The sequence below is a fragment of the Gymnodraco acuticeps genome, unplaced genomic scaffold, assembly GCF_902827175.1.
Source record: "Gymnodraco acuticeps unplaced genomic scaffold, fGymAcu1.1, whole genome shotgun sequence".
Taxonomy (NCBI): Eukaryota; Metazoa; Chordata; class Actinopteri; order Perciformes; family Bathydraconidae; genus Gymnodraco; species Gymnodraco acuticeps.
Window position 1 is genome coordinate 1 of NW_022990522.1, and position 124,457 is coordinate 124,457.

At 41.9% G+C, this 124,457-nt stretch overlaps 4 protein-coding genes and 2 long non-coding RNA genes across 6 annotated transcripts; 2 read left to right on the top strand and 4 right to left on the bottom strand.

Annotated features, from left to right (window-relative positions):
- The first annotated feature begins 6,571 nt into the window (after positions 1-6,571).
- On the top strand, positions 6,572-16,568 carry dynlrb1 (dynein, light chain, roadblock-type 1). Its single transcript, XM_034227217.1, has 4 exons — positions 6,572-6,702; positions 6,978-7,053; positions 10,011-10,178; positions 16,034-16,568. The coding sequence occupies exons 1-4, from the start codon at positions 6,700-6,702 to the stop codon at positions 16,075-16,077; spliced, it is 291 nt and encodes a 96-aa protein (XP_034083108.1). The 5' UTR covers positions 6,572-6,699; the 3' UTR covers positions 16,078-16,568.
- Positions 16,569-16,919: 351 nt separating this feature from the next.
- On the top strand, positions 16,920-32,892 carry map1lc3a (microtubule-associated protein 1 light chain 3 alpha). Its single transcript, XM_034227216.1, has 4 exons — positions 16,920-17,197; positions 29,689-29,744; positions 29,829-29,935; positions 30,261-32,892. The coding sequence occupies exons 1-4, from the start codon at positions 17,158-17,160 to the stop codon at positions 30,421-30,423; spliced, it is 366 nt and encodes a 121-aa protein (XP_034083107.1). The 5' UTR covers positions 16,920-17,157; the 3' UTR covers positions 30,424-32,892.
- Positions 32,893-45,884: 12,992 nt separating this feature from the next.
- Positions 45,885-62,107, bottom strand: eif6 (eukaryotic translation initiation factor 6). The gene is made up of 7 exons (XM_034227219.1): positions 61,996-62,107; positions 60,689-60,828; positions 56,936-57,021; positions 51,517-51,692; positions 48,382-48,558; positions 47,818-48,002; positions 45,885-46,413 (listed from the first exon to the last, which is right to left on the bottom strand). Exons 2-7 carry the CDS (start codon positions 60,793-60,795, stop codon positions 46,404-46,406), a joined length of 741 nt encoding a protein of 246 aa, XP_034083110.1. The 5' UTR covers positions 60,796-60,828; positions 61,996-62,107; the 3' UTR covers positions 45,885-46,403.
- LOC117553337 lies at positions 57,840-58,936 on the bottom strand. Its single transcript, XR_004570119.1, has 2 exons — positions 58,481-58,936; positions 57,840-58,430 (listed from the first exon to the last, which is right to left on the bottom strand). It is a non-coding gene; the product is annotated as an uncharacterized LOC117553337 (long non-coding RNA).
- LOC117553336 lies at positions 59,684-60,678 on the bottom strand. Its single transcript, XR_004570118.1, has 2 exons — positions 60,177-60,678; positions 59,684-59,818 (listed from the first exon to the last, which is right to left on the bottom strand). It is a non-coding gene; the product is annotated as an uncharacterized LOC117553336 (long non-coding RNA).
- A 26,523-nt stretch (positions 62,108-88,630) lies between the features above and the next one.
- Positions 88,631-119,219, bottom strand: mmp24 (matrix metallopeptidase 24; the record flags this gene model as incomplete). Its single annotated transcript, XM_034227218.1, is given in 5 exon segments — positions 88,631-95,593; positions 100,951-101,217; positions 105,877-106,015; positions 110,577-110,782; positions 119,058-119,219. Coding segments are annotated over 5 exon segments (1,139 nt in total), but the record flags the coding sequence as incomplete, so codon positions are not given.
- Between the last annotated feature and the right edge of the window lie 5,238 nt (positions 119,220-124,457).

A 124,457-nucleotide genomic window follows, 5' to 3' on the forward strand; every position in this document is an offset into this window, starting at 1 on the left:
GTCTGAGAACATGGCGCACTCTCCCTCCTGCAGTTACACGTGCTTTACCTGTCTGCTACTGTTTCACTGAGTGAGTTATTGATAACGTGAGCAAACTTATTTGATCTCACTCCATCTGCTCTATCAGTTAGGGGTGGGGGAAATAGTCCATACAGCATAGTATCGCGATACAGTGCGTGGCGATATTGTGTCGATACACGGACGCCAAGTATCGATATTTTATTATATAAACTTTACGTTAAGACATGTATACAATTGCATTGAAAGTAACTAGGGCTGCACGATATATCGTGTCGTGACGATAATCGCGATATGCGCATTAGCGATATTCACATCGCGTGGACGTGCGGTTACATTTTTTTATTTATTTAAATTTAAAATGTATTAAAAATAAAAAAATAAAATGTTTAGGATAGTCAGTAGGTACATGAACTCAAACACGTCATGTTACAATTATTTTGCTGCTTGCTACAAAAGGAAAACGTGCGCGGCTCTCATGGGGGGGGGCTTGAGTGAGTGACAGCAAACACAATCAAATCTCCAGAGCAACCGGACCGGAGATCAGAGGTAGAGACACTGAATACAGTGGTTCCATGTGTTCACGCTGCTAACCGAGCTAGCTCAGCTGGTTGCTCTGATAACTTCAGATCCAGACGTCCGGGACTAAAATCCTTCATCCGGTTAAATATAGTTAAACAAATACCAATTAGCATTAAAGTTCAAGAAAGGATGGTTTGCGGGGAAAAAACGGTCTTTTCTTCAATTCCTGTATGTTTTCATATCGCAGGGGAAGAAAATCGCAATGTCAGTTTTTTCCAATATCGTGCAGCCGTAAAAAAAAAACACAAACAATGCCATCTCCTTTTCAGGTTCAAATAATAAAAGTTGTGTTATTTACATAAACTATTCCTATTGCAAACACATGTTTTAACCAGGAAGGGAAGACGGACATGGATATGAGCCATGTGATTTGCAATATCGCAATATATCGTATCGCAATACTTAGCATATCTTAGAATCGCGATAGTTTCGTATCGTGGCTTAAGTATCGCGATAGTATCGTGGGGCGCCATTCCCTCCCCTACTATCTGCTGTTGTCATCATGTAAATGTCCTCGTTACGGGAAAATAAAGGATTTCTGATTCTGAAGAAGAGCTGCACAGCAAATGGAAATCTTATCACATGGCAGTGTGGTCTCTAGAGCAATATCCACATCACAGTAAGAGAAATATTTAGTAACGGTTAATACAGTGAGAGTATCTGAATGAAGTATTTTGGAGCTGCAGAGGTTATTCCACTTAAACACAAACCATTGTTTGGTACAGATCCTCTTAATCCCTCCCTTCAATGTCGTGAATTATAACACGATTGAAATAAATAATCGCGATGAGTTCCTTGTTTAAAGAAGAAGCCAACAGCTTTCAGTCAGTTTAAAATAACTTTGGTTTATCACTACTTAAAAGTCATGGCTGTTGACTTATGTGATTTCTTTTCAATTTGAGTTCTATAAGTTGAACAAAACTAAAATAATAATCTAAAATAAAAATCCTAAAGGTCCACCGCTAGAATATACTGTCTGCATCAGAGTATGAGAGGAATAAAGAGCTTTGAAAAGTCTCTGTTGCAAGTATTCTATTAAGAATTGGGGAGGGATGAACCCCTCTGTAATGGCCTCACACGCAGAGCACACAGTGACATGTGTTCTCTGCTTTTAACCCATCCTAGTACCAGGAGTCTAGTACTGGGAGCAGTGGGCAGCTATTGTACAGTGCCAGGGGGGCGTCCGGTGCCTTGCTCAAGGGCACCACGGCAAGGCAGGAGGTGAACTGGGACCTCTCCAAGTAGCAGTCCATATTTAGGTCTGGTCGGGGACTTGAACCGGCGACCCTACAGCTCCCAGTCCAAATCCCTACTGACTGAGCCACTGCCGGATTAATGTACTTGCATTACTCGTTCTACAGTTATGTAGCTCTTGGTTGAATAGTCAGTAGTCTTTTTGCTTCAGTTGACTAAGATTCTATCATTCAATTACTCATCTTTTAGGCTTTTTCATGCTGAATGACTCGTTTCCAAGAAATGTCTGAAACACATCTCAGTTCCAACACTTTAATGCATCAATGAGTACTCAGATCTTGTGCTTGAGTAAAAGTAGAAGTACTCAGATCTTGTGCTTGAGTAAAAGTAGAAGTACTCAGATCTTGTGCTTGAGTAAAAGTAGAAGTACTCAGATCTTGTGCTTGAGTTAAAGTAGAAGTACTCAGATCTTGTGCTTGAGTAAAAGTAGAAGTACTCAGATCTTGTAGTTGAGTAAAGTAGAAGTACTCAGATCTTGTTCTTGAGTAAAAGTAGAAGTACTCAGATCTTGTGCTTGAGTTAAAGTAGAAGTACTCAGATCTTGTTCTTGAGTTAAAGTAGAAGTACTCAGATCTTGTGCTTGAGTTAAAGTAGAAGTACTCAGATCTTGTACTTGAGTGAAAGTAGAAGTACTCAGATCTTGTGCTTGAGTTAAAGTAGAAGTACTCAGGTCTTGTGCTTGAGTTAAAGTAGAAGTACTCAGATCTTGTGCTTGAGTAAAAGTAGAAGTACTCAGATCTTGTGCTTGAGTAAAAGTAGAAGTACTCAGATATTGTACTTAAGTTAAAGTAGAAGTACTCAGATCTTGTACTTGAGTAAAAGTGGAAGTACTCAGATCTTGTGCTTGAGTAAAAGTAGAAGTACTCAGATCTTGTACTTAAGTTAAAGTAGAAGTATTCAGATCTTGTACTAGAGTAAAAGTAGAAGTACTCAGATCTTGTTCTTGAGTAAAAGTAGAAGTACTCAGATGTTGTACTTGAGTAAAAGTAGAAGTACTCAGGTATTGTACTTGAGTAAAAGTAGAATTACTCAGATCTTGTTCTTGAGTAAAAGTAGAAGTACTCAGATATTGTACTAGAGTAAAAGTAGAAGTACTCAGATCTTGTACATGAGTAAAAGTAGAAGTACTCAGGTCTTGTACTTGAGTAAAAGTAGAAGTACTCAGATCTTGTACATGAGTAAAAGTACATGATCAGAGTACTTCTCCTCCTCTGCACAGTGACCTGAAGCAGTGTCTGTTGACAGGACTGAATCCATACTGAGTTTAAACTGAGTTTTAAAGTGGAAGAAAGTCCCTCTAAACTCCAGCCAACACTCTGTCTCTGATGCACATTAAATATGAGTGAAATTGGATAAAACCAGGATAAAAAAGGCGCTTTTTATATCCTGGTTTAAACCTCTCCCTGTTAATTAAATCCCTGCTTAACTCCCCTGGCTGCAGAACACTGCTTTTTGAACTCAGAAACATGTAAAGTTTGCTCAAGATGTATAAAAGTATTTATTAAAACATGCTCTCTGCTCACCGAGGTCTTCCTCCTGCCCGTTCATCTCTCTTCTGCTTTTTACGGTGAAAAACCTCTGTAATGTGAATGTGAGGAAAACAAGGAACTGTGTGTTAGAGAGGCAGGAACCACTTCCGGTTCTGGGTTTTCAAAAGAAAAGCATGATGTTTTTCAGTGTTTTGGGTGTACTGTTACTCAGGCAAATTATCTCAAAATGTCTTCCACTTGTTTTTAATGACTTGGTATCTCAAAATAATGACTACATTTCTCAAAGTAAAGACTTAGAATCTAAAAAAGTATGAATTAGTACGTACAAATAATGACTTTGTATCTTAAATTAATAACATAGAATCTCAATAATGACTTTACATGTCAAAGTAATTACTTTTTATCCTAAAATATTGATGTATTATCTCAAAAAAATTACTGAGTTTACATTAGTATGTAGAAATAATACCTTAGTATCCGAAAATATTGACTAAGTATTACAAACATGAGTTGCCATCTAAATATAATACATTAGTGTCTACAACTAAACACGTTGTATCTCAAAATTATGACCAAGCGTCGTAAAGTTATAACGATTTCTCCAAATAATGACTTGATATTTTCAACTTAATATCTCAAAATAATTATCTCAACGATAATAAAGTACTATGTCAAAAATAATAACTAAGTATTTTAAAATAATGACTTAGTATTTAAAAATAATGAATTACGGCCCGTCCACACGGCAGCGTGCGTTGCTTCACTTTAAATGGGGTGAAGTCACGCTTTACCGAACTGCATTGTGGTTCCGTTGCTTCACTTTGCCTCCGTTGCTCGCGCTGAAAGTTGAGAAAAGTTCAACTTTTTAAGCGTCGACGGAAGCGCCAGCCAATCAAACCATATGCCAGTACAAGCGCCAGCCAATCAAACCATATGCCAGTACAAGCGCCAGCCAATCAAACCATATGCCAGTACAAGCGCCAGCCAATCAAACCATATGCCAGTACAAGCGCCAGCCAATCAAACCATATGCCAGTACAAGCGCCAGCCAATCAAACCATATGCCAGTACAAGCGCCAGCCAATCAAACCATATGCCAGTACAAGCGCCAGCCAATCAAACCATATGCCAGTACAAGCGCCAGCCAATCAAACCATATGCCAGTACAAGCGCCAGCCAATCAAACCATATGCCAGTACAAGCGCCAGCCAATCAAACCGCGTGCTTGTGTCTCTGGGGCGGGAGATTAATGTGATTGGTTGTTGGTCCACACCAGACACGCCCACCACTAAGCTTCAACGCACGCTGCCGTGTGGACGTACCGTAAGTATCTTAAAATATTGACTTATCTCAAATTAATGACAAAATATCTCAAAATAACGACTTTGTATCTTAAAATAATGACTTCCCGACGTAATGACTGAGTATGTCAAAACAATAAAATAGTACGTAAAAAGAATAGCTAAGTATCTCAAAGTAATGACTAACATCACAATACATATAAAAATAAAAGACTGAACATTGGTTCTTGAGGTTTGTTTGTTGTTGCTATTTTTCTTGCTTCAGGGCGTTATCATCAAATAATAATAATACATTTGATTTATATAGCGCTTTTCCTGGTGCTCAAAGCGCGTAGAAGTACTCCGATTTTAGTAGCAATAATACATTATAAAAAGACTCTGTTACCAAATAAAAGTCCTGCATTCAACATCTTCCTTAACATAGAGATGTTTCCCTTTTATTTTATTTTGAAGGCAGGATGTGTGAACTTCCGGTCTCGCCTGTGTTATTATGTCTCAGGGGCCGCGCCCACACTCCTTACATTCACTCCTTAGGTAGACAGAGCACTTTTAAACCTTGCAGCTGTCTCAGAAAACATTTTTCCTGACATTTGACACTTTGATTTATTTTATTAGTAAAAGTATAAACACAACAGATTCATTAAACTACTGATCCTCCGATTCATAAACATCCACCTATCAGCTGAGCCACAGCACGTGATGACATCTCTCAAAACCAAAGGTGTAAGTAACATTTACTCAAGTACTGTACTTAAGTACTATTTTGAGGTACTTGTACTTTACTTGTGTATTTCCATGGTATGCAACTGTGTACTTTTACCCCACTCCATGTATTTAATCCCTTTAGTTACTTCACAGATCTGGATGAATGATGGTAAATCTAATCAAGTGTTGAATCAGACTTTAGTTCCACCTGGAGTAAATCCTCCAGCTACCCTGCAGTATACAAAGTACTTCAAACTAGCTGCACCTTCACCAGCTTTGAGAACACTTTAATGATCAATCATTATAAAACATATCATATATATTATTCTGAAATGGACCAATCTGCACAACGACTACTTTTACTGTCTTTTACTATATTTTGATGAGAATACTTTTCTACTTTCACTTGAGGAACATTTTGAATGCAGGACTTTTACTGTAACAGAGTATTCCTACACTCTGGTACTTCTACTTTCACTCAAGAACAAGATCTGACTACTTCTACTTTTACTCAAGAACAAGATCTGAGTACTTCTACTTTTACTCAAGCACAGATCTGAGTACTTCTACTTTTACTCAAGAACAAGATCTGAGTACTTCTACTTTTACTCAAGAACAAGATCTGAGTACTTCTACTTTAACTCAAGAACAAGATCTGAGTACTTCTACTTTTACTCAAGTACAAGATCTGAGTACTTCTACTTTTACTCAAGAACAAGATCTGAGTACTTCTACTTTTACTCAAGTACAAGATCTGAGTACTTCTACTTTTACTCAAGTACAAGATCTGAGTACTTCTACTTTTACTCAAGTACAAGATCTGAGTACTTCTACTTTTACTCAAGAACAAGATCTGAGTACTTCTACTTTTACTCAAGTACAAGATCTGAGTACTTCTATTTTTACTCAAGTGCACAATCTGAGTACTTCTACTTTTACTCGAGTACAAAATCTGAATACTTCTACTTTTACTCAAGTACAAGATCTGAGTACTTCTACTTTTACTCAAGTACACAATCGGAGTACTTCTATTTTTACAAAATTGAAAATTAAAACTCACTTTTTTTTAAATTAAAGTCAGAACTAAAATGTATTTTTTACTTTTGGTCACATCACCAAAAATGTGTTCTCGTGTGGCTCTAATCTTCTTCCGTAAAAAAAATAAAATCTATTTTTGTCTATATTTACTATTATTCCATATTTTCCCATTTTTATTCCCAGGCCCTCGAACGCAGCCTGGCGTCACGTGACCCGGCAGTGACGTCACGTGTCTTCTCATAGCAACAACACTGTTAGCTGTTGTTCATCTCGAAACTCATTTCTCACGCAGAAATACTCAAATACTGAAAATGGTAAGAAGCTAATACTGCTTTGAAGTGTATTTGATAATCCTGCATATATGTCTGCTGTCACTGTTGAGAAATGATAGTGTTATAAGAGGGATTTTAATAAAGTGCTAACTAACTAGCTTAATTATGCTAGCCGGGCGTTGTCGTTTAGCTCGATACAATCGGCTAGCTTTTAGTTTTTTTTGACAGCAGCTAGACATTGCGGATTGTTCTTGTTATTACCTGGGAGTTTAATAACCCATACACCTGTATTACAATATGCTACCTCATGTCCCCAGGCTGAAGTGGAGGAAACTCTGAAGAGGATCCAGTCCCAGAAAGGAGTGCAGGGGATTATCATTGTCAATTCAGAAGGTACAGACCATCAAGCCTTATATAGGTGATCAGTTATCACCAGTTATCACTTATCACCAGTTATCACCAGTTATCAGTTATCACCAGTTATCAGTTATCAGTTACCAGTTATCAGTTATCACCAGTTACCAGTTATCACCAGTTATCACCAGTTATCAGTTATCAGTTATCAGTTATCGCATCATATTATGGAAATTAACGGTTTGTATTAATACACCCCTATTACACCTGCATTAAACCCATACCAGACCCATATTCAGCCCTTTAACAGCAATATCACCCCCATATTACACTGTTATTACCCCCATTATACACTGTTATTACCCCCATTATACACTGTTATTACCCCCATTATACACTGTTATTACCCCCATTATACACTGTTATTACCCCCATTATACACTGTTATTACCCCCATTATACACTGTTTTTATACTGATATTACTAGTGATGGTGAGATGAAGCCTTATGAAGCTTTGAAGCTTTCCAGCCAATTGGTTCGCAAAAGCGTTCATCTCATCAGGCTTCATCATGGGCTTCATCTCATGAGGCTTCATCATGGGCTTCATCTCATCAGGCTTCATCATGGGCTTCATCTCATCAGGCTTCATCATGGGCTTCATCTCATCAGGCTTCATCTCATCAGGCTTCATCATGGGCTTCATCTCATGAGGCTTCATCATGGGCTTCATCATGGGCTTCATCTCATGAGGCTTCATCTCATCAGGCTTCATCATGGGCTTCATCTCATGAGGCTTCATCATGGGCTTCATCTCATCAGGCTTCATCATGGGCTTCATCTCATGAGGCTTCATCATGGGCTTCATCTCATGAGGCTTCATCATGGGCTTCATCTCATGGGCTTCATCTCATCAGGCTTCATCATGGGCTTCATCTCATGGGCTTCATCTCATGAGGCTTCATCATGGGCTTCATCTCATGAGGCTTCATCATGGGCTTCATCTCATGAGGCTTCATCATGGGCTTCATCTCATGGGCTTCATCTCATGGGCTTCATCGCATGAGGCTTCATCATGGGCTTCATCTCATGGGCTTCATCTCATGGGCTTCATCTCATGAGGCTTCATCATGGGCTTCATCTCATGGGCTTCATCATGGGCTTCATCTCATGAGGCTTCATCATGGGCTTCATCATGGGCTTCATCTCATGAGGCTTCATCTCATGAGGCTTCATCATGGGCTTCATCTCATGAGGCTTCATCATGGGCTTCATCTCATGAGGCTTCATCATGGGCTTCATCTCATGAGGCTTCATCATGGGCTTCATCTCATGAGGCTTCATCATGGGCTTCATCTCATGAGGCTTCATCTCATGAGGCTTCATCTCATGAGGCTTCATCATGGGCTTCATCTCATGAGGCTTCATCATGGGCTTCATCTCATGAGGCTTCATCATGGGCTTCATTTGAACACAAACCCCCTGCTGGTCAAAGTGTGTAAAACAGGCAGATTGGACATCTCAACAGTGTGCTCTCTCTCACACCGAGTTCCCATTGAGTAAAGCCTTAGAATAACTCTAAACAACCAACATTTCATTCATAATGTCAGCGGGAGGGAGGGGGGCCGCGCAGAGGAACAGCAGAGTGGGCTGACAGGTGTCTGTGTGGACACTCCCCTTGTTGTGGAATAAGGGGAGTGCAGAGACAGGCAGTGTCTGAGGTTCAAGTTAGACAACTAAGTAAGGGCTAATGTGCAGCGACGCGGTCTTTATGGGGAAAAGAACACCGACAGCTGATCAGGAGCCCGACGCGAGGCGGAGGGATCTAGATCGGCCTGAAGGTGTTCTTTCTTTCTCATGGCCACATTCTCAACAAAGTAATATTATGAATCCCAATATTAATTGAAATGCTTTTATGGATTTAGAAAATTATTTTATTGATTTAAAAAATAGTTGTATTGATTTAAATTGACATGCATCCGCTAAGAAAAGTAGTCCGTTGTTACCGTTTGAACTAACGTAGCAACGGCAGGAACTGCTTCGAGAGCGCTTTTGAGGAGCTTTTTGATTACAGATTTGAAAACATCGCTGCTTGCTTTAAAAGTAGCACAATTCATTTAGTCAAACCTTGGGAAGTATCTAGATATCCCTGTCCTAATGCCAAAGGAACTGCACACTGAATATGTGTCGCCGTTTGATGTCTATGTCTGGACCGCTGCGTAAAAAGGAGGGTTTCTGCCCCGTTACTTCTGCGCTGTTTTTCATGTCCCAGGCCCAACGGTATACAGTTAAATCGACCGGACTTCTTTCTGAAGATGTGAGCGTCCTTAACAACGGTCAATAAGTGCTTGACAGCGGTCTGTCTGTTCGGTATTAACAACGTGTCACGTGTTCTGAATTGACCAATCAGAATCGAGTATTCAACTAAGCCATGTAATAATGTCTGGTTTGTGTTCATGACTTCATGTGTATGTCATCTTAATGGTTCATCTCATTAACTTTCCAATAGTTTTAAATAGTTGTATTCCACTGTTTAATAACCTGTTCAATGCAAACATGCCACGTGTAAACATTGAATAACATTTCTGTGGACTGATGTTTGTTCAGTGAGCGTATTAGAGGATGTGCCCTGAAAGATTGTAAAATGTCAATGAAGATGTCAGACGTAGTACATTTGTTAATAATTACATACAACACATGGAGTGTATGTGTGTGTGTGTGTGTGTTGCAAGTGAATCTGCGCCCCCTGGTGGCCAGTACATGCATGATGTGGCCCCACCACCATCCAAGTTGCCCATCCTGCTGTAATTACTTTCATATAGACTATTCTGCACAACTTCTAGTGTATTGTATGTACTTGCACTGTAATCAGTGTAGTTGTGTTGCTCTGTTGGAGGAGGGGCCTGTGACCTCAGACGTTCATTATCATAACTGAACCGTAGCTCTGTACACATGACACTAAAAGCCTTGAATGTGTAAATGAACTCTCCTCCCTCAGGAATCCCCGTGAAGACGACTCTGGACAACGCGAGCACGGTGCAGTACGCAGGGCTGATCCACCAGCTGGTGATGAAGGCCAGGAGCACGGTGCGAGACATCGACCCGCAGAACGACCTCACCTTCCTGCGCATCCGCTCCAAGAAGAACGAGATCATGATCGCTCCAGGTGAGGCATCGGCACTCAGCAGATTATATTCAGATGCTGGTTCCCACAGTGAGAACAGAGCTGGGTAACAGCTTTTCACTCTGCTGCCCCTTGTGCCTGGAATAAAGTGCAGAAGGAGCAGAAACGGTCAGATGTGATCACTTTGGGGGAGTCCATCTTAAAGGACAGAGAACAGAATCCATTGGTCGATGTGACTGCTCTTATATTTGAAGTCGTTTTAAATTGTGCCAGTTTCTCATGTGTGTGTTCCAGCTGTTCCTCTGCCTGTGTTGCTTTGTGGTCATTAGTTGTAACTTTGTTCATGCTGCCCTCTTGGCCAGGGCGCTCTGGAAGAAGGGATTTTAATCTCAATGAGACTTTTAGCTGGTTGAATAAAAAAGTAATTCAATTTAAAAAAGAGCATCAGGTTTATTGCAGAAGGTGTGGTGGTGCATCTGCATACAAGTCAAACTAACATTTAAAAACGCAGATAGAGAACTCGTATAGTGAAATATAAAAGTATTTACTGAGAAATGGAATGGAATAAAATATGAATTGAAATGGGCAGTCAGATAAGATCCCTGTGGGGAACTGCAGGCGTTAATAGCAGCAACAGGTCAGAGTTAAAAACAGGATTCACACGAGGTCCAATAATAATACAGCAGTAACTATTCAAACAAAATGTCAGATGTTCTTTTCCCCAGAATGACCGCCTCGCTGCACATCGCTGTGGCTCTGATATTGTTTATAAGATATATCAATTCTCTGGAGAAACCTGACGTAAACAACAACAACGTGACGTCGGAGCTCCGTAAAAACAAAGCCGTCCGACGCTCAGTTTGATTCTCACAGTTCTGGAGGAATTACACGTTTCTGACGAACAGAAATATTGTTTTCTGGCATCACTTTTTTTTTGTCAATTTATTGAACATGTCGGAAACAAAACATACAACTATAAAACGATAACATTTTTTACTTATAATAATTATAACAAAGTATAAAAAAAGGGGGAAGAAGAAGTCCTCCCCCCTCTAGCGTACATTTCCCTTGTAAATCAAATATTAGGTCATCAGCGTCATGTTTGTCTGGATTTGTTGTTGTTTTTACAAAACAATCAAAAAGAAATAACTTTTACAATTACAAGAAATAACAAATATGATTTGTACAGGTCCTGCTCATAACCTTTCATTACATTACATCACATTGCATTTAGCTGACGCTTTTATCCAAAGCGACTTACAATAAGTGCGTTCGACCAGGAAGACACAACCTTGAAGAAAACAGAATCATAAAGTACATCAGGTTTCATAGAGCCAAACATTTCAAGTGCTACTCAACTGGCTTTAGGTAATCCAGTCCTTTATTAGTATAAAAGTGCTTCGTTAATAATTCTAACGCTCGAAGTGGAGTCGAAAGAGATGAGTTTTCAGTCTGGAAGGTGTGTAAGCTATCTGCTGTCCTGATGTCAATGGGGAGCTCATTCCACCATCTTGGAGCCAGGATAGCAAACCCACGTGTTTCTGCTGATGGGAACTTGGGTCCCCCTCGCAGCGAGGGCGCAACGAGTCGTTTGGTTGATGCAGAGCGGAGTGCACGCGTTGGGGTGTACGGTTTAACCATGTCCTGGATGTAGGAAGGGCCAGATCCATTTGCAGCATGGTAAGCAAGTATCAGTGTCTTGAAGTGGATTCTAGCAGTTACCGGAAGCCAGTGAAGGGAGCGGAGGAGCGGAGTGGTGTGGGAGAATTTAGGAAGGTTGAAGACCAGACGAGCCGCTGCATTCTGGATGAGCTGCAGAGGTCGGATGGCACATGCAGGTAGACCAGCCAGGAGGGAGTTGCAGTAGTCTAGGCGTGAGATGACGAGAGCCTGGACCAGAACCTGAGTCGCTTTCTGAGTCAGCTGGGGACGTATCCTCCTGATGTTGTAAAGCGTGTATCTGCAGCAGCGGGTTGTAGCAGCGATGTTTGCAGTGAAGGACAGGTTGTTATCTAGGGTCACACCCAGATTCCTTGCAGTCTGAGTCGGGGAAACAACTGAGGTGCCGATGTTGATTGTCAGGTCAAGAGTGGGACAATCTTTTCCCGGAAGGAAGAGCAGCTCAGTCTTGTCAAGGTTGAGCTTGAGGTGATGAGCAGACATCCACTGAGAGATGTCAGCTAGACAAGCAGAGATGCGTGCGACGACCTGGGTCTCTGAGCGGGGAAAGGACAGAATTAATTGGGTGTCGTCAGCGTAGCAGTGGTAAGAAAAACCATGCGGGCTAATGACTGATCCGAGCGAGTTTGTGTACAAGGAGAAGAGGAGGGGACCAAGAACAGAGCCCTGAGGGACCCCCTGTAGTTAATTGACAAGGGTCGGACTCAGACCCTCTCCAAGTCACCCTGTAGGTGCGGTCTTTCAGGTATGAGGTGAGGAGGGAAAGTGCAGAGCCAGAAACTCCAAGTTTTTGGAGAGTGCGAAGGAGGATCTGATGATTCACCGTGTCGAATGCAGCAGACAGGTCCAACAGGATGATGACAGAGGAGAGGAAGGCTGCTTTAGCAGTGTGCAGTTCCTCCGTGACAGCAAGGAGAGCAGTTTCTGTGGAGTGACCTGCCTTGAAACCAGACTGGTGCGGATCCAGAAGGTTATTCTGATGGAGATAACAGGAGAGTTGTTTAAAGACAGCGCGTTCAAGTGATTTAGACAGGAACGGGAGGAGAGAGACAGGCCTGTAGTTTATAACATCAGACGGGTTGAGAGTGGGTTTCTTTAGGAGAGGGTTTACTCTTGCCTCCTTGAGACTGTTTGGAAAGTGACCAGAAGTTAGAGAAGTGTTGATGAAATGGGAGAGAAACGGTAGAATATCAGGAGCGATAGTCTGAAGGAGGTTTGAAGGGATGGGGTCCAGAGGACAGGTGGTAGGGCGGGCAGAGGTAATGAGGGTAAGAACCTCACTTGGAGAGAGAGGGGAAAAGGAGGTTAGTGTGTTGGTGAAAGGAGGGTCTGGTGACCCAGCGGTGAGTAAAGGTGAGTCAGAAAAAGAAGAGCGAATATCATCAACCTTTTTTTCAAAGTGGGTAACAAAGTCGCTTGACAGAAGTGAGGAGGGGGGAGGGGCTTTTGGAGGGTCCAAGAGGGTGGAGAAGATGGAAAATAGTTTTTTGGGATTGGAATAGGAAGATTGGATCTTATCTTGACAGAAAGTGCTTTTTGCCTGAGAGATCGAAGCAGAGAAAGAGGAGAGGAGAGCCTGATAGGTTAGGAGGTCGTCACGGTGTTTGGATTTCCACCGTTTTCCGCTCTGCTGCCCTAAGGACGGTTCTATTAGCACGCAGTGCATCATTTAGCCAGGGAGCAGGAGGGGACTGACGAGCCTGCCGAGATGTGAAAGGACAGAGAGAGTCCAGAGAGGATGAGAGAGTAGAGAGGAGAGTTTCTGCAGCAGAGTTTGGAGGCAGGAGATGGAACGAGTCAGAGGAAGGGAGGGCTGAGAGCACCGACGAGGCAAAGGTAGAGGGGGAGAGGGAGCGAAGGTTACGGCGGACAAGTGCAGGATGAGAAGAGATTAGTTTGTTATGTTTGGAAAGGGATAGAGAGAATGAAATGAAGAAGTGATCGGATGTGTGGAGCGGGTTTACAGAGAGGTTAGAAGTAGCGCAGTTCCTTGAGAATATGAGATCAAGGACATTGCCAGCTTTATGAGTTGGTGGGGAAGGAGACAGTGAGAAAGCAAAGGCGGTTAACAGAGATGTTAGTTCGTCTATCTTCCCTGTCTGGAGGTTGAAGTCTCCGAGAAGTACAGCGGGAGGGCCAGTTTCAGGGATGTGTGAGAGGAGATGATCTAATTCCTCCAAGAAGTCCCCCAAGGCGCCTGGTGGACGGTAGAGAACAACAATGGTTAACTGTATAGGATGGGTTACTGTGACGGCATGGAACTCAAAGGTGGAAGGAGTGAAGTTAGGTAGCTTGAAGAGGGAAAAGCTCCATTTGGGAGAGAGCAGGAGACCAGTGCCACCTCCTCTGCCAGTTGGTCTGGGTGTATGGGAGAAGGAATATGCAGTGGAGAGAGCTGCTGGGGTGGATGTGTTGGATGGAGTAATCCAGGTCTCAGTGAGAGCAAGGAAATCCAGAGACTGCAGGGAGGCGTAGCCAGAGATGAAGTCAGCCTTAGGAACAGCTGACTGGCAATTCCACAGGCCACCAGAAACTAGATGTTGGATCTCAGTGGAGCATGTGGGATAGACGAGAGCAGGCCGGTTATAGCGATTAGGAGATACACGGGGCCAGTGATAATTGCGAGAAGACACATGAACAGGAATGGAGAAAATACACATGATTATAGCATGAGGGGCTAGAAAACTAAAGAAAAGATAAATAAGACACCAGCTCGATCAGAGTAGGATTTGCCTCCTCTTTGCCTCCCTCGTGACTCCCGCAGGACTCCAATGTCTTTGTCAGTCTTACTCCCGCAGGACTCCAATGTCTTTGTCAGTCTTCGGCTGTCTGACGCTGAAGCTGACGCTCCAGGAAAGAGCTACCCAAAAATGGACGCCTGATTGCTCAGTTTACACAGCTGTAGGGCCACGGCCCTCTAATTAGTTAACTATCTACAGCTGATGGGCGACAATAGACTGGCCGTGCCTATATTAATAATGCAGGCTTGAGTGCTGAGACCTGTAAAGCAGGTTTCGCCTGAGCAGATCTGAGATTTAAAATCTCTCAAACGCGATTTAGCCGTTTACGCTACAATAACAATTTATACAGAGTCGAATAAATGAAACGGAGAAGTCTAATTAAACAAGAATATAACTTACAGTGGTTGCTGCGTCAATAGGTAATGTCGTCACCGGGTCCAGATGCACATGATTTGGCTTCTAAATAATTACATTACATTTAGCTGACGCTTTTATCCAAAGCGACTTACAATAAGTGCGTTCGACCAGGAAGACACAACCTTGAAGAAAACAGAATCATAAAGAACATCAGGTTTCATAGAGCCAAACATTTCAAGTGCTACTCAACTGGCTTTAGATAAGCCAGTCTTTTATTAGTATAAAAGTGCTTCGTTAATAGTTCTATCGCTCGAAGTGGAGTCGAAAGAGATGAGTTTTCAGTCTGGAAGGTGTGTAAGCTATCTGCTGTCCTGATGTCAATGGGAGCTCATTCCACCATCCTGGAGCCAGGACAGCAAACCCACGTGTTTCTGCTGATGGGAACTTGGGTCCCCCTCGCAGTTTAGATAGACTTGTTCAGTTCATCATTAGTTATTCCACAGACCTTTTGATGTGATGCAATGAAGTCCCTTAAAGGTGGGGTAGGTAAGTTTGAGAAACCGGCTCGAGATACACTTGTTGTTATATTCCATGGAATGCTCTTAACATCCCGATAGCAATGAATATCTGAAGTGCTTTGACAACAAATCCATAACAAATATCACCTCTGGAAGCCGTGGCGCTGTAAAAAGCTCGACCAATCATCTGAGCCGGCTAAAGTAACTGGATGGCCTACCTGCCTGTCAGCCTTCCATCTGGGCACACATTTATCTCGTGCCCTCATTGGTCATGTGCGCGTTCGTGTGTGTTGGAGGAGGGGCTCTGGAAGGAAGTGGCAGATTGGTTTCTTCAAACCGACCCCACCTTTAACACTTTACGGGGAAATCTGCATTTTGGTTTGAGGGCGCAGCGCTCCTGTTTCTGATAAATAATATCCTTCTTTAAATGGTTACCTGTCATTTGGCCCTCGTTGTGTTTATTTGTCAGACAGTGTACAGATTTGTATCTTTCGCGGTCAACCTTATATTTGTTACTATTTAGTTCTGTTTCATTTTCTATTTTGAGACGTTTTGCACTTTTGAACAATATATTGAAACAGTTTATCCTTTGTCTTCTCAGATAAGGACTATTTCCTGATCGTGATCCAGAACCCCTCGGACTGAGAAAGACGGAGCTGCTTCCCGACTCATTTCCCTCTCTCTCATATTTAAATGTAAAACAGCCAAACATTTCCTTCGTCCCGCTATGAATGAAAAGAACCAGGACGTTTTGAAGCACTTGCTGCACCAGGATCCGCAGGCTCATTTATTTCCCATGTTTTATCCATTCCAGTTCTGCTCTCTATGCATACTGTGTGTTTTGCAACTGTGTTTATTTTGATGGTATTTCAGCTCACGGTGAGAAGTGCACACTTGCTGAAATACCTGTGGAAGAAGAAGGAGATGCAGATAGGGAGCAGTGCATTGAAGCCCGCTCAGTGGAGAGGAGAGATGGCAGCACGTCTTCAGGAGACCGGGATTGTTATTTATTGTTTTGTTGGATAAAAAGATGTTGAAGTGCAGCATTTCAGTGGTGAGCGGGATCAGCACTCCTCTGCTCTGCCATGGCACCTGTCTGATGGGGATTTTTATCAAATTAAAAAAAGTCAAAAATGGTTGCGTGTTTTTGTCTTTTTTTATTACATTTATTGAATTTTAAAATTTGATACCGCTGCCTCCGCTCATCAGAAGCCAACCTCCTATCCATCCCCACCTGCATCAATCACTGGACATGGGGGGACGTCGCTGCCCCCTCCCTCTGGAACTCACTCCCCCAACCAATCAGAGACTGCACTGACCTCACCACCTTCAAAACACTCACCTCTTCAATCTGGCTTCTAATGTGTGATTGTTTTTGTATTGCTTGATTTTAATTTGACTTAAACTATATTTATTTGTTGTTCTTTTCTTTTCACTATCTTTGTAAAGCGACTTTGAGCACCTGTAAAAGCGCTAACAAAATAAATCTATTATTATGATTATGAATCCAAAGAAAGAAATAATGAATTAGTGTACGTCCCCTTTAAACCCAGCGGATGACGTCACCGCCTCCGGTTACTCGCTTTGTTTCTCTGGATCTGTTTTCAGAGACTGAGCGACGAGCAGAGAGAGCATCACAGCGAGAGAAACACGTCCTCTTGCTGCTTTATTCTGCTCTCATCTTATATACATATATCTAATAACTGTGTGAACACAACGAGAGAGATGCCGTCCGACAGACCCTTCAAGCAGAGGAGGACATTCGGTAAGAAAAACACACCAATACGTCTGTTAGCATGTTAGCTGGCCTGCTAGCTAACTGCCGAGCTAATCTGTTGACAAAGTAAAAAATATCTGTTGACAAATGAGGCTGATGTTCTTGTAATTAATAACTAGATACATAGATAGATACTTTATTCAACCCAAGTTGGGAAATGAACATATCAACATAGCTCTTTAAAACACATTTTAAATGTGTCAACTATTATTTTTGAAATCTTTTTAATGCTTAAAATGTCATTTTATCTAACTAACTTTATCTCAAATAAAGACTAAGTACTAGATAGCAGAGTATAAGCCTTTAAATAGGTACATATATTATTAAGGTTAGAGATACTATAACAAATATGTATTATGTCACATAAAGATGAATATGTCTGTAACATATTAGCTTGAATGTTGTGTTATGTTAGCTGGTTCAAAACACATTTTAATATATTTTAAAATCCTGTGAGTTTCACGTTATGAGAACTATTATATTTGAAAGCTTTTTTAGTTGTAATTAAGAGTGAAAAATAACATTTTGTGTAACTTAATGAAGATAAACAGGAGAATGTTTCCCTGGTTAGCCGGCCTGCTAGCCACCGAGCTAATCTGTTGACAGTCCTTCATGTTGTTGTAGCTGTTCAGCAGCTGCTTCTAATTCAGCTTTATTACATCAATATGAGAAGTTAACCCTACACATACACATATCTATCAATTATGATTTGATTCTTTCTTCATTACACCCATATTGCACATGAATTACACCATATTACATGTTTATACACACCCATACTACACACAAATACATCAATATTATACATTAATTACATGTTTATACACCCATAATACCCACAAATACACCCATATTAAATGTTTATACACACATACTACACATTAATATACCCGTATTACACATTAATTAGACGTTTATACACCAATATTACATGTTAATAGACCCATACTACACATTAATACACCCATATACTATTTATTTCACCCTTATCCCCCAGGATACAGAGACCATTAAAGGGTTAGGATAATCCAGAGTGACACATAAGATTAAATCTAATTTAATGACAACGAACAGCCGGAATCTTTTCTGTGATCTCTTTTGGCTTCTGATGTTAAAAGGCCATCTGGGTCACATTAGCCTGTTAGCATTGACTGGTACAGCTAGCTAGTCTCAGCTAACGGTACACAGTGTTTGCTCAAAAGGAAAACAACTTGTGCTGACAGTTATCCCAGTGCACGTGCTCTGATTTATGATGTCACCTGACACCAAAACACGCCCTGTGTTCAGAGGGGAGGAGCCAGGGCTGTTGCGTCACCTGCTGAATACAGGACTACGTGGAGAAGTACTCAGAGCATGTACTTTAGTAAAGGTAGAAGTACTAGGAGCATGTACTTTAGTAGAAGTACAAGTACTCAGAGCATGTACTTTAGTAAAGGTAGAAGTACTAGGAGCATGTACTTTAGTAAAGGTAGAAGTACTAGGAGCATGTACTTTAGTATAAGTACAAGTACTCAGAGCATGTACTTTAGTAAAGGTAGAAGTACTAGGAGCATGTACTTTAGTATAAGTACAAGTACTCAGAGCATGTACTTTAGTAAAGGTAGAAGTACTCAGAACATGTACTTTAGTAGAAGTACAAGTACTCAGAGCATGTACTTTAGTAAAGGTAGAAGTACTCGGAGCATGTACTTTAGTAAAGGTAGAAGTACTAGGAGCATGTACTTTAGTAAAGGTAGAAGTACTAGGAGCATGTACTTTAGTAGAAGTACAAGTACTCAGAGCATGTACTTTAGTAAAGGTAGAAGTACTCAGAACATGTACTTTAGTAGAAGTACAAGTACTCAGAGCATGTACTTTAGTAAAGGTAGAAGTACTCGGAGCATGTACTTTAGTAGAAGTACAAGTACTCAGAGCATGTACTTTAGTAGAAGTACAAGTACTCAGAGCATGTACTTTAGTAAAGGTAGAAGTACTCAGAGCATGTACTTTAGTAAAGGAAGAAGTACTCGGAGCATGTACTTTAGTAGAAGTAGAAGCATGTACTTTAGTAGAAGTACAAGTACTCAGAGCATGTACTTTAGTAAAGGTAGAAGTACTCGGAGCATGTACTTTAGTAGAAGTACAAGTACTCAGAGCATGTACTTTAGTAAAGGTAGAAGTACTCAGAGCATGTACTTTAGTAAAGGTAGAAGTACTCGGAGCATGTACTTTAGTAAAGGTAGAAGTACTCAGAGCATGTACTTTAGTAGAAGTAGAAGTACTCAGAGCATGTACTTTAGTAGAAGTACAAGTACTCAGAGCATGTACTTTAGTAGAAGTACAAGTACTCAGAGCATGTACTTTAGTAAAGGTAGAAGTACTCAGAGCATGTACTTTAGTAGAAGTACTCAGAGCATGTACTTTAGTAAAGGTAGAAGTACTCAGAGCATGTACTTTAGTAGATGTACAAGTACTCAGAGCATGTACTTTAGTAAAGGTAGAAGTACTCAGATTATGTACTTGAGTAAAAGTAGAAGTATTCAGATCTTGTACTTGAGTTAAAGTAGAAGTATTCAGATCTTGTACTTGAGTAGAAGTACACAGGTCTTGTACCTGAGTAAAAGTAGAAGTACTCAGATCTTGTACTTGAGTAAAAGTAGAAGTACTCAGATCTTGTTCTTGAGTAAAAGTAGAAGTACTCAGATCTTGTTCTTGAGTAAAAGTAGAAGTACTCAGATCTTGTTCTTGAGTAAAAGTAGAAGTACTCAGATCTTGTACTTGAGTAAAAGTAGAAGTACTCAGATCTTGTTCTTGAGTAAAAGTAGAAGTACTCAGATCTTGTTCTTGAGTAAAAGTAGAAGTACTCAGATCTTGTACTTGAGTAAAAGTAGAAGTACTCAGATCTTGTACTTGAGTAAAAGTAGAAGTACTCAGATCTTGTACTTGAGTAAAAGTAGAAGTACTCAGATCTTGTACTTGAGTTAAAGTAGAAGTACTTTATGAGCCTATGAAAGTAGTTTCTCAGACTAGTCGTAATATATGATCTAATACAGGAAACTTACGGTGCGTTTTGAGTCTTAGTTCAAAGTTGAAACCCCTCTTTCTTGATAGCAGGAACAACAGAGCCCGTCCTGATGATAGCAATGTGACAATATTGACTTTAGTGATTGAAAGTCAGGAAGGGAACTGGATATCCAATACAAGACAGTCCTGTTGGAGTGTCTCCTTTGTGAGCTTTTAGATCCTGCCTGACCCGCAGTATCTTCTGAAAGAAAGACCTCTATTCTGGATAAAAGCACCGTCTCTTCTCCTCGGAAAACATCCGCAGACATAAAGACAAAGAAACCATTCACCGTCTCTGAGCGTTAAACGCAGCCTGTGTTAATGCCCCTTTTCCTCAAATAGAGATACTCTAACATTACAGAGAGCGGTGGGATGTTCAATAAGAGAGGAGGGAGAAATATTGCAGAGGGAAAGGCTCAGGAATCACAGAAATCAGATGTTAGGTGAGGACTTGTGTTCATTGAGAACACACAGAAATAAACCACGAGAGATGTGTGCATCGTTACTACCGAGAAAAGCCCATGAACAGTTAGAAAAAGACACACTATCCCTGGTTATTAGGGAGGATTTGTACTGCAATTTCAATATTTGAAGCATTTCTTTGTGCGTTTTAAGATAAGAAGTACTTCATCAATTTGGGAGCATACAAAGACAAGGCATTAGAGAAGTTAAAAGACTAGACATAAACAATCCAAAATGTAAACATCTCAAATAGAAATAAAATAGCATTTTTTTAAAAAGTAGAAAATATACAAGTTTAAAGATATGTTTACTATCAAGAAGAGGACACAAGACCTGGTTTTTATAATGGAGGATTTGCACTGCAATTTCAATATTAAAAGCATTTGTGTGTTTGTGGCTCAATTTAGAATCGTACTTTATAGAAAACCTTATTAAAGCTGGGTTATACATCGATATTATAGCCTTATCGGTGTATAAGACGAGATGTCATTTAAGTTGTGTTTGTCATATGGCAAAGGTTTGTTTTCCTGGTTTTAAAAGCTGCAGTGAAGTCACTTTTTAAAATTCAGCAGTCCTATTTAGTCATTAAAGGAATGCTCCAGTCATTAGATAATTAATCAAAACTTTAGTATTTAGTGAAACATTATGTTTAAACCATACCCTGAAGAAATCAGTGATATTCCCCGGTAAATAATGATTTTATAGCTCTTTTTTATCAAAACCTTTATATTCCGTCAGGCCGCTGCCATTTTGGCCATTTTCAGTAGTCACGTGATGGTCGTGACGTCATCCATGCGTTCACCTTGTAAACACACGAAAACATGGCATAGTATTTGAGTTCGGACTCGTCAGCCGAGGAAGAAGTTTTGAGCAATATGAAGAGATTGGAAGGGGGAATTCAGCCATACAGGTTCGAGCCTACTTAGTACTACTTAGTAGATACAATGATTTTGATTACTAGATATGTATGCATGTAGTACCACCCTTGCTAGCGATTCCCTCTCTAGTTTAGCATACTCAGCCTCGTTGTCCCTGGCCCTAGAACCACGATTTTATGGGGCCGGAAAAACTGGGGGGAAATACCCACTAGCCGGTACTACGCTATATGGAAAGGCCACCAAAAACTGGCCTGGCCTGGACGATAAAGGACGTTTAAACGGGGCTACCCGCTGCAATGGAAATGCGCCTATAACATACCTTATTCTTACTCCGAGCACTACTTCTGGTCCTCCGTCGCTTCACACTTGCAAGAGGGCGATTTCTCAACTGGCCGAACTGGTGTCCTGGTCGGTGATGACACCAGAAAGACCGATGGTACTGCATCTCCATTAAGTAATGGTTGTTCAATAAATCCCATGTTATGTTTTATCATACTCTCAGAGTAGTCGTCCGGAAACTTGAAATGTTCGCTGCATACATGCGCCTGTGGATCTTTCGGTTCGGGCCGGCCACATTTCGCTAGCCACTGCCTCCGAACGTACTTCCTACGCTTACCTTTTGGCAACAGATGGAACCGAGCATTCCGTGGATTGTTCCTATCAGAATTGTGGCAATGTTTCGCGATACAATGAGGCATATTTGAAGAGAGTAACTACAGTAAATAACATGAACATCAACGTGTCCTCGAAACCAAACGCATGGTTTACGTCACGTCCGGTAAAATGGCGCCGCCCACAGTGTTGATGTTATTTCGGTAATTAATCAGTTTAAAATCACTGATAATGTCATCGGATTAAAAAAAAAAAAAAAAGACTGGCAGAGACTGGTCTGTTTTATCGGATGATAATTATTTAAAAATAAGTGTCATGAGCATACCATTCCTTTAAGTCAACATTACTGTTATTTACAAAAATTAACTTAATTGTGTCGCTTTGGTAAAAGTTACATATTGTCACAATATCGATATTGAGGTATTTGGTTAAAATATTTGGTAATAAGCCTCCATTGGACTACTTTTTTAACGTCCGTAAAAAAAGTGACATCGCGATGTAACTTTTCTATTGGCTAGCGCTCCAACACAAGGGGCGGGACATCTCTAAGCGGTTGACCAATCACAACAGAGCTGGCAGAGAACAGGCAGTATGAGAAAAATAAAGAGCTTTTTGAACATTAAAACATGGAGACATGTAGAGACACTACATACTGATATACACCTGAACATCAGCAGGAGAGGACTCTTTAAAGTAGAGACACTACATACTGATATACACCTGAACATCAACAGGAGTGGACTCTTTAAAGTAGAGACACTACATACTGAGATACACCTGAACATCAGCAGGAGAGGACTCTTTAAAGTAGAGACACTACATACTGATATACACCTGAAGATCAGCAGGAGAGGACTCTTTAAAGTAGAGACACTACATACTGATATACACCTGAACATCAGCAGGAGAGGACTCTTTAAAGTAGAGACACTACATACTGATATACACCTGAACATCAGCAGGAGAGGACTCTTTAAAGTAGAGACACTACATACTGATATACACCTGAACATCAACAGGAGTGGACTCTTTAAAGTAGAGACACTACATACTGATATACACCTGAACATCAGCAGGAGAGGACTCTTTAAAGTAGAGACACTACATACTGATATACACCTGAAGATCAGCAGGAGAGGACTCTTTAAAGTAGAGACACTACATACTGATATACACCTGAACATCAGCAGGAGAGCACTCTTTAAAGTAGAGACACTACATACTGATATACACCTGAACATCAGCAGGAGAGGACTCTTTAAAGTAGAGACACTACATACTGATATACACCTGAACATCAGCAGGAGAGGACTCTTTAAAGTAGAGACACTACATACTGATATACACCTGAACATCAGCAGGAGAGGACTCTTTAAAGTAGAGACACTACATACTGATATACACCTGAACATCAGCAGGAGAGGACTCTTTAAAGTAGAGACACTACATACTGATATACACCTGAACATCAGCAGGAGAGCACTCTTTAAAGTAGAGACACTACATACTGATATACACCTGAACATCAGCAGGAGAGGACTCTTTAAAGTAGAGACACTAGATACTGATATACACCTGAACATCAGCAGGAGAGGACTCTTTAAAGTAGAGACACTACACACTGATATACACCTGAACATCAGCAGGAGAGGACTCTTTAAAGTAGAGACACTACATACTGATATACCCCTGAACATCAGCAGGAGAGAACTCTTTAAAGTAGAGACACTACAAACTGATATACACCTGAACATCAGCAGGAGAGGACTCTTTAAAGTAGAGACACTACATACTGATATACACCTGAACATCAGCAGGAGAGGACTCTTTAAAGTAGAGACACTACATACTGATATACACTGAACATCAGCAGGAGAGGACTCTTTAAAGTAGAGACACTACATACTGATATACACCCTGAACATCAGCAGGAGAGGACTCTTTAAAGTAGAGACACTACATACTGATATACACCTGAACATCAGCAGGAGAGGACTCTTTAAAGTAGAGACACTACATACTGATATACACCTGAACATCAGCAGGAGAGGACTCTTTAAAGTAGAGACACTACATACTGATATACACCTGAACATCAGCAAGAGAGGACTCTTTAAAGTAGAGACACTACATACTGATATACACCTGAACATCAGCAGGAGAGGACTCTTTAAAGTAGAGACACTACATACTGATATACACCTGAACATCAGCAGGAGAGGACTCTTTAAAGTAGAGACACTACATACTGATATACAACTGAACATCAGCAGGAGAGGACTCTTTAAAGTAGAGACACTACATACTGATATACACCTGAACATCAGCAGGAGAGGACTCTTTAAAGTAGAGACACTACATACTGATATACACCTGAACATCAGCAGGAGAGGACTCTTTAAAGTAGAGACACTACATACTGATATACACCTGAACATCAGCAGGAGAGGACTCTTTAAAGTAGAGACACTACATACTGATATACACCTGAACATCAGCAGGAGAGGACTCTTTAAAGTAGAGACACTAATGGCGCGTTTCCACTGCAGGCCTCGCTCGGTTTGGTTATGCCTTATTAGGCCCGGCTCACTTTAATGCTGCGCTTCCATTACAGTTTAGGAACTGGGGTAGTTACTATAGTAACGCAGTGTAGGCGGAGCCGTGACGTCCTTTTCAATGAGAGCCCCAGAAAAACAACACAGCCGTTAGCTCTTAGCACTCAGAGCTCACAGCTCCTCATATCTGTTCAGAAACTAGACAAAAGTTAAACAAGTACAAACCACAGACTGCCTGTGTCATGGAGAATACAGTCGTTGGTTTATTTATGTCTGTATAGGCCGTTGTTGTGAGTGTGGACGGTCGGAGCATATATAACGTTAGCTTAGCCAAGCTACATTTAGAAAACACGCATTTTAAAAGGGTTGTTCGCCTGCCGTCTGTCTGCAAACTTGTCAAAGCATTAATTCATGGTTTTTACTAACCGGTATCAGTATGTTGTTACTTCGGCATCATTTTGAAACGTGTATTACAATTACATCACGGTCAAATATGTTCATCTTGTTGTAGTTGTAGCCCCCTTGCCAGCGATTCTCTCTCTAGTTTAGCATACTCAGCCCGACTCAGCCTGGTTGTTCCTGGCCCTAGAACCACGATTTTATGGGGCCAGAAAAAGTGTGAATTAGGACCCGCTAGCCGGTACTAGGCCAAGTGGAAACGCAACCAAAAACGGGCCCCGCACGGCTCTGCACGCTTAAAGCGAGCTACCCGCTGCAGTGGAAACGCGCCATAAAACGACTAAATGCTATCACCACCTCTATCTATAACTATGGACAGTTAATCATAACGTTATCAGAATCGCAGTATGGACTTGAATTGCTTTTATTTGCTGCATTCACACCGGAGTACTTTCACCCGTACTTTTCCCCTTTAGTTCCGTTAGTGCCCGTTGCGTTCACACCAAAAAGTTCACTTGGCTCAGGGCACTTTTAGCCCCATGTTTAGTGCCTGCTATAGAGGTGGTACTCTCCTGGGGGAAAAAAGTGCCCCAGTTCTGATTGGCTGGGCGAATTGCAAACCACGCACCGTAAAAGTTATTTGAAGCCGCCATTGTATTTGCTGGCATTAGCATTATTACATTACATTGCATTTAGCTGACGCCTTTATCCAAAGCGACTTACAATAAGTGCGTTCGACCAGGAAGACACAACCTTGAAGAAAACAGAATCATAAAGTACATCAGGTTTCATAGAGCCAAACATTTCAAGTGCTACTCAACTGGCTTTAGGTAAGCCAGTCCTTTATTAGTATAAAAGTGCTTCGTTAATAGTTCTAACGCTCGAAGTGGAGTCGAAAGAGATGAGTTTTCAGTTTGCGCCGGAAGATGTGCAAGCTATCTGCCGTCCTGATGTCAATGGGGAGCTCATTCCACCATCTTGGAGACAGGACAGCAAACCCACGTGTTTTCGCCGATGGGAACTTGGGTCCCCCTCGCAGCGAGGGCGCAGCGAGTCGTTTGGCTGATGCAGAGCGTAGTGCACGCGCTGGGGTGTACGGTTTAACCATGTCCTGGATGTAGGAAGGGCCAGATCCATTCGCAGCATGGTAAGCAAGTACCAGTGTCTTGAAGTGGATTCTAGCAGTTACCGGAAGCCAGTGAAGGGAGCGGAGGAGCGGAGTGGTGTGGGAGAATTTAGGAAGGTTGAAAACCAGACGAGCCGCTGCATTCTGGATGAGCTGCAGAGGTCGGATGGCACATGCAGGTAGACCAGCCAGGAGCGAGTTGCAGTAGTCTAGGCGTGAGATGACGAGAGCCTGGACCAGAACCTGAGTCGCTTTCTGAGTCAGCTGGGGACGTATCTTCCTGATGTTGTAAAGCGTGTATCTGCAGCAACGGGTTGTAGCAGCGATGTTTGCAGTGAAGGACAGGTTGTTATCTAGGGTCACACCCAGATTCCTTGCAGTCTGAGTCGGGGAAACAACTGAGGTGCCGATGTTGATTGTTAGGTCAAGAGTGGGACAATCTTTTCCCGGGAGGAAGAGCAGCTCAGTCTTGTCAAGGTTGAGCTTGAGGTGGTGAGCAGACATCCACTGAGAGATGTCAGCTAGACAAGCAGAGATGCGTGCAACGACCTGGGTCTCTGAGCGGGGAAAGGACAGAATTAATTGGGTGTCGTCAGCGTAGCAGTGGTAAGAAAAACCATGCAGGCTAATGACTGATCCGAGCGAGTTTGTGTACAGGGAGAAGAGGAGGGGACCAAGAACAGAGCCCTGAGGGACCCCCGTAGTTAATTGACAAGGGTCGGACTCAGACCCTCTCCAAGTCACCCTGTAGGTACGGTCTTTCAGGTATGAGGTGAGGAGGGAAAGTGCAGAGCCTGAAACTCCAAGTTTTTGGAGAGTGCGAAGGAGGATCTGATGATTCACCGTGTCGAATGCAGCAGTTTGAAGGGATAGGGTCCAGAGGACAGGTGGTAGGGCGGGCAGAGGTAATGAGGGTAAGAACCTCACTTGGAGAGAGAGGGGAAAAGGAGGTTAGTGTGTGGGTGAAAGGAGGGTCTGGTGACCCAGCGGTGAGTAAAGGTGAGTCAGAAAAAGAAGAGCGAATATCATCAACCTTTTTTTCAAAGTGGGTAACAAAGTCGCTTGACAGAAGTGAGGAGGGGGGAGGAGCTTTTGGAGGGTCCAAGAGGGTGGAGAAGATGGAAAATAGTTTTTTAGGATTGGAATAGGAAGATTGGATCTTATCTTGAAAGAAAGTGCTTTTTGCCTGAGAGATCGAAGCAGAGAAAGAGGAGAGGAGAGCTTGATAGGTTAGGAGGTCGTCACGGTGTTTGGATTTCCACCATTTCCGCTCTGCTGCCCTAAGGACGGTTCTATTAGCACGCAGTGCATCATTTAGCCAGGGAGCAGGAGGGGACTGACGAGCCTGCCGAGATGTGAGAGGACAGAGCGAGTCCAGAGTGGATGAGAGAGTAGAGAGGAGAGTTTCTGCAGCAGAGTTTGGAGGCAGGAGTTGGAACGAGTCAGAGGAAGGGAGGGCTGAGAGCACCGACGAGGCAAAGGTAGAGGGGGAGAGGGAGCGAAGGTTACGGCGGACAAGTGCAGGATGGGAAGAGATTAAGAGTTTGTTATGTTTGGAAAGGGATAGAGAGAATGAAATGAAGAAGTGATCGGATGTGTGGAGCGGGTTTACAGAGAGGTTAGAAGTAGCGCAGTTCCTTGAGAATATGAGATTAAGGACATTGCCAGCTTTATGAGTCGGTGGGGACGGAGACAGTGAGAAAGCAAAGGCGGTTAACAGAGATGTTAGTTCGTCTATCTTCCCCGTCTGGAGGTTGAAGTCTCCGAGAAGTACAGCGGGAGGGCCAGTTTCAGGGATGAGTGAGAGGAGATGATCTAATTCCTCCAAGAAGTCCCCCAAGGCGCCTGGCGGACGGTAGAGAACAACAATGGTTAACTGTATAGGATGGGTTACTGTGACGGCATGGAACTCAAAGGTGGAAGGAGTGAAGTTAGGTAGCTTGAAGAGGGAAAAGCTCCATTTGGGAGAGAGCAGGAGACCAGTGCCACCTCCTCTGCCAGTGGGTCTGGGTGTATGGGAGAAGGAATATGCAGTGGAGAGAGCTGCTGGGGTGGATGTGTTGGATGGAGTAATCCAGGTCTCAGTGAGAGCAAGGAAATCCAGAGACTGCAGGGAGGCGTAGCCAGAGATGAAGTCAGCCTTAGGAACAGCTGACTGGCAATTCCACAGGCCACCAGAAACTAGATGTTGGATCTCAGTGGAGCACGTGGGATAGACGAGAGCATGCCGGTTATATCGATTAGGAGATACACGGGGCCAGTGATAATGGCGAGAAGACACATGAACAGGAATGGAGAAAATACACATGATTATAGCATGAGGGGCTAGAAAACTAAAGAAAAGATAAATAAGACACCAGCTCAATCAGAGTAGGATTTGCCTCCTCTTTGCCTCCCTCGTGACTCCCGCAGGACTCCAATGTCTTTGTCAGTCTTACTCCCGCAGGACTCCAATGTCTTTGTCAGTCTTACTCCTGCAGGACTCTAATGTCTTTGTCAGTCTTACTCCCGCAGGACTCTAATGTCTTTGTCAGTCTTCGGCTGTCTGACGCTGAAACTGACGCTGAAGCTGACGCTCCAGGAAAGAGCTACCCGAAATGGACGCCTGATTGCTCAGTTCACACAGCTGTAGGGCCACGGCCCTCTAATTAGTTTAACTATCTACAGCTGATGGGCGACAATAGACTGGCCGTGCCTATATTAATGCAGGCTTGAGTGCTGAGACCTGTAAAGCAGGTTTCGCCTGAGCAGATCTGAGATTTAAAATCTCTCAAACGCGATTTAGCCGTTTAAGCTACAATAACAATTTATACAGAGTCGAATAAATGAAACAGAGAAGTCTAATTAAACAAGAATATAACTTACAGTGGTTGCTGCGTCAATAGGTAATGTCGTCACCGGGTCCAGATGCACACTAGCATTAGCATTAGCCCTGCACACCAACGGAGAGAGAATAACTTATGGCAACACAAAAGAAAACATGGGAGGGGTGGAGATGATGAGGTGTCGGCGTTCTGCCGATTTACTCGGAAGACTTCAGTAGAAGCTGCTGGGAGTCCCAGCCCCAACTCCGGGGACTTCGGGTGGCAGTATACGCCGTGAAGTGGTTTGCGGCCTGCCAGTAAACCCAACGCAGAAGAAGAAGCAGTGACGTCAGCGGCTTCATTTGCGTAATCTTCCCTCAGGGAAGTACTTCGGTGTGAACGCAATCAGTACTCAGTCCCCCGTCCCCCATGGGGCACTGAGTACTGCAAAGTACGCGGTGTGAACCCGGCAAATGGCTATGAATACATTTCTATGTTATAGCCACAATGGGAATGGCATTTTCTTTTATCAGGTTAAGATGCATTCAAAGTGTTTTTTAAAGTGATTGTTGTTTACTGACTGTGTTTTTGTTCTCCACAGCTGACCGGTGCAAAGAGGTCCAGCAGATCCGGGATCAGCACCCCAACAAGATCCCTGTAAGCTGCTCCTTCATTTCAACATCATACACTTCTTCGCTAAATCATATTCGATTTCTGATTTACAGTACGTTGTGTCTGCAGGTGATCATCGAGAGGTATAAGGGGGAGAAGCAGCTTCCTGTTCTGGATAAAACCAAGTTCCTGGTTCCTGACCACGTCAACATGAGCGAGCTGGTGAAGATCATCAGGTACACACACACACAGGGATGACTGTAAACATGCACACAGATGCACACTTATTGTATAGACTTTCTTGTACCTTCTCTCAGATAGACTCACTTTATCTCCCTCACACACACACACACACACACACACACACACACACACTGTTAACACACAATATGCACGTTTCTGCAGCTAGGGGTCTCTCGATCAAAAACAAAGACAGAAATCCTAAAGTGATGTTTTTAATATGTGGAGATTAAATGTAGAAATCCCATTGGACCGGAGAGATGCTGCCTTCAGGGACTACATCATTGCATAATCTTTAACCCAAATGTCCCCGTCTCCCAGGCGGCGTCTGCAGCTGAACCCGACCCAGGCCTTCTTCCTGCTGGTGAACCAGCACAGCATGGTGTCCGTCTGCACGCCCATCTCTGAGATCTACGAGCAGGAGAGGGACGAGGACGGCTTCCTCTACATGGTGTACGCCTCACAGGAGACCTTCGGGTGCTAGGGGGGGAGGAGGAGGAGGAGGAGGAGAGGGAGAGAGGGGAAAGAGTGGAGAGAGAGAGAGGGGGGACATCTTCAGGTGCTGGGGGGGCCTGAGGAGGCATATCAATGGTGTCGGAACCAACGAGAAACCACCAAATCTGTTGATCCTCTCCTCAGAGGTGTCCACCAAGAGCAGCAAAATGAGGAGATTCTTCTGAAGGGAAATGTAGTTCAGGAGAGGCAGATATTGTCTAGTGACAAATTCTAGTAATAATTCATTTGGCAAAAAGATTAATGAGAATAAAATAAAATGCAAGCAACGAAAAGATAAGGGACATCAAATCTGTCTCCTCCCCTTTCCATTGGTCATGTGACATGTTCCCTCTCTCTTTAGTGGACCCCCCCTCTTCCTATTGGTCAGTACAACACTAGCTGAGGACATCCTGTGTTTGTTTTTATTCTCTCGGTCCCACACAGACTCCTATTTTGAAAAAGCGGGACAAAACCGGACACATTTGGGCATTTTTTAAATTGATGAGTGTTTTAGACACGCTAAGCCAGACAGGAAGTGGTTTAAAGATTCTTCTTTATCCCCATGTGTCGCCCTTTATTCCCGTCATTGAAACTAGCAGATCGATGGGGGAGCGATTGTAGTTTTACTTTTTTTTAACTCACTTTTTAGTGTTTTAATCGTTGCCTTTTGTTCGAGACATTAGCCGTAGTTTTGTTGTGTCGTTTGTTTCTTTTTAATCGTACATTTGACCGTCGGCCTGAAGCTGAAAATCAGGCTAACGACGACTGTAATCCTGGGACATTTAATTACTTTAATAATTAATCTTACATGTGCAATATTTATCCCGTCAAGCCCTCGCAGGGTAACACTACCACTTCCTGTAAACGTCACAGAAGGGAAGTTGGCATTAGCATTAGCATCACTAAAAGAGACGCTGCTACATCCTGTCTCTGAGTAACAGACTGAAGCACAACACACCTCGCCTGTTAGCATCACGACTCGCTTGTTAGCATCACGACTAGCTTGTTAGCATCACGACTCACCTGTTAGCATCACCTGACTCGCTTGTTAGCATCATGACTCACCTGTTAGCATCACCTGACTCGCTTGTTAGCATCATGACTCACCTGTTAGCATCACGACTCGCTTGTTAGCATCACACGACTAGCTTGTTAGCATCACGACTCACCTGTTAGCATCACCTGACTCGCTTGTTAGCATCATGACTCACCTGTTAGCATCACGACTCGCTTGTTAGCATCACGACTCCCCTGTTAGCATCACCTGACTCGCCTGTTAGCATCACACGACTAGCCTGTTAGCATCACGACTCGCCTGTTAGCATCACACGACTCGCCTGTTAGCATCACACGACTCGCCTGTTAGCATCACACGACTCGCCTGTTAGCATCACGACTCGCCTGTTAGCATCAGACGACTCGCCTGTTAGCATCACACGACTCGCCTGTTAGCATCACGACTCGCCTGTTATTAGCATCACACGACTCGCCTGTTATTAGCATCACACGACTCGCCTGTTAGCATCACACGACTCGCCTGTTAGCATCACACGACTCGACTGTTAGCATCACACGACTCGCCTGTTAGCATCACGACTAGCCTAACTAAACGTCATCACGCCCAACATTAGCCGCCGTTAGCTTAGCGTGAAGTCATGTGACCGTACTGTAGTTCCTGTATAGCTTTTCCTAAATGTTTTGTTTACCACAGACACAAAGCCAATGGAGAAATCCCATTGGCTTTTAGCAGAGGGAACCAGGGAGATGCTGCCTTCAGGGTCGGATTAAAAAAAATACGTCATCCCTGCACCAGTCTGTTAGCGTTAGCATCACAGGACAATAAAGGGTCAAAGAGCACTACTACAGCACAGGAAGTGAGTCAATAATGATCATTAAAGGCTTGGGCAGCGAAACTTAAATAATATAATTATCACATTTTGTATATTGAGCTCCTCACAGCTTGGTAGCATAGACTTGAGCATTAGACATAACAAAATGTATTTAACGTTGGACATGAACAAGCTTCTTTTGCACATAAATTAAAACCAATATAAGAGAGTTGGCATATATATATAACGATTATTATTATCATCATCAACCCTCCTCTCCTCTCTGTCCGTGTGTCCGCCTGCCTTTCTTTGAAAATACTTTACAAAAGGTTGTGATGCTCTACACACCCTGCATGTTTTAACCTTTGTTTTTATAAATGTATGTATATCTTAATTGCATTGTTTAATGTAGACATTTGTAGATGTTTCCCGAACCAAAAACTGACGTTTTGAAGGAAAACAAAAGAACTGTGTGCGTATAAAACGATCATATAATCGAGCTGTGTTACAAAGTGTGTTTTTCTTTAGGCTTTCTGACATGTCACTGTTCGGAGGGGTGTATATAGACGCATTGCTGCAACCTTATTCAAAGCATTTGCCAATAAAGAAATAAAAAGTTGCCTTTAAAATGTTTCCTTCTTGTCTTTTGTTTGTTCGTCACTGAAGAGGTAGACTAAATGTTCTGATTTTTAAAATACAGTACATTCCATTTTGAATTGGCCCGCAGCTAATTAAAAAAAGGATAATGGAATATTAACACCTGAAACTTGTGTTTATCTTTTATTGCACTAATTAAAAATATATTACACAGCAGTATTCATGTGTTCACAAGAGCCCACTTTTCAAATAGTTGAAGTTGAGACTTTTTTTTAACAAATCCCAGTTGTGTGATGCTACCTCACCTGGAGAGGGTGTGGCTGTGCTGTGTCCAGCCTTGATTGCAGTAACTCAGGGCACAAGGGTCCGGTGCCCTGCTGCTCCCTCTCTGCTCCTTCCTACAAGCATCCGGTTTTGTTTAGTATGCTGTTGCTACTTCAGTTGCTTTACTTTGTGCACCTCAACACCCTCACACATACACGTCCATATGTCCAGGTCTTTAATGACATCCACTTAATCACAGACAGTGGCAGAACTTCAGTGTTAGTATTATTAGATCTCAGTACTGCGTTTGACACTGTTGACCACAGCATATTACTAGACCGACTGGAAAACTGGGTGGGACTTTCGGAAACAGTTCTGAATTGGTTTGAATCCTACTTAAAGGACAGAAACAACTTAGTTTCTATAGGTAAATACACATCTGAGTTGACAAATATGACATGTGGGGTTCCTCAAGGCTCCATCTTGGGGCCTCTTCTCTTTAACGTCTACATGCTACCACTGGCTCAGATAATGAAGAACAACAAAATAAGTTACCATAGCTATGCGGATGACACACAAATCTACATAAAAATTTCACCAGGAGACTATGCTCCAATTCAAACACTGAGTAAGTGCATTGAACAAATCAATGACTGGATGTGTCAGAACTTTCTCCAATTAAATAAAGATAAAACTGAGGTAATGGTTTTTGGAGCCAAGGCAGAACGTATAAAAGTTAGCACTGAGCTTCAGTGTGCAATGTTCAAAACAACAGATAAAGCCAGAAATCTAGGTGTAGTCATGGACTCTGACCTGAGTTCCAACAGTCACATTAAAACTGTTACTAAATCAGCCTACTATCACCTAAAGAATATATCTAGGATTAAAAGACTAATGTCACAGCAGGATTTGGAAAAACTTGTCCATGCTTTTATCTTCAGTAGACTCGACTACTGCAATGGTGTCTTCACAGGTCTCACTAAAAAATCTATTAGAAAGCTGCAGCTGATTCAGAACGCTGCTGCTCGAGTCCTCACTAACACTAAGAAAGTGGATCACATCACTCCTGTTCTGAAGTCTTTACACTGGCTTCCTGTGTGTCAAAGAATAGATTTCTAAATACTGCTGCTGGTTTATAAAGCACTGAATGGTTTAGGCCCAAAATACATTTCTGACCTCCTGCTAAATGATGAACCATCCAGATCTCTCAGGTCTTCAGGGACTGGTCAGCTTTCTGTCCCCAGAGTCAGAACTAAACATGGTAAAGCAGAGTTCAGTTATTATGCTCCAAATATCTGGAACAAACTCCCAGAAACCTGCAGGTCCGCTGCAACTCTGACTACTTTTAAATCCAGCAAGAAGACTTTTCTCTTTGTCGCTGCTTTTAATTGAACTATTCATATCTTAGACTGCACTGTAACTTTTATCCATGTATTTTTTTCTTTTAATGTTTAATTGACTGCACTGTAACTTTTATCCATGTATTTTTTTCTTTTAATGTTTTAAATTTAAACGTAATTAATTTCTCCATGACATTTATGAGAGGGACTGCTTGAAAGTAGGATATTTGGGATATCCATCGTAGCCAGGGTTTACGATCAGTTTTTAGGTGAGTTGTACTGAGGAACAAGTATCACATCGCCGACGGGTGAAAAATAGAGTTTTGGTAACACGGGGTGTTCAGGTAACACTTAAAGACTTTGTTATGGAACGCAAAGCAGAGTAGGGGGCTAGTACACTCTCCTGAGGGTCCGATTGTGGATGTCATGCGAGCATAACATGGTGAAAACAATCAGTCTAAATTAACAATCGGGACGGAAATGTTCGGATTTCCAAAGGGAGGTTCTGTGAATAAATTAAAAATCAAGAACCGAAAGAATTGAACTATTCATATCTTAGACTGCACTGTAACTTTTATCTTTTAATGTTTATTTTATTAGCTTTTCTTTTTAATGACTGATTTTAAATGCCATTTTCTTAACGTCTTTCATTTTTTGTTTTTCTTTTAATGTTTCTTTTATTATCTTTTACTGTTTTTAAATGCCTTTGTCTGAATGTCTTTCATTTTTGTAAAGCACCTTGAATTGCCTGGTGCTGAAAGGTGCTATATAAATAAACTTGCCTTGCCTTACTTTACTGATACCACTGACGTCCACACCTCATGCTTTACTCACTTTGCACTTCTTTAATTTGGTTCATTTGAATTACTTACTTTAAATCTTTTATTAACCATATGTGTCTCCTCTTTGTTGTGGCCTTTTGAGCCAGGTCATAACAGTTGATAAAAGTCATAACTTATTTCCATACCAGGCTTGAAATATGGGGAAACACGTACATAACAAAACTACAACAAAATATTGTATAGGCTATCAACAACAGCCTGCCCTGGCCTCAGACCACAGCCTGACAACGGCACAGCACACTAAGAAGAGGATCAAACCTGTTTCCTTGATGTTTGTCTCTGGGGAATGGGCCGGTAGGCCTACATAGACAGGTTGCTATAATATAGCTTTTGATCTTGGCGTCGGGGGTCTCCATAGCGCCATAGAGTCCCCTATCGGTTGGGGCCCTTGGGGGAACTGTTAGACCACCGCCAGGCACCGCCAAATCCAGCCTCTCCTCCTGGCTGGCTGGAGAAGAAGGTCTCACAGCCACGGCCACTGATACAGCTTCACTTGTGGAGCTAGATGGCAATGATGGTGGTGAGCTATCGTTAGCCTCCGGCTGCTGCTGCTGCACGTCAACTTTGCTAACGTTAGTGCTCGATTTCGAGGATGATGTATGACAAAAAAACGGTCTAATTTAGTCAGTTTAGCTGTTACATCTCCATGTTCTCTCTTGTCCTTACTCTTTTGAGCGCTGCTCTTGTGCTTTGGTTTGTTGCACATTATAAATGCAAGCTATTACATTTTTTATAATGCTGCCGAACTTGCTGCTGCTAGCTACAGTACAGGTTGATTAAACGGTTCGCTCGTCACGCACAACACACTCTCACTCCCTAAGCGTCCAGGAGCGACGTTTGGTCAGTGTCCGTGGCGTCCAGTTGTGACGCTCCTAGGCTCCTTCAGCGTCATAAAGGGACGCAAATAGCTTTCAACTGATTGCAATGTATTCCCATCTGCGGCGGGATTTGACGCTCATGGAAGCACGGCATTCGTTTGTGTCGGCTGCCCTTAAAGGCAATGTGAGCGTCCATTCCCATTGGATAACGGAGAATTGTACACCCGGAAGTAAGTATTCCTCTTACTGTCGATTGATTTTACAGTGATATCTGCACTACTCATCGACTAAAAAACACCAGATTATCCTTGTTAATTACACAACATTGATTGGTTTAAATTGTGTGCAATGCTTTTGTATTTTTCCCCTTCGATTCGGAGAAACAAATATTTTTTCGGAGTAAAGGATGGCAGAAGACACTACACTACCCAGAATCCCCAGCTATCGTTTGGACTACACCATGTGCTCTGTTTGACAAACCCCGTGATAGTCCTCAAGCTCTGTGATTGGAGAGTGTGCTCCGAGGGTTACGCCGAGCCTCGAACAGCACTTGAAATGGGATGGAACCACGACAGACTGTCCAAAACTGGATTTGAACGGGTCCACCGCGTCCCCCCTCCCCCACCCCGTCCCCGTCCCCCACCCCGTCCCCGTCCCCGTCCCCGTCCCCGTCCCCGTCCCCGTCCCCGTCCCCAGAACTACACATGCTGGCTATTGTGTTTCGCAACATGTTCTCTATCTATGGCACGTCTCTACTGGGAGTTGTAGTTTTAAAAGACGTTTTCGTATTTCCCATAATAAGAATTGCCAGTATTAAACTGTGTACATCCCTGGAGGTTTAGGGGATAGGAAACACTCAAATTTAAAACATATAATTAATAAATGGGTGAAAATGGCTTGTGCCCATAATGGGTAGCATTAATATATATATACACACATGCCAGCTAAGGTCAGAAGAGCTTTATTTAACAGCTGGTCTTATGTTTGTGACCCCTATTGTTAATTGATAACATTACATTACATTAATTGATAAGCCTGAAACATGCACTTGTCAAGGTTCAGAGGCACATTTTGCAAATATGGCAGTATAGCCATCGATCAGCTTAAGATAAGATATACTTTATTGATCCCAAGTTGGAACATTTGCGTTACATCAGCATGTGTAACAGTTGTAAATATGCAGTGGTGTTTATTTGTAAATCATTTAGTATAATCACACAAATTCTGTGTTTTATATTTAACAATTCTGTGTTCTTTATTTATTGATTGTTCAATACCGGACAAGGCTGGAGATGAAATATCTACATACATCTTATAAGAGTATAATACATTATGTATAATATCAGTTAAAATAAGTGCTTCAACATAGTTAACATTGCTGGAGGTATGCACAAATATTGATAGATGTCTTGTAATGCACTATTGAGGAACCTGCGACCCAAGTTTTTCATTCAATGCAGAACTACACCATAGTTGTGTAGGCCTATATGATATGTCAATAAACCTTAGAAAATCTTGAAATGGATGTGCAAAATAGTCATTATATACAGTCTTTAATTAATTATTAGTAGAGAATAACGAGTAATGAATATACTCTATAGGGATCCTATTAATATCTAATAATAAAAATAATGAAATGCAATAACATGGTTTAACCACTAGGTCCATCCATCCATCCATCTTCTCCCGCTTATCCGTGGTCGGGTCGCGGGGGTAGCAGTTCCAGCAGAGAGCCCCAAACTTTCTTTTCCCTGGCGACATCAACCAGCTCTGACTGGGGGATCCCAAGGCGCTCCCAGGCCAGCGAAGAGATATAATCCCTCCACCTGGTCCTAGGTCTACCCCTTGGTCTCCTCCCAGCTGGACGTGCCTGGAACACCTCCCTAGGGAGGCGCCCAGGTGGCATCCTAACTAGGTGCCCGGACCACCTCAACTGGCTCCTTTCGACGCGAAGGAGGAGCGGCTCAACTCCGAGTCCCTCCCTGATGACCGAACTTCTCACCTTATCCCTAAGGGAGACACCAGCCACCCTGCGGAGAAAACCCATCTCGGCCGCTTGTATCCGCGATCTCGTTCTTTCGGTCATGACCCATCCTTCATGACCATAGGTGAGGGTAGGAACGAAAATGGCCCGGTAGACAGAGAGCTTTGCCTTCTGGCTCAGCTCCCTTTTCGTCACAATGGTGCGGTAAAGCGACTGCAGTACCGCTCCCGCTGCTCCGATTCTCCGGCCCATCTCACCACTAGGTGTCCCTTTATATCAGGTGTGCACCTTTATGGTGTAAATACAGCCTATCTACCAATTGGATCAAATATAAAAGTCAGCCGAATTAGTGTTGATACTGCAACGAGACGTATTGTGTGAAAAGAAATGTAAGATGTTGTTTAATGGCTGATATATTTATGATCCACGTCACGTTTTCAGTTCCTCATGTTTGTCGAGAAGTCTTCTCATCAGGGCTCTATAAATACAGAACTACGGCAGATATGTAATATTTAATGCAGCTGAACCGTGTATTACAATGCCGTTATGTGATGACTTTCAAAGAGAAAAGCAAGCACACTCGGAATAAAGTATTATATTTTTATGTTTTCGGTCTGTTTCCGGTATTTGTTAATGACGATGTGCTGTGAGATGTGAGACTGGAATTGCACAGGGGAAAATAACGTAGGCTATCTTTAGATGCGGATTTTGTTAAACTAATATGTTTGCGCTGTGGACCAACACTATACATTGACGGGGAAGGGGCTAGCAATAAAGATAACACCATTAAACAGTTACACAACATAACAGAAATAATATCGATAGCAGCGTCCCTAGCAACCACCTTGGTAACAATGAAAACGTCGCGATTTCCTGAAGTAATCTTCGTAATAACTAGCAAACTAAAGATCATGTACATCCACTGCACACATAATCTGAAATAACAACTCATATTTCTCGCATCAAATGACATCAAAACGCATTTTAATGGCCAAACTAACTTTGAAATAGGCATTTTCCACCGAGAATAAAACGAAGTTCGGCCATGTTTTCTTTTTCTGCAGGGAGAAATTTGAAGATCACGTGACGTCAAACAGAGCACATGGTGTAGTCCAAACGATAGCTGGGGATTCTGGGTAGTGTAGTGTCTTCTGCCATCCTTTACTCCGAAAACATATTTGTTTCTCCGAATCGAAGGGGAAAAATACAAAAGCATTGCACACAATTTAAACCAATCAATGTTGTGTAATTATCAAGGATAATCTGGTGTTTTTTAGTCGATGAGTAGTGCAGATATCACTGTGAAATCAATCGACAGTAAGAGGAATACTTACTTCCGGGTGTACAATTCTCCGTTATCCAATGGGAATGGACGCTCACATTGCCTTTAAGGGCAACCGACACAAACGAATGCCGTGCTTCCATGAGCGTCAAATCCCGCCGCAGATGGGAATACATTGCAATCAGTTTGAACGCTATTTGCGTCCCTTTATGACGCTGGAGGAGCCTAGGAGCGTCACAACTGGACGCCACGGACACTGACCAAACGTCGCTCCTGGACGCTTAGGGAGTGAGAGTGGCTGCTTCTCAAGTCGACTATTTTCATTTCCTCGCTCCTCTGTCCTCGGTCTCACCGGAAGTTGATTTGCCTGCGCCATCTTGAGTAGCGTCCCATGGCTCTTATTTCTGCCGGAGGACCGAGGATCGAGGATCGAGGAGCGATCATGGAGGAGCGATAACCGAGGAACCACCAGACCATCCTCCGATGAAATCCTCAGATACTCACCCCGCCCCCTTACTGTGTATCGCTCACTGATTGGACGAGGCAGTGCATGCACTGATCTGATGCTTCTTGACATGAGAGCAGAGTGAAGAAAATACATGAACCTCACGGGAGTCACTCCTCAGTTTATACCGTGTTTTGTTTCAATTCATGTTTCATTTAGTTACAAATATGTGATATATCTGAACAACTAAGTGGTCAAAAATCATTTAATTCATTTTTTGGAAACATTTTCATGATCGCTTTTTTCGTTTTACATTTTCATTTATTGTCATTTCCATTCAGTCATTAAGTGCTATTACAATGTTAATGTGCTACATATCCACACAAACACACAAAGTGTGCAATCCAATGAATGTTATCTAACTGGGTTTTGATAGATAACATCTCTCTTTTTCTTCTCTCAATTATTTTATTTCTATTGTGCACTCTGATCAATATTAATCAAACTATTGTTCGTTTATACATTTTAAGAATGGCGTTTATCTTTTTTGAGAATTAGTTCTTATTTTATTTTATTTATTGGGGTCTACAACAGATGATACACATGTTAGTGTCAGTAAATGTGTACTAACAGAGGCGGGGGGGTGTGGAAATAACGGGGACAGAGCTGCTGTCAGACGATCAGCTGTGCAGCGTCATCACAAACGGACGTCGCTTCACGTGACGCTCCGGAGGAAAGGACGTCCCATTGCTCTTAAAACTAATTTCCCTGCTTCTCGTGGTTTCCTTGCGTCCCTCCATGCTTCCCTTGTGGGAGGGACTAAACGCAGGGAAACGACGCAAGTGAGGGAAGCAAGGATTTCATTTAATCGACCTGAGAAGCAGCCAGTGTGTTGTCACACAAGGTATCACATGTCATGAAAGGGAGCACGGTCATTGGACAGACAAATTACAAATGCATTTAGGTTGCTTGGTTACTTTAAGACTGCGTGAACCAGTCAATGCCATTGGGGCCCCAAAAAAAAATATTTAAAAAATATATATACTTCTTTTTTTTTTGCATGGGCCCCTTGCCGGCTCGGGGCCCCGGTGCGTTGCACCGTCGATAGTTACGCCACTGAGTACATATGCCGGGCCTGTAAAGGCTAAAGTGTATGTTTAAGTGTTAGCACCCCCCGAAGAGGCACAAGGTTGGTATTAACTATGATATAAACATGTAGGTTGTGTCCTAATTCGTTTATAAACTGTTTTGTAGCTCTGTTGGCTGTTTACAGTTCACTTTTGGTAGTATGCTAAAGTGATTATAATACGGATGGAGCCTAAATGTATTTGTTGTTTTTGTGTCTTTATAGCTCTTACGTTGATATTGGAGATTTCAATAAATTAATATCATCAGTCAAGTCTTCGACCATTATTCGGAGGGAAATCTTAATTGATAAAAAAAAACACATTTCCATGACCAGCTTTGAATAGACCCTTCATATTTCCCCTTATTAGAAGCTTCTGTTTTAAGTTATGAGCTGCCAACACTTTGTAGCGCAATACATGAAAACCTAAGGAGAGCTGTGATGTTTCCTAAAGCATATTCAGGCAGAGAGGGCAAAAGTACACACATCCGTTACTGAAGTAGAAGTACAGATACTCGTGTTTAAATAAGTACTGACTAAACTTCTTCACTCAAGTCAAAGTAAATAACTTTGAAATGTACTTCAGTAAAAAGTACCCATAACTAGCAGCTGTTTTAAAGAGTACCTGACCTCCCTTTATATTAATAGAACAATAATGTCATTGTTAGCTAATGAATGTTTCCATGCTGAACAACGGCAACATGACAACGTTTCCATTGGTCCCTCTTCTTTAGAGAAGACCAGGAAATGATGGATACACGGATCGTGTTCAAATCAATAGGCACGCAATGACTCTAAAGAATAATGATCACGCACCAAACACACATTCAGACTAAAGGAACCAGCTGTTTGGAAAATGAGAGAAGTAGAAAGTACAGGTATTTGAGTTCAACATGTAAGAAGTAGAAAGTACAGGTATTTGAGTTCAACATGTAAGAAGTAGAAAGTACAGGTATTTGTGTTCAACATGTGAGAAGTAGAAAGTACAGGTATTTGTGTTCAACATGTAAGAAGTAGAAAGTACAGGTATTTGTGTTCAACATGTAAGAAGTAGAAAGTACAGGTATTTGTGTTCAACATGTAAGAAGTAGAAAGTACAGGTATTTGTGTTCAACATGTAAGAAGTAGAAAGTACAGGTATTTGTATTCAACATGTAAGAAGTAGAAAGTACAGGTATTTGAGTTCAACATGTAAGAAGTAGAAAGTACAGGTATTTGAGTTCAACATGTAAGAAGTAGAAAGGACAGGTATTTGTGTTCAACATGTAAGAAGTAGAAAGTACAGGTATTTGTGTTCAACATGTAAGAAGTAGAAAGTACAGGTATTTGTGTTGAACATGTAAGAAGTAGAAAGTACAGGTATTTGAGTTCAACATGTAAGAAGTAGAAAGTACAGGTATTTGTGTTCAACATGTAAGAAGTAGAAAGTACAGGTATTTGAGTTCAACATGTAAGAAGTAGAAAGTACAGGTATTTGTGTTCAACATGTAAGAAGTAGAAAGTACAGGTATTTGTGTTCAACATGTAAGAAGTAGAAAGTACAGGTATTTGAGTTCAACATGTAAGAAGTAGAAAGTACAGGTATTTGTGTTCAACATGTAAGAAGTAGAAAGTACAGGTATTTGAGTTCAACATGTGAGAAGTAGAAAGTACAGGTATTTGTGTTCAACATGTAAGAAGTAGAAAGTACAGGTATTTGTGTTCAACATGTAAGAAGTAGAAAGTACAGGTATTTGTATTCAACATGTAAGAAGTAGAAAGTACAGATATTTGTGTTCAACATGTAAGAAGTAGAAAGTACAGGTATTTGTGTTCAACATGTAAGAAGTAGAAAGTACAGGTATTTGTGTTCAACATGTAAGAAGTAGAAAGTACAGGTATTTGAGTTCAACATGTAAGAAGTAGAAAGTACAGGTATTTGTGTTCAACATGTAAGAAGTAGAAAGGTTAACAGGTATTTGTGTTCAACATGTAAGAAGTAGAAAGTACAGGTATTTGTGTTCAACATGTAAGAAGTAGAAAGTACAGGTATTTGTGTTCAACATAACATGTAAGAAGTAGAAAGTACAGGTATTTGTGTTCAACATGTAAGAAGTAGAAAGTACAGGTATTTGAGTTCAACATGTAAGAAGTAGAAAGTACAGGTATTTGGGTTCAACATGTAAGAAGTAGAAAGTACAGGTATTTGAGTTCAACATGTGAGAAGTAGAAAGTACAGGTATTTGTGTTCAACATGTAAGAAGTAGAAAGTACAGGTATTTGAGTTCAACATGTGAGAAGTAGAAAGTACAGGTATTTGTGTTCAACATGTAAGAAGTAGAAAGTACAGGTATTTGAGTTCAACATGTAAGAAGTAGAAAGTACAGGTATTTGAGTTCAACATGTAAGAAGTAGAAAGTACAGGTATTTGAGTTCAACATGTGAGAAGTAGAAAGTACAGGTATTTGAATTCAACATGTAAGAAGTAGAAAGTACAGGTATTTGAGTTCAACATGTAAGAAGTAGAAAGTACAGGTATTTGAGTTCAACATGTAAGAAGTAGAAAGTACAGGTATTTGAGTTCAACATGTAAGAAGTAGAAAGTACAGGTATTTGTGTTCAACATGTAAGAAGTAGAAAGTACAGGTATTTGAGTTCAACATGTGAGAAGTAGAAAGTACAGGTATTTGTGTTCAACATGTAAGAAGTAGAAAGTACAGGTATTTGAGTTCAACATGTAAGAAGTAGAAAGTACAGGTATTTGAGTTCAACATGTAAGAAGTAGAAAGTACAGGTATTTGAGTTCAACATGTGAGAAGTAGAAAGTACAGGTATTTGAGTTCAACATGTAAGAAGTAGAAAGTACAGGTATTTGAGTTCAACATGTAAGAAGTAGAAAGTACAGGTATTTGAGTTCAACATGTAAGAAGTAGAAAGTACAGGTATTTGTGTTCAACATGTAAGAAGTAGAAAGTACAGGTATTTGTGTTCAACATGTAAGAAGTAGAAAGTACAGGTATTTGTGTTCAACATGTAAGAAGTAGAAAGTACAGGTATTTGTGTTCAACATGTAAGAAGTAGAAAGTACAGGTATTTGTGTTCAACATGTAAGAAGTAGAAAGTACAGGTATTTGTGTTCAACATGTAAGAAGTAGAAAGTACAGGTATTTGTGTTCAACATGTAAGCAGTAGAAAGTACAGGTATTTGTGTTCAACATGTAAGAAGTAGAAAGTACAGGTATTTGTGTTCAACATGTAAGAAGTAGAAAGTACAGGTATTTGTGTTGAACATGTAAGAAGTAGAAAGTACAGGTATTTGAGTTCAACATGTAAGAAGTAGAAAGTACAGGTATTTGAGTTCAACATGTGAGAAGTAGAAAGTACAGGCATTTGAGTTCAACATGTAAGAAGTAGAAAGTACAGGTATTTGTGTTCAACATGTAAGAAGTAGAAAGTACAGGTATTTGTGTTCAACATGTAAGAAGTAGAAAGTACAGGTATTTGTGTTCAACATGTAAGAAGTAGAAAGTACAGGTATTTGTGTTCAACATGTAAGAAGTAGAAAGTACAGGTATTTGTGTTCAACATGTAAGCAGTAGAAAGTACAGGTATTTGTGTTCAACATGTAAGAAGTAGAAAGTACAGGTATTTGTGTTCAACATGTAAGAAGTAGAACGTACAGGTATTTGTGTTCAACATGTAAGAAGTAGAACGTACAGGTATTTGGGTTAAAAACGTAAGAAGTCAAAGTCGTCAGAAAAATAAGTAAAGTACTGATACCAGAAAGATGTACTTAAGAACAGTAACAAAGTATTTGTACTCCACTACTTCCCACCTCAAGTATCAAGAATAATTTACCCTTCTTTTGATTGATTTTTCTAACCCATAACTTCACTTATGAGGCAAAATACATCACCTCTAGTGTATGGCCCTCAGAGGAATAAGTTTGGACAGCTCTGAACTCAAATATATAAAATAAATACCCCATGTTCACCAGCAGGGGGCAGCAAAGACACACGAGTGCCAGGTAGGTTTACACATACAAGGAACGAACATAAACAATCTATGAAAATAAATTGTAAAAGTAGATAAATATAAAGATAAAACACACACACACACTCCCATTGGACGAGGGAGATGCTGCCTTCAGGGACTACATCAAAGCATCAGAGGATGATGTCTTAAATAAGTATTCAGTCTTTACTTTAGGAAAGTTTCCACACATTACGTCAAAAAATCTCAATTACAAAGTAAAACTGCTGCAAAGAAAATCACATGAGTGAAATTAACTTTTATAAATACTTTTAAAACTGAAACCTCAATGTTAGAGCAGCATGTACGAGCTGATTTAGATTCATTAATTCTGTTAATGAGAGAAGACGGTTTCGCTTCCTATGATTGATTTATGTAAGTAATTGAGTAGTCTTTTGTCATTGCATGCAGTGGTGCAAATTAACTAAGTACATTTACTAAAGTACTGTTCTAAGATTTGGAGGTTTAGTACTTCAGTAAATGGACTGTACTTATATAGCGCTTTATCCAGTCTTTACGACCCCTCAAAGCGCTTTACATACTACATGTCGTTCACCCATTCACACAGAGCAGTACCACTTGCTCTAGGACCTAACATTCACACACCGTTGGCCATCGGGAGCAACTCAGGGTTAAGTATCTTGCCCAAGGATACATCGACATGTTGACTGCATGGGCCGGGATCGAACCCACAACCTTCTGGTTGAAAGACGACCGCACTCCCTCGCAGCCACAGTCGCCCTTGTATTTGACTTGATGCTATACTGTGCAGCCCTTCATCTGAACAGTAGCTGTATCTGACAAATAAACACAGCCCCAGAAATCACTTTAAATACCTTTCTAACCAACTAAACGTTCCTTCGTTCAACCGAGACTCCTCGTAACTCTCCCTGAAATCATAAAGACCACAAATGGATAAAAAGAGGATGATTTTATTTTTATTTTCACAAGACAGACGAGACGTACTGTTCGTTAAAAATAAACGGTGTTCAGGCCTTCGGTTCGAGTGAGAAATCAGTCTCATTTCATACAGAAAACGTGTGTGTGTGTGTGTGTGTGTCGTACTGCATGCTAACATCGTCAGTTTGACTACATTATCATATCATCTCTTAAACATAATACAGTCGTATCGACACAAGCTTCCTTTTACACTTTCTTTATGAAACAGGCACAGAAATAATTGACTTTTAATACGTTTTTTAAGCACAGCTTCTGTAGCAAACTACTAAATGCATTTCCACTGTTTTGGATAATAGTATTCATTAATCAAAGTCCTTCGGAGAGATTTAGAGAGGAAGTGCTGGGTGTTTTGCAGAAAGGGTTTGATGACAGAGGTAAGAGATTAAGAAGGATAACAGGATAACTGTAATATGTCTGCGGGTGAGGAGTCGGGAGACGAGGTCCAGCAGCTGGTTGGTTCTCTTGCGATCCTTACGCCATGCTGAGGGGAAACAGAGCCGAGGTTAGAAACCACAGAGACGTTAATGGTTTCTACAGGAAGGGAGGAAAGTAGGGCTGCTCGATTATGGCAAAAATCATGATCTCGATTATTTGGGTCAATAATTGTAATGGCGATTATTCATTGACTTTGAAAACATCCATTTATTGTACTTTAAAACAAATAATAATTTGAACTTTTTAACTGTTGAATTATACGTTCAGGGTAATCAACTGAAAAACCAATACAAAATCAAATAAATTATACATTCATGTCTACATTTAAATAAATATCAAAATAATAAATACCAATAAACAAGGTCAACAAACATGTTGCAGTGCAACCTGAACACTCCTTAGAGCAACATGTTGCAGTGCAACCTGAACACTCCTTAGAGCAACATGTTGCAGTGCAACCTGAACACTCCTTAGAGCAACATGTTGCAGTGCAACCTGAACACTCCTTAGAGCAACATGTTGCAGTGCAACCTGAACACTCCTTAGAGCAACATGTTGCAGTGCAACCTGAACACTCCTTAGAGCAACATGTTGCAGTGCAACCTGAACACTCCTTAGAGCAACATGTTGCAGTGCAACCTGAACACTCCTTAGAGCAACATGTTGGCCAAACATATTCCACTCACTCCACTGGGTCAATAATTGATATCACGATTATTAAAAACGATTATCCATTTACTTTGAAAACATCCCTGAACTTTAAGTATAATTAAAAAAAAGTAATAATAAAAAAATAATCGTTTTATTTCGATTACGTTGTTTTCGTAATCGCTGCAAGCCATAATCACGATTAAAATACGATTAATTGAGCAGCCCTAGAGGAAATAATGGCTAAAAAGCTCTTCATACAGAGCTCAGTGTACGGCTCCTTCAGATTAGATGGACTTTATTGAATCCCAATTTGGACATTATTTCACAAATTCTGGAATTAAAGGAATTCAATCCGTTAGTTTTTACACAACATCTTGTCTGTTATTGTAATATTTCTTAAAAGCTATTACATGAACAGGTGGTAGTGCGTGTGTGTGTGTGTGTCAGTGAGGATGAGTGTGTGTGTGTGTGTCAGTGAGGATGAGTGTGTGTGTGTGATGTTCCGGTGCAAATGAGTCAGTGTGTTACGATCGGCTCTCGTCTAATAAGATGTACGTTATTCATAGCAAATTGGCAGAGTTTCTGTTTGTGGGTTTCAAAGTTCTGTAGTTGTTGAAGATGGAGCTTTATTAACCCCCTGGGGAAACGCAGTAGTTTAAACGGCACAGGTTCACAGACGAGAGAAGGTACCTGCTGGGTAAGAAAGGTAGATCAAGTGTTTTTCTTTGTGGTGTCACTATGTTCTGTAGTTGTTGTATTGCATCACCTTGTACCTGCTGGGGGAGTAAAGAGTTCCTACCTGTCGATGAGCGAGTCCCTCATGGTGGTGGCGATGGCGGACGGCTGCGCTGCGTCGCTGAGCCTGAAGACGCTCTCGATGACGGACAGCTCGGTGCTCGTGGTGTCCAGGCCGCAGAACGCACACCAGTCGTTCACCACCATCCCCCCGGCGATCACCTCGCTGCCTCGGTTCACCGTGCCCGCCTGCACAGGAAGCCACAAGTTAGCTGGAGACATTGCAGCGTGAATGCTGAAAAGACTGCAAATCCCAAATGACAAATACGGGCCGAAAGTTTCATTTACAAGTATTAAAAGTAACCAGGGGAACCCAAACCAACTGAGACCCGTCTGTCCGCCGCATCTACACACACTGTACAACACACTTTAGTCAGTACTACCAGAGTATTTTTACACACGAGTATCTGTACTTCTACTTGAGTACAGGATGTGTGTACTTTCTCCCTCTCTGCTCACAGGTGTTTGTGTTTTCTTCCTGCCTGTGTTCATTTCATGAGCTGCTCATAACCAATGGTGGGATTGATAAAGTGATTGATTGATAAAGTGATTGATTGAGTCCACTCACCACCAGAGGGACCTGCAGCAGGGAGGAGAGCTCGTCCTGGTCCTCGATGGATGTCTTGGGGTGGACCAGGCCTCCCTGATTACTGAAGGCACAGTAAGACCCGACCAGAACCTGCTCAGCCACCGTCTGACGGAAGACCTCCACCTTCAGGGTGTCCGCCAGGATCTCCTCCGTCTCCTGCACACAGCACCACGATGAGAACAGAGTATTTGGAGCTGTGGTAACCAGAAGGCAAACCACCTCCATGTTTTCTGTCCGGTTATCAAAGACTACAGGGAGGAGAAACACAATGTGTGGACTCACTCCGTGAAGCCCTAAAGGCCAGGCTTTGTTTTCACACATCCAGAACTCGGCTGTAAAGAAATGTCTACTCCCTGATTGGTCACAGTCTCTTTCTCATCTGTGTTTTGTGTCATGTTGCTGAAAAGAACTATGAACAGATTGATGTGATTCATGTAAAGATGCCATGTACGTCCACAAAGGGAGAGTTCATGCATCACACGGGAACATTTACACGTGAGAAATACCTACAAGCCAACCCATCTATTAAAGGTCTCCTATTATTCTATTTTTAGGCATGTATTACAGGTCTCAGATAAATACATATAAAAACATGTTTGGCTCAAAATACCAAACAGATCACCCATTCTCGCCTCAGAGGGTTTGGGAGCCGTAGGGTCCCCGGTTCAAGTCCCCGACCAGACCTAATTATGGAGTGTGGACTGCTACTTGGAGAGGTCCCAGTTCACCTCCTGCCCTGCCGTGGTGCCCTTGAGCAAGGCACCGGACCCCCCCCTTCCCCCCTCACTCCCCGGGCGCTGTGCAATAGCTGGCTAGACTCCTGGGGGCCAGACTCCTGGGGGCCAGACTCCTGGGGGCCAGACTCCTGGGGGCCAGACTCCTGGGGGCCAGACTCCTGGGGGCTAGACTCCTGGGGGCCAGACTCCTGGGGCCAGACTCCTGGGGGCCAGACTCCTGGGGGCCAGACTCCTGGGGGCCAGACTCCTGGGGGCCAGACTCCTGGGGGCCAGACTCCTGGGGGGCCAGACTCCTGGGGGGCCAGACTCCTGGGGGGCCAGACTCCTGGGGGCCAGACTCCTGGGGGCCAGACTCCTGGGGGCCAGACTCCTGGGGGGCCAGACTCCTGGGGGCCAGACTCCTGGGGGCCAGACTCCTGGGGGCCAGACTCCTGGGGGCCAGACTCCTGGGGGCTAGACTCCTGGGGGCCAGACTCCTGGGGGCCAGACTCCTGGGGGCCAGACTCCTGGGGGCCAGACTCCTGGGGGCCAGACTCCTGGGGGCCAGACTCCTGGGGGCCAGACTCCTGGGGGCCAGACTCCTGGGGGCTAGACTCCTGGGGGCTAGACTCCTGGGGGCCAGACTCGTGGGGGCCAGACTCCTGGGGGCTAGACTCCTGGGGGCTAGACTCCTGGGGGCTAGACTCCTGGGGGCCAGACTCCTGGGGGCCAGACTCCTGGGGGCCAGACTCCTGGGGGCCAGACTCCTGGGGGCCAGACTCCTGGGGCCAGACTCCTGGGGGCCAGACTCCTGGGGGCTAGACTCCTGGGGCCAGACTCCTGGGGGCCAGACTCCTGGGGGCCAGACTCCTGGGGGCCAGACTCCTGGGGGCCAGACTCCTGGGGGCCAGACTCCTGGGGGCCAGACTCCTGGGGGCCAGACTCCTGGGGGCTAGACTCCTGGGGGCCAGACTCCTGGGGGGCCAGACTCCTGGGGGCCAGACTCCTGGGGGCCAGACTCCTGGGGGCTAGACTCCTGGGGGCTAGACTCCTGGGGGGCCAGACTCCTGGGGGCCAGACTCCTGGGGGCCAGACTCCTGGGGGCCAGACTCCTGGGGGCCAGACTCCTGGGGGCCAGACTCCTGGGGGCCAGACTCCTGGGGGCCAGACTCCTGGGGGCCAGACTCCTGGGGGCCAGACTCCTGGGGGCCAGACTCCTGGGGGCCAGACTCCTGGGGGCCAGACTCCTGGGGGCCAGACTCCTGGGGGCCAGACTCCTGGGGGTTAGGATGGGTTAAAAGCAGAGAACTACTAAACGGCAGTGGTGGGATGTAACCAAGTGACCTACTTTGTCTTTTACTAAATGAAGTGATGTTGCACCACACTGTCTGCCTCCTGTTAGCATGTGACTGCTCTAAGTTATAACGTGTTGAGAAGGAGTTCCTGATCTCAGTCTCACCCGGATGCATCATCTGTTTGGTGTTTGGAGCAAAACATCTATCACGCACCCTTTAAGTTCATTTATTTATCCTTATTATATATATACTGTTTTGTATGTTCTTTCCCACCATGACTATGTTTGTGATTAAGTAGTAGGGCGGCTCGATTATGGCAAAAATCATTATCTCGATTATTTGGGTCAATAATTGATATCACGATTATTAAAAACGATGATCCATTTGCTTTGAAAACATCCATTTATTGGAGAAACATTTTTGAACAGGATGTTTTTGATTCCCCTGAACTTCAAGTATAACTCAACTGAAAAAATAACAAAAAAAAAATAGCAGCAATAATAAAACGATTATCGTTTTATTTAGATTACGTTGTTTTCGTAATTGTTGCGAGCCATAAATCGTAATTGCGATTAAAATACGATCAATTGAGCAGCCCTATTAAGCATGGTATTCTTAACCACAAGCTGGAACCATTTGTGTCACGATGGAGAACTGATTTCGTAAAACCTCAGAGGCCACATTTGATTTGACTGAAGTCCGGATCACTCCCTAATGTTCGTACTTTTTTTATTTTAGGCTTTTTGGACGGACAAACTTAAGATGTACAATTACTACGTCTTAAAAAACACTGATTGTTTGCTGCCAAATATATGACAAAACAAAGTATGGTATTCCGGTCAGGCTTCAGTAACACAATCTCACACTGAAAAACTGCACCGTTGGCTTTAATTGAATGTGTTATGTCAACAAATCTCACATAACTCTATTAGGTTAGTTGAAAGCAGTAATATGAAACTGAAAGTAGGCGTACAGGTATGTATGTGCAAACATGTCTGGAACATTTACATTTTGCTGCATCAAGACTTCACTCGGCAGCAAACCGATGACATGTATTCATATTGAAATGATGAAGAACATGGTGGTGTAATGTTGAGTCTCACCCGGTCGAGGTCAGGATGGACCAGAGCCACGTAGTCGTTGCAGGCGATGACGTTCCCCAGCGCCGACAGCCTCTCCTCGACCCGCTGCACGCGCACGGCGTCCGGCAGACTGTTCCTGATGTGCTGCAGCTCCTGGTCCGTCGTGCTGCTGGGCACAATGAGGCCGTGACGGTTCCCTGAACGCACCACGGACACAAAACCATCAGGTCACAAGCCGGAAGATAACTGTTGGGAAACACTGAATGTCCTCTTCCAACATGAGAGTAACGTGATAACAGGTATCCCAACTGTAGCTGTGAACATGACAGGATGTGTGATGACCTAGAAGAGCATCAGGACTGTTTGAGGCAGATGATAGCTATGTGATTAACATGATGATTCAGCCTCTATGGAGAGAGACATCAAGCATGCTCATTTCTGACGTGGAGCTAATCTGAAGTAAACATTGAAGTAGGGCTGTGCAATTAATCGTATTTTAATCGCGATTACGATTATGGCTTGCGACGATTATGAAAACAGCATAATTGACAAAATACGATTATTTAGCTGGGTGCGCTTTCGCCCCTCCCTAAAAGCCCACTCGGCCACGTGGGAGTGACATGTGTTGTGAGTGTTCAGCGCGAGCGAAGATGTCAGAACAAGAGCAGCAACTCGTTAAAAAGAAGGGTCAAACTATTTCCACTATTTGCAAGTACTTTGGCTTTCAGGAGTCCGACGTGGAGCAAAACAAAGTACAGTGCAGGATTTGTTACCAGGTTGTGTTGGCACCACACGCTAACACAACCAATCTCTTTAATCCTCTGAAATACAACCACAAAGTGCAATACGACCGGGCAGTAATACAACAACAAGCAGATGCCCGCTCGACTTCATCCACCACATCATCACAGTCATCGATTCAGGACGCATTGTACAGAGCAACGGCCTACGCGACGAGCTCGCAGAGACACAGAGATATTACAGGTGCCATTACATTTCACATCGCTAAAGATATGTGCCCAGTTAGCACTGTTAGCAACCAGGGCTTTAAGCAACTTGTCAACACGTTGGACAAGCGTTACGCGATGCCGTCTCGGTATTATTTCAGCAGGTCTGCGCTGCCTGCGCTATGTGACAAATGCCGTGGGGAAGTTGAGAGAGATGTGGCTTCAGCTGACTACTTTGCTACCACAACAGACCTATGGTCTAGCCCAGGGGTGCCCAACCAGTCGATCGCGAGATGTGTCTAAAAATAGAACAACAATATTCTGTTTTATCGTTAATGTCCTGTAACATAATCTTCCTGTGCCAGAATAATGCACTTGAACGCATCAAAGCTTTGTGATTGGCCGGCGTCACCCCATGTGTCGGGGCGTGGCTGAGGGTCTTCAGTACAGGTGGCAATATCGTCCCCTGCCTGCGCTCATCTCTGAAACCAGACCATGTAAACAGGCTGGTGTTTCTTGCAAAGCATCTTTAAGAGATGACACGAGCAGCCCTACCAGCATTTGCCATGGTGGCCTAAACATTTTTATTTGGTCTTAAATTGTAGTTCAACATTTATTTCCTGTTACTTCTGGATGACGGTTGGCCAGCCTTCAACGTTTAACTGAGTGGAATATGTTGAATATGTTTTACCAACATGTTGGCTATATGTTAAGGAGTGTTCAGTAGGTTGTGACAGTGCACTGCAACATGTTGGATTTCATTTATTTTGGTCTAATTTATTTTTATTTATCATATTAATAATATATGTTTAGTATGGTTTTGGAAGTGCGCTCCAACATATTTGTTGATCTTGTTTATTGGTAAAATATTATTTGTTTTAAAGTTCAATAAATGCTCAATGAATAATCGTCAAAATAATCGTGATATCAATTATTGACCCAAATAATCGTGATTATGATTTTTGCCATAATCGCACAGCCCTACATTGAATACTGCTTTCTATTCCTCCATCTTGTGACTGTGTAACTCCCTCTCTTGGATATCAGCATGTGAAGGACACTGTTCAGGAACTAGTGGATGCTCTGTATGTGATGACTCCTTCCATTCTGGAGAGGATCACAGATACATGGATCCTGAGATGAAGCTCAAGCCGGAGACCAGGGAGAGTTCTCTAACAGTAATCGAGGTCCCTCTCTAGTGCGTTACACTAGTGCACATTATACGAGTTGTCCTCAGACTCGATCTTTTAGACCTCTGGTTATTTTGCACAACGCGCCGCCGGTGATGATGGCTGCCATGTCTTCGTATTATTTCAGTGTTTGTTTACTTTTCAGTGTGTTATCGTGTTGCTGTTGGAGGAGGAGCCTGTGACCTCAGATCTTCATGGACACACCTACATTTAGGGCTGCACGATATTGAAAAAAACTGACATTGCGATTTCCCCCCCCCTGCGATATATATTGCGTTTTTTTTAACCTGTTAAGTCCCAAAGTCCCGGCGGGTACTTTACTTTTTTTTTCACGACACTGTGTCTCAGGGCATCTTAATATTTAAGAACCTATTAATGTGTTATACCAGATTAACGGAAATAATCTCAGCTAACTGACGATACAAACCATTTTATCCAAAACAAAACACAAGTCTCATAAGAAGCATCTAAATGACCCCCGAGCGAAAAATGCTAACACACTTTGGCACAGAACTCAAGATAAAAGTACCCTTATTACTTATCATAGCTGCACTTACAAGATATCCGATTAAAGCTGAGGTTCCACAGATCATTTAGGTATATAGTATCATCACTGAGTGATCCGAACTCGGACAGGGGAAGCAAACACAGACATCACAACACGTACCTTTACGTAGCTTCTAGGGGAGATCGTCTCACCGTAGCTGTCAATCTGATCAAAAGACGTGTTCAATGGCATTAAAACCAGAAAAAGCGCGGCTGAATCGGTTAATCCATAGGTTTTTAACGTCTCTGTATAAAAAAATTATTTCATTTATAATCCATAATTCCATTTTTATGTAAAAATCGCAGAGCAAAAGTTAGCTGCTAATGGTAGCCACCAGAGTGGCTGCTGCTTCCGGTCTTGGATATGCGGCAGTCTCACACACACACATTACCAAATAAGGAGTGAGAGTAGCCAAAACCGGAAGCTGTATACCACCAAGGTGGCTACCATTAGCAGCTAACTTTTGTGCTCCGATTTTTACATAAAAATGGAATTATGGATTATAAACAATTGCTTCAAAGCCACAGATACATTATCAACCTATGGATCAACCGATTCAGCCACGTTTTTTCTCGTTTTATGCCATTGAACACGTCTTTTGATCAGATTGACAGCTACGGTGAGACGATCTCCCGTAAAAGCTCCGTAAAAGGTACGTGTTGTGATGTCTGTGTTTGCTTCCCCTGTCGCGAGATCGGATCGCTTAGATACTATACTTAAATAATCTGTGGAGTCTCAGCTTTAATCTGATATATTGTATGTGCAGTTTCGATAAGTGATAAGGGTATCTTTATCTTGAGTTCTGTGCTAAAGTGCGTTAGCATTTTAAAAAAAAAATGAATAAAACCGCACGTCCCTACGGTGTGAATATCGCGCATGCGCATATTGCGTTTATCGCCATGACACGGTATATCGTTCAGCCCTACCTACACTGTTGCTCTGCACACATGACCCTGACAGTCTTGAATCAATACCTCTTTACAACGCCACTGCTCTTCTGATTTGCAGCACTTCAGAGTTCTACTGCATCTTAAAATAACTCAGGCTAATGTTTTTTGTTTAATGTCTTCAAAATGTGAAAGCCTTCTGCTCACATTCTTGGTAAAAAGCATCATGTCAAAAATGGTCAATAGTTTATAAAAACACATCCAGAATGTTCATTTAATCAACCTCATATATATAATAATTAGGGCTGTCAAACGATTACACATTTTAATCACAGCTTAAAAATGTATTAATCAGATTAATCACCATTCGAACTATGTCCAAAATATGCCATTTCTTTATGTATATTGTTGGGAATGGAAAGATAAATGAAAGAAGGCGGATATATCCATTTAACTGTGCACAGTATCTATGTTTATTATAACATTTTTCTGTGTGTCAAAAGGAAAGACAACCCACACACCTATCAATCATCAAACATCAAACCGTGGGGTCTTATTTCATTACGTGTTGATTTCTATCAACACGTAATGGGGGGGGGGGGCGGCTAGTGGAGTACTTCGTGACCACAGAGCGTGAACGTTGTGATCAGCTGTTTTAGCGCAGTTCTCCAGTGAAGGGGGGGGGGGGGGGGGTCTCCCTCCGCAGCCGGTTGGCGTAGTTTTGGCACAGTTCCGTTGTACAGACCGACGTTAACAGCAGCCCTGTCTGTGCACACGGAGACCGACTCTGTCGTCCGGTGATCTAACCGCCTTCTGGAAAAGCTTCACAAGTACGTCGGTACGCAAATGCGCTTTGTGACACAAGTGACGGTACGCATTTCAGATTACGCACATAACCTGCGTACCAGTTATGTGTTACCTGTACTACAGCAAAAGTATTCTCCGTCGGGACTTCCTGCAACAACACCACGCCGTTATCTTGATTATGATTGGCCAGAAGACATGATCAAAGATGTCTTTGACGCGATAATTTTGACAGCATTAATAATAATTAGTGCTGTCAAAATTATCGCGTTAACGGCGGTAATTAATTTTTTGAATTAACTGCTTTAAAAATATTTAACGCATTTAACACATGTGCAGAATGGCCCGCCCCATACGTGCCACCAGTGGCAGCGCCAGGGTATGGCTGGGGTAGGCTACACCCATACCAAGAAATGGCTTAGCCCCACCATGAAAAATGATGTTAAAGTAATCAAAATAAAGTCTGCCAACTCGCGCGGAGTAAATTGCACAGACAGCAGTTAGTCAGTTTGATTTCAGCCACTTGTCTGGAAATACCGAAGACCAGAAACGGGTTTGAAAACTTTTGTCACGTAGCGATCGTCTTCTCAATAGAACATCTTTGATAATGTCTTCTGGCCAATCAGAATCAAGATAACGGCGTGGTGTTGTTGCAGGAAGTCCCAATACATCGATACAACATTACGGGTTGATAGAGATCAACACGTAATGAATTAAGACCCACGGTTTGATGAGGTGTGTGGGCTGTCTTTCATTTTGACACACAGAAAAATGTTATAATAAACATAGATACTGTGTTAAATGGATATATCCGCCTTCTTTCATTTATCTTTCCATTCCCAACAATATACATAAAGAAATGGCATATTTTGGACATAGTTCGAATGTGATTAATCAGATTAAAAATTGTAATCGTTTGACAGCCATAATATATATATATATATATATATGTTAAATTCACAGGACCTTAAATGTTTTGTAGAGATCAGTTTCCCTTTGTAATCATTGTGTTCAGATGAAAGGGGTGAGACCTGAGAGATGCTGGTGTGTGTGTTCGTTACTCACCCACACACATCCTCCCGATGATGCGACAGCCTGCGATGGAGGCGTGAAACACCGGGATGGTTTCTGACAATTCCCCCTCGAACACACTGCGTCACACGGAGAACAACGGGCACTGGTTTCAGATCAGATTTTAAGTTTTTAAGCAATAAATAAACACGAACAATAATCACCATTTGACTGATATTGAAGTACTTCTACTTATGGGAATGATTATGTTAGAAACAATAGTCACATTACCATTGAAAACACTTGAAGATGTTTAAATTAGCCAAGATTTTCAGTAGTATTATAATCTTTGTGGTGGAAAGGTACTCCGGCTTTGAACTGAAGTAGAAGTTCTCTGAGCTGCCACCACACTAATATCTCAGGTGTGTTACCTGTAGAAGTTCTCTGAGCTGCCACCACACTAATATCTCAGGTGTGTTACCTGTAGAAGTTCTCTGAGCTGCCACCACACTAATATCTCAGGTGTGTTACCTGTAGAAGTTCTCTATGAGCTGCCACCACACTAATATCTCAGGTGTGTTACCTGTAGAAGTTCTCTATGAGCTGCCACCACACTAATATCTCAGGTGTGTTACCTGTAGAAGTTCTCTATGAGCTGCCACCACACTAATATCTCAGGTGTGTTACCTGTAGAAGTTCTCTGAGCTGCCACCACACTAATATCTCAGGTGTGTTACCTGTAGAAGTTCTCTATGAGCTGCCACCACACTAATATCTCAGGTGTGTTACCTGTAGAAGTTCTCTATGAGCTGCCACCACACTAATATCTCAGGTGTGTTACCTGTAGAAGTTCTCTGAGCTGCCACCACACTAATATCTCAGGTGTGTTACCTGTAGAAGTTCTCTGAGCTGCCACCACACTAATATCTCAGGTGTGTTACCTGTAGAAGTTCTCTGAGCTGCCACCACACTAATATCTCAGGTGTGTTACCTGTAGAAGTTCTCTATGAGCTGCCACCACACTAATATCTCAGGTGTGTTACCTGTAGAAGTTCTCTGAGCTGCCACCACACTAATATCTCAGGTGTGTTACCTGTAGAAGTTCTCTGAGCTGCCACCACACTAATATCTCAGGTGTGTTACCTGTAGAAGTTCTCTGAGCTGCCACCACACTAATATCTCAGGTGTGTTACCTGTAGAAGTTCTCTGAGCTGCCACCACACTAATATCTCAGGTGTGTTACCTGTAGAAGTTCTCTGAGCTGCCACCACACTAATATCTCAGGTGTGTTACCTGTAGAAGTTCTCTGAGCTGCCACCACACTAATATCTCAGGTGTGTTACCTGTAGAAGTTCTCTGTGAGCTGCCACCACACTAATATCTCAGGTGTGTTACCTGTAGAAGTTCTATGAGCTGCCACCACACTAATATCTCAGGTGTGTTACCTGTAGAAGTTCTCTATGAGCTGCCACCACACTAATATCTCAGGTGTGTTACCTGTAGAAGTTCTCTATGAGCTGCCACCACACTAATATCTCAGGTGTGTTACCTGTAGAAGTTCTCTGAGCTGCCACCACACTAATATCTCAGGTGTGTTACCTGTAGAAGTTCTCTGTGAGCTGCCACCACACTAATATCTCAGGTGTGTTACCTGTAGAAGTTCTCTATGAGCTGCCACCACACTAATATCTCAGGTGTGTTACCTGTAGAAGTTCTCTATGAGCTGCCGCCACACTAATATCTCAGGTGTGTTACCTGTAGAAGTTCTCTGAGCTGCCACCACACTAATATCTCAGGTGTGTTACCTGTAGAAGTTCTCTCTGAGCTGCCGCCACACTAATATCTCAGGTGTGTTACCTGTAGAAGTTCTCTATGAGCTGCCACCACACTAATATCTCAGGTGTGTTACCTGTAGAAGTTCTCTGAGCTGCCACCACACTAATATCTCAGGTGTGTTACCTGTAGAAGTTCTCTGAGCTGCCACCACACTAATATCTCAGGTGTGTTACCTGTAGAAGTTCTCTGTGAGCTGCCACCACACTAATATCTCAGGTGTGTTACCTGTACAAGTTCTCTGTGAGCTGCCACCACACTAATATCTCAGGTGTGTTACCTGTACAAGTTCTCTGTGAGCTGCCACCACACTAATATCTCAGGTGTGTTACCTGTACAAGTTCTCTGTGAGCTGCCACCACACTAATATCTCAGGTGTGTTACCTGTAGAAGTTCTCTATGAGCTGCCGCCACACTAATATCTCAGGTGTGTTACCTGTAGAAGTTCTCTATGAGCTGCCACCACACTAATATCTCAGGTGTGTTACCTGTAGAAGTTCTCTATGAGCTGCCACCACACTAATATCTCAGGTGTGTTACCTGTAGAAGTTCTCTGAGCTGCCACCACACTAATATCTCAGGTGTGTTACCTGTAGAAGTTCTCTATGAGCTGCCGCCACACTAATATCTCAGGTGTGTTACCTGTAGAAGTTCTCTATGAGCTGCCACCACACTAATATCTCAGGTGTGTTACCTGTAGAAGTTCTCTCTGAGCTGCCACCACACTAATATCTCAGGTGTGTTACCTGTAGAAGTTCTCTGAGCTGCCACCACACTAATATCTCAGGTGTGTTACCTGTAGAAGTTCTCTGTGAGCTGCCACCACACTAATATCTCAGGTGTGTTACCTGTAGAAGTTCTCTGTGAGCTGCCACCACACTAATATCTCAGGTGTGTTACCTGTAGAAGTTCTCTGTGAGCTGCCACCACACTAATATCTCAGGTGTGTTACCTGTAGAAGTTCTCTGAGCTGCCACCACACTAATATCTCAGGTGTGTTACCTGTAGAAGTTCTCTATGAGCTGCCACCACACTAATATCTCAGGTGTGTTACCTGTAGAAGTTCTCTGAGCTGCCACCACACTAATATCTCAGGTGTGTTACCTGTACAAGTTCTATGAGCTGCCACCACACTAATATCTCAGGTGTGTTACCTGTAGAAGTTCTCTGAGCTGCCACCACACTAATATCTCAGGTGTGTTACCTGTAGAAGTTCTCTGAGCTGCCACCACACTAATATCTCAGGTGTGTTACCTGTACAAGTTCTCTGTGAGCTGCCACCACACTAATATCTCAGGTGTGTTACCTGTAGAAGTTCTCTATGAGCTGCCACCACACTAATATCTCAGGTGTGTTACCTGTAGAAGTTCTCTATGAGCTGCCACCACACTAATATCTCAGGTGTGTTACCTGTAGAAGTTCTCTATGAGCTGCCACCACACTAATATCTCAGGTGTGTTACCTGTAGAAGTTCTCTGTGAGCTGCCACCACACTAATATCTCAGGTGTGTTACCTGTAGAAGTTCTCTATGAGCTGCCACCACACTAATATCTCAGGTGTGTTACCTGTAGAAGTTCTCTGAGCTGCCACCACACTAATATCTCAGGTGTGTTACCTGTAGAAGTTCTCTGAGCTGCCACCACACTAATATCTCAGGTGTGTTACCTGTAGAAGTTCTCTATGAGCTGCCACCACACTAATATCTCAGGTGTGTTACCTGTAGAAGTTCTCTGAGCTGCCACCACACTAATATCTCAGGTGTGTTACCTGTAGAAGTTCTCTGAGCTGCCACCACACTAATATCTCAGGTGTGTTACCTGTAGAAGTTCTCTATGAGCTGCCACCACACTAATATCTCAGGTGTGTTACCTGTAGAAGTTCTCTATGAGCTGCCACCACACTAATATCTCAGGTGTGTTACCTGTAGAAGTTCTCTATGAGCTGCCACCACACTAATATCTCAGGTGTGTTACCTGTAGAAGTTCTCCGAGCCGCCGACGGCCACCAGACAGTACGTGTTGGTGAGTTTAGCGAAGCAGCCGATCTCGTTGTTCTTCTCAAAAGACGCTCTCACAGCCATGATGACGGACAGAGGGGAGGTTCAGTATATATCCTGCAACACATAAATCACATGGCTTTAAACAGTGTTTAAAAAAAGGGGTGGGGACAGATAGAAACAAAACTGTATTGGATGATACCTTTTTTTGTACACACTAGTTTCCCTGCTGTTTGCCAGCAACACCTGGAGACAGGTATATGTGTGGGAAATGAATGAGGAAGCCGATAATCTGTCTTATTTTAGGACAAACACAAAGCTGCAAACTGACCATTTGTGAGAAAGGTGACATGTCTGTAAACGGACCCCATGTGGTGCTGTTTTAAATGTAAATAATGCATTCTGGGACTCTGAGAAAAAGAATAAAGCAAAAAGACATTTACTTCAGCCAAACAACACTAGCATGTTTTTAGAGTCAGTAGAGTGAGGAGGAGTTGTTTGTAGTTTACTTTAAAGTGCAGTGTCTGCAGCAACAATGCTCGTTTATACATTTTCTATTCAAAGTTTACGGATATGTCCAAAATGCACATCTTGGGTCCCCAGAATTACAGCCACCAAGTGTGAACAAACTGTTTCTGGAGATGCACAACAGAAGCCAGTGTTCTTGTATTAGTAGGGCAGGTCCAATGCGATGTTCTTCTCCCTGCTCCTTTACTCCATGCTCACAAACAGTGCACATCGTTTGTTTTAATAACTGCCATGTGTGGAATAAACAAGATTATATTTCTTTATCCACGCTATTTTTCAGAACATTTATAACAAGTTAGACTTTAAAAAGTTATTTGGACATGTTCCCAGCGTAAATGACTCCTATGCTTTTTACTCTGGTGCTGCCATAACACCTGCATGTCCATCTTATTGGACAGTTTAGCCCAAAGCTAGCCGGCTAAAGCTAGCCACGTTTACGTAGTTTTCTCTTTTTAACAGTCAGGGAGGAACACGTGTGAGACTAGCTCTTTGTACGGTCAACAAAGAGCTTCAAACTACTTCACAAAGGGTGTTTGTTTTTCAATAAATACTGAAATTAAGAGAAACGAGTAGTGACAGTTTAGCACACAGCTAGCCGGCTAAAGCTAGCCACGTTTAAGTAGTTTTCTCTTTTTAACAGTCAGGGAGGAACACGTGTGAGATGATCTCCTGTTGTTGTTAAGAAACAGCTTCAAATCACTCCTCGGTGGTGTTTTACTATAGCCGCTGAAAAGAAGAGATAAGTAAGTTAGTTACCTGAGTTCGGTTCTCTGAACATGCGTGGTGATTCTCTTCAGAAAACACACGTGTTGTAATTCCGCTTCCGGGTCAACGTGATGACGGAGGACGTACCATGCGTCATATAAACAACACATGCAACTTCGGGATAAAGACAGACACACACACACACACACACACACACACACACAGACACACACACACACACACACACACACACACACACAGACACACACACACACACACACACACACACACACACACACACACACACACACACACACACACACACACACACACACACACACACACACACACACACACACACACACACACACGCAGCATTTTGACCGTCAATCTACGAGAATTACAAAATAACTTCAAAAAATAGAATCATTTATAGATAAACATTACAAATGTAAAATAAAATAAAACCAATATATACATATTTTCAGTAACCTATATTCAGAGGAGTTCTACCTATTCTACACATTATAAAGTATACAGGACACAATAGAATACTCTCTAATATACCAATCTGCTGAACATATACACATAGTGTATACAGTACATTAAAACAATTACAAATAAAGACGTTTTTATTTATTTCAAGGGTGATGGAAAAAATATATAGTTTTCCACACAGATAATTGTATTTATGGGAAAATCTCACATCCATCGGAAAAATACCCCAAAGTCAACCAATGATATGATGTTTAGGACCTTCAAGGATCACAACCTGGGTGGACAACCCGGCCAACTAGCTACTGGAAAGCTACAGTGAGGGTCCAAACAATGCAACCCCTATGTGAAAACAAGTCATCCTCTGGATCAGACGCCATCATTCTCTTTCTGATTGAATATCTCTGACAGTTCATGGGCCAACCAGAAAGAGCAGAAAATAAGCTTTCATGTGATGCCTTGGTTAAGCCTGTTCTCAAGAAGGCCACTAGATGGCGCTGTGCCCTAGTCTCTCCCTGTATATATTGTAATATACATGATAATGTTATATATTGTATAACATGTTGACTGTAACTTCTTCGTTTATTAAATATGGTCATCCAATTAAAAATGTTTCTATCTTTTACTAGAAATGTTTACTTATTTAACTTATAAAACATATTTATATAATCTTTTTGATTCATTTTTACAACTGACAAAACCCAATTTCCCGCAGGATAAATAAAGTATTTTCACTCATCAGTATTTCACCACTATGAGAACTACTTGTGTATTTAACATTAATATTGAATTTTACATATTTAGTTCATCTTTCTTAATGCTCTCTTTTGTCTGTGTGCACAGTTTATACAGCTTTATGTGTGTGATATATATATATATATCTCATATCTGTGTTTATAGCTTCAGATCTGTCTCCACCACATTTTCCTGCTGCTTTCTTTTCAGCCCAGATGCAAACAATGTGTGTGTGTGTGTGTGTGTGTGTGTGTGTGTGTGTGTGTGTGTGTGTGTGTGTGTGTGTGTGTGTGTGTGTGTGTGCCCGTGCCCGTGCATGAGCCATTCAGAAAGACTTAAAGAAGTTAACCTGCATAGCAACTGCGGGCTGTGAGCCAATCACGTCGGCCGCGCAGTGTGACGTCTTGTTTGTTGACACTTCCATTAGCTCGCCACCTGTGTGACGTCACTGCAGCAGTTTGGGGGGCAGACAAGATGGTCTGAGCACATGAGAGGTCTCACTCCTTGCTGTTTTTCTCACACTCAACATCTGGCCTTACAACACTTTACATTCTGCGTTTATCTTAATCTACTTTACATGTATTCCATTTTCTTTATTCTTGCAACTCACTTGCACCAATATGTCTTTTTCTAGGTTAAGTATTTTTGTGTGTTGCACAAATAGGAGCCTGGGACTTCTTTTTGACAAAGTAAAGGTTCAACTGATTTATATTACCCAGTGTAATAGTATCAAATGTCTTGACACCTGTACCTGAACCATGACAGTGCAGTATAGATGTGTGGTGCAGGGATGACATCTAGACCGACCCAGAAGGCACTCCATCAAAATCCAATGGGATTTCTCCATTGTTGGGCTATAAAGGAACTACTGCACGGTCACATGACTTCACGTCACCATAAACACCTATCATTTCAACTGCTAAGCTAAATGCTAATGTTGGGCAATAAAGGAACCTTGCCTTGCATAACAGAGCAAATACCCATTCAGAAACCATTGACCTGCACACGAAGGAATCCAGAAGTGGTAAAATGCAGACTCATGGTTTTAGGACTCATTCCTGCACGGAGAGGGCAAAAGTACACACATCCTTTACTCAAGTAGAAGTACCGATACTCGTGTTTAAAATACTCTGGTGAAAGTAGAAGTACTGACTAAACTTCTTCACTCAAGTAAAAGTAAAGAACTTTGAAATGTACTTCAGTAAAAAGTACCCATAACTAGCAGCTGTTTTAAAGAGTACCTGACCTCCCTTTATATTAATAGAATAATAATGTCATTGTTAGCTAATGAATGTTTCCATGCTGAACAACGGCAACATGACAACGTTTCCATTGGTCCCTCTTCTTTAGAGAAGACCAGGAAATGATGGATACACGGAACGTGTTCAAATCAATAGGCACGCAATGACTCTAAAGAATAATGATCACGCATCAAACACACATTCAGACTAAAGGAACCAGCTGTTTGGAAAATGAGAGAAGTAGAAAGTACAGGTATTTGAGTTCAACATGTAAGAAGTAGAAAGTACAGGTATTTGGGTTCAACATGTAAGAAGTAGAAAGTACAGGTATTTGAGTTCAACATGTAAGAAGTAGAAAGTACAGGTATTTGAGTTCAACATGTAAGAAGTAGAAAGTACAGGTATTTGAGTTCAACATGTAAGAAGTAGAAAGTACAGGTATTTGAGTTCAACATATAAGAAGTAGAAAGTACAGGTATTTGGGTTCAACATGTGAGAAGTAGAAAGTACAAGTATTTGTGTTCAACATGTAAGAAGTAGAAAGTACAGGTATTTGGGTTCAACATGTAAGAAGTAGAAAGTACAGGTATTTGAGTTCAACATGTGAGAAGTAGAAAGTACAAGTATTTGTGTTCAACATGTAAGAAGTAGAAAGTACAGGTATTTGGGTTCAACATGTAAGAAGTAGAAAGTACAGGTATTTGAGTTCAACATGTAAGAAGTAGAAAGTACAGGTATTTGAGTTCAACATGTGAGAAGTAGAAAGTACCGGTATTTGAGTTCAACATGTAAGAAGTAGAGAGTACAGGTATTTGAGTTCAACATGTAAGAAGTAGAAAGTACAGGTATTTGAGTTCAACATGTAAGAAGTAGAAAGTACAGGTATTTGAGTTCAACATGTGAGAAGTAGAAAGTACAGGTATTTGAGTTCAACATGTAAGAAGTAGAAAGTACAGGTATTTGAGTTCAACATGTGAGAAGTAGAAAGTACAGGTATTTGAGTTCAACATGTAAGAAGTAGAAAGTTCAGGTATTTGAGTTCAACATGTGAGAAGTAGAAAGTACAGGTATTTGAGTTCAACATGTAAGAAGTAGAAAGTACAGGTATTTGAGTTCAACATGTGAGAAGTAGAAAGTACAGGTATTTGAGTTCAACATGTAAGAAGTAGAGAGTACAGGTATTTGTGTTCAACATGTAAGAAGTAGAAAGTACAGGTATTTGAGTTCAACATGTGAGAAGTAGAAAGTACAGGTATTTGAGTTCAACATGTAAGAAGTAGAAAGTACAGGTATTTGAGTTCAACATGTGAGAAGTAGAAAGTACAGGTATTTGAGTTCAACATGTGAGAAGTAGAAAGTACAGGTATTTGGGTTCAACATGTAAGAAGTAGAAAGTACAGGTATTTGTGTTCAACATGTAAGAAGTAGAAAGTACAGGTATTTGAGTTCAACATGTAAGAAGTAAAAAGTACAGGTATTTGAGTTCAACATGTAAGAAGTAGAAAGTACAGGTATTTGTGTTCAACATGTAAGAAGTAGAAAGTACAGGTATTTGAGTTCAACATGAGAAAAGTAGAAAGTACAGGTATTTGAGTTCAACATGTAAGAAGTAGAAAGTACAGGTATTTGAGTTCAACATGTAAGAAGTAGAAAGTACAGGTATTTGTGTTCAACATGTAAGAAGTAGAAAGTACAGGTATTTGAGTTCAACATGTAAGAAGTAGAAAGTACAGGTATTTGTGTTCAACATGTAAGAAGTAGAAAGTACAGGTATTTGAGTTCAACATGTAAGAAGTAGAAAGTACAGGTATTTGAGTTCAACATGTAAGAAGTAGAAAGTACAGGTATTTGAGTTCAACATGTAAGAAGTAGAAAGTACAGGTATTTGTGTTCAACATGTAAGAAGTAGAAAGTACAGGTATTTGTGTTCAACATGTAAGAAGTAGAAAGTACAGGTATTTGAGTTCAACATGTAAGAAGTATAAAGTACAGGTATTTGTGTTCAACATGTAAGAAGTAGAAAGTACAGGTATTTGAGTTCAACATGTAAGAAGTAGAAAGTACAGGTATTTGTGTTCAACATGTAAGAAGTAGAAAGTACAGGTATTTGAGTTCAACATGTAAGAAGTAGAAAGTACAGGTATTTGAGTTCAACATGTAAGAAGTAGAAAGTACAGGTATTTGGGTTCAACATGTGAGAAGTAGAAAGTACAGGTATTTGTGTTCAACATGTGAGAAGTAGAAAGTACAGGTATTTGAGTTCAACATGTGAGAAGTAGAAAGTACAGGTATTTGTGTTCAACATGTAAGAAGTAGAAAGTACAGGTATTTGAGTTCAACATGTAAGAAGTATAAAGTACAGGTATTTGTGTTCAACATGTAAGAAGTAGAAAGTACAGGTATTTGAGTTCAACATGTAAGAAGTAGAAAGTACAGGTATTTGTGTTCAACATGTAAGAAGTAGAAAGTACAGGTATTTGAGTTCAACATGTAAGAAGTAGAAAGTACAGGTATTTGAGTTCAACATGTAAGAAGTAGAAAGTACAGGTATTTGGGTTCAACATGTGAGAAGTAGAAAGTACAGGTATTTGTGTTCAACATGTGAGAAGTAGAAAGTACAGGTATTTGTGTTCAACATGTGAGAAGTAGAAAGTACAGGTATTTGTGTTCAACATGTAAGAAGTAGAAAGTACAGGTATTTGTGTTCAACATGTAAGAAGTAGAAAGTACAGGTATTTGTGTTCAACATGTAAGAAGTAGAAAGTACAGGTATTTGTGTTCAACATGTAAGAAGTAGAAAGTACAGGTATTTGTGTTCAACATGTAAGAAGTAGAAAGTACAGGTATTTTTGTTCAACATGTAAGAAGTAGAAAGTACAGGTATTTGAGTTCAACATGTAAGAAGTAGAAAGTACAGGTATTTGTGTTCAACATGTAAGAAGTAGAAAGTACAGGTATTTGTGTTCAACATGTGAGAAGTAGAAAGTACAGGTATTTGTGTTCAACATGTAAGAAGTAGAAAGTACAGGTATTTGAGTTCAACATGTAAGAAGTAGAAAGTACAGGTATTTGAGTTCAACATGTAAGAAGTAGAAAGTACAGGTATTTGAGTTCAACATGTAAGAAGTAGAAAGTACAGGTATTTGAGTTCAACATGTAAGAAGTAGAAAGTACAGGTATTTGAGTTCAACATGTAAGAAGTAGAAAGTACAGGTATTTGTGTTCAACATGTAAGAAGTAGAAAGTACAGGTATTTGAGTTCAACATGTAAGAAGTAGAAAGTACAGGTATTTGAGTTCAACATGTAAGAAGTAGAAAGTACAGGTATTTGTGTTCAACATGTAAGAAGTAGAAAGTACAGGTATTTGTGTTCAACATGTAAGAAGTAGAAAGTACAGGTATTTGTGTTCAACATGTGAGAAGTAGAAAGTACAGGTATTTGAGTTCAACATGTAAGAAGTAGAAAGTACAGGTATTTGAATTCAACATGTGAGAAGTAGAAAGTACAGGTATTTGTGTTCAACAGGTAAGAAGTAGAAAGTACAGGTATTTGTGTTCAACATGTAAGAAGTAGAAAGTACAGGTATTTGAGTTCAACATGTAAGAAGTAGAAAGTACAGGTATTTGTGTTCAACATGTGAGAAGTAGAAAGTACAGGTATTTGTGTTCAACATGTAAGAAGTAGAAAGTTCAGGTATTTGTGTTCAACATGTAAGAAGTAGAAAGTACAGGTATTTGTGTTCAACATGTAAGAAGTAGAAAGTACAGGTATTTGTGTTCAACATGTAAGAAGTAGAAAGTACAGGTATTTTTGTTCAACATGTAAGAAGTAGAAAGTACAGGTATTTGAGTTCAACATGTAAGAAGTAGAAAGTACAGGTATTTGGGTTCAACATGTAAGAAGTAGAAAGTACAGGTATTTGTGTTCAACATGTAAGAAGTCAAAGTAAAAAGTGGTCAGAAAAATAAAAAGTGGAGTAAAGTACTGCAGAAACATGTACTTAAGTACAGTAACAAAGTATTTGTACTCCACTACTTCCCACCTCTGATCCTGCACCACTCCACTTTGTCTGTTTTGCTCTAAAGCTCAGAGTGATGCCTCCCCTCGATGTGGAGGATCTTTGGATTCTCCTCCTCACGTCGCTCCGGTTTCTGCCTGGGAACACGGATCGGTACCGGAGAGACTGACCGGTCTCCGCGGATCTGAGGTGTCGATTAGGTGGGATGAAATCAATTTGTCTTCTCACACCTCTCTCTGGTTTTTATAAATCTCTCTGGAGGAGGGCTTGAGCGCTTCCTAGCAGTAACACATTAAAGCAGCCAACACGTTCAAAATAAGCGACTAATAGGTAGGCCTACTAAATACAGCTAACAGAAGATTTGTATTTGATTAGTAAAGCAATTAATAAATGTATCCCTTAGGGGAAAGGGGATCGTCACAGTTGCTCTAATCTAGAATAGCCTTAGGTAAGATGAAATAGAAATGATATAAACATAAATACTTAAAGTCATAATATGCATATTGTTCCAGGTTTGTGACACTAAAATATAAGAAGTATTATATGAACATAAGACATATGTAAGTAATAAGAAGTAATGTAGGAAATGTACTTTAATATAAACCAATAAATATGTAACAGTGTGTAAATATGTAGAGTCCTTATTCTGCTTTTTGTGGTTTTCCCTCTCCTGATGGTTCTTCAGGTTTTAGTGCATGTAAATGGTCTGCAGAGGCTACAATCCCCGTGTTCCCTCCAGAGGGGGAATACAGGGATTCTACACATAGTAACTTGTAGAACTGGTATTTTGTGTGACAATAATAATGAACTGGCACACGTGTTATTAACGTTTTAATGATTGTCAAGAGTAACTTGTTATATACAAAATAAACATTGCATGAATACAACTTGTAGGACTAGGATAAGTGTCTTTATATTTCTCTCTCTCTCTTTTCTACACATGAAACAATGCTTTGATTTTTCAATAAATCACAGTATCATGCTTCACACAGACTTGTCGACGCCAATCAGAAGTATTATCCTGATCCTTTTAGAGATACAAACATTAAAGTAAGTTGTGCATCACTCCAGATGTTTAGAAAATAACAATCTCAATTCTTCTTACATGAACCCAGTTTCTCTCCACCTACAGTCACATGTAGGTTAAGTGAAACACTCAGATTCTGTGCATCTGAAGGGAGCGTTGTGAGGCAAAACAGAAATCCACATCTCAGAGATAGAGAGGGATCTATATTTAGCCCGCCTGCAGACAGCTGAGGGGAGGTGAGGCTAGGGCTGTGCAATTAATCGTATTTTAATCGCGATTACGATTATGGTTTGCGACGATTATGAAAACAGCATAATTGACAAAATACGATTATTTAGCTGGGTGCACTTTCGCCCCTCCCTAAAAGCCCACTCGGCCACGTGGGAGTGACATGTGTTGTGAGTGTTCAGCGCGAGCGAAGATGTCAGAACAAGAGCAGCAACTCGTTAAAAAGAAGGGTCAAACTATTTCCACTACTTGGAAGTACTTTGACTTTCAGGAGTCCGACGTGGAGCAAAACAAAGTACAGTGCAGGATTTGTTACTGTAGAGGAAACTTCTGTGTAGCTATGCAGTGGGAGTCACCGACTCAGGAAGGAGACACGGGAAGAGCAGTAGCTTTGATGTCAAACACATGATGGTTTATTTGGAGTTAACGGCCGGAGGATTCACATCACAAGTCCAAGAGTCAGAGGTTCTGACTTCACGGTAGAGTTGCCACGTCAATTCTGGAGAGCCTCTCTCTTGCCAGCCCATCTAACTGGTTTCGCAGAGAGTAAACAACATATTTGAGGAGATAGCCTAAACAGTGTGGGAACACTGAGCTACTTGCCTCGGACACTTATGACCTCGAAGATTTCACCTTGGAGTCCACAAATACAGAGAAGGAAGTGTCCCAGTGTACCCACAACACAGACCATCTGTATCCCAGTATTGACCGGTCACAGAATGGGAACAATAACATTATTGGCTAAGCCGCCTGTGTCCTTAAAGAAGGTAAACAGACATCGAGGTTTGTCCTGTATGTTACTAATTGGCGTCTTATGATAATTATTTCCACAACAGTCCTCTCTTTTTATCATTTATGATAACCTAAAAACATTAGTCTAATAATAATTTGGTCAATAATTAACTCAATAGGCGTCTCCAGATTCGAGTGTGGTCTCACCTTACATCAATTATATCACAAAGTGGAATAAGATTGAAACATTCAATCACAATGATTGATACAGCCAATCATAATAGGAAAAATCATCTCTCATCAGTGTTTGATCATCTTTTGTCAAAAGCATAATAATGAACACACATAAAACACAGGTGCACAATGGCTAAATATTTGTTTTTAAACTAATATATTTGATCATTTACCATTAGTTAATTTCATTCATCAAACTATAAAATCAAAACCAGCTTGCCGCTTTAAAGATTTACTTCAAGGCAATCACTAGTCAAAAGCATTTTAAAACTCAGGATCGTAAGAGATCCAGCTAAACATTCACAGTTAGAGTATAGAATTCACAATGGTGATTTGATCAATCTGTAATCTGCAAAAGTGCAGTGTCCTCAATTTTAGGATTACTTTTACGTTTACTTAAATACGCTTTAGTCAAGAGTAAGGCACTTAGTGAAATCAATACATTCATTTTAGTCAAGTACATTGTTCAAAATCTGAAAAGGAAAAGTTAGGCAAATATTCAAAGACGTTTGTAAAAACCTGGAAAGGAAGGATTAAACATTTTTAAACCTTGAATTATTACATTTGTAAATGCTACCACTGATCTGTACCAAATTAAGTCTATCAAGTATTCCTATTAGCCATACTTACCTGAGCTACTTATGGTACTTGGAAAGGATTCTTCTGTGTTTATCTAATGTTGAGAATATCAATTTCTTTAAATTATACTTCTCTAATTTGAGGATCAAATATGCTACATAATTGTTATATGAAATATTATAAATATTTGTTTTGGGCCAAAACTGAAATTAATCCAGTACTTGAAACATCATTGTAGGTCTTTCTGTGCATGGATAATACATTAAAGAGTAGTGTTGTTAAGCCTGATTGCTGGATTCAAATCCACTAGAGTGCATGTACCTATCCAGAGGGGAGCCAGAACTTGATAGAGCTTGTCGCCGCACAACCAAACGTAATCTTGTGGCGAGCTAAACCCCACATCACTGGGCCAGGCCAGTTGTATTTCTCACGGTTGCGTTGTCCCAGGCGAGCCGTCATCACGAGGTGGGAATGCTCCATGGGGTGTGTGTGTGTATTCCTTCGGTCGATTTTGTGACACGGACAGTCAGACTCCGCACACCGGTAACACAAACGAGGAACCAGAGAGCATATGGAACCGCTCAGCTGGCACTTGCTTGTGACACCTTGTGTGTAGTGTGTTTTGGTGTATGTAGTGCAAGTGTGGTGCAAGTTGGTGACTAGGACACATCACTTGTTGTCATCTACTTCTGTTGGTGATTAGGACACATCACTTGTTGTCATCTACTTCTGTTGGTGACTAGGACACATCACTTGTTGTCATCTACTTTTGTTGGTGACTAGGACCTTGCAGTGGCTGGCGTGGACCCACGTAGCTCTCTCTCTGACCCTTGGCCTTCAGAGCTGTCCTACTGTAGTTATTGGGTTAACACTTGATAGGGATGTTTTCCTGAGTGCAGACAACTCAAGGTAATGGATTAGCACATTATCATTTAAATACAAAAATAGGATAGGCCCCTCAGAATTATTTGGGAGCCTTCCTGAGACATGCACATTATAAATGTAAGGTTTGTGTTAGTCATTTAACATGCAAGAATCATAAACTCATCAGTCCAAAGTAGAGAAATGTTATTGTAATTTAAAGGTGAGCTAGTCCCTGCGGATATCACCCCTTCTCAATGATTCTAGATGTTATATTAATTCACCATTTACCGTTTGATAACATATTAGTTTATCAGAAATATTTTCCTCTTCCATAAAACAGGTTTGAGAAATAAATGTTCCAATATAAAATCAATTACTCAATATAATTGACTCTTCCCTCCCTTTTCTTACATATGTCTCATATGAAATAATAACTTAGGAGTCTATTTAAGCATGGTGTAATCTATTACTCGAGAAGACTCAGTATCACCTGTGTGCAGCTTACAAAAAAACAAACAATTGTGAGAAACATATATTATGCAGGAAATGCATACCTTTGTTGAAAAACAAAGCATATCTGATTTGGGAGGAAAAGCTTCTTCCCCTTAACATCTGAGTCACTACTGATGGCATAGCATGAATGATAGTGGGTGTTTGAGGGTGTTTTTACTGAGAAATGTCAAACACATTCAAAACCTTACATTTGAAAACAGGTTTGCATTCCTTCACTTAAAATGACGTTATCATTGGAAACAATAAAAGCTAATTGTTTTGATGTAGAATCTATCAATTGAATCGTTAGAGCAGAACAGAATGGTCGTATTGTAGCCTGAGTACCGTGCAGCCTTCAGTTTCACCAGGTGGAAACATTGTCCATATAATGGGAATACATGTAGAACTAGACATTAAGAGGCTCCTGACATTTAGGCCTATTTTAAAAATAGTAGGGGCTTTTAACAGCTTGCCAACCTACAGGCATCCTCTGCATAGCAGTATGAATAGCCTTAAAAAAAAACAACCCACTCTGCGGTAACGAGAGTCATATTTCTGAACCAAATGCCCTAAATTAAGCCGTTAGTCCCATCTGACTGACCCAAGGGTTGGTGCTGGTGTGACCGGGAGGCTTCCAGGTGTTCAAAGCTTTCAGTTCATGGCTTGGTGGGGGGAGTGGCCCACGTGAGACAGTATTGTTCAGTCTGAGGAGCGGCATTGTCTCTGGAAGCAGGTAATGGTGTCCATTCTCAGACCAGACCATTAATGTCATTTCATGTAGAGCAGCCATAGCATCTCTGTGACTGCACTCAGAACTGTGTCAGAACTGAGTGATTCTTAGTGAAGCCGTCCAAGGCCATAGACAGAATGGAACCACGTACCAACAAAAGGGACACAAGGTCATCAATGTCTCTCTTTACCATTGGCCTAATTGCACAACAAATTAGTGGGAAAAATGTGGAGCACTAATCCATCATGTGAAATGTTGAGTTAATCTAAATAATTACTTATGGGTTGAAATCAAATTAACATTAGAACTAAAGTCAGTCAAAATTGGACTTTCCACGGATCCGAATCTAAGCAATACACCATTTCCCCAGCTCTGTAATGAAAAGGATAAGAAGATTAGGTACATTACAGGAGTGTTCCACACCCAAACATGCACACTTATCTTATTCTAGTAGAGATTAGAGGACAAGGTCTAATGTTGTGAACAAAATGATCAAGTCAAAGTTATTTTGTTTATTGTTATGTACCTAATTTAATTTAATAATTAATCTTGAATTACTAATAACTTTAAAGAAGGCAACAATTTACAATTTGGATGAAGTGATTACTCATCCAAAGTGTGTGTGTGTGTGTGTGTGTGTGTGTGTGTGTGTGTGTGTGTGTGTGTGTGTGTGTGTGTGTGTGCTTATCTGCCCAAGGTTTCAAACATTTGGGACAGCACAGCAGTGAGAATGTTATGAGAACCAATCTGTTGTTTACACTAAACTCGAAGGAAGCTAGACTGGAACATTTTAAATAAATCAAAACACTTGCACATTAATTAAATACATTTGACATTTAGCTCGAGCTGGGTTCAATACTTTTCTTTATGGTATTTAAAATTGGGCTCGAGTAGAACCCCTGGATTTGGCTTGCAACACAAAGTGATACTGATCTCTGTAGGACTTGGAAGTGTTATGATTCAAAGTGCCTGTGAAAGAGAGGCCCTTGGAAAACAACACCTATTTTTTAACTGTGATTACTTATTTTAAAGAAATTGCAACATTATACTTTTAAAGAATTGCTCAATTAATTTAACACATTTATTATGCACACAATAAAAACTTCAACAAATATATTGATCCTGGCTGAACCAGCAACCTTTACTCTGTTGTTCATAAGCTCGGTTTCAGAAAACTTGTCTGTAGTTTAACAACTATTTTAATGTTAGCATCCTCTATGGAGACCAATTGGTTGATACTAGAAATAATTTAAAGCAGTTTAATAAAGAATGTTAAACAATTTTTAAAACTGTAATTGAACTTCAACTTATATTAATCACCTGATTCCAGTGGCCAGTTGGAACAGAATAATTAACACAGTTTCCATTTTGCTGCAACAGCGCAAAAGGTTTCAACAACAATTAGTATTATGTCTGAGTCTTGTTCTGCTTATCTGCTTTGTTTCGGAATGTGTTCAATACATTACGTTTTTATTCATTATTACTATACAATACATAGATTAAGAATAAATGAAACAAATAATACAACATTGACCTAAAACCAGATTTTGCAACCCTGATCTCCTCAGGCAGGTCTCTGAGGGTCTCGGGGCGCAGGACGGGGCATAGGGTTTATACAAGGTCACAAAGATATCTTAACATACCAGCAATACCATCTAAGAATGGATTCTTAAAGCAATATAATCTTCTTTTCTTCTTACACCTACAGCGCTCACCCTGAACAGTGGGCTTCTTGTTTACATGTTCCCCTGCACTCAGAGGCAGGACATAAAAACACTTTTTATTTTTCTCAGGTCATTTACTTTTGGTGAGATAATTACAGTTTAGTTCATGTTACCCTGTCTATGGACTGATTCATTATTGTTACAAAACATACACAAGACGGCGGGACAAACCAATATAGACCCCCATACAAACAATCAGACAAACAAAACATGAACTCTTAATAAACACCAGCGCGACAGCAAAGCTCTTCAGCTCAATTTAGTCCGGATTTTAGAGATCTCAGAGGGGGGGGGGAATTCTCTCCAGTGGGGCGTCTGCTCACGCCTCACCCTTGCATACAAGTGATTTATCGGTGCCTGAAAGCCGTCCAAGAGCGATAACTAGCTTATCCTCTTGCGACAACCACTAGGCTATTTGTTTCTAGTGGCGCTGTGCCCCCCCGATCGGAGCCCACAGACTTTTCCCTTTCTCTCCAAACAACAGCTCAGCTGACTGTAGTCCGTACGACCAGCCTATATCTACTCGCCATCGAGTTCACCTCAAGGTGAAACACAGTTTGCCTATGCTTGCTTGCCACTACACACCTCTGATCAATTAGCCTATAATTGTATGTATGCACTCCTGACCGCCACCTGCTCCAGAGAGCCGTAGCACATCGGGTGATGCACGCACTTCGCGCTGGCCCGTCTAACCATGAGAAAAGCGGTCCTAAACAACGAGTGCTTTTAGACCGTCCCGTTTGAAGGACGGCGGTGCCGTGAGTTAAAGCCTATAGGCAATAAGCTGTGACTTTCTCCCTCTCAGCCTGCACTGCTCCAGCCCCACACACACACGGTGAGGTTTTACACACACACGCAAGGCTGCAGCTGGAGCCGTGTTTTTACAGAGAGGTGATAGCAGAAAATATCTTTGGCTGCTTATTTTCAACTGCTGTGCTTAGCCACTAAGACCCCCAAAATCCGGCGATTTGTCCAATACAAATCTTTTACATTGCTTTCAATTCACACAGAAGCTCCACTTCACTGATGCCCTTTCTTTAAGGTATCTCTAAACATGAGCTGTGTATGCCTGTATGGCCCTTCCGTCCCGAGCAGCACACACAGAGGAAGCCAGCCAGGACTGAGTCCCCAGACACTGATCTCCTGGGTTTATCATCCCCAAATGTTCATTAACCAAAAGGAAACGCAGCCGATCAGTTTCACAGGTAATTTTAGGATACCGTCAATCACAGATTCTGGTAAGGCAATGTCCAAAGTAGATTTGAAAATCACACTTACCAGCTCTGTAGATCTGTTGGCATCCTGCCGACAACGCCAATTTGTAGAGGAAACTTCTGTGTAGCTATGCAGTGGGAGTCACCGACTCAGGAAGGAGACACGGGAAGAGCAGTAGCTTTGATGTCAAACACATGATGGTTTATTTGGAGTTAACGGCCGGAGGATTCACATCACAAGTCCAAGAGTCAGAGGTTCTGACTTCACGGTAGAGTTGCCACATCAATTCTGGAGAGCCTCTCTCTTGCCAGCCCATCTAACTGGTTTCGCAGAGAGTAAACAACATATTTGAGGAGATAGCCTAAACAGTGTGGGAACACAGAGCTACTTGCCTCGGACACTTATGACCTCGAAGATTTCACCTTGGAGTCCACAAATACAGAGAAGGAAGTGTCCCAGTGTACCCACAACACAGACCATCTGTATCCCAGTATTGACCGGTCACAGAATGGGAACAATAACATTATTGGCTAAGCAGCCTGTGTCCTTAAAGAAGGTAAACAGACATCGAGGTTTGTCCTGTATGTTACTAATTGGCGTCTTATGATAATTATTTCCACAACAGTTACCAGGTTGTGTTGGCACCACACGCTAACACAACCAATCTCTTTAATCCTCTGAAATACAACCACAAAGTGCAATACGACCGGGCAGTAATACAACAAAAAGCAGATGCCGCTCGACTTCATCCACCACATCATCACAGTCATCGATTCAGGACGCATTGTACAGAGCAACGGCCTACGCGACGAGCTCGCAGAGACACAGAGATATTACAGATGCCTTTACATTTCACATCGCTAAAGATATGTGCCCAGTTAGCACTGTTAGCAACCAGGGCTTTAAGCAACTTGTCAACACGTTGGATAAGCGTTACGCGATGCCGTCTCGGTATTATTTCAGCAGGTCTGTTCTGCCTGCGCTATGTGACAAATGCCGTGGGGAAGTTGAGAGAGATGTGGCTTCAGCTGACTACTTTGCTACCACAACAGACCTATGGTCTAGCCCAGGGGTGCCCAACCAGTCGATCGTGAGATGTGTCTAAAAATAGAACAACAATATTCTGTTTTATCGTTAATGTCCTGTAACATAATCTTCCTGTGCCAGAATAATGCACTTGAACGCATCAAAGCTTTGTGATTGGCCGGCGTCACCCCATGTGTCGGGGCGTGGCTGAGGGTCTTCAGTACAGGTGGCAATATCGTCCCCTGCCTGCGCTCATCTCTGAAACCAGACCATGTCAACAGGCTGGTGTTTCTTGCAAAACACCTTTAAGAGATGACACGAGCAGCCCTACCAGCATTTGCCATGGTGGCCTAAACATTTTTATTTGGTCTTAAATTGTAGTTCAACATTTATTTCCTGTTACTTCTGGACCATGACGGTGGGCCAGCCTTCAACGTTTAACTGAGTGGAATATGTTGAATATGTTTTACCAACATGTTGGCTATATGTTAAGGAGTGTTCAGTAGGTTGTGACAGTGCACTGCATCATATTTGATTTCATTTATTTTGGTCTAATTTATTTTTATTTATCATATTAATAATATATGTTTAGTATGGTTTTGGAAGAGCGCTCTAACATATTTGTTGATCTTGTTTATTGGTAAAATATTATTTGTTTTAAAGTTCAATAAATGGTCAATGCATAATCGTCAAAATAATCGTGATATCAATTATTGACCCAAATAATCGTGATTATGATTTTTGCCATAATCGCACAGCCCTAGGTGAGGCCACAGGACGATCACTGACGGAGACGCTCATGGATGAAGCATGAGTAGCTCAGAATAACCTGTTACACTACTTTGCAGGCACTGTTTAAACTACACAACAGCATAAAAGCAACCTTCAGATTTACAGTAAAGCAGTCCTGTAAATGCAACAATACCACCATTTTACTTTAAATACATTATTTAAGGTATACCATATGCACCAATGTATGTGCAAAAAAAGATTACTAAAAATGTTTATCTAGATTCAAGAAGTCAAAATAAAAATGTCCTTTAAAAATAATAACATTTGTATGAATAGAGTTCAATATTAATCTAAACATAAAAGTTAAATTAAAGGTGGGGTAGGTAAACTGGGAAGAGACCAAGGGGTAGACCTAGGACCAGGTGGAGGGATTATATCTCTTCACTGGCCTGGGAGCGCCTTGGGATCCCCCAGTCAGAGCTGGTTGATGTCGCCAGGGAAAAGAACGTTTGGGGCTCTCTGCTGGAACTGCTACCCCCGCGACCCGACCACGGATAAGCGGGAGAAGATGGATGGAAGGATGGATGGATGGATGGATGGTAGGTAGGTAAGTTTGAGAAACCGGCTCGAGATACACTTGTTGTTATATTCCATGGAATGCTCTTAACATCCCGATAGCAATGAATATCTGAAGTGCTTTGACAACAAATCCATACAAATATCTCATCTGTGGAAGCCGTGGCGCTGTACAAAGTAGGGATCGACCGATATGGCTTTTTCAAGGCGATACCGATACCGATTATTAGTAATCAAGGAGACCGATAACCGATATACATTTGCAGTAAAATCAGAACATCTTGGTGTCAAAATGTAGAATAACACAAACTCCAACACAACTCAACACAACTTCTTTGAAATGCATTTAAGCATATATTATGTTTAATGAACTTTTAAACATCTTACAACTGGTTTCCTCTCTGTGCCCTTTTCTTTAGTGCAGTCATCTGCAATGAGTTAGAGAGAGACAGGAAGTGGGGCTGCAGGCTGACATGCTTAACTAACAATAATGCTTCATTTATTATATCTGTCTATCTAGCATGAAATCCCAATAAGCTGCTAGCAACTGCAAAACACTAGTGCTAGCTAATGATTTGCAAACTATTAAAAGTGAGGCTATTGCAGCCAGGGGCGGACTGGGACTAACATTCAGCCCTGGAAACTGACTCAGTCCGGCCACATGAAATGTCAAATGTTAGAAATCCGCAGTTTATTATTTAAAGTTTTACGTCCGATTCGCTCCTTTCCCCTCTCTGTACACAGCTCCAGTTTGGGCATCGGCCTGTCATCAGATTTCGTTTTTAGTTCCTGCTGTAGCGGAAGTTTAGTACAATTATTTTTGATGAAATACTCCAAATCTCCACCCTCCATAATTGCACTTGCTTCAGTTGCGTGCTACTTTTTAAGGGCGGTGATACAGTACGAACTGAAGTTGAAGCGATTTGATTGGATTGTGAGGCATGACGTGAGCCTCATCTGATTGGTCAATCCCTCAATTTTTTTTCACCAAGGGAAGTCAATTTTGGCTGACCTCCTCTCGCAACAGAGAGTGCAATCTACTGTTTCACCATAACATCTAGAGGGGCGCTGTTTCACTCTTTGTAAAATACTCAATGAGAATGGGGGAGAGACGGGCCGGCAGCATAATTACCGAAACTAAACGAAGTGTTTTTATTTATTTATTACAATTAACTACAATCCATAAAAAACAGGGGAAGCCTGGCTTCCCTTGGCCTCCAGGAGAAAATGCCACTGAGTTCAAGGGATCAATCTCACCCACCTCTTGCTCTTGCCCTGCACGTGTGCCAGTTGAGCTGGTTCTTCCAGCAGCTCAACTCTGTCCCTCATCATGAACGCAGGAGGCTGGCTGTATATCTGAACTCGCGCCCTCATCATTCTCTTCATCATCTTGCACTTGTTCTAAGCTGCTGCTGATAATGCTCGTATCAGCGCTGCTGCCAAAAAGGTCTGTCAATTTGCGACATGTATAAGCTCCACCTGCGAGTGACTTCACCTTTTTTTCTCTTGCCTTCTCGGCCCCACCTTTTTCTTTTCGTTTTCTTAGATTTGTATCCATGTGTTTTCATTCTCCCTGTCTGCCGTGGCGTCTAATCCCTTCTCTTCGTGTGGCCGGTCTTTTTTCTTCTTTGTGTGTGATTATTTGACAGATAAGAACCACACAACTGCATTAGCGGCCGCCGTCAGCGCAATTTAAATTATGACGTTAAACTATTTTTTTTTAAAGGGCCGGCTGGCCGTCAACGGCCCTTGACGACCGGCCGTTCTGTGGTTCTCCAGATTCTACAGATGGCCAGTCCGCCCCTGATTACAGTAGACCGTTTAACGTTAGTCTAGGGCAGGGGTGCCCAACCTTTTTTGAACCGAGAGCTACTTTTAAAGTTGCCAGTCTGCCGAGATCTACCAGTCCAAATAGAGAGGCGTAGTTACTGACAGCCTACTACCAGGTAAATACACACTTCTACTTGTATAAAACTGACCTTTGTACGATTAATACTCCATAAAATACTGCAGATCCTTTATCTTACCTCTTTCTAATCTACACACATACAAGTATTTAACTGAAGTTACACAACAGTGTTGTTGATACAGAGTTGGAGTTTATTCACACGTCACTACAGTGGGTCATGTTCAAGAAACATTGAACAGTGCTGCCACATATGACACAGGGAAAAAATAAAATACTCTGAACCCTTTCTTTGCCATTATATAAAAATAGTGTTGATACAAAAGTATAAATGAGGCTTACTAATAAGACAACTCAGATCTGAAGCTACACAGGAATCTGCTGCCAAAGTGCAATAAAAAAGACAAAATTAATAGAATCAAAACCTTTTTTTGTTGCATTTTAGTAGATTATAAAAAGAAATGCCTTTAAAATAGGATGCAAGCAACACTAGTTTCTTAACCTGAATTGATGATAGACTATAATCAATTTAAGTTTGCATTCTTATACCATTTTGTACAATAATTATAATGAATAAGTTCAAACAAACTAAAACTTACAGCTGATTAATAACGGTATCTAACTTGAGTTTTTATCATATCAAAAACCTGTTGAAATGCTGCTGTTATTTTTACTGTCCCCCAAAAGCGCGTTGGCACGATAAGATGCTCTGGTAGCAGCCTTGCTCTTGTTGTTGGGCCTGGTGAAAATGGACTGCTGTGCATTTAGCTGTCCTTTCAGGCCCCTCCCCTTTTGGAGCGTAGGGCAGAATCAGGAGGGAATTCCGTCTCGTAGCGTTTGTGCACTGTTTTGAAATGCCGCTCCTAAATTACCCTTCTTCGATAAAGCCACGCTCGCATTGCAGATGAGACAGATGGACTTTGAATTGGAATAGATACAAAAATAATCATCCTCCCACTCGGAGTGAAAATTATATATTTTGGACTTTTTTGCTTCTGCCATAATTGCGGTCTTGTGTGTGTGCGGACTGTCACTCCTGTTGACACGGACAACGTCAGCGAAATAGTGCCCACTGCCCACCAGCCACGCCCCCACACATGGGGTCACGCCGGCCAATCGCAAAGCTTTGGTGCGTTCAAGTGCATTATTCTGGCACGGGAAGATTATGTCATAGGACATTAACGATAAAACAGAATATTGTTGTTCTATTTTTAGACACATCTCGCGATCGACTGGGAATCTCCCCGCGATCGACCGGTCGATCGCGATCGACTGGTTGGGCACCCCTGGTCTAGGGGCTCTGTAAGGAAGTGGCAGATTTGTTCCGGTTGTGTATTTTCAAATTCTAGCGCACTCGAGCTGGTTTCTCCAAAATGACCTACCCCACCTCTAAATGTGCAATAAAAAGATAATTAAGAATAAGTAAAAATGCACTCTATAAAACGCGTATAAGAGGAATATCAGTTGTGCTCCATGTCTCTAATCGTTCTCAGTTTATCTTCTTTACTGGCTCAGTGGCTCGCTCAGTTGTGGTTACATTTTAACGCCCGTCCAGCAGACGCTCCCCCTCACGAGTTATATTTAGGTCGAGTAAAGGTCGGAGTCATGATCAACTTTTATGTGAAAATGATCCCAAGTTATTGCTCCGCTGTTGTGTCAGAAGCCCAGAGCCGTAACACACCTGTGAGGCAGTTCATCTCTCATTGTTTAAAAGCTGCACACCTTATTTCACTGGCAAACTTTACTCTGTTTCTCCATTGACACACTGGTTACAATCTACATTTGTCACTGCTGAATACAATCAGCTCGAGTGTGAAAATATTCAGCAGCATTTTGTTCCTGTTTGCAGCCCAGCATGTCGCTCATGTCTCTTGTACAAAATGAGGGTTTAGATGATGAATTCATTCATAATTTATAAACACATGACTCAACGCCACAACCGCTAAGCTAAAGGTGGCTAATGTTGGGAGTGATGACGTTTTGTCGTCTCATTTAGACTCTTGTTAGCAACTGCAGTTTTTAAATTCCCCAGTGGGGTATTTACTCATGTATTTTATGTCGTAAACTACGAATCTCTTCAGCTTCTGTTAACCACAGATCTTATTTCAGGCTAACAACCAAAAGCACATTTAGTACGAGGAGACGGGAATTGGTCAAATGCTGACTCATTTAGGGATGTTAGTTCCTGTACCTTTCATAATGACTGTATACATTCAGTATACCAATTAGAAAATGCAACGGGGAGAACTTCAGAACAAAGCTACAGCTAACTGTATTATTAAAATAACTTCCTGTCTGGATTATAAAAAAGCTATATCTGTGTATTTTGGCTCAGGTGTGAGGCTGACGATGGGAGGTGAGCAGAGCCATGAGGAGAAGGCCAAGGAGGAAGAAGAGGAAGCTGACAAACAGAAACCATCTGCCCACACCATGGATGTGGATGTGGATGTGGATGGATGTGGACACAATTATCCTTGCTTTTATTTATTGGTTTAATTCCATAATCTCGGGCTTTTTTGGCGTCCGTCAGGAACTGAATTTCAAAATAAAAATAACCGGAAACAGACGTAGGCCTCTAGGAGTTTAGGATGGCCGAAGACACTACACTACCCATAATCCCCAGCTATCGTTTAGGACTACAGTCCCCGTGATTCATCTTCAAGCTACGAGTGTCAAACAGCTGTTTGAAATGGAACGAAACCACGCCAGACTATCCAAAACTGGAATCGAACAGCCCCCAGAACTACACATGCTGGCTATTGTGTTTCCCAAAATGTTCTATGGGACGTCTCTACTGAACGTTTTCGTTTTTCCCACAATTAGAAGTTGCCAGTATTAAACACATTGGTGTTATCAAATGTAAAACATATAATTAATACATGGGTGAAAATCGCTTGTGTCCATAATGCGCAGCATTAATACCCACATGACAGCTCATTGTTACTTTGTAATTCTACTCCACTACAATTCAGAGGTTAACCTGGTATTTTTACTCCACTACACTTATTTGAGTTACTTTGCAGATTCTGATTAATGATGTGAAATATAAACAACCCTTAAATCAGACTTTAGTTACACCTGAGTAAAATTCAGGTAAGGTGATTGTGCCAACAATCAGGAGAGATATTTGATAGTTGGTGCTTGAGAAGACTAAACATTTATCTGCAATTGACATGAATGGAAACGAGTAATAAAGTATATTCATTACTCGTTATTCTCTACTAATAGTTAACTAAAGACTGTATATTATGGCTATTTTGCACATCCCTTTCAAGATTTCAAGATTTTCAAAGGTTTATTGACATATCATATACACAACTACGGTGTATGCAATGAATGCAAATCTTAGGTCACAGGTTCCTCAACAGTGCATTACAAGACATCTATCAATATGTGTGTACCTCCACCATTAAACTGTCATATTCTGCACATTTCTTATGAAGCTTAGCGCAAGTTCAGACAGGAAGACCTATCACTCCGTATTGCACGTCATGGCAATACTCGCTCCCTGCATCTAAATGAGAGGGAGCGCCACTCCTCAGCTAACCTATCACTCCCCTCCATTTACAAGCCTAATCGTCGCACCTGTTAATCCCTCTGTATATGCTCTCCCCTTTCCTATCAGCTGTCTTCCAGGTGTTGACGCACAACCCTCCTCGACCCCTTCGCCTCCTGCTTTCAACTCAGGACCAAGCTTAACCTTCTCCCTTCCAACCGGACCTAACCACTTATCACCACCACCAGTGTCTAGACCCGGGGGGTTCATCGGAAACGGTTCTTCCCTTCCCGAATGATATCCTACAAAACCTGGGCCTAATCGCCAAAACACCATTTCATTCACTTGTTATGAACTGTCATCATTATGTTTCATTTATATAATGTGACCGATAATAAATATGTATTCCATACATCACGTCTCTCCTGATTGAAATTCTATCTACATACATAAGAGTATAATTCATATGTATAATATCAGTTAAAATAAGTGCTTCAACATAGTTAACATTGCAGGAAAGCAATATATTAGACGTTAAGTACTTTGTCAGGCTTAATATGTATCTGTAGATAGATACCCCCAAAGCTTTTTTCTTATTTAAAAGAAGACCTTAATCTAAAGTATTATTTCATGTTTAAATAAAAGTTAATTAGTTTGTCTGTTTTGCACCTCCTCCTATTAATATCTTTCTACATCCTGCACTAAACTGTTTTATTGTAGAGATCACTTACAGTATCTTCTTGATTTTTTATATTTTATATTTCTATCACAGACCTTCTACTTTCCCTCCTATGAAAGTATGTACTCTTAATATGTTTTTAATCAAATATAACACATAAAAACAATAATTCAATAACGTGCTTTAACCACTAGGCGGTGCACACAAGGTACACACAGCCATAATAACTTTGTATTATTAGTGTAGGACACTTATGTATGTACAACATCTGAAGATGTGTAGTTGTATGCATGCTTTCACATAATTTTACAGCATATTGCTATACTATTTCAGACTCAGTATTTACATTCTTATATTCAAATCAAATCAGTAATATCTTTAAAAACTACAGTCCTTTTATATCAGCTGTGCACCGTTATGGTGTAAATATAACCTATCTGTGAATTAGATCAAATGTAAAAGTCAAGCCGAATTAGTGTTGATACTGCAAGGAGACGTATTGTGTGAAGAGAAATTGAAGATGTTGTTTAATTGTTGATATATTTATGATCCACGTCAAGTATTCAGTTTCGGCGGCATTTTCTCAGTTTTTCCAAAGGTCTTCTCATCAGGGCTCTATAAATAAAGAACTACGGCAGATCTGTAATATACAATGCAGCCGAACCGTGTATTACAATGCCGTTATGAGATGACTTTCAAAGAGAAAAGCAAGCACACTCAGAATTAAGTATTCTTTTATTCTTTTAAAATGTTTTCCGGATTTCATATCATATAAACACCAAATCCCAGCATGCATTGCGGCTAAAACATCCAATGAGCGAGCTTAAATCATAGCTGAGGATCTTGGGTAATCGCTCGAAATGCCTACGTCTGTTTCCGGTTATTTTTATTTTGAAATTCAGTTCCTGACGGACGCCAACAAAGCCAGAGATTATGGAATTAAACCAATAAATAAAAGCAAGGATAATTGTGTGTTATTGGTGAGTAAATAACAGTGTGTTATTTTGAAAAGAATAACAAATTAGAAGGAAAAAAAGATTTAAAAATACAGATGTCAGTATCCTGAGGCTCTGAGCCATTTATTTTCCTCACAGACGGCAACAAAAATCCGAAATTACACGATTTAAAATAAAAGCAATAATTGTGGCTTGATATTGAGTAAGAACATGTTTTTATGAACCACACAGCTTCCGGTCTTCCACGACCCAACCGGACAAAAAGGCGTGCTGCAGGCACAAAACACATTACCAGTAGAAATACATTGCTTTAAAAATTGTGCTGTGCAACACAAAAAAAAGGGGAAAATCGTGTTGGTGAACACGAAATGCCATGAGACTGGGTTGGTATGTCTGGTTGGATGCTAACTGCAATTCGTTGTCTTAGTACCTGTACATTAAGACTCTGATGTAATTACAGTACTTACCACCCCTTTCCCCCAAAGTGACTTAGCTGTTTAGTTTGAGTCATCTTCAACTGTTTAAGATCCTAAAACATGGCAAGAATAAATATCATTGCACACATTATGAAAGAAAGATAAGGATTTATTAAATGTGTTTTAATCCCACAGACACACCAGGAGAGCTGCCCCAGGGCCAGATGGGAAACAGGAAGGTGGACAACATGTGTTTCATGATCTCGTGCACCAACTGGTACTAAAGTGGTCCTGGAACAACTGCTTAGTGAAAGCATTAGAGATTCATGGAGCCACCGAAAAACAAACTAAGCAATTGCTGAAGTTCACGAAGATGTACAGAGATGTCTGTATCTGGTTAAATAAAGAATGATCTGTATTCACTTAGGAGACCGGAGGTGGGGGAGGTTTGTACCAGAAGTCACATTAAATACATCAAATGTTGTATTTTCTAACCTTATATTCAATGGCAGTGTAATTGTTGTTCATCAAAGCATCAACATTGATTTACTAATGGACTATTATTAGCTATAACATGTGTTTCCCCATCCTCGTTCTGTATTTTACATTTTTCTCTGTCTCTGTCTTTTTAGTTTCTAATCTAACTATGTTTTATGAAGAATCTGAACGCACCGCCGCCCTTTCACTGGTGGACACTGAACAATCAGAAATATACAGCGCTTTATGTTACACTGATGAATACTGATTGAACTACAACCTAAAATGTCTGTTTGATGTATATTTTTGAATGAAAATAAACACATAATAGTACAAACTGCAACTTGAAAGGATATGGCGTTCCACTAAACTTGAAGAATCTCGTTTAATTTGGCATATTACTCTCAATGAATATAAGAAAGCACTGCGTAAAGCGAGAGCAGCCTACTACTCTTCATTAATAGATGAGAATAAGAATAATGCAAGATTTCTTTTCAGCACTGTAGCCAGACTGACAGAAAGCCACAGCTCGATTGAGCCTTCTATTCCCATAGCACTCAGTAGTAATGATTTTATGTGCTTTTTTAACGATAAAATTGTTACTCTTAGAAACAAAATTAATGACCTCTTGCCTTTGACCAGTATAGTGTTATCAACAGCTCCTGGAAACGTAAGTTCTAATATTACACTAGATAGTAAACTAGAATGCTTTTCAGCCATAAACCTTGAACAATTAAATTCAATGATTCTCTCTTCTAAACCATCAACGTGCATGTTAGACCCTAATTCCAACTAAGCTGTTGAAGGAAGTTTTTCCATTAATTAGCACTTCTTTATTAAATATTATGAATATGTCTTTATTATCAGGCTATGTTCCACCATCATTCAAAGTAGCAGTGATAAAACCGCTTCTTAAAAAGCACAACCTCGATCCAGAGGTTTTAGCCAATTATAGACCTATTTCCAATCTTCCGTTCCTCTCAAAGATTCTTGAGAAAGCGGTCGCAAAACAGCTGATTACTTAAAAAACAATGATTTATTTGAAGATTTTCAGTCTGGCTTTAGAACACATCATAGCACAGAGACAGCTCTGGTTAAAGTCACAAATGACATTCTAATAGCCTCTGACCAGGACTTGTCTCTATTAACGAGAGCTTTCACACAGTAAGCCAAACAGGACAGAGCGGTGAGACCAGGTATAAGTGTGCTTGCCAGGTGATAGATAGAGGTGTGTTTGAGACGTGGCCCTGCTCCAGATCCATCACTGGGTTACCTTATTAAAGGGGACACCTTGGAAACAGGGAGTGTTTTTTTAATTGTAAAGTAGGTGTCGGTGCTTTTTGAACACTGATAAAGGTATCAAATCGCTAAATTCACAGAGAAAAACCTCCATATTCAGAAACTGTGCCTTTAAATGAGCCGTCAGGACTTTCAAAATGTTCTCATGTCACAACTCTGTAAGGGATAACGTTCATAGTAACAGTCCCTTGATCAGAGCTTCCTTAGCAACAGTCTGTTCTCCTTAGCAACAGTCTGTTCTCCTTAGCAACAGTCTGTTCTCCTTAGCAACAGCCTGTTCTCCTTAGCTACCGTCTGTTCTCCTTAGCAGCAGTGTGTTCTCCTTAGCAACAGTCTGTTCTCCTTGGCAACAGTCTTTTCTTCTTAGCAACAGTCTGTTGTTCTTAGCAACAGTCTGTTCTCCCTAGCGACAGTCTTTTCTCCTTAGCAACAGTCTGTTCTCCTTAGCAACAGTGGTTGACATTAGCAACAGTCTGTTTTCCTCAACAACACTCTGCTAATGAAAAATAACAGACCTCTGGAATTTCCAAAGTGACCAATCAGAATCGAGTTTTAAACTCGTGTAATTAACAATTGATATATTTGTAGAAAGTGATGCTAAAGTCATTCACGGCTACACGAATGGTGCAGGGACTGAAACACTGGCCAATCAGAGCAGAGCAGAGGGGGCTTCTTCGGGAGACAGAGAGTGAATACAGGTAGGCCTATATTCAAACAGAAAGTCAATATTTGTAATTTCTTTTAAAAGTATACTTGTATTCAAAATGATCCATGAGCATGTGTGTCTGAATGTTTGAATAAAAACACATTTTAGAGAATGAAGTTTCCACCTTTATTGACATGTCATTGTAAACAGAACATGGTGTTATTGGTATATAATTGGCGTGGGACAGTAAAACCAAACCAAACATAGAACCAAAAGAATCTTCTCTGCTCCAGATATGTTAGCGTTTTAAATAATAAAACTTTGTCTTATTAAATAATAAAGAAATAAAAGTGAAATTACAGTAAAGTCGTCAGAAAGTCATAAACGTAAACATGCCTATCAACCATAAGCATTGTCATAAAAATGGTCCAACATCATGTGCAAATAATCAGGACTTTCATCTCAAATGAGACAGAAATAAAAATACATTGGTCTTCATATTTACATGAGCTGATACTTGCCATCCGACTGGAGAGGACGTCGAGATCACTCAACAAAAACAAAACAAAATTAAATAAAATGGTGCATCTTTTTGCATGTAAAGAAGTGAGCCATGGTCGACATTTTTTCATTTAGATTTTATAATCAAACCATTTGGTCAAAAAACCCCAAACCAAAAAAAGAAACCAGAAGGTATTGACAGAAAACGTTTCTTTGTCTTTATAAGAAAAGAAAAAACTGAATCTCTCTTAAAGCTATAATCTGATAACATCTCCCTCGAAGCAGTACTAGTAGAAGTCGTGATATTATCCAAAGAACTTTAATATATCTTGTTACTTCAAAGAGTCTGCCCAGAATACCTTTGATATGTTTTTATTCACCTACGCATATATGTATTTACTTTTTAAGAAAAGAGAACATTAGAAACTAAAGGCAACAACAGGCAAGTTAAAGGAAGACTTAGCCACGGGAAGCCACTCCTAGCTCACGCTGACATAGACACTCAAATTGTAAAATTGTAGTAATAGAACCATTGCTGGAACAAAATACAAGATGGAGTGGGACAACTATTCATACTAACAGTTTGAAATACACTCTTTTGTTTTGTCTGTAAGGCGATGTTACACCTTACATTTTTAAGGTTAAATGTCCTAAATGATAGGTTAAGTTTTATTTTGAATATTAAAACCTTGCTATTCATAATGGCCGCCTCTTCCAATGGAAGCGCTTGGGAAGAAAACCATATACAACAATATTTTGTATTACTGCCGATTTTTTATTCCATATTTTATTCCTTATCACTCCATTCCATTGCAATGTAAATACTGTTATTTTTACTATATGTTTTATATTTTTCTAGTTCTCTACCTGTGTTTTTAATTCTTGTTTTGATGCACCACGACACCAAGTCAAACTCCTCGTACGTGTAAACCTACCTGGTAATAAACCTGATTCTGATATTTTTATACAAACTATGGTCAAAGTCATTATACCGATGAATTGAAATTCGAAGTGTACTAGTTTGTCCAATTTAAATGGATGCCTCCTTATAACCTTCTTACAATTACATATGTTTTTTAAAGATTGTTAAACCAAGCGTTACCCAGATGTCCACATGTTTGTACAACTTAAAGACAAATCTGCATCATTGTGATTGTAATTATGGATTGAAGAGAGTAGTTTTCTGAATTTACGGTAAATAAAATCTACAGAACGTGTCAGTGCTGTTTGGGAGTGGCTTCACCAGAAAACTAAGTCTCTCTTTGAAGGCAACTCACTGTTGTCCAGAGCCACCAGAACGTCACCAGACCCGGGACAAAATGACCCCTCCACGCTGCTTCTCTCAAGACTAAAACTTTTCTGTGTTTCTTTTAGTTTATTTTCTACCTGAAACTAAGCTCCTTCCCTCCTCTTAGGAAGCACCTTAAAGGACGCACAGTAAGTGGTGTGAAATGTCCAAAGAGATGGAGTGCAACATGAACAAAGACGAGGATCAAATGGTGGCATGTTGGGACAAATCCCTACCGCAGTTTGTCCCAGGTCTGCGTACAATAACCATACAAGAGGCAAATCTTCAGAGGACCCTTTGCCCTCTAAGTAAAGAACCTGAATAAATAGGTTTCAAACTAAAAATCACATGTACATATATTTAGTCTTTATGTGTCTATGAATAGGCGACAGTAAATCACTACGGTATGTTTTCTTCAAGTACCTTACTTCCATTTCCACTAACAGACATCTGCTGAAGAACACTGTACGTTTGTAAACTGCTATTCTCTGTAAAACTCAGTTCATATTTACACAGCTTCAGTCTTTTTCTCCCAGGGGGTTAACGGTGTCTCTTTCAGATCACGTGTGACCTGCACTTTAACACCCCTTCTCTTAAAAACATTTGGTAACACATTTCCCTCTCTTATTAAGGACTGCAGGCCTCTCAAACGCTTCCCTTTAACAATCGTTCCTTTTAGAAATGACATCCCCATACAAAAAAAATACATTTTTGCACTTATTAAATTGGAAAAACAACAAAAGGACTTGATAATGTTTAGTCAAAGATCACAGTTTGGCTTCAAACATGTATGTTTGACATTTGACTAAGCTAACTTAAGTTAAAATAAGTCAACGTATACTTTTAGTTTACACAGGAGTGTATATCATCTTAAACAGATTTTGATTAGAGACCTATTTCCGAGCACCAAGCACAAGCTTATAGGGCATGATGATAACTCACCTTGGAGAGTGGGTGTCCCATATACTAAGGTAAGGAAACATTTCAAACTAATCGGGAGAAAATACATTTCCCTTGAAAAGTTATTGACAATGTACATTTGTTGAATGGGAATGCAATTTGTTTGGATGACTTAATATAAACACTGTAACCTGATGAGGATGAAGTGAGAACAGGAGTCATTCCTAGTCGAAGCAACAGGAGCCTAAACCGTAAAAAACAAAGACGTGCAACCAACCAGAAAATTGCCGGCTTTAACGCCTCAGAAAATCCCAGTAAAAATCAGCTCTAAAAACTGCACGAGAAGCTCTCTTCCTTAAAACATCTACTGCTGAAGTGCCGTGAAGCAAGGCACTTAATCCCCGATTGCATCAGTGCAGCGTGTCAGGAAGAGAAAGGTGTTTTAATCAACCTGCAGGAAGTCCCTGAAAGCAACACTGAAGTCATAATCCCGTACGCCAGGTGTCTTCTATTGAATGAGCACCAAGGACAACAATGACGGTGTGTGACATTAAACTGGAGATATGATTATTATTACATGTGGGTGGAATAACTTGCTCCCACCATCCCTCATATTAAATCACACTGTATTATATTAACAACACATCATTTCTACCCTCTTATGTAGTAATAATAAGTGCACTAAAGCAGAACACCTGAAGTGTATTTCATAAAGTCATTGAAACAGTGAAATAAACCTAAACCGTCCCAAATTTGAGAATCATAACTCCTTTCTATATGTTTAAAATGTGTATAACGAACGACAGAAATTGGTCTAACAGGCAGTTTTTCTCAAGATAGACATTCATGTTTCCCACGACCCTCCTGTCTGAACGTGTACAGGCTGAATGGTAAAAGAAGCACATGTCTTATTCCGCGTTTATTCTACTCCCTCGAGGAACACATGTTTTTCTTCTAAGCGCCGTCGGGACATTGAACGACATGGATTTGTGCTGAATTGCTTTCGACAGCAGCAAGTCATTGCACAGGTATATACGGAGGGAACACATTCAATTACTGCAGGACGGAGAGCTCTGTGAGTAATGCAGGGCTGGAGACATTATGTACTCGATTACATGTAAAGTAGCCTCGAGAGTGATGTGGAAAAACAACATAATGAAGTAAATTTACTCAAGTATTTAACTTTTCAATTCTGAGGTACTTGTGTTTTCATTTTGGGCCTTTTCATACTTCTACTCCACTACAGCTTGGAGGCTAATATTGTACTTTATACTCCACTACGAGTGAGTGAGTAAGGTTTTGAAAGGAGGTTTTTGTACTCCTAGCAGAGTATTTTAACAATTTAGTATTGCTACTTTTATTGAACTAAAACGTACTTCTTTCCCCACTGGGAGTGATGCGCTGCTGCAGTATCAGTATGTGGATATTTATAGTTTAGTTAATAATATCTCCTCACAAAGACAGCGACTCAGTGTGTGATCTCCTGCCTGGGAGGGGGGGGGGGTCGTGGACGGGGGACTCCAGAATCCCTCTGGGTATCCGACTGGCCTCTAAATGAACCGTTATGAGTCACAATGGAGTTAATAACATTTAAATGAGCAGCTTGTGTATTAAAATAAGTTAGAGCTGCAGTGCTGCTGTTCTACAAGACGTGTAGCTATAAAGAAAATGTACCTTTTTGTGCATGCATCGCTATTTTCTGAAATGATCAAAAATCCCATTGTTTTTTTGTGGAGGGAACCCTTGGTTAGCTCAATTCTGGTCTGCCTTACAGAAAGAAACCTCATCTCTTCACCACCATAAATCCTTTCATTAAAGTTGAGCATGGCAACTTTCAATGTGATAAAATGAGAGTATTCAATCTGTTTTATCAAATCTTAAGTTAAGTCTTTTTGTAACTGGGATTGTAACCATGCCTCCATGTCACCATGTCAGAATTACATTGTCTTAGTTCACAAAGTTTCTCCAAATGTTCCCCTATTGAAGTACTTAAATCCCTGTAAATTAAATTCCTTGCTCACAGAAACCACCAACACCTTTTAAACATTCCTGCTCCCTTTAAACATATCTAATGATCATAAGTACAGAAATACAACAAGGCGTGTTTAAAAAGTGTCATAAAATCCTTCTGAGAGGCAAAAGTCAAGTATCGAGAGCCAAGACTAGACATTTTGGCACTTTTTGATGAAAACTGGAGACAAATTACAAGCTCCTTAGTTTCAACAAACAATTAAAGCACTTGTTAAATCATGGGACAAAGATAGAGGGAAAGACAGATGGACGGTGAGAAGAGACGGAGGGAGGATGAGGAGGACGAGTGGCCCGTGTCAGAGCTTGGGAACAGAAGTACTTCATTAAGCTCGGTCGACGTCTCCTTGCTGCAGACGGCATACTAATTCAGACCCACATGTATCCTCTGTGCACCCCCCCTTCTCTATCCCCTCCTTTTTGCAAATCTCTAATCCACTCACATGTAGAGGAGCAGAGAGAAATACAACGACGAGGATCAAAATACCTACCGTAGCTCTGTCAGGGCCCGTATTTACCAAACCTCTAAGAATACACTTAAAACTCAATCTCCCATTAAAAAAAGTTATTTTAAGTGTGAGAGACATTTATCAAGTAGCAAAGTGTAACATAAGGGAAGCTTAATTACATGTATGTAGAGCCAATCAGACTGAAGGTGTAACCCTACATATCTCATATTGTTCATTTATTAGAAAATTGCTTTAATAGTAAGTGCAAAATGTGTAATTTAAAAGTCCAAAATCACAGGTATCAATTAATAAAATATATAACAATCTGTAAACAAGCATTTTAATATGTTTGAAGTGTGTAAAAAGAGATCAATTATTAGGAAATTGGCTTAAATGGTAAAAAAACAACTAATTCCAAAATTCTCCTGCTGGTTGAAAAAGTAAGTTAAAGATATAAGATACACAATAAATACAATTAGTTTTGTTATTGTTTGTACACCTGCCTTATGCATTAATATCCAATCCATGCACACACAGAATAATAAAAAGTAGTTTAAAATCATCATCATAGCCAATTGTATTTTTGAACAATCACTAAAAACATCTGACACTTTTATTTTTGAAGTTTGTTATTAGAAGTAAATGAAAAGGATTTTTTTGTGTGATTAATTCACTTATAAGTTTGATAAATACGAGCCCTGGTTTGCGTTCATCTTGTTAAATATGCGCACATATGTTTGGAGACAGAGATAAGGCTGTTAAAATGTCATTCATCTTTTCTATCAATATGCTTCAGTCGATGCTGGGAAAATCAAAGCAGGGGAGTTTAAAGTTGACAAATCCTTTAGTTAATGCTGACAAAGTGTTGCTGTGTAAAGTGAAGAGAGAAGAAGGTCCTCTTTGACAATGTTGCAGGTCCATACAACTATAAATAAATACAAATTAAATTAAAAGATCAAGAGAGAGATCCTTGTTTTTTTTGTTTTTTTAATATGGCCTTTCTACCTACATGTTTTCTTCAAGTTAGATATTTTATTCTTTATTTTCTTGTCGTTAAGTTGAAGTAGTTCACGTGTACAAGTTGTTGTTAGAACAAACTTGGAGGTGGCTTTAAGGAGCGTATTCTTTCCGCCCCGAATCCTCGTTCTTTTTTTTTTCCACTGAGAAGGAGAGTTGTGTTTTAGGTCCGAGAAGTCAAAGTTCAGTGTCGCTGATGAGACCCCGTTTCACTTAAAGAGAGGTGTGTTTCCTGTCCTTATCCAATCAGATCCTCCAGGAGTCTTTGTGGACTTCGCTCGCTTATCCTAGCCATTGCTATCCTTCCCCGCTGAGGAACGGGAAAAAGTCATAATCGGACAACTTGCCGCTTTACACTTGTGTCACAAGACAGGCACGAACTTCTCTCTAAGACTGATCAAATGTCTAAACCTACACGCATTTTCAGTGTCCGTCTGTTCATCACAAGCTAGCACAATTAGCGTCTTTCAGCGTTGACTTTCCATTGTTTTTGTTGCTAGCGATCCTGGCCTAAAGCCAACATTAGCTAGCCAACCGTCTTCTTTAATCCATGACCTCTTCAAACCAGTGTTGCCTGTCATACCCACTCCTGAACAGGGTATTTGTAGTAGTGCTGCGTAATGGTGCTCTGCTGCACTCCTTTGTTTTTGAACTGAAATATGGTGTACACCAGCACCAGGATGCACAGCGACAGGATGCACGGGATCACGACGGCGATGGCGTTGACCGTCGTCGGGACGTCGTTGATGGTCACCATGATGTCCACGTCGTCTAGCGGCAGATGGCGGTCTCCACGGTTCCCTTTGCTGCCAGAGCGCTCCATGTCCGACTGATCGCAGCCCATCCAGTCTCGCAGGATGGACTTCGGGTATCCGGGCTCCACCGTCAGCTTCTGGTTGTCGAACTTCCAGTACTCCTTCCCCTTGTAGAAGTAGGTGTAGTCTGAAGAGGGGAGGATGAGGAGGGCAGGGAGGTATGAAGAAAGAAAGGTGGGTGGAGTCAAGGAATCAGAAAAGGTAAATGAGTGGGTTGCAGTTGTAAAGCATGCAACATACAGTATAACACAGTAGATTAAAAATATATACATCAACCTGAAACAAGCTGAACCCAACTTAATTTAAAATCTATTTAACGTCATCGTTAATCATCATTTTAAGGGGAAACTTGTTTTGAAAACATGACTTTATCAACTTTTTGTTTTACAGATTTCAGTAGTCCACATCAACGACTCGAGGAACATTGACAAAGTAAACAAAATCTACCAAATAAAAAAAAAGGTGGTCCTGCTAACATCAGAGGGCCATCGCATCCCCTCTATAGAAAAGGGGGTCACACCCCAGAATCACATCAAATTTAGTGACATCTGAAGTTTAGATGGTGATAGGTCCCGGGTTCAATTCCCGGACCAACCCCCAATTGTTAATGACAAAGAATGGGAGAAAGACCTGATCTGCTTAAAAGAAAGTGCCAATTTCCGGCAGCTGGACAGCTCAGGTTTTAGAGTTCGACTCCCGAGCCAGTGGAACATTTCAGGAAATGTATCTTCCCCTTTCAACACTGTACCTCTGACACTCCCTGCATTAAAAAGGGGTCCCAATCCAAGAACCACATTCAAATTAGGGATTAGTCTGATGTTTACTTGGTTATAGGTGCAGGGTTCAAATCACGGCCGAACGCCCAGTTTGTGATAGCAAAGAATGGGAGAGTGTGGATTATTCTCAACATGTAACAGTGCCATCACACACCCTCCTTAAAAAGGGGGTCCCAGAACCACAATAAAATCTAGCGACATCTGACGTTTAGGTGGTAATAGGTCCCGGGTTCAAATCCCGGACGAACTTCCAAAATAGGAGAAAGATGGGATTTACTCAACATTTACTGAATAAGAAAAAAATAGGCCCTACTGACATGGGAGAGCCATCACACTCCCTCCGTAAAAGGGGGTCCCAACCCAGAACCACAATGAAATCTACCAACATCTGCAGTTTGGGAGCTGATAGGTCCCGGGTTCAAATCCCTAACAAGTCCCCAAAATAGGAGATGGATGGGATTTCCTCAAAATGTACCGAATTTAAATAAGATAGGCCCTGCTGAAATGGGAGTGCCATCACACACCCTCCGTAAAAAGGGGGTCCCAGAACCACAATGAAATCTAGCGACATCTGACGTTTAGGTGGTGATAGGTCCCGGTTTCAAATCCCGGACGAGCCCCCAAAATAGGAGATAGATGGGATTTCCTCAACTTTTACAGAATTTCAAAACAAAAGTGCCATCACACTCCCTCCGTAAAAAGGGGTTCCAAACCCAGATAAACAATCACATCTAGCAACATCTGAAGTTTACGTGGGTAATAGGTCCCGGGTTCAAATCCCGGACGAACTTCCAAAATAGGAGAAAGATGGGATTTACTCAACATTTACTGAATAAGAAAAAAATAGGCCCTACTGCCATTGGAGAGCCATCACACTCCCTCCGTAAAAGGGGGTCCCAACCCAGAACCACAATTAAATCTACCAACATCTGCAGTTTGGGAGCTGAGTCCCCAAAATAGGAGATGGATGGGATTTCCTCAAAATGTACTGAATTAAAAAAATATCAACATCACAACTGTTAATTAAATACAGTTGAATTGTATCCATGGAACCAAATGTCAATCTAATTTCAAGCCACCCTGGCCAAATTCCACATGACTATGATCACTCAATATTTCCTCAAGAGCTCACTCTCAGGAGACACACACTCAATCAGTTCTCTCTTTAAGAAAAGGCCCCTCTCTAACTGGAAATCATCCGTCTGCGTCCTCAGCCGCCTCGCTCAGCTCCGGTTCATCCCCGTGACGCAGGATCTCATTAGAGGAAATCACATTTCTGTTGTGACACGTTGGTTATAGGCAGCTACAGTCTTTCAGTGGTCGTTCTTATTGAAGGGCAATATCATGTAATGCCTGCGAGACAGACGCTGCCGCTGAGTGAAGAATGGGATGTGAGGGGGAGATATAGAGGGGGAGATGCAGAGGGGGAGATATAGAGGGGGAGATATAGAGGGGGAGATGCAGAGGGGGAGATATAGAGGGGGAGACATAGAGGGGGAGATGCAGAGGGGGAGATATAGAGGGGGAGACATAGAGGGGGAGATGCAGAGGGGGAGATATAGAGGGGGAGGAAACCTGAAGTGATTCAGCCTCACCAGACACACAGTCTCACCAAACACACACTCTCACCAAACACACACTCTCACCAAACACACACTCTCACCAAACACACACTCTCACCAAACATACACTCTCACCAAACACATACTCTCACTAAGCACACAGTCACACCAAATACATACACAGCCTCACCAAACACACACACTCACTAAAACACACACACACTCTCACCAAACACACACTCACTCTCACCAAACACACACTCTCACCAAACACACACTCACCAAACATACACTCAACACAAGTGCATATTAGTGTAAACCAGTGGTTCTCAAAGTGGGGGGCGCAGAGGCATGACAGGGGGGAACGAGAGACCAGGAGGAAAAATGGTTATTAAAAAAAAAAAAGATAAAAAAGAAAAAATCATATTTTGAAAAATGATTGATTCGAAAATAATATGATACAGTACTATTACGTCTGGGTCTCTGCATTTCATTAAAGCTCGGCTCTGTGTGTGTGTGGAACGAGCCATTTTGTGTGCGCGAGCGAGAGAGAGAGAGAGAGAATAAATTAAAAACAGGTATGAAATACTATATGACATTGAAAAAAGAATAAAGTTTAAAAGGGAGTGATTTGTAAAATATCCATAAAGAAATAGTAAATCTGTTAACAGTTCTGTTTCATCTGGGTGTTGAGAGATGTATCCATAGATCTCTTCATGTTGCTCTCAAAGTGCACCATATTGATGCTTTTAACTTCAATATTTATAAATCTTCCCGGGGGAGCATGCCCCCGGACCCCCCTATGTGAGGTCCACACACCACCTATACCAATAGCACTTGACCCCTGCTTACACCTATATGCCGTGAGCTGATTATCGAGCCTTCATTGTAACTGTCACACTGTGTATCTGCGTGGGGAGTGTTGCAGTAGAACTAGGGCTGTGCGATTATGGCAAAAATCATAATCACGATTATTTGGGTCAATAATTGATATCACGATTATTTTGACGATTATTCATTGACCATTTATTGAACTTTAAAAACAAATAATATTTTACCAATAAACAAGATCAACAAATATGTTGGAGCGCACTTCCAAAACATATATTATTAATATGATAAATAAAAATAAATTAGACCAAAATAAATTAAATCAAATATGATGCAGTGCACTGTCACAACCTACTGAACACTCCTTAACATATAGCCAACATGTTGGTAAAACATATTCAACATATTCCACTCAGTTAAACGTTGAAGGCTGGCCAACCGTCATGGTCCAGAAGTAACAGGAAATAAATGTTGAACTACAATTTAAGACCAAATAAAAATGTGTTGGCCACCATGGTAAATGCTGGTAGGACTGCTCATGTCATCTCTTAAAGATTTTTTGCAAGAAACATCAGCCTGTTTACATGGTCTGGTTTCAGAGATGAGTGCAGGCAGGGGACAATATTGCCACCTGTACTGAAGACCCTCAGCCACGCCCCGACACATGGGGTGACGCCGGCCAATCACAAAGCTTTGATGCGTTCAAGTGCATTATTCTGGCACAGGAAGATTATGTTACAGGACATTAACGATAAAACAGAATATTGTTGTTCTATTTTTAGACACATCTCGCGATCGACTGGTTGGGCACCCCTGGGCTAGACCATAGGTCTGTTGTGGTAGCAAAGTAGTCAGCTGAAGCCACATCTCTCTCAACTTCCCCACGGCATTTGTCACATAGCGCAGGCAGCGCAGACCTGCTGAAATAATACCGAGACGGCATCGCGTAACGCTTGTCCAACGTGTTCACAAGTTGCTTAAAGCCCTGGTTGCTAACAGTGCTAACTGGGCACATATCTTTAGCGATGTGAAATGTAAATGGCAAAGTACTTGCAAATAGTGGAAATAGTTGTACCCTTCTTTTTAACGAGTTGCTGCTCTTGTTCTGACATCTTCGCTCGCGCTGAACACTCACAACACATGTCACTCCCACGTGGCCGAGTGGGCTTTTAGGGAGGGGCGAAAGCGCACCCAGCAAAATAATCGTATTTTGTCAATTATGCTGTTTTCATAATCGTCGCAAGCCATAATCGTAATCGCGATTAAAATACGATTAATTGCACAGCCCTAGGTAGAACATTCCTCTGTAGCGCCCGGGACATTAATGGGAAACCCTAAATGTTTGAGCACCCTCTATGAAACGTCAAGCTACCCCACAGCACCCCCAAAATAAATCTCTGGCGCCGCCACTGAGCCTGACTATTTGTGTTGGGGGGGCCCGACTTTTTTTTTTCTCCAAAGGGGGGGCCTGACAGAAAAAGTTTGAGAACCACTGGTGTAAGCTAACATCAGGCACCAACCACACAAACAACAAAGACTATCTGTAAAACAGGATTTCTTGTTTCCTTTTATTCAATTACATTTATATTTCATTTAAATAAAAATGATAATTATATTTCAGATGTGTAGATTTGTAACTTTTGCCCCAATAACAGCTTTAAGGTTATTAAAAACTACATTTACTCTATATGTAATACAGAACAACAACAATGATCCAAGGGCACGCACACACACGCAGGCACACACACTTGCCTGTTGCCTCTGAAGTCCCTGCAGGACAGCTTCTCATCTAACACTGAGACAACATGCCCCACTGACCATGTCACCACCTCTGAACACACACACACACACACACACACACACACACACACACACACACACACACACACACACACACACACACACACACACACACACACACACACACACACACACACACACACACACACACACACACACACACACACACACACACACACACACACACACACACACACAAATACACATTCACACCCTCTGAGGCCGCCACAAGGTCACAAGGTCAGGCCTTGACAAGTGGAAGTGATGATGTGTGTGTTTCTCCTGCAGACAGTGAGAGTCTGGGGCCTCACAGGGATAAACAATTTGTTGATGTTTATATTTTCTTCATTCATGCATTTTTCTTGCACCATTATGTCTCTTGCACTATGTAATTGAACCATTGGAAGGTCAGAATCAGAATCAGGTTTATTACCAGGTAGGTTGACACGTACGAGGAATTTGACTTGGTAAAAATGTAATGTATTATTATCATTTGTATCACTATAGATACTCACATCCCTCGCGGCTGATGAAGGCCCCCTGCGGTGCGTCGGGGACCCCCTTCCACACGGTGATGGGCTTGGGGTACCCGGGGTCCGCCGTGTTCTTCTCCTCGTTGTAGCGCCAGTACTGCTCTCCTTTGAAGAAGTATGTTTTCCCGACGGGCTCCCAGCGCAGCGCCGTGTCGATGCCGTCCTTCGGGAGGCAGCTGCCCAGCTCCACCAGGCTGTGGGGGAACCCGGGCTCCACCGTCACCTCCTTGAACACCCAGAACTTATCTCCTGCAGGGCAGGGGGGACAGAGGTCAGCACGTTATCACAACACATATTTTAAGACCTTTAACCGCTAACATTTAGAGTCATATGTACCCTGAACCGGAACTGGATGTGTGTGAGAAAGAGAATCTGCAGCTGAGAGAGCGAAAGTTATTAATATCTGCTCCTGGCTGGCCGAGATAGCGGGACACTCCATCAGAAGATGTCTGTGTGTGTGTGTGTGTGTGTGTGTGTGTGTGTGTGTGTGTGTGTGTGTGTGTGTGTGTGTGTGTGTGTGTCTGTGTGTGTGTGTGTGTCTGTGTGTGTGTGTGTCTGTGTGTGTCTGTGTGTGCTGTGTGTGTGTGTGTGTGTGTGTGTGTGTGTGTGTGTGTCTGTGTGTGTGTGTGTGTGTGTGTGTGTGTGTGTGTGTGTGTGTGTGTGTGTGTGAGGCAGAGAGAGAGTGAGTCCACAATCAGCAGTGGGGATTGTTCAGAGGATAAATGTGGGAAAAGATCAAGAGAGATTAACAACAGGAGGTTACATCATAGAGCTAATGTAGAAAAGCTCTCATGCAAGGCAATTCAATGAGCCAGACCAAACAGAAAGCTCTTTGGAAAGCCTGAAAGAACAACATATGGGAACAATAAGAACAGACAAAGACACTTTCCTCAAGGCAGTCACTTAAATAAATGAACTATATATTACAGGAGGAACACTAATAGCAGTGTTATCATTATAAGAGCCCTCAGTACATATATGCATAGCCTTGGCTGTATGTGAACCTACCTTAGGAGTTATTCTGAACTCTCGGTCAAACCCAACCTCGGCTGTCGTGCCTACAGCCTCTCGTTATTTTAGATTTTGTGCACGCCATCTCCTACATCTCTCACACGGTAAGAATAGTTTTAAAATGAAGCGCTGTGAACCGGAGAAACTACTGAGAGTGTTTTCTTCTTAAGTCACTGAGAACATTGAGAAGAAAATAACCTGCAAACACGAAACACACACAACAACAAATCCTCAGTTTAATGTGTGTGTAGTGCGGTACACATGCTTCCAAAAGTGTGCAAGAATCACCACTTCTGTGTGTCACTGTGTGTGTGTGTGTGTGTGTGTGTGTGTGTGTGTGTGTGTGTGTGTGTGTGTGTGTGTGTGTGTGTGTGTGTGTGTGTGTGTGTGTGTGTGTGTGTGTGTGTGTGTGTGTGTAGTGTGTGTGTGAGAAAGAGAGTCTGCAGCTGAGAGAGCGAAAGTTATTAATATCTGCTCCTGGCTGGCCGAGATAGCGGGACACTCCATCAGAAGATGTCGGTGTGTGTGTGTGTGTGTGTGTGTGTGTGTGTGTGTGTGTGTGTGTGTGTGTGTGTGTGTGCGTGTGTGTGTGTGTGTGTGTGAGTGTGTCAGAGAGAGAGAGAGAGAGAGAGTGAGTCCACAGTCAGCAGTGGGGGGATGAGGGAGGTTTCAGACACAGAGATTCTTTTACTTCCCGCGCTGCACCGTCCTTCTGAATCTCACCCTTTATTAAATATATTGCAGGAGAGCAGGTCAGGTCTCGTTACTCTGCAGCAGATGGCAGACAGAGATTTGGTGATGACCATTGCATGTATGATATGTGTAATGTGTATTTGTAAAGCGCTTTGAGCATCTGGAAAAGCGCTTTAATAAATGTAAGGAATTATTATTATTATTATTTGTTTCCGAAAAAACGTTCTCTACTGAAGACTCTCGAGCTGATTTTCAGAGTGACTCCGCGAGAAAAACTCAGCCGAACGTATTTGTTTGTATTTGTGAAAGAAAGGAAACCGCCACACGATACAAACCTACAAATAAAACACGTATGGCAGAGGAACAGGGCCAGAGATATGAAGGAAAGGAACGTCTGAATTTTATCAGAAAATCTCTGAATTTTGAATTTTTTTCTCAAAAGTCTGACTTTTTTTCTTAAAATTCAGACTTTAATCTCAGTTTGCAGGAGCCGACAATATAAACTGCATATCTTGATAACTAGTTAGAGATACAAATGCTAAACTGGAGTCAAATTAAACGTCTGGAGGGATTAAACAAAGTGCAGCGTTTATATCATCAAATGTGTTCTTGAGAAAGAATCATTAAGTGTTCCTACATCTGCAGACAGGTTGGTACCTGAGTTCTTATAATAATGAATCCAATCATCCTCTTAATTAAAAATGCATGCCAGTTGATCCTGAATTAAAAGTTAAAGGTCTCCTATTACTATTTATTTTATACTTTGATTGTCATTACACAGTAGGCCTACTTACTATGTAACAAAATAGTTTCTCTGCATTTAACCCATCCTGTTAGGAGCAGTGGGCTCATTATGAACGCCGCCCGGGGATATTTTTAGGCATATATTAAAGGTCTCACATATATACAAATATATGAAAAACATGTCTATGAAGTGTTTTGCTCAAAAAACAGTTTCTGATTGGCCCGTGGGTCGAAAGCCCGCCAACATTTCAGATATTACGTCATATCGAACGCAGCAAATCTGGATCAGCTCCGTTGTTTCCCGTTTTTAGAGATGTGGGTACGGAGGAAAAGAGAGAGGGTTTATTTCCTGACACTTTGTGAGTCTCCTGACACACCGGGGACACACAGGGACACACCGGGACACACCGGGGACACACCGGGACACACCGGGGACACACCGGGACACACCGGGACACACCGGGACACACCGGGGACACACAGGGACACACCGGGACACACCGGGGACACACCGGGACACACGGGGACACACCGGGGACACACAGGGACACACCGGGGACACACCGGGACACACCGGGACACACCGGGGACACACAGGGATACACCGGGGACACACCGGGGACACACCGGGACACACCGGGGACACACAGGGACACACCGGGGACACACCGGGACACACGGGGACACACACGGGGACACACGGGGACACACCGGGGATACACCGGGGACACACCGGGGACACACCGGAGACACACCGGGACACACCGGGGACACACCGGGACACACCGGGGACACACAGGGACACACGGGGACACACGGGGACACACCGGGGATACACCGGGGACACACCGGGGACACACCGGAGACACACCGGGACACACCGGGGACACACGGGACACACACCGGACACACACCGGACACACACCGGACACACACCGGACACACACATATGTATAACAGATATCAAAAAGTGCAATTTGCATGATAGGAGAGCTTTAAACACTTGCCAATTCGAGTTAACCGAAAACGAGAATAACGGGCGGTGTGCACATGCAGAAATTGAAACAAAAAAGTTGAGAGTAAATCTTTGCTAGATTTTCCAGTTTATTCCCGTTTCGCCCCGTCCCATGCAGCCCCAACAACAGCCTCTGATTCGTCAACAGACTGCAATGCTTCATGGGATGCATCATTAGATCTATAAACTCTAACCATAACCATAACCATAACCCTAAGACCCACGACCATGCAAAACAAGTATCATCTATTATGTAGCCAAATGTAAAAAAAGGGGCGAAACGGGAAAGGGGCGAAATGGGAAAGGGGCGAATTGGGAAGGGGCGAAACGGGAAAGGGGCGAATTGGAAAAGGGGCGAATTGGGAAGGGGCGAATTGGAAAAGGGGCGAATTGGGAAAGGGGCGAATTGGAAAAGGGGCGAAATGGAAAAGGGGCGAATTGGCAATGGGGCGAATTGGGAAGGGGCAAATTGGGAAAGGGGCGAAATGGAAAAGGGGCGAAGTGGCAATGGGGCGAATTGGAAAAGGGGCGAAGTGGCAATGGGGCGAATTGGGAAGGGGCAAATTGGGAAAGGGGCGAAATGGAAAAGGGGTGAAGTGGCAATGGGGCGAATTGGGAAGAGGCGAATTGGGAAAGGGGCGAATTGGGAACGGGGCGAATTGGGAAGGGGCGAATTGGGAATGGGGCAAATTGGAAAAGGGGCGAAGTGGCAATGGGGCGAATTGGGAAGGGGCGAATTGGGAAAGGGGCGAATTGGGAATGGGGCGAAGTGGCAATGGGGCGAATTGGAAAGGGGGCGAATTGGAAAAGGGGCGAAGTGGCAATGGGGCGAATTGGAAAAGGGGCGAAGTGGCAATGGGGCGAATTGGAAAAGGGGCGAAGTGGCAATGGGGCGAATTGGGAAGGGGCAAATTGGGAAAGGGGCGAAATGGGAAGGGGCGAAACAGGAAAGGGGCGAATTGGAAAAGGGGCGAATTGGGAAAGGGGCGAATTGGAAAAGGGGCGAATTGGGAAAGGGGCGAATTGGAAAAGGGGCGAAATGGAAAAGGGGCGAAGTGGCAATGGGGCGAATTGGAAAAGGGGCGAAGTGGCAATGGGGAGAATTGGAAAAGGGGCGAAGTGGCAATGGGGCGAATTGGGAAGGGGCGAATTGGGAAAGGGGGGAAATGGAAAAGGGGCGAAGTGGCAATGGGGCGAATTGTGAAGGGGCGAATTGGGAAGGGGCAAATTGGGAATGGGGCGAATTGGAAAGGGGCGAATTGGGAAGGGGCGAATTGGGAAGGGGCGAATTGGGAAAGGGGCGAATTGGGAAAGGGGTGAAGTGGCAATGGGGCGAATTGGGAAGGGGCGAAACAGGAAGACACCAGATTTTCCAGGTCTAAATCCAGTGAGTATCGGCTAACTGTTGAATGTGTTTGTGCCGGTCTGAGTGTTTTCCCTCGTACCTTTGAAGAAGACGAACTTCCCGTCTGATCTCTCGTAGGCGGCGTCGATGCGAGGCGGCAGGCCCTTCCAGAACTGATCGATCTGCATCGGGTAGCCCTCCTGCACCTTGTTGTTCCGCAGGCGCCAGAACCAGCGGTCCTGCAACACGGCGAGGAATTACATTTCATTAGAGACGACTGAACCAAACATAATTACACTTTAGGCTCCATGTACAATATATATATATATATATATATATATATATATATATATTGTACAAAAAAAAAAAAAAAATATATATATATATAATACACTGTAGTTTGCCGTATACACATAGTGTTTTTAGTTGTTACGGCTATTTCTATAGTTACATTTGAATCTGGTGTAAATACTTGTCTTTGGCTTCCTTTTCTAATGCTGAATTTAAATACTTATTTTGTATTATCCGTATATATTTCTTTTTTTAACCACTTTGCAACTCGTTTTTTTAGATTGTTTATGTTCGCACCATCAGACACCAAAGCAAGTTCCTTGTATGTGTAAATGTACCTGGCAATAAACTTCCATTCTGATTCTGATCTTTGGAACAAACTCCCCGAAAACAGCAACTCTTATTTCTCCTAAAGAGGCCCTATTCTGCTTTTTGGGGTGTTCCCTCACCTATAGGTGTTAGTGCATGTAAATGGTCTGCAGGGGCTCAAATGTGTTCCTCTCCCACACTACATATTCTTTAATGATCCCAAATTATGAAATTGAGCATACAGCATGTTTAAGAAAAGATTGCACATGGCTTCAAAAGACATGTTGCTGATTGGATGTAAATAACGATGAATATCAAACTAAGGTGTGGATGTCAAAAGGAAAGGAGGAGGAGAAGAGCATCAATCTCAGCTGATTATCACACACACACACACACACACACACACACACACACACACACACACACACACACACACACCCCCCCCCCCCTCTCAGATCATCCGACATGCCCTGGCTGCTAATGCTTTTTTCTGCGTGAGCACAGAGAGAGAAAGAAAAATCAATGCTTCTTATTTGGAGCAAAAGAAACCATGAGTGTTTCTCACCGAGGAGACATCCCATAATGAGCGGCTCTGCTCTCCGTGTCCTGATTCGCTTCTGGTCACAGATTTTAAGGAAAAAGAAAATCCCCCCAGTTTTCCAGATCGATGCTGATGTGTTTTTTGAGATGTAGTAAGTCCTTTGGTTTCCTTCAGGGACTTAAGCCCCCTCAGTGATGATGCAGCACCACTTCCTCCACCTCTGAGAACATTTTGTTTTATTTCTAACTCACGACATACGGACGCTTGAACCTGTAATACCTGGTGTTTTTGTCCACTTTGGGAAAACAAGACAACATGAGGTTCAAGCCCCTTTTTCATATCGTTGGTTCAAGCTGTTCTCTTTTAAGAATGCTTGTAAGGAGAGGTGCAGGAATGAGTCCGCAGTCCCCGGAAAGACTCCGATTTGAACAATTCCTGTTCCCCCGGCCTGGAGGTGAATGGGGGGGTTTCTGGTTGTTAGCTTGAAAAAAGGTCGTGAAGATTTCAACGTTTTGTTTTCTCCAAAACCACATGGAGTAATCCAATTGGACCAGAGAGATGCTGCATTCAGGGTCCTCTCCAAAAATACTACATCACTGCAACAAGTTACTGATTAATGCAACCTTATTATTATGGACTGTCTGTGTGTGTGTGTGTGTGTGTGTGTGTGTGTGTGTGTGTGTGTGTGTGTGTGTGTGTGTGTGTGTGTGTGTGTGTGTGTGTGTGCGTGTGTGTGTGTGTGTGAGAGAGAGAGAGAGAGAGGGGAGCAGCATAGCAGAGGTAGACAAATCAATTTTGATGTCTCTGATCTTTAAAGTGAATGTTAGAAAAGGTCACAATCTATCTGTGCGTCGGTGTGTGTGTGTGTGTGTGTGTGTGTGTGTGTGTGTGTGCGTGTGTTTCTCTGTCTGTCTCTTCTCTATTAGCGTTGTACCTTGAATTATAAATCAAGGTTTGAATGCTTTTTTTCCGTTTGTTGCATCTACTTGCTGCTCTCACCACACATGCTCATCTTCACATGCTCAGAGGCACTGAACACTTCTGTTTCTCCAACAGTAAGGCATCATTTCTGGATACATTTAATCATTAAAGGGAGATAAAATAGATCTTTCCTGCTCTCATAGTGAAGTTGGGTTACCACACACACACACACACACACACACACACACACACACACACACACACACACACACACACACACACACACACACACACACACACACACACACACACACACACACACACACACACACACACACACACACACACACACACACACACACACACACACACACACACACACACACACACACACACACAGGTTAGTGACCCAGTTTAAAAGAGCTGATTCATAATGCATAAGCAGTTTTACACTAGAGCCTAAAATATCTCTGAGTGTAGGTTCACTTCTGTAGCAGCTGCTCCCACAGTCTCTGCTGTAAAGATCCTTTAGATACTGTTAATGCAGCTGCAATCATTAAAGAGGGATTCAAACCGGAGTGTACTTTTCATTTAACTTAATTTAACAAAATAATCCATGCAACAGAGGAAGTGTCTGTAGTCAGATTCAAAGGTTCAAAGGGTTTATTGTCGTATGCACATAAGCTACAGTGTAGACATTCTTCTGACCTGACCTCCAATTGCCCCTTGCAGGATTAATACAGTTTTTGATTGATTGATTGATTGACCTCCAACAATGCAACATATATAATAAAATACAAAAACAAAAAATAGTGCAAGGAGTCTATATACATGTAAAAAAACACGATATGTACAAGAACAGAATATGAAATGAAATAATAACATTAAGACCAAATAAAATATGGTTTATTGCGGTGATAACTATTTATATCAATAAGTAGATTGCAAGATGACAGCCAGATGAATGTGTATGGGGGCACTTCACAGAGTTCAGGCGTTTAGCAGTCAGTTATATATCTTGCAAAAGGAAACTATAAGTAAGTTGACAATGATCACCTTAAAGAGGACAGAGAAGCTCTAAGCTCATGTCTGGGTTTTAGGACTCGTCCCTGCACCACTCTATACTGGGAGTGCATCGCTGACACCACCACACGCCACTGAGCTGATTAGATTATCCGCAGTACTTTGAGAGACATTTTTCTTAACACGGGCAGTTCCAGAGGGAATCGAACTGGAACGCTCCGGAGCGGCAGAGCGGCCGCACCTCTTAATGTTCAATTAAGCTTATCTAAATCCCCCAGAGTCGCCCTGTTTTATAGAGCAACTCACGGCCGCATGACTCATCCTCTGCAGCAGCAGTTATTACACAACCGATCCACAGCGTGTGTGTGTGTGTGTGTGTGTGTGTGTGTGTGTGTGTGTGTCTCTCAAAAATGCACCTTTAGCAGAAGCATGCACCCTGGATTCGGAGAGGTTTGCTTTAGAGTTGTGCATTCAGTATTTGTGATTTAAACTCTTTGAATCAAGTCTTTAAGGAAGCTACAGAAGTTTATTTTATACTCAAGAACCAATGAGAAGAGGTAGGATTGCTAGGATGACCATCAGCATTGTTCAGTGCTTATTTGAGGATAAAAAACCTTTTGAGGTTAATTCTTTTTTTGTGTTGGTTGTAATTCTCCTTCTGGCCACACGAAGGTGAGATGCACCTTCAGATAACACAAACATGCATGTTCTCTTTAATATTACTGTCAGTGATGAGGATATAAACAAAAGCCAAACAGATTTTAAGAAATGAAACGCAGCAGGAGTTCTGATCGCTCAGTGATGACACTTATACCTCTGGAATCTGTGGAACCTCAGCTTGCTAATCGATATCTTCTTTGTGCAGATCCGATAAGTAATAAGGGTATTTTATCGTGAGTTCTGTGCAAAGTGCGTTAGCATTTCTTCGCTAAGGGCTAATTCAGAGCCTTTGTTATCACCCTTGTGTTTCGTTTTGCTAAAAATGGTTAATATTGTCTGAAAGCTGAGTTTCTTCCCGTTCAGTGGGTCTGACACATTCATAGTTTGTTAAATGTTAAGAAGCCCTCAGACGCTGTTACTTGCAAGATGTTGCGTCCGTGGGGTTTAATGGTTAAAGAGACATGTTTTGTAAATAATTGTTGGTAACACTTTATATTAAGGTAAACGTATTCACCATCAACTAGTTGTTAATTAACATGTTAGAGTCAAACTACCAGCTTATTTGTTATGAACAAGACTTCACTTTAAAATTGGGAATTCTGAGTTAGAAATACCAGATTTTGAGTTATTTTGACACAATTAACACTTTTAGTTTCATGTCTTGTTACATAAGAATAGATCATATTTGTTAAGTGCTATTATGGGAGAATAACTATTCTTGTGGTACTGCTGCCTTATTAGGCCCATATTGAGCAGAGCATATTAAGACCTAAACTCATGTACAACAACTTCCTTACTTAGAGGGTTATTGAGGAAAAACTCTCAACTAATGGCTTATTACTTGTAGAATATGGTCATGTAGAATAAATATAATAAGGGTTTAATACTGACTAATAAAGAGCCAATATTCTGCTAATAAGCATGTTAATTAACAACTAGTTGATGGTTAATTTGTGTACCTTAATATAAAGTGTTACCTAATTGTTATACATTAAGTTCTGCATACCATGAACGGAACAAATACAAATGTAATGAAACAAAATGTCTCGGCTCACCTTGAACACGAACATCTCCCTCCTGAAGAAGGCCACGGTGTTGAAGTTTCCGTCGCAGATGTTGGGTTTCCCATTGCCGGGCAGCGCGGGCCGGTCGCCGGACGGACGCGCCGGGCGGGAGCGGTCGTGTTTGGAGGTGGAGTGCGTCCGTCGGGAAGGCAGAGTGGGCAGCGGGCGGGTGGGCTCCAGCATGGCTGTGGGGATACCTGGTGGAGAACATCAGGAACTCAGGTCTCAGATATACACAGAGCCTGTCTCTGATTGGCTGAAACACCAAACAGATCATTGCAGCATTACCCATAATCCCCTCTGTTTCAGCCCTGTTTCCAAAGTGCTGATTCTCTGTCTGTTACTTTAGATGAAAACAAGGAGCCCCTCCCCACGCCCCTCTGAGAGACATTTGGTTACAAAGAACTCAATGGAGCTCTAGGAGGAGATTCAGGTGATAAGGGGGGGGGGGGGGGGGGTTACCTTGGTTGCTGATTGGCTAATGGTTACACAAGACAACACATCGTTATGACATCATAAAGTGGCCAAAATCTGATCAGCTCATTTTCAGACAGGTTTTTATAGAAATGGATCAAAAAGAGAGAGAATCTTTGTTCCTGAAACTTTCAGAGTCTCTTTCCACAGAGGGGACACATGTTGATGTAGAAGAGACATGAAGAAGAGGGAACACATGTTGATGTAGAAGAGACATGAAGAAGAGGGGACACATGTTGATGTAGAAGAGACATGAAGAAGAGGGGACACATGTTGATGAAGAAGAGACATGAAGAAGAGGGGACACATGTTGATGAAGAAGAGACATGAAGAAGAGGGGACACATGTTGATGTAGAAGAGACATGAAGAAGAGGGGACACATGTTGATGTAGAAGAGACATGAAGAAGAGGGGGACACATGTTGATGTAGAAGAGACATGAAGAAGAGGGGACACATGTTGATGTAGAAGAGACATGAAGAAGAGGGGACACATGTTGATGTAGAGAGACATGGAGAAGAGGGGACACATGTTGATGTAGGAGAGACATGAAGAAGAGGGGACACATGTTGATGTAGAAGAGACATGAAGAAGAGGGGACACATGTTGATGTAGAAGAGACATGAAGAAGAGGGGACACATGTTGATGTAGAAGAGACATGAAGAAGAGGGGACACATGTTGATGAAGAAGAGACATGAAGAAGAGGGGACACATGTTGATGTAGAAGAGACATGAAGAAGAGGGGACACATGTTGATGTAGAAGAGACATGAAGAAGAGGGGACACATGTTGATGTAGAAGAGACATGAAGAAGAGGGGGACACATGTTGATGAAGAAGAGACATGAAGAAGAGGGGACACATGTTGATGAAGAAGAGACATGAAGAAGAGGGGACACATGTTGATGTAGAAGAGACATGAAGAAGAGGGGACACATGTTGATGTAGAAGAGACATGAAGAAGAGGGGACACATGTTGATGTAGAAGAGACATGAAGAAGAGGGGACACATGTTGATGAAGAAGAGACATGAAGAAGAGGGGACACATGTTGATGAAGAAGAGACATGGAGAAGAGGGGACACATGTTGATGAAGAAGAGACATGGAGAAGAGGGGACACATGTTGATGTAGAAGAGACATGGAGAAGAGGGGACACATGTTGATGAAGAAGAGACATGAAGAAGAGGGGACACATGTTGATGTAGAAGAGACATGAAGAAGAGGGGACACATGTTGATGTAGAAGAGACATGGAGAAGAGGGGACACATGTTGATGAAGAAGAGACATGAAGAAGAGGGGGACACATGTTGATGTAGAAGAGACATGAAGAAGAGGGGACACATGTTGATGTAGAAGAGACATGAAGAAGAGGGGACACATGTTGATGTAGAAGAGACATGAAGAAGAGGGGGACACATGTTGATGGAGAAGAGACATGAAGAATAGGGGACACATGTTGATTGTAGAAGAGACATGAAGAGAGGGGACACATGTTGATGTAGAAGAGACATGAAGAGAGGGGACACATGTTGATGTAGAAGAGACATGAAGAGAGGGGACACATGTTGATGTGAAGAGACATGAAGAAGGAGGGGAACACATGGTGATGTAGAGACATGAAGCAAGAGGGGACACATGTTGATGTAGAAGAGACATGAAGAAGAGGGACACATGTTGATGTAGAAGAGACATGAAGAAGAGGGGACACATGTGATGTAGAAGAGACATGAAGAAGAGGGGACACATGTTGATGGAGAAGAGACATGAAGAATAGGGGACACATGTTGATGTAGAAGAGACATGAAGAAGAGGGGACACATGTTGATGTAGAAGAGACATGAAGAAGAGGGGAACCTGTTGATGTAAATGAAGAGAGGGGACAAATTTGGTTTGATGTAGAAGAGACATGAAGAAGAGGGGACACCATGTTGATGTAGAAGAGACATGAAGGAAGAGGGGACACATGTGTGATGTAGAAGAGACAAGAAGAGACATGAAGAAGAGGGGACACATGTTGATGTAGAAGAGACATGAAGAAGAGGGGACACATGTTGATGTAGAAGAAGACATGAAGAAGAGGGGACACAGTTGATGTAGAAGATGACATTGAAGAAGAGGGGACACATGTTGATGTAGAAGAGACATGAAGGAAAGAAGGGGACACATGTTGATGTAGAAGAGGACATGGAAGAAGAGGGGACACTGTTGATTGTACAAGAGACATGAAGAAGAGGGGGACCACATGTTGATGTAGAAGAGGACATGGAGAAGAGTGACACATGTTGAGAGAGAAGAGGACATGAGAAGAGGGGACACCTGTTGATGTAGAAGAGACATGAAGAAGAGGGGAAACATGTTGATGTAGAAGAGACATGAAGAAGAGGGGACACTGTTGATGTAGAAGAGACATGAGACAGAGGGGACACATGTTGATGTAGAAGAGACATGAAGAAGAGGGACACATGTTGATGAAGAAGAGACATGAAGAATAGGGGACACATGTTGATTGAGAAGAGACATGAAGAATAGGGGACACATGTTGATGTACAATGAGACATGAAGAAGAGGGACACATGTGATGTAGAAGAGACATGAAGAAGAGGGGACACATGTTGATGTAGAAGAGACATGAAGAAGAGGGGGACACATGTTGATGTAGAAGAGACATGAAGAAGAGGGGACACATGTTGATGTAGAAGAGACATGAAGAAGAGGGGACACATGTTGATGAAGAAGAGACATGAAGAAGAGGGGACACATGTTGATGTACAAGAGACATGTAGAAGAGGGGACACATGTTGATGTAGAAGAGACATGAAGAAGAGGGGACACATGTTGATGTAGAAGAGACATGAAGAAGAGGGGACACATGTTGATGAGAAGAGACATGAAGAAGAGGGGACACATGTTGATGTAGAAGAGACATGAAGAAGAGGGGACACATGTAGGGGACACTGTGATGAAGACGAGACATGAAGAAGAGGGGGACACATGTTGATGTAGAAGAGACATGAAGAAGAGGGGACACATGTTGATGTAGAAGAGACATGAAGAAGAGGGGACACATGTTGATGTAGAAGAGAGACATGAAGAAGAGGGGACACATGTTGATGTTAGAAGAGACATGAAGAAAGAGGGGACACATGTTGATGTAGAAGAGACATGAAGAAGAGGGGACACATGTTGATGTAGAAGAGACATGAAGAATAGGGGACACATGTTGATCGGAGAAGAGACATGAAGAAGAGGGGACAATGTTGATGTAGAAGAGACATGAAGAAGAGGGGACACATGTTGATTGTAGAAGAGACATGAAGAAGAGGGGACACATGTTGATGCAGAAGAGACATGAAGAAGAGGGGACACATGTTGATGTAGAAGAGACATGAAAGAAGAGGGGACACATGTTATGTAGAAGAGACATGAAGAAGAAGGGGGACACATGTTGATGTAGAAGAGAACATGAAGAAGAGGGGACACATGTTTGATGTAGAAGATACATGAAGAAGAGGGGACACATGTTGATGTAGAAAGAGACATGAAGAAGAGGGGACACATGTTGATGTAGAAGAGACATGAAGAAGAGGGGGACACATGTTGATGTAGAAGAGACATGAAGAGAGGGGACACATGTTGATGTAGAAGAAGACATGAAGAAGAGGGGACACATGTTGATGTAGAAGATACATGAAGAAGAGGGGACACATGTTATGCAGAAGAGACATGAAGAAGAGGGGACACATGTTGCTGAGAAGACATGAAAAGGGGACACATGTTGATGAGAAGAGACTGAAGAAGGGGACACATGTTGATGTACAAGAGACATGTAGAAGAGGGGACACATGTTGATGTAGAAGAGACAAAGAAGAGGGACACATGTTGATGAGAAGAGACATGAAGAAGAGGGGACACATGTTGATGTAGAAGATCATGAAGAAGAGGGGACACATGTTGATGTAGAAGAGACATGAAGAATAGGGGACACATGTTGATGTAGAAGAGACATGAAGAATAGGGGACACATGTTGATGTACAAGAGACATGAAGAAGAGGGGACACATGTTGATGTAGAAGAGACATGAAGAAGAGGGGACACATGTTGATGTAGAAGAGACATGAAGAAGAGGGGACACGTGTTGATGTAGAAGAGACATGAAGAAGAGGGGACACATGTTGATGGAGAAGAGACATGAAGAATAGGGGACACATGTTGATGTAGAAGAGACATGAAGAAGAGGGGACACATGTTGATGTAGAAGAGACATGAAGAATAGGGGACACATGTTGATGTAGAAGAGACATGAAGAAGAGGGGACACGTGTTGATGTAGAAGAGACATGAAGAAGAGGGGACACATGTTGATGGAGAAGAGACATGAAGAAGAGGGGACACATGTTGATGGAGAAGAGACATGAAGAAGAGGGGGACACATGTTGATGTAGAAGAGACATGAAGAAGAGGGGACACATGTTGATGGAGAAGAGACATGAAGAAGAGGGACACATGTTGATGAGAAGAGACATGAAGAAGAGGGGACACATGTTGATGTAGAAGAGACATGAAGAAGAGGGGACACATGTTGATGTAGAAGAGACATGAAGAAGAGGGGACACATGTTGATGAAGAAGAAGAGACATGAAGAAGAGGGGACACATGTTGATGTACAAGAGACATGAAGAAGAGGGGACACATGTTGATGTAGAAGAGACATGAAGAAGAGGGGACACATGTTGATGAAGAAAGAAGAGACATGAAGAAGAGGGGACACATGTTGATGTAGAAGAGAAATGAAGGAGGGGGGACACGTGTTGATGTAGAAGAGACATGAAGAAGAGGGGACACATGTTGATGTAGAAGAGACATGAAGAAGAGGGGACACATGTTGATGTAGAAGAGACATGAAGGAGAGGGGACACAGTGTTGATGTAGAAGAGACATGAAGGAGAGGGGACACATGTTGATGTAGAAGAGACATGAAGGAGAGGGGACACATGTTGATGTACAAGAGACATGTAGAAGAGGGGACACATGTTGATTTAGAAGAGACATGAAGAAGAGGGGACACATGTTGATGTAGAAGAGACATGAAGGAGAGGGGACACATGTTGATGAAGAAGAGACGTGAAGAAGAGGGGACACGTGTTGATGTAGAAGAGACATGAAGGAGAGGGGACACATGTTGATGAAGAAGAGACATGAAGAAGAGGGGACACATATTGATGTAGAAGAGACATGAAGAAGAGGGGACACGTGTTGATGTAGAAGAGACATGAAGAAGAGGGGACACGTGTTGATGTAGAAGAGACATGAAGAAGAGGGGACACGTGTTGATGTAGAAGAGACATGAAGAAGAGGGGACACGTGTTGATGTAGAAGAGACATGAAGAAGAGGGGACACGTGTTGATGTAGAAGAGACGTGAAGAAGAGGGGACACGTGTTGATGTAGAAGAGACGTGAAGAAGAAGGGACACGTGTTGATGTAGAAGAGACATGGAGAAGAGGGGACACATGTTGATGTAGAAGAGACATGAAGAAGAGGGGACACATGTTGATGTAGAAGAGACATGAAGAAGAGGGGACACGTGTTGATGAAGAAGAGACATGAAGAAGAGGGGACACGTGTTGATGTACAAGAGACATGAAGAAGAGGGGACACATGTTGATGGAGAAGAGACATGAAGAATAGGGGACACATGTTGATGTACAAGAGACATGAAGAAGAGGGGACACATGTTGATGTAGAAGAGACATGAAGAAGAGGGGACACATGTTGATGTAGAAGAGACATGAAGAAGAGGGGACACATGTTGATGAAGAAGAGACATGAAGAAGAGGGGACACAATGTTGATGAAGAAGAGACATGAAGAAAGAGGGACACATGTTGATGTAGAAGAGACATGAAGAAGAGGGGACACATGTTGATGTAGAAGAGACATGAAGAAGAGGGGACACATGTTGATGTAGAAGAGACATGAAGGAGAGGGGACACGTGTTGATGTAGAAGAGACATGAAGGAGAGGGGACACATGTTGATGTAGAAGAGACATGAAGAAGAGGGACACATGTTGATGTACAAGAGACATGTAGAAGAGGGGACACATGTTGATGTAGAAGAGACATGAAGAAGAGGGGACACATGTTGATGTACAAGAGACATGTAGAAGAGGGGACACATGTTGATGTAGAAGAGACATGAAGAAGAGGGGACACATGTTGATGTAGAAGAGACATGAAGAAGAGGGGACACATGTTGATGAAGAAGAGACATGAAGAAGAGGGGACACATGTTGATGGAGAAGAGACATGAAGAATAGGGGACACATGTTGATGTACAAGAGACATGTAGAAGAGGGGACACATGTTGATGTAGAAGAGACATGAAGAAGAGGGGACACATGTTGATGTAGAAGAGACATGAAGAAGAGGGGACACATGTTGATGAAGAAGAAGAGACATGAAGAAGAGGGGACACATGTTGATGTAGAAGAGACATGAAGGAGAGGGGACACGTGTTGATGAAGAAGAGACATGAAGAAGAGGGGACACATGTTGATGTACAAGAGACATGTAGAAGAGGGGACACATGTTGATGTAGAAGAGACATGAAGAAGAGGGGACACATGTTGATGTAGAAGAGACATGAAGAAGAGGGGGACACATGTTGATGAAGAAGAGACGTGAAGAAGAGGGGGACACATGTTGATGTAGAAGAGACATGAAGAAGAGGGGGGGACACATGTTGATGAAGAAGAGACATGAAGAAGAGGGGACACATGTTGATGTACAAGAGACATGTAGAAGAGGGGACACATGTTGATGTAGAAGAGACATGAAGAAGAGGGGACACATGTTGATGTAGAAGAGACATGAAGAAGAGGGGACACATGTTGATGAAGAAGAGACATGAAGAAGAGGGGACACATGTTGATGTAGAAGAGACATGAAGGAGAGGGGACACGTGTTGATGTAGAAGAGACATGAAGGAGAGGGGACACATGTTGATGTAGAAGAGACATGAAGGAGAGGGGACACATGTTGATGAAGAAGAGACGTGAAGAAGAGGGGACACGTGTTGATGTAGAAGAGACATGAAGGAGAGGGGACACGTGTTGATGTAGAAGAGACATGAAGAAGAGGGGACACGTGTTGATGTAGAAGAGACATGAAGAAGAGGGGACACGTGTTGATGTAGAAGAGACATGAAGAAGAGGGGACACGTGTTGATGTAGAAGAGACATGAAGAAGAGGGGACACATGTTGATGTAGAAGAGACATGAAGAAGAGGGGACACGTGTTGATGTAGAAGAGACGTGAAGAAGAGGGGACACATGTTGATGTAGAAGAGACATGAAGAAGAGGGGACACGTGTTGATGTAGAAGAGACGTGAAGAAGAAGGGACACGTGTTGATGTAGAAGAGACATGAAGAAGAGGGGACACGTGTTGATGAAGAAGAGACATGAAGAAGAGGGGACACGTGTTGATGTAGAAGAGACATGAAGAAGAGGGGACACATGTTGATGTAGAAGACATGCAACAGTGGATTTTGCATAATAGGTCCCCTTTAAAGCTGCACCAGAATGAAACTCCATCTCAACAACCATTAGAGAACAAAACACATCAGAATCAGAATCCTTTATTCGTCCCACAGAGGGGAAATGTACATTTGTTGGAGGCTGTGGCTCAGTGGAATAGTGCGCTGAACTTAATGCGCTGAACTTGGAATCAGGGGACAGCAAGTTCGAGTCCCACTGCAGTCAAATTGCTCCTGTGGGGATTGCCCATAGTATTGAGTATGTAAGTCGCTTTGGATAAAAGTGTCTAACAAGTGACATGTGATGTAATGTGTAATGTTACAGCAAACAAAAGCCGAACAGATTCCAGAAATTAAACGTAACAGGAATACAATTTAAAAAAAAGTTGAAAATACTTTAAAAAAACACAGCTGTGGAATAACTCCTTTGCATGATGGATGAGTAATCAGATTACTCACCGTAGATCTTCTGGATGCCCTGCAGGTCGTCCAGAGGCAGCTTGAAGTTGTGCGTGTCCATGTACTGGTAGAACGGAGCCATGATGGCACTGGGGTCGTTGGAGTGCTCCAAACCCAACGCATGACCCAACTCGTGCACCGCCACCAGGAACAAGTCATTACCTGCAGACAGAGGAGAGGGGGGGTCAAAGGTCAATCAGGACAGGTAAAGGTGTGGAGGGGGGAGGAAAAAGATAAGATACAAAATCTGTCAGAATGTTTTATTCATCTCAGGGGAAATTGGGTTTTGTGACAGTTTCTCCATTTAAGAATAAAGTAAATAAGAATAAAATAGATGGATATATGAAGATATTCATATAAACATAGAAGTTTGAAGTCTGAAAAAAGATCATACACACAATACACAGGGGCGGTTCTAGGGGGGGGCAGGGGGGACCAGGGCCCCCCTAACACTGACGTTGGACCCCCCTGTGGCCCCCCTAAAAAAAACAAGTTTATGATTAAACTATTTCTTGGCTGACGGAATAGGCGGAAGTAACGATATTTGTCATTCTAGTCGGCCCCATTAGAGCAGGGGTCTCCAACACGTCGATCACGAGCTACCGGTATCTCGCAAGCCCTCAATAGCCCTCACTTTACAAATATGTTTTCTTTTTTTAACGCAAGCTGTCATCGCCACGGAGGAGCACACAGCCTCTGTGAGCGAGCGAGACAGAGAGAGAGAGAGAGAGAGAGCTAGAGAGTGCACGCCTTTATCTATTTAATGTGCTGTAAAAAATAAAGAAATCATTCCAATGTGTATTGGACAGTAAAAAACAATACAATTGAAAAGGGGAGTTATTAGTAAAATATGCATTAATAGAAAGAAAGAATGCTAACTAGGTAACATAAGATAAGAATAAACTAGTTTCAATTATTTGTTATTGGTTGTGATCATATTCTAAAGATGTTTTGATTATTGAAAAGTACACAGCTCCCTTTCATCTGAGTGTTGAGAGCTGTGTCCATAAATTCATTTTGTGCTCAAAGTGCACCAGATTGATGCTTTTAACTTCAACATTTAAAAAAAACATCTTCCCGGGGGAGCATGCCCCCGGACCCCCCTGGAGAAGGTTAGGACCACCCCCAAATAAAGCAGGTTCAAATAATTAAATTGCATACATTTTCTTTTAGTAAACACTGAAAACGGGTCCCACAGACCCAAACCGCACACAAAGGTAAGCATATAATAATGCGTAATGAAACAAATACCAATAACTGTATTGCATTGTTTTCTTAGGTGTATGCGCAATTACTTCATACTGTCTTTGTCTTTTTGGTCCTGCATTTATTGTGCCCCCCTCAGAAAATAACTGGCCCCAGCCTGGCCAACCGCCACTGACAATACAACAATATGAAGATATTTAAATAATGAAGACCAAGTGCCAGAATGAAAGCCATCATCACTTTGAACATTGCTTCACAATATTTAAAACACAGCACAAATCAGAGAGGAAACGTAAAACCAGCGCCCCTGTGTGAAGAACAAAGCCTCCGCAGTGTAAACACACCAGAGAAGAGGCATCAGAAGTGAGCTAAAGTTAGCCTGTAAATATGAATCTCACATCAAAAGGAGACTTCGAGGCGTCTGTCGGAACGTGAATCTGAAGCTTCTTCAAACGCTGACGGGATTACTTCAAACTGTTCGATGTCGAGTCAAATTCACTCTTTCATCTTTACAACAAGATTTCCAATTCATAATGTGTGCATGTATAAACGATGAGCTGCTGCTGTTTGAAGATTTTAAAATATGCCGGAGAAAAAACAAATCTTGGGATATTTGCATTTTCCCAAATTCTGCAATCTGATGAGTCGCTGTGAGGACGTGCTGCGGCAACAACACATTTAGCATTGTGTCCAGGGGACACTAAAGAGTGACGCACACAGCTGGGAGACGAGGGGACACTAAAGAGTGACGCACACAGCTGGGAGACCAGGGGACACTAAAGAGTGACGCACACAGCTGGGAGACCAGGGGACACTAAACAGTGATGCACACAGCTGGGAGACCAGGGGACACTAAAGAGTGACGCACACAGCTGGGAGACCAGGGGACACTAAAGAGTGACGCACACAGCTGGACACCAGGGGACACTAAAGAGTGACGCACACAGCTGGGAGACCAGGGGACACTAAAGAGTGACGCACACAGCTGGGAGACCAGGGGACACTAAAGAGTGACGCACACAGCTGGGAGACCAGGAGACACTAAAGAGTGAGGCACACAGGTGGGAGACCAGGGGACACTAAAGAGTGACGCACACAGCTGGGAGACCAGGGGACACTAAAGAGTGACGCACACAGCTGGGAGACCAGGGGACACTAAAGAGTGACGCACACAGCTGGAGACCAGAGGACACTAAAGAGTGACGCACACAGCTGGGAGACAAGGGGACACTAAAGAGTGACGCACACAGCTGGAGACCAGGGGACACTAAAGGGTGACGCACACAGCTGGGAGACCAGGGGACACTAAAGAGTGATGCACACAGCTGGAGAACAGGGGACACTAAAGAGTGATGCACACACAGCTTGGAGACCAGGGGACACTAAAGAGTGACGCACACAGCTGGGAGACCAGGGGACACTAAAGAGTGACACACACAGCTGGGAGACCAGGGGACACTAAAGAGTGATGCACACAGCTGGAGAACAGGGGACACTAAAGAGTGACGCACATAGCTGGGAGACCAGGGGACACTAAAGACTGACGCACACAGCTGGGAGACCAGGGGACATTAAAGAGTGACGCACACAGCTGGAGACGTTCAGGATGATAAAGCTGAACAACGGTCTCTGTCTCAGAGTGAGCCGTCTCATAACTGTAAGTGTTTGTCAGTAGATCTGAAATCACTAGGTTAGCTACGTTAGCTTACAGCAGATATGCCAACACAGTCTCACGGCATTTCGTGTTATAGTCACGAAATTAATCTATTGATTCGTGTTCACCAACACCATTTCGCCATTTTTTTCGTGTCACACAGAACGATTTCAAAAGCAATGTAAATAATAACAAATTATTATGAAAAAGAGAAGAAAATACAGATGTCAGTATTCTGAGGCTCTGAGCCATTTATTTTCCTGGCGGACGGCAAAAAAACTCAGATATTATACAATTCAAGATAAAAGGGTTAGGGTAAGATATTGAGTAAGAAGATGTTTGTATGAACCATAGGGGTTTCACCAACTAATCGACTAGTCGCCTAGTCGACTACCTTTACCATTAGTCGGCGCTGTAGGCCCTAGTCGACTAGTCGTGTGAAAAATGGAGGTAAACGAGGTGCTGCAAAATGCTTAAAAACACGTCCTACATTCTTATGTATGGCAGTACTTCAACAAAGATGTAACCAACTCCACAGTGAAGTGTCAGTTGTGTACAGCTGTACTGAAGTACAACAAAAATACATCTGCTATGCGCAACCATCTGAAGATGAGACACCCGCTGCCGACAGCTAGCACTAGCAGTAATGCTAGCACCAGTGAGCAGCCAAGCTTTCGAGGAGCTATTCCAGCCACAGGCACCCCGAGTGAGAGGGTTTTTTACCTGGCAGGCAACGCTGTCACCCGAAAGCGGTCAAGCCTCCTTCCCTCACATGTCGATGCGTTGGTGTTCCTCAACGCAAACCAAAAACCTGGAAAGGTGGACGTTATCGTGGAGGACAGCGAGTAAAGTGTTGCGCAATGCGCTGTTGCGCACTGGATTTACGTGGCATTTCAGTAAACAGAGTTTTTTGCTGTCGATTTAGGTGAGTCCAGTTACTGTTTGTTATTTACTAAGTCCAGTTACTGTTTGTTATTTACTAAGTCCAGTTACTGTTTGTTATTTACTAAGTCCAGTTACTGTTTGTTATTTACTAAGTCCAGTTACTGTTTGTTATTTACTAAGTCCAGTTACTGTTTGTTATTTACTAAGTCCAGTTACTGTTTGTTATTTACTCAGCCATGTAACACAAATTAAAATGCAGTGTTTAATGTAACTGTATGAGTTCCAATATAAAATACAGTTGTACACCTCTCTTTGTGTGTCTTTATTATGACGTAACGACTAGTCGACTGCTATTTTGAAAAACGCGTCGACTAGTAAATATTGGTAGTTGTGAAACCCCTAATGAACCACACAGCTTCCGGTCTTCCAAGACCCGACCGGACAAAAAGACGCAGGCACGAAACATCCAACCAATAGAAATACATTGCTTTTAAAATCGTTCTGTGTGACACGAGAAAAATGGGAAATCGTGTTGGTGAACACGAATCAATAGATTAAATACATTTCGTGACTATAACACGAAATGCCGTGGGACTGGGTTGGATCTGCAGTGACATCAGAAGGAGTCACGTGATCACATTGTTAAAATAAGACCATCAAACATTTTAGGTAGGTTTCCAACAACAGAGACAGTTCGCTCGTCTACTCTGGCGTACACAGATATTTTTGTAAAGTAGCTTTTTGTATTCAACCGTCCAAATCCTCTGAGTTAGCATGCGTGCTCAAAGGGAGTAAATGGGAGTATTTCAAGGAAGTGATAACGCTTTAGACGCTGAAAATCTCCTGTTGTGTGCCACATGTGGGAAAAACAAACTCCTGATTCCCTAGACATTATCAGATACTTGATTATCCATTAAAATAACATATCGTGGAACTGTGTCTTTGGCAAATAGGATAACATAACGATCCCCATTCACAGCCAACATCCAATTCATGCACACAAGAAGAGGGGAATTGCATCTTAACGTGTAAGCCATTACATATAAGGTATATAAGGTGCAGAGTGGTTTGATCTTCCAATGGCGGGAGTCCATTAAAATATCAGTTGTATTAAAAATAAATAATGACTCTAAACTCTAAATGAGGTGATGTGTTGGCAGACTGTCCTAAAAAGGGGCTTGGGAAAACGTCTTTCCCTTATCTCTCGCCTCTCCTTCTTCCATGTCTCAGGAAAGATAAAGATGATTTTAGACTTCATGTGTTTGAAGGAATTCCCAGTGGGTTTCTCTCTGTGTCTCCCCCCCCCCCCCTCCTATGTTTACTCTATAGTTTTCCTCGGAGCGCCGCAATGATTTCACGGCTTCTTCTGTCATGTTTTCGTCCCTGCAGACGTCTGCCCGCCTGCGATAAAGCAGCCTGTCCTCCTACAAAAAACCACCATATAGGCCGATTGTTCATGCCCTCATTACGACCCAGACACGTTTTAAAGTCTATGTTGTTTCTGACACGACCACTAGAGGTGCTCTAGTGGTCGTGTCAGAAACAACATGCTCCCGGCCCGTTCATTGCAAACGCTCAGGAGTGACGTTTATTCACAAATAACCCTCTCTGGAAAATCCTAAATTGTGGAATAGTTTGGCCATTAAAACGCTTTT

Coding starts and splice junctions, on each gene's coding strand:
- dynlrb1 (XM_034227217.1), top strand. Junction 7,054..10,010: donor TATCATTGTCAATTCAGAAG/GTACAGACCATC, acceptor CTCCTCCCTCAG/GAATCCCCGTGAAGACGACT. Junction 10,179..16,033: donor CGAGATCATGATCGCTCCAG/GTGAGGCATCGG, acceptor TTGTCTTCTCAG/ATAAGGACTATTTCCTGATC.
- map1lc3a (XM_034227216.1), top strand. CDS start 17,158: ATGCCGTCCGACAGACCCTTCAAGCAGAGGAGGACATTCG. Junction 17,198..29,688: donor CAAGCAGAGGAGGACATTCG/GTAAGAAAAACA, acceptor TGTTCTCCACAG/CTGACCGGTGCAAAGAGGTC. Junction 29,745..29,828: donor AGCACCCCAACAAGATCCCT/GTAAGCTGCTCC, acceptor TTGTGTCTGCAG/GTGATCATCGAGAGGTATAA.
- eif6 (XM_034227219.1), bottom strand. CDS start 60,795: ATGGCTGTGAGAGCGTCTTTTGAGAAGAACAACGAGATCGGCTGCTTC. Junction 57,022..60,688: donor GGCTCGGAGAACTTCTACAG/GTAACACACCTG, acceptor CGTGTGACGCAG/TGTGTTCGAGGGGGAATTGT. Junction 48,003..48,381: donor TGCTGCAGGTCCCTCTGGTG/GTGAGTGGACTC, acceptor CTTCCTGTGCAG/GCGGGCACGGTGAACCGAGG.